Source organism: Schistocerca piceifrons, chromosome 7 (genome assembly GCF_021461385.2).
Source record: "Schistocerca piceifrons isolate TAMUIC-IGC-003096 chromosome 7, iqSchPice1.1, whole genome shotgun sequence".
NCBI classification, from domain to species: Eukaryota; Metazoa; Arthropoda; class Insecta; order Orthoptera; family Acrididae; genus Schistocerca; species Schistocerca piceifrons.
This window is the reverse complement of record NC_060144.1, coordinates 358353848-358498026: the sequence shown is the minus strand read 5'-3', so window position 1 is coordinate 358498026 and position 144179 is coordinate 358353848. Positions and strand designations below refer to the sequence as shown.

At 41.9% G+C, this 144179-nt stretch overlaps 1 protein-coding gene across 1 annotated transcript; it reads right to left on the bottom strand.

The window, feature by feature from the left end:
* Positions 1 to 44961: 44961 nt before the first annotated feature.
* On the bottom strand, positions 44962 to 130899 carry LOC124805705 (myrosinase 1-like). The gene is made up of 11 exons (XM_047266275.1): positions 130764 to 130899; positions 121823 to 121956; positions 110505 to 110639; positions 91574 to 91696; positions 91313 to 91493; positions 78148 to 78242; positions 76502 to 76649; positions 69793 to 69908; positions 57861 to 57995; positions 57652 to 57758; positions 44962 to 45082 (listed from the first exon to the last, which is right to left on the bottom strand). Exons 1-11 carry the CDS (start codon positions 130897 to 130899, stop codon positions 44962 to 44964), a joined length of 1431 nt encoding a protein of 476 aa, XP_047122231.1.
* Between the last annotated feature and the right edge of the window lie 13280 nt (positions 130900 to 144179).

Here is a 144179-nt window from a genome sequence, read left to right as displayed (position 1 = left end):
GAGGGTATGTTGTCAGTAGGCATAATGAGTTACATTCAGTTTGTCTATTGCGCCTGCATAGCTAACGCTTACTTTTCTGCTATTGTAAGCCTGGTCAGGGTAATTGTACAACATCGAAATTTAGTCCTAACTTCTAAACTGTCAGTTGTGATGATGATTATTAGGTTTGTGGGGCGCTCAACTGCGCGCTTATCAGCACCCGTACAAATTCCCAACCTATGCTCAGTCCAATCTCGCCCCTTTCATGAATGCTGATGAAATGAGGACAACACAAACATCCAGTCGTCTCGAGGCAGGTGAAAATCCCTGACTCCGCCGGGTTGTTATTAGACACTCAAATCTACCATTAGGGTATGTATCTTAGAATTTTGGGCACTAATTTGGCGATTGTGAGTAAATGTGGAAAGTAACTCATGTTTTCTTTTACACTACAGGTGTCACCTACTGCTAACTCAAGGAATTCCTTCACCCCTTACCTTCCTGGCTGTCCTTGCTACCTTCTACAATGTCCCCTCTCCACTGGCTTTTACCCCAACTTGTGGAAGACTTCCCATGTCCTGATGTTCACTAAACCCAACAAACACCCCTCTGATACCTCTTCCTATCATCTCATTTGCCTCACCTCTGTGTTCAGTAATGTCTTCGAGACCATACTGTCCTGCCATATTCACCACCACCTGAACCAGCACCATTTCTTTCCCCTTACCCAGTGTGCCTTCTGGCCTTCCTTCTCAGCCGATGACCAGCTTCTTAACCTTATAAATATTTTTTCTCTCCAACTTAACTCCCATTGTTCTGCTATCTTTGCTTCCCTTGACCTCCAGAACGCCTACAGCCGTTTATGGCATTCTGGGCTCCTCTTCAAACTCAAGACCTATGCTCTCCCTATGAATGTCGTCCGTGGCGTTGCTTCCTTGCTCTCCTGTCGCCCCTCCAACGTCACTATCCACAATTCCAACTCCCGTACCTTCTATCCATCTACCGGCGTGCCCCAAGGCAAAGTCCTTTCCCCTTTCCTCTATCTCCTTTACACACTGATATGACCAAACCTCCACCGCCTGCTCATTTCCTCCCATTTACTAATGTGACCGCCTTCTTAGCCCTTTATCCTACTCTTCAATGGTCCCAACGAACCCTCAAAACCCACCTTCAATATTTTACCAATTGGTGCAACCAGTGGTTGCTTTGTATCAACCCCTCCAAGACCCAGGTGATCCATCATAGGCCACACCACCCCAAGTTTTCTACCTAACCACTTATGGCCATCCTATCCACCTCACTCCTACCCTCAAACACCTTGGCATCACCCGTGACCACCACTTCACCTGGTCTTGCCATCTCCTTCCAATCCAAGACAAAGCCCACAACAGAGTCCACTTCCTGAAACACCTGTCTGACCAGACATAGGAACTGCATCTTTCCTCCATCCTTCACACCCACAAATCTTTGACTCACCTCATCCTTTGCTATGCCAGCCATCCTGGATGATAAGCTTTGCCTGACATCTCCCCTCTTAGCAACTCTAGCCCCACTTTCCTCCTGCCTCCTCCTCACAGCTCCCTCTCCTCCCCTTCCCTTCAGCTGAGTGACTTTCCCCCTCCTGCACCCCTCCCTCTCCCATGCTCCCCTTCAGTGACTCTGCATTCCCTCCTGTCTTGTCTTCCCTCTTCCTCTCCCATCCTGCCTGTCTCCTGCTTCTTGGTGCGCCTCCTGCCACCTTTTTTTCCTCTTCCTCCCCCCCTCCAGCCCCCCCACCTCTGCACCTTCCTCCCCTCTTTTTCCCTCCTATCCAACCTACAGTCCCTCGACAGGTCTCTACCAGCGGTTTTTTGATCCTTCATGAGTGCTCCATCGTTTCCAGTGGTTTGTTAAGTGTCTTTGTGTGATTTTTATCCTGTGGCTGACTTTTAACTTGTTTGCCACCAGTTTTCAGAAGTGCACTTTGATTTGCCAACTGTGTTCTTTTAACTGTCAGCCAGTGCATGTCCCCATCTTAGTGTATGTTTTAATTCTTGTCATCTATCCCCCTTTTTTATGTAATCAAACTTCTGTATATTTGTAAAGCCAGTTGTCTGAAGAGCGGTGGTCTCTGCCACTGCCAGTCCTCCCCTGCCCATATGAGGGATGAAATTACAATAAAGAAAAAAAAAGTCGAAGTCATCTATGTATTTCAATCGTCTCCCTCACCCAGACCACAAACTCTGCCGTGACATATATCCATCTTACAAACTAAGAATCCCCCCATCGTGTGCACCCTTCTATCCCCCACCCCCAGGGCTCCCTCCTCCTCCTCCTCCTCTCCACATACCATACATCCTCTTTTCCCAATATCTGTTGCCACCAACCCCCTTTCATTTCAAGTCTATGTATCCTAGTATCAACTATCACTCTCTCATTGTCCCCCACAGTCATGCCTCAGGCATGGATGTGTGTGATGTCCATAGGTTAGTTAGGTTTCAGTAGTTCTAAGTCTAGTTGACTGATGACCTCAGATGTTAAGTCCCATAGTGCTTAGAGCCATTTGAACCGTTTTTTTTGTTTATAAACCTTATTTTAAAAGGTGATGCTAATAGGAGTGTAAACATAATATAAAGCTGCCTTTATGAAATGACACCCCAGATAAACAAGTGCTGATACAGGTGTCAGCTAATTACTCCCACAACCGGCAGCGGCCTACTACTAATGTGCTGCAAAATGTCTCACCAACACATCCCACTTCATGGAGACAGGGTAATGCGCGGGCCAGTCTATTCACCAAATATCCTCTCGTTCCAAGAGGTCGTCCACTTACTGTGATTGTCGCCCTTTGTCACCGATAAAAATGAGGGCAGTGTCGAATACCTCTTTGCAAAGACGTTTATGCTGAAGGAGTTCGTGTCACAATAACGTTGGCCAGTGAGTATACCGTTTTCAAAGATTCGGAGATCTGTACACTCGTGTAACGTTATGCCACGCCGCACCGTAATACCTATAACATTAAAACGATTGCGTTCGACAATGTTTCTAGGTGCATCACTTGTTTCCACCTTTCGCTTTACGTCCAGAGTCACTACTCGTCGTGCATCTACTCTCATCTGAGAAGAGCGTACGACCCCATTCCTCGTTGGTCCAGTCCCTGTGATATTGTAAATATCGCTTAAAGTGTCGACAACGTGCGTTTGCCAGCGACACCTAGCTTACTGGTCGTCTGGCACAGAGGTCACTTGCACACAGTCGCCGTGCCACTGTGATGCTTGAGGTTGCGTGCGTTTTTGTCCTGTTAAATGTAGTTGCTATTGCATCCGCTATTACACCCATTTTTGCCTATTGCACAGTGTAGCGGGCATCTGTTGCTGTAGATGACTGTGGTCAACCACCTCAGTCCCTTTGGACAGCACTGCCTGTGGTTCGTAACTGTTCTTCCCATACACGTGAAACAATGCTGTCAGCAATACGAAACTCGACACACTTAGTACTTCTTCCAGTTTCCCGATGTTTCTTCCCCATGTGAAATCGTCCAAGTGTTGTCTCCGGGTCGTCTTGTAATACAACCACCAAATTCATCATAAGTGACAAACAGTGTCTTTTACCCCCTTCAACTTCCTCGTGTTGCTGGCAGGTTCTCATTGGAAGCTATACTCACGCTGACCTCATACCACATGATTTCCAAGTTTCTGTGCGTGACTGGGAGACCTCTGGTAAAGTAACGTGCTCCGGCACTTCCTCTCATTTCCAGTGAGCAGTTAAAACGAGGAGCATCGTTTCGAAACGTACTAAATACATCCGAGATCAAAACACAATTTGATGTGTTTTCACCCCAATTGTAGTATGCTCTTTAACGCTGTTGCGTCGGACTGGATCGTTTGGTAGTCTTCCCCATAGTAATTTAGTGTTGAAAAACATGAATCGGATCAAATCATGTTAATGTATGCTACAGTCGACGGCGCAGAAAGTATAATGTTCAAAGCAAGTTTCCCAGTCTGCGTTATAACCAAACTCCTTTGCTTACTGTTTCCACTATTTTTTCTTACGACTCACAGTGTGGTGTTGATTGCATGACTGTTCACTTTCGATTACCATGGAGGGCTGATTATCAACGGAAGAGCAATCGAAAAGGAGTAGAATTAGAATTACAGCTTCGAAAACTAAAAGACTGCTGGAAAAGAAAGCTCTGTAAGTAGTAAGACGTGTATGATCATTTTCGGTGATATTTGCAATGTCGGTACACTGACTTGTTATTCGTGTGGGAAAGATTGCATAAATTCATTATGGTGTACTTTCATTGAGTTTTATCATCTGTAGTTTTACCGAGACGAGACGTATTTCGTTTTAGGTACTTCAAAAGAGAACCACATTTAAATAATTTTGAACTGCCTTGTAGTCACAAAGGAGGCAAATTTAAGTGCAGAATCATCTGAGTATTCTCCTGGTGAGAGCCAAAACTAAAGTCTACAGGTACCAAAGAAAATGGACCAAGATCGTAGACTAATTAATGTGATGAATGCCACGCCTTCAAAACCACGTAGAAAAGGAAAGCATTATGCAGGATTGCGCAGCAGAAACTCCACTGATAAATCGAGAGAATTACCTAACGCTAAGAAACTGGATGTAGGTAAACTGTTGAAAACACGATTTGGGGTCAACTGGAAAGAGGATGATAGCTGGCAGTTATATGTTTCGGGACTAAACATGGATGCGATATCAGTTGAAACAGGTAGGCCGACTCATGAGGACGATGAATGTGTATATGAGGAAGAAGGATTAAGCACAAGACTAACACACCAATATGCCGACAACAACACGTTATTAACTTTATTTCCTTACGTGATGGACTGTGTCCAACAATAAGGTCAATAGAAAATTGAAATGGACGTTTGAAATCTTATTATACGAAAATATGACTGAATCAAAACCTGTTTTGTTAAGTGAATGCGTTGAAAACGTATTAACTGCATTTTAAAAATTGTAATAACTCCTGCCTTTGGCAATGCAGTGGGAAATTATTTCAGTCAGACTCTGGAACATACTGTAACTACCTAGGTCCCGCCGTAGAGAATTTTCACGTATTTCCTTTGATTAGGAAGAGAACCTACTATTTCGCTTCCTGTAAAATTATGATCTGTGCACATAATAGGATGTGAAATGATGCTCCCCAAATGTTATGATACTTGATCCAGCTCGTCCATTAGTTTTGCGGAGCAGCGTAAATATGCAGAGCCAACTCTAATTATACCAATGAATTTCCTAAAGTGTTCAGGCATATTTTCTGACTGCATGCAATCTGTGATCTACAGTGGCTCTTTACAGAGTAATAGCGTGATTATGATTTATTCGGTTTGTTACATTTATTCTATAAAAAAAACCTTGAGACTTCAACACGACCTGTCCCACAGTATTAGTTATCGTGTGTTTGTTCATATACTAACGAAAACAACGCAACATCATTGAATGTTTAGCAATGGAATTTCGGGAATACGTTTGTCAAAGTAACATATTTAACTGCAAACGTTGCAAGATCACAGGTTAATGTAAGCGTGGTATTGCAAATGTGGAATGTTAGTACGTTAAACACCCGTATAACCATTGGAATGTTGAATGTGAGTATGCAAACATACATACATTGTGTTGTACGGGTCCCGGATGTCAGTTTGTGGGATGTAGTTACATGCCTGTTGCACTTGGCAGGTTAATGCTGGTTGTGGATAGTGTTGGAGTTGGCACCCAATGATGTCGCATACGTGCTCAGTTGGGGACAGATCTGGTCATCGAGCAGCAACATGTCGGTACTGTAGAGCATGTTGGGTTACAACAGCGGTACTTGGGAGAGAGTTATTCTGTTGGAAAACACTTCCAGAAATGCTGTTCAAAAATGGTTCAAATGGCTCTAAGCACTAAGAGACTTAACATCTGAGGTCATCAGTCCACTATACTTGGCACTACTTAAACCTAACTAACCTAAGGACATCACACACATCCACGCTCGAGGCAGGATTCGAACCTGCGACCGTAGCAGCAGCACGGTTCCGGACTGAAGCACCAAGAACCGTTTGTCCACAGCGGCTGGCAGGAATGCTGTTCACGAATGGCAGGACAGCAGGTCGAATCACCAGGTTGACGGACAGTTTTGCAGTCGGGGTGCGTGGGATAACCACGAGAGTGCTCCTGCTGTCATACGAAATCCCTGCCGAGGACATAACTCCAGGTGTAGGTCCAGTGTGTCTAGCACGCCGACAGGGTGTTTGCAGGCCCTCAACTGATCTCCTTCTAACCTATACACTGCCGCCACTGGCACCGAGGCAGAGACAGCATTCATCAAAAACCGCAACAGACCGACACTCGGCTCTTCGATAAGCTCTCGCTCGACACAACTGAAGTCGCAATTGATGGTGGTTTGGGGTTGCCGGAATGCACGCTACAGAGCGTCTGCCTCAAAACTGTGCTTCAAATAATCCAAACGGTTCTTAGTGTCACCATGATGCCAACTGCTGCCCATATTGCTACTGTACTTGAGGTAGTGAGCACCAGATCCAAACACCAAACACGGTAGTCTTTTGCTCTCGGTAGTGCCACGTGGCCGTCGGGAGCCCATTCTTCTTGCGAACTTCAATTCCCGAGACTGCTACTGCCAGGAATCACGTATAGTGGATAAATTCCTGCCAAGTCTTTCTGCAGTATGACAAAAGGAATGTCCAGCTCCTCGTAGCCCAGCTATACTGCCTCGTTCAGACTCAGTGAAGTGCTGATAATGACTACTTAGTCGCCTTAAAGGCATGCTTATCTAACATCAATCCACCACTTCCCGGCCCAACGGGATTAGTCGAGCGGCCTAAGGCGCTGAAGTCATGGATTGTGCGGCTGGTCCCGGCGGAGGCAGTTAAGTCCCATAAGATTTAAATGCTGACGACCATTAGAGCTTGTATTTAGAGCAACCCCGATCTACATCCTAATACTAGCGCTACTAGCACCTCTTAAGCGACTGCGCGAAATTGGAACGGACGTCTTTCAGTTGTAGAAATAGCTCCTCCAACTTTCGTTTATGACTCCCAACTCCTTCTTGGTGTGATTTACTTCTCCGTCGACGGCACAACGTTCCCGAAGTCTCGTAGCTTCGGCTCAGCCTCTGGTGCTCCACCGGCACGAAGGTGTGAAGTCTGGTAGCCTCGTGACGCTGTCACGGCGGGCTGACAGCCGTTCCGGGAGCCCATTTTCCTCACCGCGGCCTCCTGCCACCCACCGCGCACCTCGCAGTGCCGCTTCGCTCGGCGCTCGCTGCCGCCAGGAAGTGCGTTCCCCACATAAACCAGCGGACCGCCAGGTGCCCGGCCGGCGGACAAAAACGTTTAACGGCCGCGCGCCGCCGAATTTACGGCAGGACCATTCATCAGGCGGCGCTCGAAAGCGCCACTATTAAAACGAACAGCCGCCGGCACTGGGAGTATTATTTATATGTATATTTACACGCGGGCACGACTCCTCTAATTCTCGAAATCCCCTTGTCAAGTTTTTACAGCGCCACTTTTCAGGGCGAACGGGCAGCGGCGCCGGGAAACAGCCGCGTGCGTCTGTTTTGAATAACTCTTGCACCGTGCTACTGGTCGAGGTGGCGTTTCATTCGTCCATTTGCAGGCGACATTAATCAGGGAATGTGCTAGTCAACCTTACAAACAGTACTGTTTGTCCGTAGAATGACATGCTCCTGATGGAAGGGCGGCGTCCATGGGGAGGATGCTACAACTTCCGTACAGGTACAGCAAGAATTTGTAGCTCATCTGACAGCCTAATACAGTTTGATCTCTGTTGATCCATTGTAGCACCGGGACAGCGGCCGGTCATATATTTACCAAGTAAAACTGCCAAACAGCCACATGTTTTGAGCTCTCTATATCTGGATTCCATGAATTCTGCAACGAAAACACAAACAGTCAAGGCTACCTTAGGCTTCATTGTTTGTGCTTTCGTTTTAGAAGATAGCTCCAGTATGCAAATATCTATATATCAGATTTTCTCTACATGGTGCACATAGTGTCCTGAAGATGGCATTACTGAGATCACGAAACGGATTGTCTAAATAAACAACCACTAAAAAATTATTCCATTTGGCGGGCGGCGTCCATGGGGAGGATGCTGCAACTTCCGTACTGGTACAGCAAGAATTTGTAGCTCATCTGACAGCCTAATACAGTTTGATCTCTGTTGATCCATTGTGGCACCGGGACAGCGGCCGGTCATATATTTACCAAGTAAGACTGCCAAACAGCCACATGTTTTGAGCTCTCTATATCTGGATTCCATGAATTCTGCAACGAAAACACAAACAGTCAAGGCTACCTTAGGCTTCATTGTTTGTGCTTTCGTTTTAGAAGATAGCTCCAGTATGCAAATATCTATATATCAGATTTTTTCTACATGGTGCATATAGGGTCCTGAAGATGGCATTACTGAGATCACGAAACGGATTGTCTAAATAAACAACTACTAAAAAATTATTCCATTTGGCTATTTTCCTTGGTAAATAATACAGATTGAGGTCATGTAACCCATTCAGACTCGAAATATTAAAAAACTGATCTTCTTTAATTTTTTAAATTAGGTTATTAGACATACATTGAGACAGAATAATGTGAAAAATAAGTCTTACGTACCTTAATTGAACGCATGCGGGGTGGTTTCCAGATGGGCATAGGACGACTTGGTAGGCTTCATCTTTGTGCTACAGTGTTCACAGTGCTTTGAGATGCCATGTATCGGTAGCTGCTTTGTTCCTGTTGCATGATTTTCAACTAGAACAACATTTTTACATTTTTTTGCTAATATTTCTTGTGATGGACGTCCAAGACTTTCTGATTAGCCTGGAAAACTAGTTGTTACAGCATAATTTCCCCAAATGGAAATCACTGTCTTCAACTAACACGTCATCCCCAGTTTCATTGCAAATCTCAATCTCTGGACGGCGTCTGAAAGAAATCCCTTTCACCACTCTGCAGTGGTGAGTGCTACGCTTTTGAAACTTACACGTGCATCAAAAATGTGTTCTGGGCTGCGACTTACACCTGGAATCAGCACTTTCACAGACAGCAAGCTTACTGGTGAGCTACACATTTGCGACCTATGGTTAGATGCCATAGTTTAACGTCTGAAAATAATTTATTGTGCAGCACATTGAGAGTAATTTCGTATGAAATGAAACTTCCGATCTGCAACGTTCGTTCTTGGATCATAAAACAAATGACGTAGCCACTCTGGAAACCACATTGTTAATAACATTTACCTTTTTAGGAAGTGCACCTCTTTCAGTAAAAACGGAACCCTTACAGGATCGACTCGTCGCCCGTATGTCTGTCTACCTGCCTGTCTGTCCGACCAACTATTAAAAACCCATTTTCTAAAGAACGGGCAGGCGTATCAATTTGAAACTTTTGTCACATACTGAGGTCCCTTAGCGTTGTGAAACATTGAAGTTTCTAAGCCAATACAATGAAAAGATACGGCAATTTATGTCACATATTCTGTTATTCGCGCACTAACTCGAACCATTTTCATACTACTTCTGTACCATTCCACTCTCGAATGTCGCGTGCGAAAAAGGAACACCTATATCTTTCCGTTCAGCTCTAATTTCTCTTATTTTATTATGATGATCATTTATCCCTACGTAGGTGGGTGTCAACAAAATATTTTCGCATTCGGAACAGAAAGTTGGTGGTTGAAATTTCGTAAATAGATCTCGCCGCAAAGAAAACCGCCTTTGTTTCAGTGACTGCCACGCCAACTCGCGTATCGTATCAATGACACTCTCACCCCTATTGCGCGACAACACGAAACGAGCTGCCCTTCTTTGCACTTTTTCGATGTCCTCCGTCAATCCTACCTGGTAAGGATCCCACACCGCGCAACAGTATTCCAGCAGAGGGCGGACAAGCGTAGTGTAGGCTGTCTCTTTAGTGGGTTTGTCGCATCTTCTAAGTGTTCTGTCAACAAATCGCAGTCTTTGTTTCGCCTTCCCCATAATATTATCTATGTGCTCTTTCCAATTTAAGTTGTTCGTAATTATAATTCGTAGGTATTTCGTCGAATTTAGAGCCCTTAGATTTGTGCGATTTATCGTGTACCCAAAATTTATCGGATTTCCTTTAGTGCCTATGTGGATGATCTCGCTCTTTTCTTTGTTTAGTGCCAATTGCCACTTTTCGCACCATATAGAACTTCTCTCTAGATCATTTTGTAATTGTAACTGACCGTCTGATGATTTACTGGACGGTAAATTTCAGCATCATCTGCAAACAATCTAAGGGGGCTGCTCAAATTATCACCTAGTTCATTTATGTAAATCAGGAAAGCAGAGGGCCTATGACACTACCTTGCATAATCATGCAACTTGGGATGAAGAAAGGTTCCACAGTTCATTAAAAAAAAAAAAAATCTAAATCTGTAAATCCTTAGCTATATCACACGAAATAAAAGGTTTTGTCCTTTGTTATAACACTGTCCATGTAACCGTCTTGTAAGACCCGGTTTTATCTCAGGAACGGCTACACGTATCGAGCTGAAATGTATTTCACGTACTACAGTCTATGGTCCTCTGGCGTAATAACAAACCCTATCATATAAGTCAATGCATTCAATATTCACAAACTGACTCATCAGATCAGATAGGTGGTTTCCCGTTGACCCAGAATCATGAAACATCTCAAGAATGAAGGTTTCACATTATCAGTAAGGGAAAAAAATACGAGAATTGAGTATTCGTAATTACATAACAAGAAAAACTGTGTCAAACTTCAAATTAAAACAATCAGTAGTTCTCTATTCAGCTGTCTGAGTCGCAAAAGTAAAAGTCATACATCCGGCAACGATAACTTTATTGACGATTTTCTGAATTTATCCATAATCAGATGACTAGCAGCGATTGCTGCACGTAGATATGACGTTTCAAGCTGTATGAGAAACAAACACCAGATCTATGTGCAGTAATCGCCCCGGATATCTGATTACGGATACATTCCGAAACGTGTCGTATGATAAATAACGTCTTTCCTTGCCTGATATATGACTTTTACCATTGGGTTCCAACAAGTCTGAATAGAGAACTGCTGACTAATATAGAAATGGCCATCATCCTCATGCATAACTTTATGTCCCTTTTATGTTATTGTAACTAAAATATTTTCAAAAAGCCTTGGAATCTCTGGGACCGATATCTAACCAGTATCAGTGTCGATAAGAGGCAAAAGTCGTCGACATTCTCGATTTCCATAATGGGTGAACTGTCTGTATATACAGTCAAGTTTGTGCGGAATCCTCAGTGTGCGAGTCCTACTCGCATCTCACCAATTTTTTCGATTAATTTTGTCGCATTATTCATAGAGTTCTTCGATGCTTCTTAATTTGCAACTGCTATTTTCGTCCATGCTAAGGGTGCTCTTCTCTTTTCTCTCCACCTTTTTCTATTTCTACTATTTTAAGTGTGTTTCCTTCTGTAGCTCAACGGTCAGCGTGTTCGCCTTCTATGCTGAGGGACTTGAGTCCCTGCTTGTACCGTCAGGGATTTTTCCTTGGTGGGTGCACTGAGCCTCGTGAAGATAATTGAGGAGAAATTTCAACATGGAATAACGGCCCCAACGTCCAGAAAGCCACAAACGCCGGGAGACAGGTTTACGGATCCCGTAACCCTTCATACCGCTTCCAGTGACACCATTGGCAGAGATTGATGCTGCGGTCGGCAGGCACCAATTCTCTCAACAGGGCAAGAACGCTTTTACAAGTGTGGAAATGCACTCTGTTACATATTGCCCCTGTAGTTTTATTTCTGTTCCACAGTGTCTAATTTTCGCATTAAAGGAGATTGACATCTCATTAGTGATGTGCTTAGAGAGCTGAAAGGCAATATCCATCTTCTGGGGAGTGACAATTCTTGTTTATTTGGTCAGCCCATTGGTCCAAATTATTCATTGGAAGCATTCAAATATATAGATTTGTTTTGTTCCAAAATCTATTTTTATGTCTACATTTATCACAGCTATTTGTAGTGTACTTTTCTTCTCTAACGATATTTTGCTAAAAACAACTAATGTGAGAGACCACCAGTTTGTCCGACTCTTATTCTGATACCAGATGGAAGATATTTTTACAGACTACAGGGTTGATTTGAGTTGAGACAATAGACTCGTTTTCAGATGGAATGAATTCGAAGTGTCGTCATGACAAAGCTACGGCTCGCGAAAAGTGGGAAATACGGGTTGTTATTCCATTATACAGCTGATGGCTATTCATATATATACATATATTACATGTATTTGATGATCACGTGTGTGAGCGCTGCGGTGTCTTTTTCTTTGTACATGGATGCATGGAACCCTCGGAATGTTTATTTGATTTACATTGTGTTTTTATTACTGTGGCAACTACAGTTTTAACTGACGAAATTTGAAGTCCACCTTATATAAGTTTTGTTTCTGTCATGGTATTTACCCCATAAATAAGGTAACATTGCTCGACATTTCATACGTCGAAAATGATACATCGCAATTTGTTTAATACGACTACCGTCACATAAAAACGTCCACTTTAGTGATAGAACCGTTATTGCCAATGAGAATAATTGTAAGTGGTTCTATTGACATTCTTCAAACTTGAGAGGCTGTGAAACAGCATTCGTTTCTTGGGGGCTATACATTGTTTGAAGCAGAAAAATAAGTGATCAAGTTTAAAGCAGCACATCAGCTTACTATTAATTACATGCCTGATAAACATAGAGTGACACGCTATAGCGTAAACTCGAAGGTGTGCATTTTAAATGTATAAATATACACTCACCCACTGCTGAAAAAAATAATGGAGTAGGTAGAATAGTTAATCAAGGGAAATTTTCACTGACGGTGGCCTAAAATCATTAAAATTTCTATTCATGAATGGTTATTAGATATAGAAGTAAGTCAGATGAATGATGCGGCTGCATGGTATTAGAAAGCGTCGACAATTAAACTTTGACCAGCGTTCCACTGGATTTATCAGTACGAGTGTCTACATTGAATGCTCAAAAGATGATTGCAAATTATTTTTAAAACGATGAGAATGGATGCAGAACGGAAAAAGAGCTCCTCTCCAGGCCATGAAGGCCCAATGTGTTGCTCACCAGCCGCCGTGTCATTCTCAGCCTTGCGGCGTCATGTGGATACGCTCTGGGTGGGGGTGGGGGGGGTGGGAGTGGGGGTGGGAGATATTGACAGCACACTGCTCTGCCTGCCATTTTGCAGACTTTCTATACCGTATAGCTGCTACTACGCAATTGGAATCAGGAAGCTGCATGAAAAAACTTTGGCATTACTCAGAATCGAACCCGGACCTTCCTAATGGTAGCCATCTACGCTGTCAGATACAGACGCGACCCACAGAGTAGTAAAGCAAAATATAAATAAAGTAAAGGTCAAATATAGATTTCAGATTTAGGCAAAATGACGGGCGGAATGTAGAAGGATGGCCATTTTGAACTGAGAAGAAAAAATTCACAGAGATGTTTCTAACATATTTCATAAGTGGAGAGAAACTTCAAAAAACACGACAAAACTATTCTCCATCTCTAACTTGTACGGAACACGAAATGAGAGAAAAAATAATTTTTTTATGCTTAGAACGCAAATTACCTAATCGTATATGTGACGATAAATTGATAATGATCTTCCCAGAAGCACAATGAAGAATTAAATCTCCGTTTTGTAAATTTCGGTGACTCTAAAGCAATGTAAGGCTAGTATAGGGGGATCACTTTTGACAACTAATAGAAACGACCTCGATTCCGTGTTTGAACCCCACCACTGCTTAAATATCAACTATAAAAGTCATCGGTAATACCGGCTGATGACTCCCGGCAAAGATTCCCCCTCATCCCGCCAACGGCATAGCGAAGCAGAAGCCAACGGAAAACAGTGCTTTAAAGACACATAATACGTATCCAAAGGACATGTGTCCTCCAAAGGACATGTGTTCTGTAACTGAAAAAGGTTCATGACAATCTCTCCATTGGCAAAAGATGCCGGACTAGACCCCCTTTCGCATCTCTGGAAGATGTCAGCCAATGGCGAGAGATACATCAAGAAGTATTCAATAACCAACGAAAGGATTACGTTCTACAAATCAGGGCGAGCAATGTCAGAAGTTTGAATGCGGTAGGTGTTAAGGCATAAAGTCAAGCGCCGGCGCGCAAGTCGGGAACATGAGAGCAGAGATGGCTGTGAGAAGACGTCAGCCAATCGTCCACTGACCGACCCCTCTCCAGGACGACAACGCGACAGCAGCAGCCCCTATGCAAGGAGAACATATCTACCGCCCCCGAGTGGTCACAGCCCAGTCCAATAGTACCTTCACGACTAGGGAGTTATATAGAAGCGTCCACTCGAATCACTTGCTTGTACTCTCTACGTAACACAGACTTAGGAATTGTTACACAGAAGAGATTTCTTATTCTGCCTGTCGCCCTTTGCTTGCGACACCCCTGTGTAAGACAAAGTCAAGTATTGTATTTTTTTCGTTTTGTGATAAGACTCATTAATAAGATTTGTTTGAATGTTGTTTAGCGATCAGAGAAAGCAGGTTTCCTAGACAGCCGTATTTGAGGACTAGTTTCGATTCAATACTGGGCGACAAGAAGGTTGAACGATCACCAATACAACAACTCATAACTGACAGCCACAACAGATTATCTGTTTTCTTTTGTCGTGGGCTCTTCTGATATGCTAGTGCCTTAATTTTACTTTGCCTTTTCGGTGCAGGGGTGTGTTTGCTTGTTTCCACAGTGTATCTTATGGAGTTTTTGCAGAACCTTCCTCTGCTTTTGTGCTTATTTTTATTGCTTGCCTTGTCTGTTTATTGCATTTGTCTCGTCCACAATGAGCAACCCGCCTCTCCCACCCCCTGCTCAGGCGCCACAGCTGCAACCAATAGATCCAACGCAGCTGGCACAGATGTTTCAACCTCAGACCCAACAGATCGCCACGCTGCTAAACACTGTACAGCAGCTCTTCGCCAATCAAGCCAACAGTGCAGTGCAAGACGGCGACAACAGCAGCTCTGAGTGCCATACCGCCTTTTCGTCAGTTTAGTAAAAAAGACGAGGAGTGGATCGAGTGCTTGAAACAGTATGAATCCCACATCATTGCTCACAGAGTGTCAGGTACTGTGAAACTACATTATTTTTCGTCAACGGTAGGAATTGCAGTCTCTCGTCTCATTCATAAATTATTCCCTGACGCCACTCCGAGTGAACTTTGATGTGATTATGTTGTAGGGTCTCTAGCTCACTGTTATGACCATTAAGTGAATGTGGTGGCTGCTAGGTGCCAATTCTCTAATTGCAAGAAAAGAGCAGAACAAACTTATCGCGAGTTGGTAAGAGAATTGCAGGGTACGACGAGGAAATGCAAATTGAAATGTGCTTGTTGTGCTTTATGTTCAGATGTTATGTTCTGTGATGCGATTGTGTAAAATGTAACTGATTTCAAAATTGGAGAACAGATTTCCAAACAATCAGATCCATCATTTCAACACAGTGCAAGTTCTCGACCAGTACAATTCAGGTACCATAGCGGCCAATATATTTGAACAGCCACCAAACTGTTGGGTTGAGCCGTCCTTTGCTTACGACATGCCCTGCAGACAGCAACAGCCCACACGTGGCATGCGCCCTAAACAGATCTCTAAACAGACGAACACATTTAAGTCACGCCCTCGTTGCTGTTGATGGCACAAACGCCAAGACTGCCCGTCCCGACTAGCATAGTGTTACGCTTGTGTCAAGAAAGGTCACGTTCAATACCTATGTTTGCATCGGAACAAACATAAGAATTCTGCCCACTCACATAATTCCCGCCACAAGGTCCATGTAATCAGCGCAGTGTGTTCAAAACCTGCTGCAGTCAATTGGAAAACTAGCAAGCGAACAGTTTCTTCAGTGCTACGCCAGTCCAACAAACTTTTTGTTCATGTGCACGTTAGTGGAAAACGTGTGAGATGTCAGTTGGATACAGGTGCATCTGTTACATTGCTGAATCGTAATACATATGAACTATTAGGCTCCCCACCCGTATGTAAAACTAGTACACACTTGACGAATGTTGGACAAGACATTCCCGTTCTCTGAAAATGTACTTTGCCTGTCATGTCTCGCTCGCATACGCGAACTGTGACTTTTACTGAGCTACAGTCATGCGATTGTGAGCACATATTGGTCTTTATTAGTTTGTCTTTCAAATACAGGACAATGTGTTGTCAGTGACTACATTCAGTGCCAAAGACAGTGTAGCTGTGTAATTCTGCAGGCTTTCATGGCCGTTGTCACTGAAGTTAAAATCTTTTGGAATATTAGCCCCCGTCATAGCTTGCAGAAAGAATTCCTTGAAATATTTTCTGAAGGTTTAGGCCAGTCTAAGAACTTTGTTGCACATATTACTATGAATGACAATGCTCAGCCGAAGTATTGGCGGACCACAACTGTTCCCATTGCATTACGGGACAGAATTGCATGATACGGAGCTATTGCACTCATAAAAGCTAGTCAGTGGGCAGTCCAGTGGTTTTGCTCCCCAAACCTTCAGGTCGCATTCGCCTCTGTCTACCGTCAACCCACAAACTGTGATTGATACTTAACCATTGCCACGCCCAAATGATCTCATGGACAGATTAGGAGCTGCTTGCTACTTTTCCAAAGTTGATTTGCGCGACCCATATCTTAGATACCACTTGATGAAGAATCTCAAACCGTTTGTGATGAAAACACTCATTTGGGCTTTTTCAAATATTTGCTTTTGCCTTTTGGCAGTGCTTCCACACGCGCCATTTTCCAACGGTATTTGGAATGGCTCACTGCTCTAAGTGTCAAACAGTTCAAACTATGGATACGATATTGTCATAGCAGGTCGTACACCTGAAGAACAAATTGCAAATTTGCGTGTTTTGTTTCGTGTGTTATGTGATGCAGGACTGAGGTGTAGACTGGACGGACCAGTGTGAGTTTTTTAAACCTGAGTTGCAGAATCGTGGTCATGTCATAAATAGTCAAGCTGTACATCTTCTTCAGTCACATTTGTTATCCATACATGACCTGCCAGTTTCTCGTAATATCACAGAATTGCAGTCTGCCTTAAGGAAAATTAACTATCATATTCGGTTCATACCGAATACAGCACAAATCGCAGCTCCATCGCATCGTTTGCGTCGGAAGAACGTCCCCTTTGTTTGAACAGATGTTTACCAAGAAGTTTTTCAAACACTTAACGATGCGTTACTCTGTGATCGATGCTTGATTCACTTTAATCCTGACAAACCCGTTGTGTTGCAAGTTGACGCTTCCTCTTTGGGAATCGGTGGAGTGTTTTCGCACAGAATTGGTAAAGAAGACGGGGGCCTTTCACTTTCACATCAAAAGTGTTGTCCAAGGATCAGTATAACTATTCCCAAATAGAGACAGAGGTATTGGCTATTGTGTATCGTGTCACCAAATTCCACCACTGTTTGTATGGCAGTAAATTCTACTTAGTAAAGGATCATAAGCTATTGCAGTCCTTGCTTCAGCCACGGTTCCAGTACGAAACTCCCAAAAATTGCAAAGACGAGTTCTGTCGTTGTCTCAATACCAGTACGAGATTGTGTACCGTCCGACAGCTCAACATGGTAATACAGACGCATTTTCATGTCTTCTGATTGGCCCTGATACAGACATTGACACTTCTGCTGCATCTTGTTGTCACATCAGTGCTCAGGATTCTGATTTGCTTCAGTCCTTTCCTCTGAACAATAGGGAAATTGCATGAGGAAGCTGATTCGGATCTTAACGTTTTGCTAAACTACATTCGCAATCTTAGCCTCGCTGATTGCATAGCACAAAGAACTCTATAGTGATACGATACTTTCCATGTCGACATAGCCTCGCTGTACAGAAAGGTGTAATTCTTGTTCAAAATGACAGTGAATTGTCACGTGATTTGATCTCCAAAGATTTGCAAAAGAAGTTTTGCAGTTGCTTCACCAAAGACACTGTGGGATTGTTCGTACGAAACGGCTAGCGCGTTGACACTGTACTTGGTTGGGTATGAACACCCAAATAGAACAGGTGACGTCACAGTGTCACTCATATGCGGAAATCAGTTCGCTCCGCCACATAAATTCTCTACTTTTCCTAAGTCGCAATCACCATGGCAACGTGTGCACATAGAGTTTGCGGGACCTTTTTGGAACTCTCGTTGTTTGATCGTGGTAGACACTAATAGCAAGTTTAATGACCTCGACAACGTCACGTAGTACAATTCGGGCGTTGTTCTCTATTTTTTCCTTGACGGTTTTCCTGAAGTCATAGTGTCAGACAAAGGCCCTTAGTTCACGTCATATGAAGTGGAAACATTCTTCAACGCAATGGCATACAGCATCTAACTAGTGGACCGTTCCATCCACAGTCAAACGGCATTGCCGAACGTTTTGTCAGAATCTTCAGGCAGCAAATGGCCACACTTCGCTCCGTAGCATTGCAGCTGTTTCTCGACTCCTACTGTTCGCATCCACGAGATGGACTACAGCCGGCGGAATTGCTTCACGGCCGCCGCCATCAGACACTGCTCCACCTGCTCCACTCTCCTCAGCATCCGGCTCCGAATGTAGGCCGCAAGTATCGCTTCGCGAAGCATGATATTGTGTTTTTCAGGGATTTTAGCGGCCACAGGCGGTGGGAACGAGGCGAGTTCCTTCGTCGACTTGGCGCATGCATACAGTATATCTCATTTCAGACCCTGACGGGTTGCAGCGCCGACATCGCAATCAAATTCGCCACTATCATGTGCACGATGAGCCTTCTATATCTCTTAGACCAGATTCACGGATCCTGAAGACAGTGTGGTCACAGCAGAGGGTGTCATCACGACACCGCTGGAGAAGCCCATGTAGACGGAGCCACCGCGCTTCCTCCGCCTCCACTCGTTCAACCGATGGAGCTGGAGCCCTCCCCCCTCCCCCCTTCCTCTCCCCCCACCCCTCCCGGAAACCCTGCAGCAGCCGACGCCTTCTACATCGTGGTATGGGCCTTATGAGATGCACGTGCAGCCTTCTGGGTGTTTACGGGGAACGTTTCCATCAGAACGAAGGTCAGATGGTTGGGTACGACCTGAAGCCTATGTCCGCTGCACCCACAGCTTCCAGTCCATCAGAGCCTCCACACTCGTGCCTCCCCCGCCGTTGTCGTGCTCCATATACGACGATGGGCCGTCGCTTCAGGAAAATGGAGGGGTGGGGGGTGTGGTGGGGGGTGGGGTGGGGGGGGGGAGGAATGTTATGGCGTAAAGTCAAGCGTCGGGACGCCAATTGGGTGCGATAGAACAGAGAGGGCTGTTAGATGCCGTCAGCTAATTGCACGCTGACCGACCACTCTCCACGACGACAACATGACAGCAGCGGCGCCTACACGAAAGGGCATAAGCGCCGCACCCGACTGGTCGCGGCCCAGTCAAGTAGCACCGTCAAGACTAGTGACTTGTATAAAAGCGTCAACACCAATCACTTGCTTGTACTGTCTATGTAACACGGACTTGGGAATTGTTATACTGAAGAGACTTCTTATTTTGTCTGCCGCTCTTTGCTTGTAACACATCTGTCTAACACAAAGTTAAGTATTGTATTTCTTCATTTTGTAATAAAGCTCATTAATACGATTTGTTTGAATGTTGTTTAGTGATCCGAGAAAGCATGTTTCCTAGACACACCATATTTGACGGCTAAGCTGGATTTAACACCAGGGAAGCTAGAAAATCTGAACAGCGAAATTCTATGGCTCAATCACAATATTGCGGGGGTCAGTGAAGTGAAATAGAAAGAAGACAAGGATTTCTGGTCAGATGATTATAGTTTGCCAGCAACAGCAGCAGAAAATAATATAACGAGAGTAGGATTCGTTCTGAATGTGAAGTTAGGGCAGAGAGTGTATGGCTATAAATAGTACATTAAAATCTCCCCCTACGAGGGGAGATTTCATCTGGTGACATGACAGAAGAATAAACAGCAGTCCATAGGGAAGAGATAGGGGATCGTGTATTAGTCATTATAAGATCTTTCGAATACTTAAGATCAACTAAGGGAAAAGGGATAGATAACATTCCACCACGATTTCTAAAATCATTTGGGAGAAAAAGCAACAAAACGACTATTCTCGTTGGTTTGTAGAATCTGTGAGACTGGCGATACGCCAGCAGACTTCCGGAGGAACATCTTCCACTCAATTCCAAAGATAGCAAGAGAGAAATCTACTGGTATGAATCGTGGGCTTCACTGTCAAGAATAAATATGTGAGAATCTACGTTTGGAGCACAGCACTTCATGGTAGTGAAACATGGACTGTGGAGTAACTGGAACAGAAGGGAACACAAGCATTTAAGATGTGGTGTTACAGAAATATGTTGAAAACTCGGTGGACTGATAAGGTAAGAAATGAGAAAGTTCTCCAGAATCGCTGAAGTAAAGAATTAACGGAAAACACATATAGAAGGGACAGGATTATATGGTATCTGGTGAGATACCTGGGAATATCTTCCATGGTACTACAAGGAGCTGTAGGGAGAAAAAACTGTAGAGGATGACATAGACTGGAATACGCCCAGAAAACACTGAGGATCAGTGGCTACCCTGAGATGGAAATGTTGCCACAGGAGAGGCACAGGATAGGAAAATCGCGGCGGGCCCCTATAAAGCCAGTCAGAAGACTGACCACTAAAGAATTTTTTAGCACAGATGCCTTACTACCACTTATGGATGATTTTATGGTGTATGTGTTAAATCGCATGCGTTATAACGAACAGCAAAAAAAGTCAGGTTCGTTCTGGAAATCGGTTTTTAAATGGTAAATCAGAAAACTCTCGCTAATATCCTACCACAGCCTTTTGCATAATATGAGAAATACGTTTCATGCGTGCGTATTGAAATACACTCCTGGAAATGGAAATAAGAACACCGTGAATTCATTGTCCCAGGAAGGGGAAACTTTATTGACACATTCCTGGGGTCAGATACATCACATGATCACACTGACAGAACCACAGGCACATAGACACAGGCAACAGAACATGCAAAATGTCGGCACTAGTACAGTGTATATCCACCTTTCGCAGCAATGCAGGCTGCTATTCTCCCATGGAGACGATCGTAGAGATGCTGGATGTAGTCCTGTGGAACGGCTTGCCATGCCATTTCCACCTGGCGCCTCAGTTGGACCAGCGTTTGTGCTGGACGTGCAGACCGCGTGAGACGACGCTTCATCAAGTCCCAAACATGGTCCCAAACATGCTCAATGGGGGACAGATCCGGAGATCTTGCTGGCCAGGGTAGTTGACTTACACCTTCTAGAGCACGTTGGGTGGCACGGGATACATGCGGACGTGCATTGTCCTGTTGGAACAGCAAGTTCCCTTGCCGGTCTAGGAATGGTAGAACGATGGGTTCGATGCTGGTTTGGATGTACCGTGCACTATTCGGTGTCTCCTCGACGATCACCAGTGGTGTACGGAAAGTGTAGGAGATCGCTCCCCACACCATGATGCCGGGTGTTGGCCCTGTGTGCCTCGGTCGTATGCAGTCCTGATTGTGGCGCTCACCTGCACGGAGCCAAACACGCATACGACCATCATTGGCACCAAGGCAGAAGCGACTCTCATCGCTGAAGACGACACGTCTCCATTCGTCCCTCCATTCACACCTGTCGCGACACCACTGGAGGCGGGCTGCACGATGTTGGGGCGTGAGCGGAAGACGGCCTAACGGTGTGCGGGACCGTAACCCAGCTTCATGGAGACGGTTGCGAATGGTCCTCGCCGATACCCCAGGAGCGACAGTGTCCCTAATTTGCTGGGAAGTGGCGGTGCGGTCCCCTACGGCACTGCTTAGGATCCTACGGTCTTGGCGTGCATCCGTGCGTCGCTGCGGTCCGGTCCCAGGTCGACGGGCACGTGCACCTTGCGCCGACCACTGGCGACAACATCGATGTACTGTGGAGACCTCACGCCCCACGTGTTGAGCAATTCGGCGGTACGTCCACCCGGCCTCCCGCATGCCCACTATACGCCCTCGCTCAAAGTCCGTCAACTACACATACGGTTCACGTCCACGCTGTCGCGGCATGCTACCAGTGTTAAAGACTGCGATGGAGCTCCGTATGCCACGGCAAACTGGCTGACACTGACGGCGGCGGTGCACAAATGCTGCGCAGCTAGCGCCATTCGACGGCCAACACCGCGGTTCCTGGTGTGTCCGCTGTGCTGTGCGTGTGATCTTTGCTTGTACAGCCCTCTCGCAGTGTCCGGAGCAAGTATGGTGGGTCTGACACACCGGTGTCAATGTGTTCTTTTTTCCATATCCAGGAGTGTAGTTTCCTCAGTTTGAGACAACAATAACGAGACATCACACTAATGTTAATAGTGATCACATTACACAAATTTTCTTCCTGTATTTTTAAATTGACAAGATAACAGAGGAAAAATGTGTGAGTAATGTGCTATTCGAGATTATGTTAAGTACATATGTTTTTCGTGTTGACACCTATAACCGTAAAGAAATGTGAAAAAAGATCAAAGTCATTTTGTCCACCGGTGTGGTTATTTCAGACGTAATGAATAAAGTACGATAGTGCTTTCACAGATGCAGCTATGCTCTGCCACTAAATATTGCAACATGTGGAGCAACACCCACACGTAACTTCTGTATTTACGACCAAAGCCTACTGACGCTCGGTTTTCTAAACTATCCATATCCCAGTATGGCGCCTGTTACGTTTTCGTCGCTTCTGTTGCTCACTTGGTAATTGTGGGACATCAATTTGAAATTTAACTGAGTATTATTTAAGGGTAACTAGTCCAGTTAGACATACAAAAACTTTGGCGCACCCACCACAGGAATAGAAAAGAGATTCGTATTAATTAACTTTATCCCTAGCCAAATGCTTTTACAAACGTCTAAAAATACATTTAAAATACATGATATTTAATAACTATCATATCATCTAGTAATTAACGATATCATTATCAGTTCTACTTACGATCTCCGGTTGACATTACCTGAGTACGAATTTCCAATCTCCCTAGCATGCGCTAGTTAACATAATGCTTTCATGACTTATCGTTCCGAATCATCTCGCAGGACTTCCTTCTATCTGTTCTCTTTGACGTTCTCGTAGTTATTTTCCTTGAATTCAGCCCTTAAAACGCACTGGAAAATTCAGAAGCTGCTAGCAGCCGACCTATGATTGTAATTTGTGATGCTGCTAGTTAATTAATATGAAATGACTACCGGAATGCAATTACGAAGAATTAATTTGCTACCACAATTTAGGTTTATGAAACGATTACTCTGAAAATGTTAGTAAACTCCGGAATCTTGGTAAAGCCGACTATCAGATGCCACAAATTCCTTGTACGTTCCCTCACCGATTATCACATACACTGATGGAAAAAAATCGCAACAGCTAAGTATAATTAATGTGGAGTCATGAAGTTTCTGGAACACGTTTGTCTAGGTAACATGTTTAATTGCTTAATATTGCAAGATCACAAGTAAGTGTAAGGGCGAGATAAGCAAGTGTAAATGTGAAATGCTGGTACATTAATAATCCATGTACTGCCAGAATTTTGAATGCAAGTGTGCATGCATTGCGGTGTACCGTTGCCGGGTGTCAGTATGTAGGATGGAGACCAATGCCTGTTGCAAGTGGTTGGTCAGTACACGTGCTCCTGTTTGTGGATGACGCTGGAGTTATCGTCCGACGACGTTCCATATGATCTCTACAGAAGACAGATCTGCTGATCGAGCAGGCCAAGGCAGTGTATCGACACTGTGGAGCATGGTGAGTTACAACAGCAGTATGTGAGCGAGAATAGTCCTGTGGGGAAAAATCCCGTTGAATGGTATTCATGAAAGGCAACACAATAGCTCGAAACACAAGACTGACGTACAGTTTTCCAGTGAAGGTGCGTGGGATAACCATGACGGTGCTCTTCCTGTCATACGAACTCACACCCCAAACCGTAACTCCAGGTGCAGGTCAGTGTGTCTAACACGCGGAAAGCACTTTTGCAGACCCTCAACTGGCCTCCTTCTAATAAACACACGGCCGTCACTGGCACTGAGGCAGAACCAGCTTTCATCAAAAAACGTGAGAGACCTTGTAAGGAGTATGCTTCGCCGGCGATGGGCGAAGCATGACAGAATCTCTGACCAGAGAGTAGTTTATTGTTAGTTGTTGCTTGTCGCGAGTCTGCGCTAGTCTGCGCGAGTCGACAGTAGTAGTCGGTCAGCTTTAGTAGCGAGTGGACAGGAGTAGTCTGCGGGAGTCGGCATGCGTCGGCTGTGTGCTCTGCTCGCGACTCTGGTCAGTACTCTGGACGATGAGTATTGTTATAGAAGGTAAAGAAGCAGCATTGCGCATATCTAATAATGTATGTTAATTGTAATTAATTTGTTCAAAAAATGCCCCAATAATAATTTTTTTATAAAGTAACTCTTTTAAAGAAAAACATTCATTTCAATTTAAAGCATATTTCCTATGCATTCCCTCCAAGAATAAAATATATATATATATATATATATATATATATATATATATATATATATATATATACGCCAGCATTGCACGAAGCTGTGTCGAAGAATGTATAATTAAGAGCAGATATAGATGCAGTTTTTATTGAGGTAAGAATTTTTGCTTTTTTATTCAGAATACAGGGCCGAAGGTCAGCGCTGCTGCCCTTATAAAATTCACCAGATATATTTCTGTTGAGAGGTTACATTTGGTTCATGGTTCATTATTTAATTAATATTATTGTGGGTTCATGGTCAATTTTCATTCATTAAATTTTGTGTGAGGAGGTTACACTTGGCTCCATTTTGCATTTTTATTTAACAATATTTCGTGCGGAGAGGTTACACTTGGCGACATCCGGCCAGGATCGTATTTCTTTGGTAATCTTCTGATAAGTAGTCACATATCTGTTCTTATTTACTTAAACGTAGTTTGTATCTGGAGCAAAGCATTTACTAATTTGTCACTCTTTCTTCCACAGATCAACGGCAATTTGTTGCTCTTTGTTGTATTTGTGTTTGTTGCATTTCGCATTGTCTTTGTTTCATTTGTGAATAATTTTGATTTGTGAAAAATGCCGCGAAAAACTGTTAACAGTACATCACGATGTACAATGAGTGAAATAGCCGATTCTAATAACTTGATCGATAATATTTGCGACACTCAGTGTAATGATGACAATCCTCCATTTACAGACAATCAGTGCGTACCGACCACTAATAATGATTTTTATCTTAATGATGAACAAACGAATTCAATTGTGTCCTCTGTTAATTTGACGACAATTGATGACGCGGGACGTTCTGTTACAATGAACGCTGCCCAGCTTGACACACCCGGTTTGCAAACTTTACGTAACGAACAGACAAATTTTTCTAACGAAAATGAACAGTGTACTCAAAGTACGGCAGATTTATTTGATTCCGAGGTAGTGACTAACAGTGCACATCCGATTGGGAAACCTTTTCGAGAATCACAGGAGGACCGAATGGTTACACAAAACGTGACAATTGCAGTTACACCAGCACACAGCACAGAGAATACAGTAGGTAATATTGGCATGGATCAAGTTATGGCATTATTGGTACAACTTAGTGAAAATTTCAAACAACAACTTAATGAAAATTCGATACAACAGAATGAAAGACAAGAGAACAATCACAAACAACTTAATGAAAAATTATACAACAATTCCAAACAACTTAGTGAACAGATCAAACAGCTTAATGAAAAACAAGACAACCTTAATGAAAAATTAGACAACAATTCCAGACAGCTTAGTGAACAGATTACAGCCGTTGCCGCGCAGTGTCATGATACTAAAGAACAATTACGTGAGGAAATTGAGGCTTGTGTTAGGAAAAGTAGTGAAGATATTAGATCTGATGCTCAAGAATTAAGGGATATGCAAACAGCTACAACAGAATCACTTAGAGGCGAAATTAGTGCAGTCGGTAAACAATGCTCTGAAAAAGCAACACAGTTACGCGACGAGTTAAAATTAATGACAGTAGAACTTTCACGCACACTGGATGCAAAAATAGACGCGAAATTCGACCAACAGAACAGTCAAATTGACGAACGTTTTAATCACCACCTGCAAAACAGTGAAACGCGTTTCCGTAAATTTATACAGGAACAAAATAAAGTAAAACGGCAAGTCATGGAAACAGTTACCGTACAGAGACAGGAAGATAAACGTAAATTGTTTGCGAAAGCAAAAACATACGTAGACAACAATATTGCTACAGTATCAGACGAAATTAACAATATCAAACAGTCGAACACCGAATTGCGTGATGAAATTTCCGATCTAAATTCAAAAACAGATACACACACAGTAGACTTTCAGACAGTGACCGACAGACTCGAACAATTAGAACTAACACAGGATTCCGATGTCATTAAAGCTGACGTTAAGAAATTGAACGAAACCACACGTAAAATACAAAAACAAATTAATGCTTCTGACACTAAAAACGATGATCAGGTAAAAATACTGACTGAAAAATATGATGAATTGGCCAGTCGTATTGACGTTATTGAAAGTAATAATGACAGCAAATCAGACGATACTTCACCAATTTCGTTTAATCAAACACCTGAATTCCAAAATATACAGCAGATAATCAGTGAGATAGATTCATCTAATAATACATTACGTAGAAAATTGTCAACTTTACAGCAAGAAGTGACAGAGATAAAAAATATTTCAGTTAATAACACGTCACAGCATATGGCACATTCCGAACATTTCTCACACTTGTACAACCAGTATAACTTAAGTGATTTACAGAAACTACGTAACTTAAAATCCGAAAAGACACAGACAAAAGATTCTTATGCAATTCTGAACCTGTTCACACATTCAGTGACGATAACGTTGATTACGAGCAATTTTTATCCGTAAGAAAATCTAAGGTATTTAAAAATGACAAAGCACAGCTACACGCATTGAACTGGATACGACAATTTGCCTTTGTATTTTCAACAGCATTGCCTGTAATGCAGAAATTAGAATTAGCATGGATACAGCAATTTGCTTCTGAATTTTCAATGGCATTGCGTGTAACTAAAAAACTAAAATTTATCTGCAGCGTGTAATTGACCTCAGGGGATTCATTACGCCTTAATGAATATGTGCCATAGCGTGCACAGGGCCCCGAGCCGTAGTAGTGCTGTTTCATCTTTAGTTTTCTGCACTCCTGCCTTCTCTTCTACTATCCTTTATATCTATCAAGACGGCTCTTCAACTATTGCTCTATCTAGGATTAAGAAATGAGTAAAGAAAACCCGATAAGACAAGTTTTACCGAAAGCGACAATTTTTCATTAGATGCTCAAGAAATGACAACCACGAGAACTTTAATACCAGAGAAAATTTTAATCATCAGTATGTGTAAAATTATCAGCAACAGCAAACACATTTTGGTAACAACAGAGGTTTTTCTCCGCAACAGCATCAAAACCAGCCGGTTAGCATACCTAACCAACAATGTAATGTACAAGGTCAACCAAGCTTTAATGTTTCGCCGCGTGCACGTATAGTCTCAGCTCCAACAAATAGTAATGCACAGCAACAAGGAAATCAGTACATACAGAAAACACACTATTTCAATTCCTGTCGCAATGCGCCGTATAGAAATGACTATCATGACAGACGTAGAAATAATGAGCACAATTTTCAGCGTACGTTTAATGACAGTCGATCGCATCAGCAGCGAGAACATCAGCAACAACATATTATCATGAATGAACCAGACAGTAGATATCATCTCGAACGTAATACGTCAGGAAGAAATAACAGAACAGTTCAAATAGTCGAAATATCACGGAATCCTCCCGAAAATAAAAACACGTCAGAAAGAATTTGACCAGATACAGTACAGGTTGCATCTACTAGTAACGCAAGCAATACTTTTGACACGCAGAATCTTGTTCATGAGAATGTTATTTGAAACATGTTTTGTGAATGCACCACTTTTTTCGCACCCAGATCTTACCAGAAATTTTTCCATTGCCACTGACAGTTCCAACACCGCCTTAGGCGTACATATTTTTCAGGAAATTGAAGAAGATGGTTGTACAGTAATGAAAAACATCGCTTTTGCAAGTCGCATTCTGTCACCTGCTGAACGAAATTATTCTGTTACAGAACTTGAAACATTATGTGTTGTATGGGCTTTTACCAGATTTAGGCATTTTCTTTATGGAAGACACACTACCGTTTACACAGATCATAGAGCGATACAATTTTTACTTTCGGCTAAATTTACACACGACAGATTAAGTAGATGGAAACTTTATTTACAGGAATTTAATTTTACAATTGTTCACATTCCCGGTACACATAATATTGTAGCAGACGCACTATCCCGTTCTCTTAACAACAATCAGCAAGACATCGCAACCAACTTCTGCAAAGCAAATTTCAGCGTCATGTACATTCAACAAGTTGCATTTGAAAATTTCATTTCGTCGTCATTACAAGACATAGCACAAGAGCAGAGTATAGACAACGTGTGGAAAAGAAATTAAACACCTTTGGCAAGATAGGAATAATGTTACCATTAGAAACCATTACACTGTAGGCAATGACATTCTGTTTCGCCGCTCTCATCTTGACAGCAACAATTAGTTATTATGCATTCCTGACGAACTTGTTAACAAATTGATCTGGTATACTCATTTAAGTTACACACATTACGGAGCCAGATAATGTTTTCTTATACTGAGACAGAACTGTTATTTTACCAACACGGAGAAACGTATTCGACGAGTTTTAGCGTCATGTAAAATCTGCCAGAAAGCTAAATCAGATACGACTTCACATATTCCTCCATTACATCCCATTGTACCTGTTAAATTAAGACACATGGCCGCTGTAGACATTTTTGGTCCAATTCCCAGAACTAATAGAGGTTTTTGCTACATCTTTGTCGCTGTTGAACTCACTTCAAAATTTGTTACCGTCACTCCGTTACGCAAAGCTACTGCTAAAACTGTTTCGAAAGCATTTGTAAAACATTTTCTATTTCATGTAGGGTATGTGTTGAACGTAATTTCCGACAATGGATCACAGTTTCGATCTGCTATATGGACACGTATGTTACGAGATAGAAACATTTCTCCGGTCTATATATATAGGTACCATGCTTTTTCGAACCCTTGTGAACGATTAATGAAAGAAATTGGTAACCTGTGTATAATTTACTGCCATAAAAAACATATTGATTGGGACACACACTTACTCTCATTCCAAGATGTAATTAATTCCATACCGAATGAATCTACTATGCTATCTCCGTTTGTTATACTGAGAAATGTTGAACCACCTAACAAAATTAAAGAGTTATTGACATTTCCTGCATCTCGTCGACTACGACACCATGAAATGGTTGACGTTGCGCTGAACAGCATCAAGCGTGCCGCGGAGCGCCAGAGGGGACAGCGGGGGCAGGTTTGTGTATACGCCGTGACTTTCACATTGGACGGAAGATGTTGGTGCGTACACTGTTTATCCAGTAGAGGGAGGGGTAGGTGCGGTAAGTTTGAGCTTCTATACGCGGGTCGATATCGGATTCGCGGCGTTCCTCACCCCAATGTGGTGCACGTCGGGGCTTTGAGAACCAGAAAAACCAAAGGGAACCACCACGTGTCGAACGTCAAACCTTTTATTGAATGAAGATACTTTATGATTTATCACACTGTAATGCCATTTCCTAATTTTTTATGACCGCTTATGCAATTATATTCACATGAACACCTACTAATGATTATCGTAATTTTTTCTTGGCATGTGCCTGACAAGGTAAGGTTAGTATGTCGCTTTTCTTGTCGCTACACATCAGACCGTGCATATTTTTCCAGATGAACTGATACATTTTATGACCACTTATGGAATTATATTTATGTGACTACTTACTGATGATTGTCGTATTTTTTCTTGGCAAGTGCCCGGCAAGGTAAGGTTGGCAGGTCGCTTTTGTTGTCGTTATACATCAGACATTGCACATTTTCCGGATAAAATTATGTATCTTACAAATAATTAAGCAATTCCATCTAGTGATATATTAATTTTATCAAATTTTCTCTCCATTAAAGTCTTCAATTCTCGCCTCTATTAACTACACAACATACAAGCTGTACATAAAGAAGATCACATTTCTTGTCGTTATACTCTCTAGACCGTGCATATTTTCCATTTTATATGTATGTATGATTGTTTTCCTGTTTTGTTCGTATGAACTATGAAATATTTAAGATATAACAAACACCAGTTGACTTTAACATTTTGCCTTATGATAGCTAAACATCGTGACTTTTTTTTTTTTTTTTTTTTTTTTTTTTTTTTTTTTTTTTTTTTTTTTTTTTTTGCTGCTGCATTGTGATACACTGTGTAATTTTTGCTTCTGAACACTATCGATGTTTTTGACATATTACGTTTTCTGTCATGCTATGCTGTATGCTCAATTGTGTTACTATAAACCAGTTTTTATCTAATGGGTATATGAATTAAATGCAAGACATTAATACTTGTTCATCGTTTTCAGAAAGAAATAACGTGTAAACAAAATAAATTAAACAGAAATGGGAATTTCACCTTCGGAATGAACGAAAGAGGACGCAATACCTCGTGATGAAGAGTAAATGGATCAGAATTAACAAGCATTAACAAGAATATACTATACACATCGTATGATAGCAGTCTTAACTAATTTTTTCTTTCAGAATACGAGGCGATTGATGCAGGCTGTCAGACAGAATTACACATCTTAGTTTTAGTGACGAAATATGCTAGAAATAGGGAATAGTTGTATAATGAATAATGAAGTGATTTTTTTGCAAATGATAATGAATGGTGGTGAATAATGATGATGAATATGCTGCTATGGATAATGAAATTTTTCTTTACAAGTGATGATAATAATGGAGTTATGGTGATATGGATAATGAAGTTTTTCTTTGCAGATGAAAATAATGATGAAGTTTATATATTTACTGTTAGTTAAGAGATGCTATGTAGTTATTTAAGTATTTGTTGCAGTTCGGTTTGTCAGTATGTCTTATATCACATGGTATGATGACTGAAGGTTTTGGAAAAGACAGCTAGAGAACATATATATTTTTATACACATTTCACTATCTGTTAATTCGAAGTTCACTACTTTTCAGCATAATATGCGTTTCTTCTTTCAGTTTCATAATCCATTTTGTATATTTTGCAGGAGAAATTATTCATGAAATGAATGTGGTATAAATAGTTGTTTATTAAACCTATGTCGTTTATGAATGTGATCACATATACTCTACTTGTTTCATAACCTTGCTACAGCTGACTCATGACGAATGATGTTACACATCTTCATTTGCAGCAATAACTCAAAAGCAAACAAAATAATTACCAGTCCCAAATAATGCTACTAGTTTAAGAGAGTTCTGAGTAATACTGATCAGCTCTGAATAGTATGTCACTTCAATAATGACTTCTGAATAATACATACCAAAAAAATGCTTTGTAGCTGGCCAATGAATGCCACTGATTATTGTAATAAGATGACCTATGATGCCAATGATTACTATAATTAGATTAATTATGTATAAATGCTATGCCAATAATTAACTCATTTTCAATAATGACTTCTGAAGAATACAAAAAAAATGCTTTGTAACTGGCCAATGAATGCCATTGATTATTGTAATAAGAGGACCTAAGATGCCAATGATTACTATAATTAGATTAATTATGTATAAATGGTATGCCAATAATTAACTCATTTTGAATAATGACTTCTGAAAAATACAAAAAAAATGCTTTGTAGCTGGCCAATGAATGCCACTGATTACTGTAATAAGATGACCTATGATGCCAATGATTACTATAATTAAGTGAATTATGTTAATACTATGCCATTCATTAGCTTCTGTTTTGAATGATGACTTCTGATGGTTTGTAACTGGGCAATGAGTGCCAATAATTACTATATTCAGATAATTTATGAACATTATTCTGTAATACTACATACATGGTGCAGAAATGTTCAGTAACTAGGCAATGAGTGCCACCAATTACTCAAATCAGTTGTTAGACTAGTGTATTTCTCAATGAAGACTACTATGTGACCTAATGTCCTTCACCTTCTGACCTAATTACCAGAAATTACTGCAATATCCATTTGTCCTGTCTATCCTCATGATCATGGAGCACTATATTTGGTTTTTGCACTCATTCTACGTTGGTCTACTTTACAAGAACATGGTGTTGACATAACATGCTGTCCAGCACCTTGAGCGATGGAGATGTTATTATGGTCCCACTGTTTGGTGTACCTAGTGTACTACCAAAATGATAGCATGGAATATTATTACGACATTTCAGTGTCTTGGCTATACTGATTAATACTTCAAGGAAAAGAGCTTCAGATTGTCTCACTTGGTGTTGTGCTTCTGTAGAAAGATATGGACTTTCACTGCAGCTGCGTGCACCCTAAAGTGCTACAACCATGACGCAATCCTTCCCATTCCTTTCCTAATTCTTGTAAAATGATAAAGACATATACAGTGTGTGTGCACTCTCTATGCCATTTTTTAATATGATTTGTACTCATTACGTATACATTTTTTTTGTGATTCCCAGATATGTTCTGTATTACAGTGCGTGTGCACTTTCGTCATTTTGTTAACGTGATTTCTATTCATTGCATATACATTTTTGTGATTTGCTGATATGTTCTAAACTTCAGTGCGTGTGCACTTTCGTCATTTGTCAATATGATTTGTACTTATTATGTTTATTTGTTGTAAAAAAATGCTAAAGAATTTTACTGTGCATGTGCACTTTTGCCATTTGTTAATATGTTTTGTACTCATTGTGTATACATTTTGTCTTTATTTGATATGTTCTGAACCTCAGTGCGTGTGCACTTTTGTCATTTGTTAATATGATTTGTACTCATTATGTTTATTTGTTGTAAAAATATTACAGAGTTTTACAGTGCGTGTGCACTTTATGCCATTTGTACTCATTACGTATACATTTTTTTTGTGATTCCCAGATATGTTCTGTATTACAGTGCGTGTGCACTTTCGTCATTTTGTTAGTATGATTTGTGATCATTGCATTTTGTGATTTGCTGATATGTTCTGAACTACAGTGCATGTGCACTTTTGACATTTGTTAATATGTTTTGTACTCATTGTGTATACATTTTGTCGTTGCTTGATATGTCTGTACTCAGTGCATGTGCAGTATATTTTATTTCATGTTCTGCACCTATATATATATATATATATATATATGTATATATTCTGTGAATGTAAAGTTAATTAATTATGAAAAAGTGTTGCTCATGGCACGTCCAATTGACTCACCATCGCTACCAAATTTTTGCCCCCCCCCCCCCCCCCCAGTGGAGGGTTATGTAAGGAGTATGCTTCGCCGGCGATGGGCGAAGCATGACAGAATCTCTGACCAGAGAGTAGTTTATTGTTAGTTGTTGCTTGTCGCGAGTCTGCGCTAGTCTGCGCGAGTCGACAGTAGTAGTCGGTCAGCTTTAGTAGCGAGTGGACAGGAGTAGTCTGCGGGAGTCGGCATGCGTCGGCTGTGTGCTCTGCTCGCGACTCTGGTCAGGACTCTGGACGATGAGTATTGTTGTAGAAGGTAAAGAAGCAGCATTGCGCATATCTAATAATGTATGTTAACTGTAATTAATTTGTTCAAAAAAATGCCCCAATAATAATTTTTTTATAATGTAACTCTTTTAAAAAGAAAAACATTCATTTCAATTTAAAGAATATTTCCTATGCATTCCCTCCAAGAATAAATAAATAAATAAATAAATATATATATATATATATATATATATATATATATATATATATATATATATATATATATATATATATTCCTGCTTGCTGCCGTCTTAATGCAGTGACATCTGCTGTCTGCCAAGTTCTAGTAAAGCAAACATTTTGAGATAGAAGTACCATTCGAAATAGGGGAAACCAATACGATCTTAATACATCTGAGATGAAGTCAAAACACTAGCTGACATGTTTCTACTCCGACAGGCTGTGTATTTTAAAATGCGTAGTAAAAGAACGTTGTCTTATTTATGAGAAACCGTAACCATCATACCTCTTGACGACAAGAATTTGCTACGCAAAAACACCAGCTGAATGGAGGCTAATGTAACCTTGAATTGTCGTTGTTGTTTATAGAAATCGCTGTGTCTCCAATAGGGGAAGGAGCATTGTGGCGTTTGAACACTGTTCAATGTGTCAACGTGCCTCGAAGGAACATTTAAAATGTAAGCCGTGAGCATATTGTCGCATTACCTCAAGAGTTTCAGTTGGTATGGGAAGAATCCTGTCAATTTGACGTACACTAAACCGCTGTCACTAGACCAAAACCGCTGCAACTATATTTGAGTGATGGTCTGCCGACAACAGCTGCACCAGGTGACCACAATCTACAGATTACGGCTCGTTGGATCCCCACGGGGGAAGACAACAGAACTGTGCTTTGTCTTCTTGGTGACAACTGAGCCGTGCCGACCATGCGAGAATCAACTTTATCACATGGTGAACCTGTGCCAATTGCGTCGAGTTGTCTTCTCCGCGGCCTAGGAGGATTAACGTCCTCAATCCCGGGTTCTAACTGTGGCAATGCTTATATTTTGAATAAAAATCGTCAACATTGGCGGCCGAAGACTTATTCTCCTAATGGTTGTCAAAGAGGGCGGAGGAGCAGATAGAGGTTCAGGGCACACTCGTACCCTTGGGGTGGTAAATGGACCCTAAGGTGGAAAAATAAACAGTGATTAAAGGCATGAGGATGCAGAAGGCAATGGCAACAACTGCATTAAAGACCAATGTGTAATCTCAGGACATGTGGTATGCAATTGAAAAAGTATCGTTATGATCTCCTCATTTACGAAAGATTACCGACTAATAACCCATTCTCATCTCCAGTGGGAGACTGCCTTGGAGAAAAAGATTCAATAACGAACGAAAGGTTACGTTCTACTTGTCGGGGCGTGGAGTGTCAGAATTTTGAACTTGGTAGAGAAGCTAGAACAATCTGAAAAGTGTAATGCTAATGTACAGTCTAGCGTGAAGTGAAAAAAACGCAAGGATTTCTGGTCAGATGGGAATAGATTAATATCAACAGCAGCAGTAAATGAGATGACGCGAGTAGCGCTCTTTATGGATAGGAATGTAGGGCCGAGAGTGAGTTACAGAGCAGTTCAGTGATGGGATTGTTCCCATCAGAATTGATGGCTAACAAGAAATGGAGAAAGGATATGAGGAATGGGTAATTCAGTACATAAAAGGAGATGAAAATCTAGTATTCGTGGGGATTGGAATGCGGATGTTGGAGAAGGAGGGGAAGAAACGGTTGTGGGAGATAGTTGGATGATAGTAGGATTGAGAGAGGAGAAAGCTAACTAGTTCTGTAATAAGTTTCAGATACTAATAGCGAATATTCCGTTTAAGAATCTCAAGAGGAGGAGGTAAATTTCGAAAAGGCCGGGAGGTGCAAGGATATTCCAGTAACGTTACATCACAGTAGAGTAGTGATTCCAGAAACAGACATTTGCTTATAATGTACTCAGGAGCAGATATAGACTCAGATCACAGTTTAGTAATGATGAAAAGCAGGCTGAACGTTACGAGATTAGTCAGGAGGAATTAGTCAGGAGGAATCATTGTGCATGGGAGTGGCATACGGTAGTATTAAGGAATGTAGAAATACGCATGAAGTTCTCTGAGGCTATAGGTACCGCGGAGAGTTGAAAACGAACAAACATCTCTAAAAAGGACTATCACAGAACTTGGAAAGGGAAGCATAGATAGGTACAAGGAGGGAACTGCGTAGGAAGCATGTGTATCAGAAGAAATAATTCAGCTGATCGACGAAAAAAGGAAGGACTGAAATGTTGAGGGAAAAGTGGGAATACAGAAATTAAACTCACTTAGTAATGAAATAAATAGCAGTTGCTTGCAAGCTAATGCGAAATGGCTGTATGAAAAATGTGAAGATATAAAAAAAAAGATTGCCGGAAGGAGTACCTCAGCATATAGATAAATCAAAATAGACATCAGTGAAATTAAAAGCGAGGGCGGAAACATTAAGAATGCAATGGGAATTCTACTGTTACATGTAGAGCGCGGATAGGTGGAAACATTAAATTGACGGTGTCTATGAAGGGGATGACTTGACGGAAGTAAAAACAGGAGTAATCAGGGAAGATACTGGAAACACTATATCAGATTCAGAATTTAGAAGAGTTTTCATCGATTTAATAACAAATAAGATAGAAGGGGTAGATAACATATCGCGGGAATTCCTGAAACCATTGGGAGAAGTGGCAAAGAAACGGTTATTCACGTTGGTGTATAGACTGCATGAGACTGGCGATATATCATCATACTTTCGGAAAAACATCTTTCACAAAATTCCCGAGGTTACAAGTGCCGAAAAATGCGAGAATTATCGCTAACAGTTATTCGTACAAGTTGCTAACTAGGATAATATACAGAAAAATGCAAAAGATATTTGACAATCTGTTACACGACGTTTTGTTTAGCTTTACTAAAGGTAGTTCTGACATTGCGATTGATAACGCAAGCAAGACTGAAGAAAAATTAAGACCCGTTCATATGATTTGTCTACCTCTAAAAAGCGTTCGACAATGTAAAATGCTGCAAGCTGTTCGAAATTCTGAGAAAAATACGGGTGAGCTATAAGGAAAGACTTATAATATACAATATTTTTGCAAGGATCAAGAGGGAACAGTAAGACTGGAAGACTAAGTATGTAATGCTTCTATCAAAATGGGTATAAGACAGGGATGTAGTCTTTCACGCCTGATCTTCAATCTATATATCAAAGAAGAAGTGTGGGAATCAAAGGAAGGATCAAGTGTGGGATTAAAATTCTGAGATAAAGGATATCAGCGTTAAGATGTGCTAATGTTATTGCGACCCTCACTGAAAGTGAAAAGGATTTGCGGGATCTGTTGAATGGGATGAAGTGTCTAATGAGTACAGAATGTGAACTGAGAGAAAATGGTGGGACAACAAAAGTGATGTGAAGTAGCCTGAAGTGACAACAGCAAGAAATCATCCTGATAGCAAAATAACAAATGACGTACGAAACAAGGACTTAAGAAAGCCGATTAGGAATGGCAAAGAGGGCATTCCTGGAGAAGACAAGTCTACTCATATCAAAACTAGGCCGTAATTCGAGGAAGAAATTTCTGACAACGTAAGTTTGTAGCACAGCATTGTATGGCAGTGAGGCATGGACTTTGGGAAAACCGGAACAGAAGAGAACAGAAACATTTGAGACATACTGTTACAGAAGACCGTTGAAAAGTAGGCGCACTTATAAGGTAAGGAATGAGGAGATTCTCCGCAGAATTGGCGGGGACAGGGAGCTGTAGAGAGTTAAAATGTAGAGGAGGACAGAAATTAAAATACATCCAGCAAATAATTTAGGGCTTGGGTTGCAACTGCTACTCCGAAATTAAAGTTTCGGCAGAGCAGATGAAATCGTATAAGGGTGCGTCAGACCTGTCAGATGACTGATGACACAAACAATAAAATCTTCTTCGAAGACAGCTAGTTTTGTTTAGGTCCTGATGATCAGCTTAGCAGGGTGTGGGGGCGGCCTGGTGCCTACGTAACACACAGAATGCCCTACCGTGGAATAATTATGTGGGGAGAGGGGCAGTGGGATGGTTAGTCGTGAAGTATGTACGAAAGTCAGACGCTTGTCTTCACTGTACAGGATAATTCGGAGATTGTAAGTTATTGAGAAAGGTTTCTCCAACCTGTTATCCAGTCATATACTCAAAATTTCGGCAATGGTTCATGTTTCAATGCGACAGTCCTGGAGCACACTCCGCCTACCCCGTTGAAAGCCTACCTCCAGAAGGAGATAATCAACGTAACAGCGTAACCAGTGCTATGAAATGACGTATTCTCTTTTGAGAACAATCGGTACCCGTCGAATCTTGAAGTATGATTTTTGAGGAACATACCTCACTCACTGGACGAACTCAACAGTTCAGTATAGGACGATGATTTGTATTCCGCCCCAAGGCCGAGTATAGATAGGGAGAACACATCAGAAATACTCGGGCGTCTGGCGACGCGAGGCCCGGCACACGCGGCAAGCAGGTGAAACGGTGCTGCCCTCTGACTGTTGTTCACCACTAAATATCGTGGCCCGGCTATTACTGGCCAGTCTCTCGCTAATCTCTGAACCGATACACGGAGGTGACAAAAGTAGTGTGACAACGATATGCACATTTGTAGATGGCGGTAGCATCGCGTACACTAAGTATAAAAGGGCAGTGCATTGGAGGAGCTGTCATTTGTACTCCGGTGATTCATGTGGAAAGGTTCCCGATGTGATTATGGCCACACGACTTTGAACGCGAAATGATAGCTGGAACTAGACGCATGGCTCATTACATTTCGGATATCGTTAGGGAATTCAATATTCTGAGATCCACAGTGTCAAGAATGTGCACGAATAGAAAATAACACGCGTTACCTCTCACCAATGGCCGTCACTTAACGACTGAGAGCAGCGGCATTTACGTAGAGGTGTCAGTATTAACAGACAAGCAACGTTGTGCGAAATAACCATTCAGATCACTGTGGAATTTCCGACGAATGTATTCGTTAGAACAAAGAGACGAAATTTTGTGTTAATGGGCTATGGCATCAGACGAGCGACACGAATGCCATTGCGATCAGCACCGCATCGTCTGCAGCGCCTGTCTTGGGCTCGTGACCATATCGTTTTTATCCTAGATGACTGGAAAATCGTGAGTCCCGACTTCAGTAGGTAAGAACTGATGGTAGGGTTCGAGTGTGATGCAAACCCCACGAAGCCATGGAATCGAGTTTTCAACAAGGTACAGTGCGAGCTTGTGGTGGGTCAGCTTGGGGTGGGCTATGTTTGCATGGCGTGGACTGGACCCTCTGGTCCAACTGAACCGATCATTGACAGGGAATGGTTGTTATTGGTTACATGGACAACGTTTGTAGCCATTCATGGACTTCATGTAAACAAACAACGATGTCATGTCACAGGGCCGCTATTGTTCGCAACTGGTTTGAAGAACATTTTGAACCATTAAAGAGAATGACTTAGCCATCCATATCGACCAACATGAATCACATCGAACATATTTTGGGGCACAGTTATTGACGGCTATAGAGGCAGCGTGGATCAATATTACTGCAGGCGGCTTCCAACGATTTTTTGAGTCCATGTCACGTCGATCTGCAACGCTATGCAGTAAAAAGGACAGACGCCACGATATTTAGAGGTGTTCCATGACTTATGTCACCACAGTTACACACCATTGAACGGTAGAAATTTGAACTTGTCTGCTTGACGTTTCTTATTTGTGTTGCTCTCTGGATTATTATATATGTTTTAGACGACTTTGATACGCTCTAACCTTGGTTTGTTATTTGTTCACTTCGTAATCTCCGCATTCTTTTACCTCCAGAGTCACCTGTTTCGTTGTACCAGTCTCTACGTCCTCACCGGTGCAAGAATTGTGTCCTACCTATGCAGAGTAGGTCGGCCGCGGTGGTCGAGCGGTTCTAGGCGCTTCAGTCGGGAACCACTCGACTGCTGTGGTATCAAGTTCGAATCCTGCCTCGGGCATGGATGTGTGTCATGTCCTTAGATTAGTTAGATTTAAGTAGTTCTAAGCTCTAGGGCACTGATGACCTCAGATTTTAAGTCCCATAGTGCTCGGAACCATTTGAATCATTTATGCAGAATAGGATAGAGGAAACAGGGCCTTTGTCGGAGGGCAGTCCCGGGATTGAATGAATACATCGCTACCACCTTGTGTTCACTATACTAAGGAGGCTCCAAAGACATTAAAACGGACGTGGTGAAGCAGCATACTATTGAATATTATCCAGCACCAGAGTTTCATTTCGCAGATGTGAAAAATTTACGACTGTCACTGAGGAGAAGAAGTTGAAATTCCATAACAACCGTTACACACTAAAGAGCCGAGACATTATGGCTGATTCTCTCCGCTATCGATATTCAAGGGCACTGATGCCATTTCTCTTGCGAGCCCCAGCATCCAGATAGGTAGCGGAGGAATCGCGCGATGAGGCTTTAAACCGCTATACCCGGTTCAGCTCAAGGTCTTGTCACCTCCAAGGAGTGCAAGAGCAAGTAAGTCTTTTGGGAGCTGTTCTCATGCAGAGTTGATGCTGCGTGGTTGGCACAGGGCTACCGTGGACTGAAGTTCAGTGATACCATTAAAGAAGATTTTCGCAGGGTGATCTACAAGTCAAGTGAAGTTCGACTTATATTTGCAGTCCAACCCGAGCATTGACATGGGAGTGTTATGTTTACTAACCTAGCTAATTCTCCGTCGAGATTACGTGTTGTCCATGCGCTGTTGAATGTGCTGTATGTTTTATCTAAAGGTCAGCTGACGCAACAAGTAGAGCTCTTGTCATTTGACGATTTGGCTGTATTACAACTTGTTGCTTTGGTATTTTCATCGTAGCAGAATGCACAGGACGAACGACTAAAGGGTGAGCTTTACGGTTTGATACGTAAATATTTTAAAACTTTGTTGTTAATAGACGCCAACGTTTGATCTTCTTTAATAGTCTCAAGGTGTTTCAAAGCATTTTGTTCAAATCTATATAGTGAGTGGTACATTGTGCCGTCAGACAGTTATCTAAGGGCATTTTCAATTGGCTAAGTGCCGTCAGGTTTTGTATACTTATGTTGTCGCTTATTGGTGCAGGGTTTCCAAACATATACACTGAAGAGCCAAAGAAACTCGTTCACCTGCCTAATATCGTGTAGGGCCCCCACGAGCACGCAGAAGTGCCGCAACACGACGTGGCATGGACTCGATTAATGTCTGCAGTAGTGCTGGCTGCAATTGACACCATGACTCCTGCAGGGCTGTCCATAAATCAGTAAGATCACGAGGGGTGGGGGTGGGGTGGGGCGGAGATCTCCTCTTCTGAACAGCACGTTGCGAGGCATCCCAGATATCCTCAATAATGTTAATGTCTGGTGAGTTTGGTGGCCAGCGCAATAGTTTAAACTCAGGAGTGTTCCTGATGCCACTCTGTAGCAATTCATTGTCCTGCTGGAATTGCCGAAGCCCGTCGGTATGCACAATGTACATGAATGGAAACAGGTGATCATACAGGATGCTTATATACGTTTCTTCTGTCAGATTCGTATCTGGACGTATCAGGGGCTCCACTCCAACTACACACGCCCCACACAGCTTGAACAGTCCCCTGCTGAAATGCAGGATTCATGGATTCATGAGATAATCTCCTTAACCGTACACATGCATCCACCCAATATAGTTTTAAACGAGACTCGTCCGACCAGGCCACATGTTTCCAGTCATCAACAGTCCAATGTCGGTGTTGCCTGCTCCAGGGCGAGGCGTAAAATTTGTGTCGTGCAATCATCAAGGGTACACGAGTTGGCCGTCGGCTCCGAAAGCCCATATCGATGATGTTTCGTTGAACGGTTTACACGCTGACACCTGTTGATGACACAGCATTGAAATCTGCTGCAATTTCAAGGAGGATTGCACTTGTCACGCTGAACGATTCTTTACAGTCCTCGTTGGTCCCGTTCTTGCAGGATCTTTTTCAGGCTGCAGTGATGTCGGAGATTTGATGTTTTACCGGATTCTTGATAATCACGGTACATTCGTGAAATGGTCGTTCAGGAGAATCCCCACTTCATCACTACCTCGGAGATGCTGTGTCTCATCGCTCGTGCGCCGACTATAAGTTCAAACTCACCTAAATGTGGATAACCTGCCATTGTAGCAGCAGTGACCGATCTAAGAACGGCGTCAGATACTTGTCCTATATTAGCGTTACTGACCGCATCTCCGTATTCTGCCTGTTTACATGTATCTGTATTTGTATACGTATGCCTATACCTGTTTCTTTGGCGCTTTAGTGCGGATGTGCAGGCACGTTTTCTGCTGCTGTTTTTTTTTTTAGTTGCTTTGAAGGCAAACATATTTTTATAGCTCTGTTCTTCATTAGCATGTTAGAGACAGGTCACTGTGTTTTGAGAGGCCAGACACGGTGGTTATTTTCGAAGTTGTTGTGAGAAGCAGACTGCAGACAGTAGGGATGGATGGAATAAGCAGGGCAGTCAGGATATCCAGGACAGAACGACGAGGAAATGAGGAAATTATGGAGAAAATTGATATGGAACAACAAGTCTTGCATGGAACTGAGAACAGGGATCTTCATTGGTAGGGGCCATGTACGGCGAATGGAGCAAGGATAATGGCTTAAAGCAATCTGGAAAGGTCACCGCCAGGAAGGAGGAAGCGTGGACGACCGAGATTTACATGGAGAACGGGATAGTTACAATGATGAGGAAGAGGGTTCAGAAAGATGAAGACTCCAATGGTCGTGAAAGCTGGCGAATGGGAACAGAGGGCAACTGCTGAAGAGTGTAGAAGACCTTAAAATTAAGTACAGTTATTATTATTATTGTTGTTGTTGCTACTAACAGTAGGGGCAGTCGTCAGATACAAACCATTAGCAGTCTGAAGTCATCCAGTTTCTGACATTTCAGAAGTAAGGACTCCGGCAGTCGCGTAACTTACAACGTATTGTGTACACGTTTTAAACAAGTGTTCTGGGTGCGGATGAATCAAATGTCACTAGAGACAGAAACGGTTCAGAAGGCGTATGTTTTGTAACAATTGTCTATCTGCACTGTGGATAGTCAGTTTCCTTTTCTGAACTGTAGCTGTAAGTACCATTTGCGATTCCCTGAAAATGTCTTCATCATTCTAACCGAAAATATTGTTAGAGGTAAGCTGCCTCCAACTGCCTTCTTGACTCATTTGTTGGTGATTTAATAAAAAGCCTGCAAAGCAATAACCCTTGTTGAATAATTTTAAAAACAAAAGTGCTTAAAGAAAGTTCTTTTTTGCTCTAAAATTCAGTTAGACGCCAATGTTGATGATGGTCGGTGCAGGTGGAGCAGCTCAGACGGGTGGGGGTTTGGGGGGGGGGGGCGGTGTAATAGCGAATATTTGATTACACGCTTGTCCAGTGCTGTTCGAGCAAAATAACTATCAACGTCACAAGCCCAGGATCGCACAGTACTATGATGAATATGATAGTGAACAGATGCTGATATGTTATCCCAAGATTCTCCTGATCTGCACCCGTCGGAACGCATATGGGATGTGTCGGGCGCCAGCTCCACGCACACAATCTAACGACCCGTAATTCACAGGAAGGACCCTAGAACCCTAGAAATCTGGTGTCACAGACTTCCGGAAAGCTGTCGAGAACATTCCCGATATATACCATGCAGAATCGCTCCTCTGTTTCGTTCCAATACTGGATAAACTCGTGATTAAGCAGGTACTCACAATGGTTTGGCTGATCTACTAATAATCGATTTTAAGCTGTTATGTTTTTGTTGCCGTTTATAACTTTGGAGTAATCTGATGCGATTCTAAATCGCGTTTAAAAATTATCATTTTTCATTTTTCGTGTTTTGTAGTGCTCTGCATTAGAATTTGACGGTAAACATAAAAATATAAGCTATATCAAAATTTACACAATTACAGATAGTTAGGCGAACTGAACAGTTCCCTTTGTATACAATAATTCAGTATTTTCGCAAATAAATTATTCCACTTTGATTTTATCTTGGTACGTTTCGAATTTCAAAAAAATTTGGATGATGAGAGTTTTCCAAACAGAGCAAGCCAATAGCGGTTTGTTCACCTCTGGCCCTTATGCAAGCAGTTTTTCGGCTTAGCGATGATTGTCACAGCCGACAGATATCCGCCTGAGGGATACCGTGGAAAATTCTGTTCAAATGGCCTGTTAGATCGTCAAAACCCCGAGCTGGTTGGAGGGCTCTGCACATAATACACCGAACGTTCTCAACTTCTTTATCTTGCTGTAATATTATCCCAGGATGGCTTGCCATGCAGGGCCACGAAACGGGGCTCATAATATCGTCTGTACACCGCTGTTCTGTAAGGGCGCCGCAGATCACAACCGAAGAGGCTCTGCTACGAAAAGAAATGGCATACCAGACCATCACTCCTGCCCGTCTGTCCGTATGACGGGCGACAATCAGTCTGGTATCCAACTGCCGTCCGGTGCATCGCTACACATTTCTTCGGCCTGGATTCTCATTGACTGCAGTAAAATTGTTTTCAGCGATGAGCCCCTCCTCGAACTTCACCCCGACGACCAGAGAAGACGTGTCTGGAGACGCCACAGACATTTTTTTGTCTGCACATGTACACCACATTCACAGATTTCTGTCCCATTTCAACAATTCTTTCGTGGTGCTTTTGTTTTTATTTTTTTATTCCTCTGGCTTAGAATGTATTTCTGAAGTCATGTAAACAAATATACGGAGCATCTCTAATGTCAGTCTTTCTGAGGTACTTACTGGTATTGCCTAAGGTTACGTATACAGTTTCAGTTTACCGCATTTTTTTCACCTATTACACAGTAACGTGATGCTAGTCTAACTATTTTAAATAAATTTTGTAACACAAAGGTTTGCTGTACAGAGGAGCGATTGTCTATCGAGAAATTCATAAAATAACTAGGTGAAAGTCCTGTAGCTATAAAACTTCAAATGGTTATAAAACTTCAAACAGATAAACAAATAATTACTGTCTTGTACAGAGCAATCGTTTAAACAACTACTTTAACAATTCTTGAAAGAAGGGTTATTTGTATCATCAGTAATGAATAATGTTTATTTCCAATAGTCAAACATAACGGTAGAACGGTAGATGGAACGTTAATGCAGCTGTAGGCGACGTATCTTTAGTATCAGCTCAGTTCAGGCACCTGTTTGCTAAGAAAGATATCCGCCATGAATGTCGCCGAATCCTTCGGAGTTCTCGTTCGGTTTGGACTGTTGAAGTCCACCTCGTACAATCCGAATTTCTTCCTGCACAAAAAAGGAAAACTACATTATGCATTCTTAATAATAACAAATATTTAAGCGCAGCTACTGTAAATAAAGGGTGGCATATACTAACTGCTACCCTCAAGATATTAAAATCTTTGGAATCCTATTGATAGTAGCTAATACATACTACTGACACATACGTTGCGAAAATCAACGGTTACTCTATGTTATAAGTGTTTTCAGGGTAATTAATGGTCGGTTTCAATGTTGATATATGCAATATACTGACGAATGGGGAAGCGAAAGGTATTCTTTGAAGGGCTCCATGTAGACAGAGCAGCAAATGTCGAAAGATGTATGCTAATCTCAATTGCAGACATGTACGTGGAAGCATACGCAGTCTTCTCCCACACCAATCATGAAAGCACAGAGCATCGGGGCCTCGGAACTCGAATCAAGGATAAAATCTCTTTTCCTGACTGAAAAGAGGTATTATATCAACAATTTGTGACTTCCTCTTATGTTGATACATGCTGTACAACTATGTAAATCAAGTGTCATATCTGTCTGTGGAGTAGGTTCTGAATATATGATTTGTTAAGCTACTACATTAGTATTGTATAAGTTTAATTCGCGCGGATGAATTGCTATAGCGTGCAGCATAATCAATAAGTGGTATCGCCCGAAGAGTGGTGCCACATAGTAAATATAACTGTGGTGTTGTTCTTCAGAGGAAGGAATTCCTGAGAATGTACGCTTGGAGCACAGTGAAACATGGACTGTGGGAAAACCGAAACAGAAGGGGATCGAAGCATTTTAGATGTGGTGCTACAAAAGAATGTTGAAAGTTAGATTGATAAAGTATGGAATGAGGAGGTTCTGCGCAGTATCGGAGAGAAAAGCAATATGTGGAAAACACTGACAAGGAGATGGAAAAGGATGATAGAACGTCTCTTAAGACATCAGAAAATGACTTCCGCGGTACCAGACAGAGCTATAGAAGGCAAAAACTGTATTTGAAGACAGAAATTGGAATACATCCAGCAAACAATTGAGGAGGTAGGTTGCTAGTGCTACTCTGAGATGAAGAGGCTGGCACGGGAGAGGAATTCGTAGTGGGCCGCATCGGTCCAATCAGGAGACTGACGACTCAGAAACAAAACAAAACAAAAAAATGTTCTTCCGGATGTATCCGAAAGAACAGACAACAAAAATATATAACTGGGGTGATGACAGCCAGTGAACTCCTCAGAGCAGATGCATGCCAGGCTCGAACTCTTACGGGAAAATGGGGGGGGGGGGGGGGGGGGGGAGTGCCCTGTAATGAGGACAATGCGCAACGGGCACCCATTAGCTCTGTATGGATCGTTGAGAATTCGTTCAAAAATGGCTCTGAGCGCTATGGGACATCTGTGGTCATCAGTCCCCTATAACTTAGATCTACTTAAACCTAACTAGACTAAGCACATCACACACATCCATGCCCGAGGTACGATTCGAACCTGCGACCGTAGGGATCGCGCGGTTCCAGACTGAAGCGCCTAGAACCGCTCGGCCACTGCGGCCGGCTGAGAATTTCTGCCTGACAGGAGGTGTGCTAGGGGAGCCCACGCAGTTGCAATAACCACTGTGTCCGGATGACGCAGCTATCAGCGCAACTGCAAAGTAAACAGAAGAATCGAGTTCGAATCCCCGTCCAGCACAAATTTGCTACTTTCCCAATTGATTTAAATTAATGCCCGCTTTCAGCCAATCTCTGTAATTCTGTTGTGTCCCCTAGTAACGTTGGTATCTCGTTATGGAACCACAAGCTAAGGACGCTCGCTACCAGACCCGGTCACGAACGAGAGATGTCGATTAAGACATGGCCACAAGAAGTTCCGTAGGCAGCCGCTGCTGTATGACTAGTTACGTCAGAGCGCAGCGCCTCTCGTACTGCTCTTTGATAACCGAGTCTGATAGCAGCATCATCGTAGTTGAGATTCATTAGTTAGAACTCTGTATCAAATCTATAGTTAAACGTGTAGTGATGTTTAACTGTAATTTAGTATTATGCAAAGTGACGAAGTTATCATTCTGTTCTGGGACAGTACTAAATATACATGATGAATCAAAAAAGTCATCAAAGTTGGCAAGTCTAGATTCCTGAAACTAATAAACATATACGGTGAATGTTGTTTTTTGATGAATGGGAAAGTTAAAAAGTTTTTTTCATAACTTTTCGTAGGTGTTCAATACGCCCCCTTGAGATGCACCGCATATGTCAATGAGGTATTCAAATTGTTCCCACACTGCAGCGAGCATGCCTTGAGTTACAGCTTCCACAGCTCCTGCTCATTAATTTGTGTCTTAGTTCATTCATTGTTATTGGTAATGGAGGCACATAAACAGAGTCTTTTATAAATCCCCACGAGGTATAATCACATATAGTCAGGTCCAGTGACCTTGGGGGCCAGTAATGTAAGATCGTTGTGACCAATCCATCGTTCGGTTATCCTTTGATTTAAAAATTCCCACACTTTCAGATGCCAGTGTGGTGGTGCCATATCCTATTAGTAAATAAAGTCGTTCGAATCAAGAATATCGAGGTATGTGTTTTCTGTAACACTGTCCTCAGTAAAGAAAAATAGACTATACACATTTTCCGGTGAAAATGCACAAAACACATTGAATTTTGGACAGTCCCTCTCATGTTGTACAACTTCATGTGGTTGTTCCGTACCCCTTATTCTCACATTATGACGGTTCACCTTTCCATTGAATAGGAATGTTGCCTCGTCACTAAACTCCAAGCGTGGAAAAAAAAAAAAAAAAACTGAATCCTCCATCTTGCCAGGAAGGAAATTACAGAATTCCACACATTGTTGTTTGTCACCTTCACGAGGAGATTGCAGCAGTTGAATTTTGTATGGTTCCATGTGTAAACGTGGACGCAACACACGCCGGACGGACATCGGGGACGTGTTGAGCTGTCGATCTGCACGGCGAACGGATTTCTGCTTTTTCTGTTGTCCCAACACCCTTTTTACAAGAACTGAAGTGGGCGCACACTGATGCTACCTAGCGGGAACCATGTAAAACTCGAGAGTTTGACATTTCCAACAGTACGTTGTTCACGCGCACATTTCAAATAACATAGTAGTTATGATTCTTTTAAACCGGATGACTCTTTTTGATACGCCCTGGATATTGTCAGTCATGTAGACATGGATTAATCCAAAGTGAGCAGCCCACATCAAAGAATTTCACTAAACTGAAATAATATTCTTTATGTGTGTTGCAGTAACCTCCTACAGAAGTAAAACTACTGACCCGTCATTACCATGACATAGATATCACAGGTACCTGAATCAAAAGTGCCAGTATTTCTCATGATGCTATTGTGTTTGGAAGGCGTCCGAACACTACAACTACAGCAGACGTAGAGACTGCCCGAACTATGGTACATGACAGTCGGTTATTACCGATATATACCGTATCCGATGCCTGAACTGATTTAAATCGAAGTCTCATCCATTTCCGAAACTTTCAAGAAATAGTCTAGTAGAATTTGTGTGCCGGTTTGCTATTGTGGGCAAGCCTGCTGGTCACCACTTCATGAGAAAAAATGATGCAGATGGTGTAAGCCGGTGGCGGAATATGTTTAATCTGAAAGATGATTATAGCAGGCTATTTTTGGGTTTAAAAAATTTTAACTACGCTTCTTATGCACGGAGATCTTTTTTGTGAGGGCTGTGCCGCGAACTACCTTCATTTCAACTGCACTCGGTAGCAATGAGATTAAGCCCTTTGCCTAACATCCAGAGAATGAAAGCGACACATTATTTTACTGAAAGCATAGACAGAAATAAAGACGAGGATAATAACGTATGTACGTGGTGTTATTGTGGATCTTCTGTACAGCAACAGTTAATTAACTACCGACCTAAGCCTACGGTACAGTAAAAGAATACAATTCACCTCGTATGCTTTTACATGCCGCCTTGTACCTCCACTGACATCTACTGCTTCTATCGCTACTGGTGCCACCACTCTACAACCACTAGAAACTTCATCTGCAACCTACCTTATGTTATCCGATGGAGCGAACTTTGACTACCAATGTCAATTCCACCTTCTCCCTCCCTAGAGCATGGGGAGAGCGACTGCTGGTATGTCTCCAAATGGGTTCGAATCTCTCCAAACTTTTCATTCATGGTATTTTCATTTGAGTTGTCCGACCGTATGTTCCTTCTACCTTTTAGCCAGCCCTCCATTGCCTTGTAATAGCCAGTCATTGAAGCTATTCATACGATAGTCATAGGACAGGTAGCTACTCTTCTTTCTTTTCTTTTTGTCCTGTAGCCCATATCTGTCTTTCCCTGGATCATGGTTGCTTCTACAGCTCTGCATTTTTGTTGTAGAATTTGCTGCTTTAGCGTTCTGCACTTCCATTCGACCTCATCTTTTGGACGCCAGTATTCATTTTTATCATTTTGGAATTTTGAGATCAGTTCCGTTGCTTTCAGTGAGTAATAATGAATTAAGTATGGGTCCCCTAATCCTAAAACATAATTCACCACAGTTGTTGCATCCTAGATGGGTTTTTCCTTTTATTTTTTCTGAAATATATAAGGTTTATATTTATGTTAATAAATATGTAACATCGAATTTTTTGATCCTTAAATTACATATGTTCTTTACCTTCTACTTTACAATGTGTGTGTTCTGTGGCTGCCACCCTAAATAAACCACAGGACTAAATTAGCACCCATGTCATTTGCAAACATTAGGGATGTCGGGATACCGTCTGCATCGAATTTTCATGTATGATCCAACATTCAAACTACATATTCCGGTAAAAATTGTGGTATATACCCCTCTTTCTCCTTAATATTGCTGTAAGAGGCTTGTCGTGATCAGTGGCTGGTTTTTATTTGCGTGCAGACCGTGTTTTGATGTTTGTGTGTATTTATTGGGACCTGTGGACATCAGCGAAAATTTTGTGAAGCTTCGGTATGGGGAAGTATTCGGTGTGTTTTATTAGTCATTCGCCATGTTTCGTATTTAACAGTGTTTACTCAGCGTTGTTTCCGGCTCGTTTGTGAATACTGGGTTTCATGATAATGCTGTGACTCTAACACACGTTTCACTGCACCAAACTTGCAATCTTGACGATCTTCCGAGTGTCGTTTGTTTACTGTTATCTTTTGGTTCGACGCCACGAACTTTGATAATGTTCCGTTTGTTTTCATTCTCTCTCTCTCTGTCTATCAGTCTCTTTCTGTGTGTGTGTGTGTGTGTGTGTGTGTGTGTGTGTGTGTGTGTGTGTGTTTTACTGTTTGCTTAGAGTGAGTAGCGAAACATGTTTGGGTACAAAAGCAAAACGATAGCAGCGTGCTTGTAAAAGGATGGACCGATATTTCATTTATTCGTTTGCCTTTTTGCCTGCTTATTTGCTGCATTTGCATACTTCGTCCTTTCGTCGATGAAATACAGTATCTCCTCTGTTATAGAGGGATTTTTATTGGGCTTTATTTATTTGTCTATTTGACTGCTGGATTCACAATTTCATCTTTCTGCCTAATGCTCTGTTTGAAATTCACAACAACCATTATCTTTTTTAATTTACCCAGGTCTCATCTCCTCAATTCCGTAACTTCATACAGTTTCTTCAATTTGGCTTTGTAGTTAATTATGGTCAAAATCCACTTCTGCCCTACAATCTTTTGGCAGTTTCGGAATCGCTGTCTTACCATATTTCATCTGTCTCAAACCTTCGAGTATTTCCACACCTCTTCCGTGTCTTCCAAGTGTACAACATCCATCCATAATTTTTAAACCAAGTATCTGCAATGATTAAGCAGTGGTTCCTGCAAAATTCTTCCAGGCGGCTTTCCCTTTTACTCCTTACCACAGTCAGTGTATTTCTTCCCATTACCAAATTCCAATGACCCATAACAATTGAATCTTCGTCTCCACTAACTGAATAATAAGTTGTCTCACCTCATTACATTTTCTTTTCATTTCTTTAGCGCTGTGCGAGCTAGTACGCATATATGCTTGTACTACTGCGGTAGATATTGTCTTCACATCGATGTGAACTGCGATAGTGGGTTCACTATACAGCTCATCCTAGTAAACGCGTTTCTTATTTTCTTGTTCATTGTTAGACCTTATTATTCTTAATTGTATTTGTGTTGATAAGCCTATACTCGTCTGACGTTATGTCCGGTTCTTTATGCTACCGCACTTCACAAATTCCCACTCCACAGAACTACACTCCTGGAAATGGAAAAAAGAACACATTGACACCGGTGTGTCAGACCCACCATACTTGCTCCGGACACTGCGAGAGGGCTGTACAAGCAATGATCACACGCACAGCACAGCGGACGCACCAGGAACCGCGGTGTTGGCCGTCGAATGGCGCTAGCTGCGCAGCATTTGCGCACCGCCGCCGTCAGTGTCAGCCAGTTTGCCGTGGCATACGGAGCTCCATCGCAGTCTTTAACACTGGTAGCATGCCGCGACAGCGTGGACGTGAACCGTATGTGCAATTGACGGACTTTGAGCGAGGGCGTATAGTGGGCATGCGGGAGGCCGGGTGGACGTACCGCCGAATTGCTCAACACGTGGGGCGTGAGGTCTCCACAGTACATCGATGTTGTCGCCAGTGGTGGGCGGAAGGTGCACGTGCCCGTCGACCTGGGACCGGACCGCAGCGACGCACGGATGCACGCCAAGACCGTAGGATCCTACGCAGTGCCGTAGGGGACCGCACCGCCACTTCCCAGCAAATTAGGGACACTGTTGCTCCTGGGGTATCGGCGAGGACCATTCGCAACCGTCTCCATGAAGCTGGGCTACGGTCCCGCACACCGTTAGGCCGTCTTCCGCTCACGCCCCAACATCGTGCAGCCCGCCTCCAGTGGTGTCGCGACAGGCGTGAATGGAGGGACGAATGGAGACGTGTCGTCTTCAGCGATGAGAGTCGCTTCTGCCTTGGTGCCAATGAAGGTCGTATGCGTGTTTGGCGCCGTGCAGGTGAGCGCCACAATCAGGACTGCATACGACCGAGGCACACAGGCCAACACCCGGCATCATGGTGTGGGGAGCGATCTCCTACACTGGCCGTACACCACTGGTGATCGTCGAGGGGACACTGAATAGTGTACGGTACATCCAAACCGTCATCGAACCCATCGTTCTACCATTCCTAGACCGGCAAGGGAACTTGCTGTTCCAACAGGACAATGCACGTCCGCATGTATCCCGTGCCACCCAACGTGCTCTAGAAGGTGTAAGTCAACTACCCTGGCCAGCAAGATCTCCGGATCTGTCCCCCATTGAGCATGTTTGGGACTGGATGAAGCGTCGTCTCACGCGGTCTGCACGTCCAGCACGAACGCTGGTCCAACTGAGGCGCCAGGTGGAAATGGCATGGCAAGCCGTTCCACAGGACTACATCCAGCATCTCTACGATCGTCTCCATGGGAGAATAGCAGCCTGCATTGCTGCGAAAGGTGGATATACACTGTACTAGTGCCGACATTGTGCATGCTCTGTTGCCTGTGTCTATGTGCCTGTGGTTCTGTCAGTGTGATCATGTGATGTATCTGACCCCAGGAATATGTAAATAAAGTTTCCCCTTCCTGGGACAATGAATTCACGTTGTTCTTATTTCAATTTCCAGGAGTGTATATCACATCCATTTCTCTTTCCGTATAGACCTAGATTTCTTTTTGTATAAAGTGCCAATGTTCTCGTGACCAGTCTCCTCACCCATCCACCCTGCCCGTTCACCGGTATTACGAATGAGGGATTTCTTACCTCACTAATATTTAACACAATACGACGACGTCATCATCGAAAAATACAGTAAAGCCTCATGACCTCGGGAAATATAATGGCGTTCGTTTCCCCTCATATTCAGTCCACTACAGTACCGACATAGCAAAGCCGAGCTACAACGCCAGATTGGTCCATCATCCAGGCTGTGCCTCTAACGTCAGTTTATTCCTCAATACAACATCTACAACCCCTTAAAATTTACCTATTTCATTTTGTTACACCCTGTAATAAAGTGGTTGACTGCATAAACCATTTGCGGAATAATGCGAAGGGACTGGAGAATTTTTCATATTTCAGAAGACCTAAAAGCATCCTTGATTAACACAAAGATGCACTACCAGATCCTTACAATGTTTGTACAGACAGTTTCTGAAGGAGGAAGGCGTGCAGTTAAAATTGTGATTATGTTACGTGGGAATCGCAAAGAATATCAGAGTTCTCGCATCACCTAGTATTTATCTGTCGAAGTTTCGAAGACGCCACTGTGTTTTTCCATGATAACAAAAGGAATCAGTGATGTTCTTCAAATTTATCTAAGCTAGAGGCTAGCACGACTCCAAATATTTGTCGTAGTGTATCTTTACGATACTGGTTTTCAACCTTTAACTGCGTCCTTTCGCTGTGAGAGGTTTCTGCTTGCTTGACAGAGTCGACGGAAATCGACGTGCTGTTCATAACAGGAAAGTTTATGCTGGAAGTATAAGCCTAGGACCCTTGCAGAAACGAAATACAAGACTTATTGAGAAGTAAAAAGAACGAGCATGAACTCACATTGATCGGTCTTTGAGTGTAACCACTACTAACCGAAATGTTCATTTCGGCTTTTCACCGGATCTTAGCCTTATTTCTATCTCAAAGTAGTTGTTTTGACAAGTACAACTCTTTTAGGATTTGTCTGTATTCATCTTTCAGCTATCGTAGCACTTCCTTGTGGAATGCGAAGGTACGTCTGACTGTAAAATATAAACTTAGGTTGTGCGAAATGTCACACATATTAAAGTACTATGGGCTCTCATGCCGTGGTTAAGGGACTTTCATGGATCAGCGTTTCATCCCCCTCTGCAGGTGACCGAGCGGTCCTAGGCACTACAGTCTAGAACCGCACGACCGCTACGGTCGCAGATTCGAATCCTGCCTCGGGCATGGAGGTTTGTGATGTCGTTAGGTTAGTTAGGTTTAAGTAGTTCTAAGTTATAGCGCACTGATGACCTCAGCAGTTAAGTCCCATAGTACTCAGAGCCATTTTGAGCCCCTCTGCAGACATCTTCAAGGGAGGGGCACAGGGCACGCGGGGCGGGTTGTTGATTCCATCAATGTGCTGCCCACACTCTGCCTTGCTACTGACGGCAGTAAAACTTCTGTGCTCCCACGCAAAGGTGTGACGTTATAGCCGGCCGCGGTGGTCCCGCGGTTCTAGGCGCTCAGTCCGGAACCGCGGGACTGCTACGGTCGCAGGTTCGAATCCTGCCTCGGGCATGGATGTGTATGATGACCTTGGGTTAGTTAGGTTTAAGTAGTTCTAAGTTCTAGGGGACTGATGACCACAGATGTTAAGTCCCTAGTACTCAGAGCCATTTGAACCATTTGTGACGTAATATGTTTTGAGAACTTTGCGCTTTGGGTGTTGCCGGTTGCTACGGTGGAATAGTGGCTCACAGCTTTTAGGAACGAAGTTCAGATACCACTACGTGTTACGCCATTGTCCGTCTTGTTAAAATTATCAGCTTTTTTAAATATGTCTTTAGCTTCTCTGTGAGAATATCGTAGAAAAGCGACTGAACGGACAACTGCAGAAGGAGAGAAACAGATCGGTTTACTGCTGTGGCATATGATTTGCAAGCAGGTAGTACGAGACTGTGTAAAGGCTCCAGGGGCAGCAAAAACACGCTAATACGTTTGATCTGAAGGAAAAGGGCATAACATGGCAGCGCAGTGTGCCGCGCCTAGTAATTAATTCGACCACGATGCAGTATCTCGGAATGTTTGAGTAAGTATAAGTTATAGGTCTGTACTAAACTGTTCATTCATTGTCATCGAGATGATTGAGCAAATTGAACCTTAGGAATCGTAAGGTCACAGAGCAAGGTTGGAAGATGGTCGCACGCAATTATGCCACGGTAGGTTGTTCAATGGTGGTAGAAGTAGAAACGATTTCTTTTTTGAGGATAGGGAAACGATTTTTTCAGATTTTACACAGTTACAAATTGAAGCAGAACTTTGTTCGTGGAAGAAAAAGAATAATAAATGGTATCCCATTGTTCGATAGGAAACGTTGCTAGATAATGCAGCCACCAAATAGGGAATGCTTTTCTTTCTCCGCACACGGCGAAACTTCTGCTGACTCCACCTAATAGTGGTGGTGAAAATTTTTCTACCACCCGAAATCGAACCGACTAATTGGTAGCATAAAATCAGTGCACAGTAAGAGGGCGTGTTGGAAAGTAATGCCAACAAATTCTTGTATATGAAAACTCTTAAGGCATTGTCAACAAGAATAATTTTATTAACATTCTTCATGTCTACATATTTGCAATCTTCTTCCCCTAGGGTACTACAGTTTGTAGCCTGTAAAATGTCGACGTGCATCGTAAGTAGGCTGGTGAGTGAGGAACAGCGCACTATAATCGAGTTTCGAATTCAAAAATTCCGCCCACACACAGAGCACCCTCTTTTTCAGCATGAAAATGTCCTATCACACGTAAGCGCTGCGACATCTGCAACAATTCGACCGCATGGGTTCACTGACGCCGATCACCCTCCACAGAGTAGTTACTTGGACCCATCCGATTATCATCTGTTTCCAGAACTTAAAGAGTCTATTCGAGGGCTTCGCTTTGATAATGATGAAGCACAGGTGAAGTTGTGGCTGCGTCTACGAAGTCAAATAGACTGTACTGACAGGGCATCAACAAACCGGTCTCTTGCTGGGAGATACCACTTTGCCGCCAGGGTGAATATGCCGAAAACAGAAATTCAGGCTTCGAATGTTAATGACGTTTGCTTTACTTAAACATGTTTAACATAGTTCACTTAAAATTTTGGGAAGCATTACCAGTCAACACACCATCGTAGCATCGGCTACGTAGCTGAATGAAATAATTGCAAACTTAAGATTGAGTTGTGATACTTGTGCTTTCAGTCTACTTGAATTCTGCTATGACTACGTCGAGCTTCACGTTACGTAATTAGGTGAACCTTCCAGTGAGAAACTCTTCTGAGTATAATTTACCTTCGATAAGTTTTTCGCAATTTCATATTGAACAGTGCAGATGATCCACAGGTCTGCGGAGTATAGTTCCACACTTTCTCTTTAGTGCTCTCAAAACAGTTGTTTAGAAGTGTATGTTCATATAAATACCAAGGAACTAGATTCATAGACCATTTTATGAAATGAATTAACCCGGCAACATCCCATTAAGCGAAACGTAAGCTCGCCGGATAAAAAATTTGTCAACCCGATGCTCACGCACAAATTGATCATCAAGATCTTACATACAGGACAGCGACAGTGACACGAGCTCAATCGCTGGTGCACTAAAAACACGCGAGCATAAGGAAGTAGCGGTTATTGTAAAGACATAATAAGACTAGTAGAAATGGCACTCGTGTTTGGCCTTGCCCATTGCCAAAGGGGGTGTGAAGTTGCTGGATTTCTTGGTGTTTCGCGGCAGGCTGTTCAACGTGTGTACGTGCTGTGCTGTGGCCGACGTGGCAACGAAACACGACGTCAGATTCGTTTCACGGCTTGTGAATCAAAATTGCTTCCAAACCCGACAGGAACAGCTGCAGGTAGTGAATGAAGGTCCATCCCTACCTGTTAGCGTTAGAATTGTATGCAATGAACATTTGGAGTCTCTCACCTGGTCAGACGCCATTACTCAGAAAGGCAGGTAACTACGCCAACAGCTAAGTTCAACGGATTGGCAAAGCATGTGCCTGGGTTCCTCAACACTCCCCCACTACATTTCATCTCAACTGAAATAGAAACTCACGTGATTTGAACTCCACAGAAAATATGTGGCCCAAGTTGGAACAGCGGGTAAAATCTTGACGTCTGAACCGCCGCAATTTGGTGGAACTGCGTGATTTATTCGACTTTGATGCGACGGACCTGCACGACATTGTGGATTCACTTCCAAAGCAAATCTAGGTGTTAAATTCCAGGAGCGTAATTTTACGCTATTAAATGATTACCAATTTTTGTCCGGTGAGCTTACTTTGCTGTAAATAGCACTTTGAAACGCTTATTCGCTGCTTAATAAAAAATATCCCTTATTTCAGAAATCAACCGTAAACACAGTTTTGGAAGATATTAACTCTTCCTTTTTCCAAGCATTAATCCCGACTTGCGGGGTCTGCTGTTATAGTTAACCGGATTTTGCGTGTTCCCAACAGTCTGCGTCTAGTGTAATCCATGGAAAGGTACGAACGTGTTTCAAAAGTTTGCGAGTCGTGTAACTGAGGCGGAACGTGATGACCAGCCCGGTATTCACCTATTTGAATGTGGAAAACCGCCTAAAAACCACATTCAGGCTGCCTGGCACACCGGCCATCGTCGTTAGTCCGCTGGGCGGATTCGATCCGGGGCCGGCTCGCCTATCCGAGTCCAGGAAACAGGGCGTTAGCGCTCTCGGCTACGCTGGCCGGTTTCTGAAGAGCTTAAGTGATATGTATAATTGCGTTGCTCGTGAAAGAAAGTGTAATGAGAGTGCAAAACTACCTCACTTCGGTTAACGTGGGAATTTAAAAATGTTCCATAATTGAGAATGACTTACGTGAATCCGGATGTCCATTCTAGGTTGTCCATGAGACTCCATGCAGTGTAACCAATTACTGGCACTCCATCAATATTCACGGCTTGCAGGAGAGCTGTTAGATAATCCTGAAATTGATGTTTGGTTTCTTCTTTATACAAGACACGTCAGGAATAGAGTCTAATAAGTGCCAAGAGAATCTTAGCAATAGGACGTTGCGAGGTACTTACCGTGTAATATTGTATCCTATCTGTGTCATTTAGTCCACCGGTGTTTCCGATTCCGTTTTCAGTCACAATAATACGATAGCCGGGATATTCGTTCACAATCCAGTTCAGTAAATTCCGGAAGCCCCAAGAATAAAACTGAAACATATGACAATGTATAATTATGAAATACTAAAAAGGGGAAATTACAAATATTAATTGCTAAACCAAAAATATTGTATTTCATTTTCCTTTCTCGAGGGTTTGCTGTTATGACATACTTATGATCAAATATTCTTCGTTGAAGCATGTATATTGACCTAGTAAAAAATTAGGTCACTTCAAGAATTCCCGCGCAGTATTATTATCAAGATATGAAGCCAACCTTTTACAATGTAGGAACAGTTATCAACAGAGAGATCACTTTATACGTGGATTGCAACGTACAATAATTGATTGTACAGCTGTGGTGGTGAATTCTTGTTGTAGCGACTGGTGTTGTTGGGTACAGATTAAAAGTACACAGAATACACAAATAGTCAGCCTTACCAACCGTCAAAATTGGTTTTACTCCTCAATTGTAGTAATTTAAATTTGTTAAATTCTTGGAAATATGCGCCTCATCACAATGCCACAATAATACTTGTTGGCAGTTTGTGTGCAGCAGTGACCATAGTATTTAAAATCACTTTTTAGGAATAACTTCAAGAACGTAGCAGCACCTTCACTCCAAGCAAAAACATTGAAATTTTCGTCGTCAGGACATTTCGATACCTTCTCTTACGGACTGAGTGACCGCGTCTTCATTTCATTTTGCACAATTCAAACTATTTTTCATAATTACTAAGTATAACACTAAAAGAGATTTCGTTTTTAGCGCACACATAATACCCTGAATAGGTGGATAATTTAGAATTTTAATATCTGAATTATATTTTCTGTTGTCGTTCAAAGGTTGATGAATTTCTACGTAACAACGCTGTATTTATCTTGTTGCTAAACAACTATACACGCAACTTTTGTTTAATTTAAATGTTAGCCGTCGTTTAAAAAATCTGCTTTCATTAACTAACCCAGTGTTCGTGGTTGTTTCTAACCAAACATGAACTCTACGTTTTTAAGCTGCCGCAGTTAGTTCTGGTGTGCACTGCTGCTCTTGTCACAGACGGCTTCATTGGGGGAAGGCAGTTGAGTGGGAAACAGTGATTCACAAGTGAGAATCATCAATAAAAGTAAGTGTTGCAAAGAGCCAGTTGGCTATCTGTACTAAAGTGACGTTTTCATAGGAAGTATAGAAGAGGACAGCACTGCTGTTACGTAGTAGTTACGTGAGAGATGTGGGACAGCAAATATTAGGAAAAAAATATGGAATGAAGCTTAAGAAAGTGAGTTTTATTCCTATTCCTTTTATTCATCTTTAACTTTTAAATGGACATCATTATCGATCATGTCACAAAGGTCTTCAAGACAAGGCCATATCTTAGCCAGGTGGAAAAGATGTGGGTTTTCTGGGGAAAGACTTTGAAAAAGAGGATTACTTTGCTGCTGTGGGAAGAGTAGGAAGCTGGCTACTCTATTAATAGTAATGTGGCATAGATAGTGTTAGCAACAAACCGAACAAATGTAGAAATTAACCTCTTTTGAAGCAAATTTTGGACACGTACTATTATTTCTTTATTACACGAAGTACGAAACGACTTCTAAGAGTTTTTACTTGCAACATGCCACCAAACTACCGATTCTTCTTTGTTTGTTCGTGTGAAATGAAATACGAGCATTTTTCATCTCCCCTGTCACTCTCAAGTTCTATAAATTATCTTGATGCGTTCTTTTACGTATGTAATGGAATGGAATGCCGAGAGTATTCTGTAGTTCACAGAACACTTATTGAATTAATCGTTTTTTCCATCGGAGAATCCTAAGTTTCAGGAACCAGTCGCATTTGACAGCATCCTGTTTCCTTGGAGAACACCTCTGGCTAACAGTTAGTAATTATGTTTTTCCAGTTTACCACGTGCAATTTTTGCGAAAAAAAAATTTGGGACCCTGTTAGCAACATAACGGTGCGGAACAAAAATTTAATAAAAATAAAGCAGAGTTAAATATTTATTATGTAATAACTTGAGCACAGTGTTCTCAGAAAAAACTAATAGAGTGATTCCAGCTTTATATTAGGTTATAGTTAATGAGAATCGTATCCTAACTAACATTTGTTTGCAAAATGTGACTTGTCACTGAAGTTGGTCGTAATATACTGTGGAAGTTCGTTTATGTTTCCTGAGAGCAACGAAAATTTCAATATAGACTTCAGCCTTAGCTCTGGCTGGAAAATCTGACTTTTTATTCAAATACATACAGAAAATACCGTTAATCTTAGAAATTTCAGTTCTCTTACAGCAATGAGTTTTATTTAACTAAAACCTCTGTGTAAAACAAGCCTCTGTTATTCTGTAGACACCACAAAAGGAGTAAAGATGATTCTTGAAACCGTACGGCAACTGCCAGTTTCCGCACTTAATACGTAGAGTTATGTCATTCTATTATATTTGTTTTGTGTTATTTATATGACCTTGATTTTGGTTTTTAAATTTTGTGGTCTGATTTCTGCGAGCATGATGAAACAGCTTTTTGTCATGAGCGATTTCTCATGACCCTATTACTTCCCGTCACTAGTTAGGAAAAGAATGATCACACTACTTAATAACGTTTTTCTCCTTGAGCTGTAAATTGAACTTTCTTACTTCTTACGTCTCAGAAGTGTGGAAAATACGAATTATTCACCTCAGACTTTGTTTTTATGAATCTTCCAGTAATATTTTGAAAGTTACGTATCTCAAGTCAGTAAAATTCGCAAGTTACATTTTCTGTTTCACAATGTAAGTTAAAAAACAGAATTCATATTAAATTTGATCTATACAAGCTATTAAATGTGGAGCGTGTGCATTACATGTGAGTAGCTTTTCGAGGTTTAGCACTTTCGCGAACCAACTCCCAGATGTAGTCTCCCATCATGTTTTCGTCATTCAGTCCTTGATATATATATATGTTCAAAATTCAGTATATCTTCTGGTTAGTAATCCCCTTACTCTTCCGTGTACGCTCCCATGTTGTCTCTGAATTTGTCTAAACGAGCGGCAAGAATATACCGCCCTTCCACGAAGTTCCGAGTCTGGTTTTATTCCTGGCAGCTTGAACTAACAATTGTAAACAACAGACGTGCATTCGAACAGTCAGCTGTCAGCTGGCAGAGTCAAGTAGGGAACAGATGGCGATTTGTTACAAATCGCAGTGGAGCGACATCACTAAATTAAGTGTCTGCAACCACCTCCAGAAAGTTTTGAAGAGGGTAAAAGTATGTGCAAAGTTAGTCCTGCACACCTTTACTTCCGTAAACATAGTTACATAGATAAAATAAAAGTAATACAGTTAGCGAACCGTCAGTTGAAACATAAGGATGAACAAAAAGTTAATCTTTGTTACATAGTGCTACATAACACTGCCACAGTAATAAACCATTCTTCTCAAACCTTTGTTAGTAAGTCGTCCATATGCCTCAACGGAATGATAAGGCAATCTTTTTGATCGATTTAGCCGATTTCTTCACGAAAAATTAACAAACATTATGATGTGGTTCTTCAGTTTCTCCAGGCGTACTTTATGACGAAATAAATCTCGGGTGAACAGCCTGGTATGAGTGTGCATAGGACACAATATTTCGGCAATCGACCCCGTTGTCATCATCAGGTGCGCTGATGTACTGACCGGCGGTGGGCTGGTGCCAGGTATATATAGGACATCTCCCTCCCGCTCCTCTCTCAGGCGTTTCCTATGAATCGGTGCGGTCCACGCCCCGAGCGCGGTCCAGGTGCAGTTTCCGTTCTCCTGCCGTCTGGGTGCTGTGTCCTGGGTCTTCTCGTTCAGGAGAGTCTGCCGGCACCGCTCTCGTTAGTCTTCCCTCCCCCGAAGTGAGTACACTCTGGGAAAAATCCTTTTTCTTCTTAATCAGGGTGATTGCGGGTTCCCACGCCTTGCTAAGGATGTAACCGCTGTCACGATTCAGCTGTGGCTCCCTTTCTCTGATCTCTATGGCTTCTTTGATGACACAGTCCCAGTATTTGGAAGCCTGTGTCAGGACTTTGGTTTGGTCATAATCCATGCTGTGGATTTCCGACAGGCAATGCTCAACGATTGCCGACTTACTGGGCTGTTGCAGTCTAGTGTGCCGTTGATGTTCTCGGCATCGGTCCTCAGTGGTACGAATTGACTGGCCTATGTATATACTCCCGCATTGGCAAGGTATCTGATAAACCCCTGATTTACGTAGACCAAGGTTGTCCTTGTCACTGCCAAGAAGGTTCTTGGTTTTACTTGGAGGACGTAAGATGGTTTTCACTTAGTGTTTACGTAAACTGCGTCCAATTTTCCGGCTAAGGCCCCACAAAACGGAATAATAGCCAAGGCCGCCTCCTCCTAAGGTTCATCCTCAGTTTCCGACGGTGCTGCAGGTGTGGGATGTAGAGCCTTCCGAATTTGCCCTTCCTTGTAACCGTTCCTCCGAAACACGGTCTTCAGATGGTCCAATTCTTGTTGGAGATTGTCCCTATCGGATATGGTGTGAGCTCTGTCTACAAGCGTTTTGAGCACGCCATTCTTTTGTGCCGGGTGGTGGCAGCTATCCGCATGTAGGTACAAATCAGTGTGCTTCTTCTTCCTATACACGCTGTGGCCCAGCTCATCTTCTAATCAAAACATCTAGGAAAGGTAGCATTCCATCCGTTTCGATCTCCATGGTGAACTTAATATTCTCGTGTCTGAAGCTGATGTGTGAGGAAGTCTGCCAGTTTATCTCTTCCATGTGGCCAGATAACGAAGGTATCGTCCACGTATCTAAAGAAACAGATGGGTTTTAGATGTGCTGATTCAATAGCTTCCTCTTCGAAATGTTCCATGTGCATATTTGCGACAACGGGTGAGAGTGGACTCCCCATGGCTACTCCTTCTGTCTGCTCGTAGTATTCACCGTCAAATAAGAAGTAAGTTGATGTCAGAAGATGTCTGAAAAGGTTGGTGGTCTCTTCGTCAAATTTTTGGTTGGTGAGTTCATAGGATTCTTGTAACGCAACTTTAGTGAATGGAGATACCACGTCGAAGCTCAGATTCCTTAAGCACAAGGTTCTTGATGCGTCCCAGGAAATCTACGGAGTTACGGATATGGTGTGTACATCTCCGAACGTAGGGGCTAAGCAGTTGTTTGAGGTGCTTGGCAAGAAGATACGTTGGGGCATTAATATTGCTGACAATGGGGCGTAATGGAATCGATTCCTTGTACACCTTCGGCAGTCCGTAAATTCTAGGAGGAGCAGCAGCCCTCGGGCGTAGCTTCTTGGTAACCTCGTCAGGGAAGCCAGAATCCTTGAGAAGCGCCAGAGTCTTCCTCTCGACCCTCTTGGTAGGATCGGTGTCAATCTTGCGGTATGCGCTGTCACCCAGTAGGCCTGAGGGAGGAGCGGGAGGGGAATTGTCCTATATATACCTGGCGCCGACCCACCGCCGGTCATTACATCAGCGCCCTTATGATGGCAACGTGGTCGATTGCCAATATTGTGTCGTATGCACACTCATACCATGCTGCTCACCCGAGATTTATTTCGTAACAAACATTATAATTAGCAAAGAAATATCTTAAATCTGTGTTACAATAATAAAAATTAACACACATAAACTGCTTGTACGAGTTCGCTGTTAAAATTTACAGCCAGTCTTTCAACAAGTTGTTAGCTAGATGTTGTACTCATGTTGGACTGAACTACCAGCCTAGTTTCAGATTTACTCTGTGACTCTCTTCCAGCTTTTGTCAGACATGCCTGCACTAGTGGAAATGCGGAAAATGGCAACACCAAAACAAAAAATTTCAGGTATATGCCATTACGAATAGTACCTGATTCTTTCCGCAGCTGAAAGATCTTAAAACTGCCTACTTATCTCACTCCTTTTTCAGTTCTAAATATCTTACTATCCTGATTAAGACTGTCAGAAGCTATATAATTCATTCATATTTTATTACAGTAACGCAGTATCAATTTATTCATCAGCTTCCCTTTTGTGGTATGTTCCTACTGATTCTGTTGAATTTGAGACATAGCATTCTCGAAACATTTCAATGCAAAGTGAATATTGATTAATTGGTGAAATCATTGCCTATCAGTAGCTAAGACGAACACGCAACAAGTAACGAATTATATTTATAGCAGGGCAGTTGGAGGGAACAAACGTTTCCCGTTGACTGTATCCGTGTCCCAATTTATGGCTCAAATGGCTCTGAGCACTATGGGACTTAACTTCTAATGTCATCAGTCCCCTAGAACTTAGAACTACTTAAATCTAACTAACCTAAGGACATCACAGACATCCATGCCCGAGGCAGTATTCGAACCTGCGACCGTAGCGGTCGCGCGGTTCCAGACTGTAGCGCCTAGAACCGCTCGGCCACTCCGGCCGGCGTCCCAATTTACAAACAATGCAGCATTGGGGGATGAGCATGAGAATGATAATTTGGATAAAGTCTGCTCTATTAGTGTCAATGAAGAGGACAGACGAAAGCAAAAAATACGCATTGAGCTTCTTGAGCTAATCTAGTGCTGAAGCTCGCGCATTCGTCAGCCGTGTCGTTTCTGGGAACCGAAACCCTTGAAAACAATTGCTCTCAACGACGCTGAAGGCGTGGAACTTAAAGGCGACACTGATGATATTGAGTGCATTGTTTCAGAGCAGGTAGATGAATTTTTTAGACTAAAATGAGTATTTTGACCCTTCGTGATGAATTAGTGGTTTCATTTAGTTGAAGACTGTAAGCATAGAATCGTATCGTTGACTATCGATAGTCGCCTCTCTGCCGAGCGCAGGGCAACAGTCGTGGCGTAGCTTTCGTGGAGCGTGGGCGGAGTGTTGTGTTGACGCCGTGGCTGCAGCACATTTCGTAACAAACATTATAATTACAGGTAATTGAAAATGTTTGCTACACAAGTTTTGCGTTTAATGTCAGTGTTCACGAAGCAGTATCATTGTTTATACACATGGTGATGTTTCTCGGTTTCGTGTGTCGTGTCTGGAGAACAACAGTCAACCGCGTCGCGACGGTTACGGAAAAATAATGTGGATCTGTATGATCCTAATTGCAAGTTCTAAGTGAAAGTAACACATATCGTTTTGAATTCCTCAATATCACGAGGGCAGGTACTTTCTCGTTCGCATATCGTACCCGAAATTTTATGGAGTATTCGCGTCGCAGTTCGGTCACGCGTACGCTCGTGTTATACGTTACTCAATTGTTTAATACTGTTGTAATAACTGTGACAATCGTCGACTGATAAAACATCCGTTGAACAGTGATTATTATGCGTTCTATGCACCGTGTTTCTGCTTTGGATGCCACCAATTAGACAGCAGCCTTGTACTTTACAACGAACATGTATTTTGAGGACTAATATTGATCACGTGCATTGTGGAATGATGTTAATTGCGAACAGTGCTGTGCCATCCTGTGCGAATGTTTAAGAGAATACAGTGAATTCTGCAACACCAACTTGGTATTGTTCGTGTAAATGGCTCCTCTCCCTGCTAGACAATAGTTATAACAGAACACATCATAGCAGGCAATGCAGAGAGCAGCTAATCAACTGCCGTGGGAAGGACCAGGTACATGGAATTAGGCACACGGTCGTTAAATATCCAGCCCTGTTTTTGTGTCTAGGAAGTGTTGCATAGTCTCGAGTGCTAATGGCTAACTTTTATAAGTACTGCATATCGACCCCCTTTCCTCCTGGGCGTGTGACATTGCGATGTACGTTTCCAGGACTTGTAATCTTCACTGATGAGGTGCCGATTTACTCGAAAACGGAAACAATGAATAACGTTTACAAACAGCGTATTTTGGATTGTTGTGTGACGTCAGACAGACTGTGTGCGCTACGGACCAAGGAGTTCAAGTTGCAGCTATTCTAGTTTTCTGTTATGGAGTGCAGTGCAAAGATCCTGTGTTGGAGAGTTATTCTACTAATGCATGCTGCATCATCTGCGACATAGGCAGCACCTATGAGCAACGCGAACAACTACAACCACACCATTGCTGCATTTCACCTACCGGCCAGCAGGTGGCAGTGCTGATCAGCTCACGGCAATGGGCAGTCAAGAACGTAAGGCTTCGCAGGACTGCGATTTCTGGCGCTAGTGTAACTGACCGGCAATGCAGAATTTCATGCAAATAGTGTTAAATGTTTACAGTGAAAGCAACTTGTAAAACTGACACGACAGTCTGTTAATGCGTACTAGATCACGAGGGAGACATTTTAGATTATCTCAAGGAATGCATCTAGTGTTGATATAATACAGTGGAGGCAACTTATCGTATCGGCATTACACTTTGACACTGGTCAGTTAGTGCAGTAAAGTTAAATGTCATTTCCCAGACCTGCTGTAATAGTCCATGCAATATACTAATGTAATGCTATATCAGCAGGGAATCTTTTGTCTAAATATAAGTGTACTTCTGTGACATTGATCCTTTGCGTGTCTGCTGTGTTTCTTAGCACGAAATACGGCGTTGGAGAGATTGACTTATGTTTTTTTTTTTTTGTTTAGTGTGCAGGACGGTTAGTGTTATTTAGCCTTTACAACTTTTTTTCTCTTCCCACTGTTCCATTTTCTTGCTTGTGTGATGTAAGTTATTCATTATGTCAGCTAATGAGATCAATTAAGCACAGATGGTCAGGAATGTAGGTGGAGATTCGTCAGGTGAAAGTAGTCCTATAGAGAGGAAGGTTCAAGTTAGTAGGACTGAAAATAGAGAGATTCTGGAATGGGAGACTGTAGTTTGTCGGTTGAGATGGGAAGCCCTGGTGCTGTATCGTCACCAATCGTGCCTGCATCCAGACGAGAGGAGTGTAGCAGTAACGTTCACAACAACGTAACGTTCACAACATTAATGAGTATGCTGAAGAAGGGATTCGAGGAAACTAATAGGCAGATTGACCGAACTAATAGGAAGATTGACCTAACTACAAAGCAAATGAAGAATGAACTTTCTGCTGCTATTGACAAAACTAACAGGCAGCTTGACCAAACCAGCGGCCAGAAGAAGCTAGTAAGCAAGTGGAGGATGACAAAGATCGACTGAAGGCAACCATAAAGAAAGTGGGGGACGAGTGTAAAAAAAAGATAGATACACGTCTCTATTGGATCAACATGTCTTAGAGCAGGCGAAACTTTTTGACGAGGCTGAAGCTATTCTATTTTCCTTTATCTTATAATTGTATATATGTTTTTCTGTAGTGGGCTGCACTGTAGGAAGTTTTGTAAGCGTTTACGATTTCTTTGTATGTGCTATAATATTACATTTCTTGACATTTGTTCGCGCGTCATGGTATGGCTTTGCGGTAATCAGTCGACCGTGACACTAACCGTGGGACTGGGTATTCCACAACCCCCCCCCCCCCCCAAATCACCACCTCCAGAGGGGTTTCATATTTTGTTTGTTTTTTGTAATTCTCTAATAGCATTCTAAAACATTCTTGTGCGCGAATGGAAGCATAGAATATCGTTGACTATCGGTAGTCGCCTTTCTGCCGAGCAACAGTGGACAGTCGTGGCGCAGATTTCGCGGAGTGCGGGCGGAATGTTGTGTTGATGCTGTGGCTACAGCACGTATCTTACAAGTTTGTGTGAGGTAATTGAAAATGTTTGCCACCCAAGTTGTGCGTTTAATTTCAGTGTTCCCGAAGCAGTATCAATGTTTATCCACATGGTGATGTTTCTCGGTTTTGTGTGTCGTGTCCGGACAATAACAATGAACCTCGTCGCTACGGTAATGGAAAAATAATGTGGACCGGTATGATCCTAATTGCAAGTTCTAAGTGAAAGAAACACATATCGTTTTGACTGGCTCAATATCACGAGCGCAGATACTTTCTCGTTCGCAAATCGTACCCCAAATTTTATGGAGCATCTGCTTCGCGTTTCGGTCGCACGCACGCTCGTGTTATAAATTATTTAATGGTTTAGTACTGTTGGAAGAACTGAGCCAATCGTCGACTGATAAAACATCCGTTGAACAGTGATTATTTTGCGTTCTTGCACCGTATTTTTGCTTTGGATGCCATCATTTAGGCAGCAACCTTGTACATTACAAGGAACGTGTACTTTGAGTACTAATACTGCTCACGTGCATTGTGGAATGTTGTTAACTGTGAACAGTGCAGCCCCACCCTGTGCGAGTGTTTAACAGAATACAGTCATTTCTGCCAGATCAAATTGCTATTTTTGGTGTAAATGGCTCCTTTCCCTACTAGATAATTGTTATTACAGAACACATCATACCAGGCAATGCACAGAGCAGCAGATTAACTGCCGCAGGAAGGACTAGGTACGTGGGTTTAGGCACACGGTCGGTAAATATCCAGCCCTGTTCCTGCGTCCAGGAAGTGTTGTACAGTATCGGGTGCCAAAGGGTAGCTTTTATAAGTACTGCATATTTACTCACTTTCCTCCCTGGTGTGTTACAAGACGAATTGACAGTTTTACAAGTTGTGTTCTTATTTTCGCAAATGGCCAAATGTAAAGCGCAGCCACAACCCTAAAATGAAGCTATTTTAAACGGAAGACTCTACGACCTGCTTCCTACAACTCAAGATTACCATTGCTTTCCACTTATTTCACTTGTAAGACTTGCTCGAAGGATAGAAATCGATCAAAAGTATATTATAATTGTCAAATTTTTCAGTTTTACCGCCTATTAACGTCACTGTTCTGTGAACCTCGATATCTGTGTACAGTGTTTCAAGGTTAACAAAATCAAAGTTTTGAGACGCACAAGTCACTCAGCGAAGCACCATCGTTTGACCAACAACGTCAAAAAGTAAAGTTACAACGTCCGTCATAGGTATTACTCGAAAACATACTGGAACAATATGCACACTTGACTACGGTAAAATATGAGCATACTACGCCACTTTTGGAGAAAGCGTACTGCGGTAGTGTGACAGCAAAAGCCGCAGTAGTAACATTATGCAATCATTTCCACGATCTATCCATTAGGTTTACTTATCTTACTGAAGCTGTACATTTCATATTCGATGAGGAATACAGTACAAGATGATAGAATAACTTCTCTTTTGGAAAATATGACTCTGTAAGAACTTAATCTGTGACACATATTGCTTCCAAGAAATGTTTCGGGTTTTTTCTTATAACACTTCCTTATTACTCTTCTGAATTTGCTAGTAATAATTATTTGTTACATGGTGTCGTCCCTTCTGTTGAAGTGTTTAATTTAGTTAACTTTAAACTTTCATTTATGCAAATGTAAAATTCTACAAATAAAAAATCATGATTGGTAGTAGAGAGACACATCTATAGCATTTACTGTTCTAGGGAAGTGCTTCTGTTCGCTGAAGACACTTCCATGACGTCTTCGTGAAAGAAACTGTGAGCAGTTGGTTATAAAAGAATCGCGAGTATTTACATAGAGAATATAAAAAGCTAGCTGTAACCATGTACCAATAAGGTGAAAAATTCCCCAAGGGCCTATGATATTAGAGGAACGCATACACTCTTATGTAAACGGTTATAGTTTCCTTTTCATTAAATGCAACGGAATGATAGTATTACTTACTTCTACAATTGAGAACTCTGATATTTTCCACATCTGCGCGTGTTCCATTTGCCTTATCTCATCCTCTGCAAAATTAGTAGTATCATAGGGAGTGCCATAGTATGACATAAATAAATCTGTGTTTTGATCTGTCCATTGCGTTTAAATTAGCATGAAATTACATTAGGTTTGGATTATGATTGATGTCGGATAACACCACAGTTGATTCGCTTTCCAAATGTGAAAACTAACCAAGTAGAGAAACTGTATGAGAAGAAGCCTCAGCTCAAGAAGGTAATTTCAGTAACTTACGCCACTACTGACGGCAGTTGTGCCCGAGTCGTGGGCTCTCGAGGGCGAGGTGGCGTTCGCTCCATTCATAATGTAGTACGTTCTGTAGTGATTCAGCCCGAAGAAGTCGGCAGATCCTGCAACAGTTAATTAAGTATGGCACCATCGCTTGGTTTAATATCACGCTGTCGGAATAAGCAGTTATTACGTCAAGACAAAATGTTTTGGTGCAGTCATACTGAATATCGATAAATAATTGTAGGCGTCCCACTCTCCTAGGCAGGAAACCCCTGCTGTTTTGCCAGGCACCTGTGTGGTGTCGCTAGACTCCATGAAATAGAATTAAATTTTATGTTATTCATTCCTCTGTACACAACTCGTTGCCATATCTTCCTAGCCATATCTTCGGCAGCTGGTGGTTTAGCAAGCCGGCAAAGCACCTGCTGAACGCAGTGGCTGCTCCAGGCTGCCGTAGTTCAGGCCGGTGAGTTCAAGAAGGACGTTGCCGCTCATAGTGTGGAAGGCTCGCCCGTCGGAAGTTCTGTTGAGAGATGGCGGAGACCACAGCGTGTCTCACGCGGTGATCTGTAAGTACTCCATCCCTTGCTGCTCATTGGTCCTAATCTCCCATCAGACAGGTTGCAATGTCAGATCCCATGAGATCGTGCTGATTACTGATCCTCGCTCACAGTTCGGTAGGCTGTATGCCCCAAGCGAATGCTGGAGCTTTGAACAGTTCGTGCTACAGCCTGGCCACGGAGTTACAAAATTCGGTTAATGGACTGGCCTGATCAGAATCCCGAAGGAAACCAAATGGCGTACCATTTTTATGAGTTAGTCAACCTCTCTCCTGGTCCCAGTGTCCAAAATCAGTACTTTGGTTTCGGCTCGTGAGAATGGTCTGCCATTCCTCTACAGATATTCAAAGGCATCATCAAACACGTCCCCAGCAGAATATAAACTGTGTTGAAAGGGAACGATGGACGGACCCCATTATGCACTAAGTGTCCAGATATTTACGATCAGATAGTTTACATTATATAAGGCATTACAGTTCTGATTAGAAGCAACTTTTTCCTTTGCCTAAATTACCCTTAATGTTAGTATTGTACAATATCCATTTCACTGAACGATTCTCGTTAACTAACATCAGATACTATTAATAAAAGTCTAACTTGATAGTAAACTATAAACTGTCTTCAGTTACATAGTTAAAATTATCCATGGTCACATCTAAATCAAATAAAATTCATCTAAGAGCGTAAAATAAATTTTCAAGTGGTGATCGCCATCTCTAGTGTTATGATCTACGAAATTGCTCCGACATCAGCAACATTGCTCGCAGTGTTGTCACATTTGCCATCAGATCACGGCCATAGGCAATGTCTAAATTAACTAATTATATGTCAGAAGCAAATATGAAACTGTTCTGGAGGATGAACAGAGAGCTGAAGGGGCTATTTATCTACAGCAAGGAAGATCGTAACGTATGGAACTTGGGATGCAAAGACTAATACGGGGGTCGCTCAATAAGTAATGCCGCACATTTTTTCAAGCCATTAATATACATAGACAAATGTACTTGTTGGTGCTTCACATTTGATGTTTGGTCTGATCGCCGGTCAATGGAACGGTTCTGGCAGATGTCAGAGCCGTAGAACACCGTTAAAATGGCGTCTAAATACTACTTACTCACTTTACAAACAGCGGCGTGTTATCGAATTCTTGTGTGCAGAAAAAGAAACCGTGGTGAACATCCATACACGTTTGTGTGCAGTGTCTGGCGATGCTGCAGTTGATAATGCTGTTGGGCGATGGGTAAAGACAGATAGAGCCTCAAAAATGCAGAAACAGAGCTCCACGATCAGTCACGCTCGGGACCTCCTGTCACAGCCACTGCTCCAGACACGCTGAATCGTTCCGACCGGCGCATCAAAACCCGACAGTTCGCTCCACAGTTGTCAGTCAGTATTGGAAATGCGCTTGCAATTATAGTGACTCTCGTGTATTAAAAGAGGTGCTCACGTTGAGTTCCACGAATGCTCACAGCGGACCACAAGATTCAAAGAAAGGACATTTCTTATGAATTGTCGGAGCGTTTTGAGAACGATGGAGAGGTCTTTCTCTCATGAATAGTTTCGGGGAATGCAGAAGCGCCACTTTGCGCCGAAAACAAAAAGGCAGGCCATGGAGTGGCTTCATCCTAATTCACCACAATAGAAGAAATTCAAGATAATCCCCTCAGAAAAGTTATTGTGGCGGTCTTTTGGGATTGTGGTGGCGTCATTCTCGTGGATGTGATGCCAAGAGGGTCAATCATCAATTCAGAGGCATACGTGAAGACTCTGAATAAACTCAAGAACCGTTTCCGCTGCGTTCGATTGGACAAGAATCCAGCAGAAATCTTGCTCCAACATGATAATGTAAGCCCACATACAAATCTGAGAACCGGGGGACAAATCGCCATTGGACATCATTGCCTCATCCACCCTACAGTCCAAACCTGGCATCCTTGGACTTCCATCTCTTTCAGCCGCTTAAGGATTCTCTATGGGAAAGGTAATTTGAAGATGACGAGAGTGGCAGTCATGCAGTGAAAACATGGCTACCTACAGGACAAGAGCTTTTACCAGCAAGGAATACATCCTCTTCCACAATGTTGGTGTATGCCCATCGAACGTGATGGAGACTACATAGAAAAATAGGACACGCACAAGGCATGTTGCGCACAAGGCATGTTGTTGTATGTTGTCACCAAATTCTGACTCCTAACAATAAATATGTTCTGAGGAAAACAATGAGGGATATTATTTATTGCACGACCTTCGTAAATATGTTTGAGTGGTCCACACATCATTTGACCTCATTCTTGACAAAAGCGGACATTTTTTTGGGGCGGGGCCAATTCTTCATCTCGGAGTAGCACTTGGAACCTAAGTCCTCGGTTATTTGCTAGATGCATTCCAGTCTCTGTCTTCCTGTACAGCTTTTGCCCTCTACAGCTTCCTCTGGTACCAAGGAAGTCATTCCCTGATGTCTTAACAGACATTCTGTAATCCTGTCCCTTCTCCTTGTCAATGTATTCCACACATTCCCATACTCTTCGATTCTGCACAGAACCTCCTCATTCCTTACCTTATCATTCCACCCAATTTTCAACATTTGCCTGTAGCACCACATCTGAAATGTGTCGATTCTCCACTGTTCCGGTTTTCCGACAGTTCATATTTCAGTACCATACAGTGCAGTGCCCCAGACGCACATTCTCAAAAATTTCTTCCTCAAATCAATGCCGATGGCCTCTCTAGGCCATGAATGTCCTTTTTTCCCAGGGCTATTTGATATCCTCCTTGCTCCGTCCACCATTGTTATTTTGCTGCCTAGGCAGCAGAACTCCTTACCTTCATCTTCTTCGTGACCGTCAGTCCTGATGTTAAGTTTCTCACTTTTCTCATTTCTGCTACTTTTAATTCTTTCGTCTTTCTTCGATTTACTCTCAATCCACATTCTGTACTCATTAGACTATTAATTCCATTCAGCAGATCTTGTAATTTTTCTTCACTTAAACTCAAGATAGCAATGTCCTCAGCGAATCGTATAATTGATGTCCTTTCACCATGAATTATAAATCCATTCCTGAACCTTTCTCTTATTTCTATCATTGCTTCTTCGAAATTCAGATTGAACAGTGTTCCACCGTTTTTAATTCGAGCGCTTCGTTCTTGGTTGTCCACTCATATTATTCCCTCTTTGCTCTTCTACTTATTGTATATTACCCTCCTTTCCTTGCAGCTTATCGCTATTTTTCTCAAAATTTCGAATATCTTGCACAATTTTAAGTTGTCGAACGCTTTTTCCAGTTTGACAAATCCTATGAACATGTTTTCATTTTTCATTAGTCTTGCTTCCATTATGATCCACAACGTCAGAATTGCCTATCTGGTGCCTTTGCCCGTTCTAAAGCCAAACTGATCGTCATGTAGCACGTCCTCATTTTCTTTGCCATTCCTCTGTATTTTATTCTTGTCATCAACTTAGATGCATATGCTGTTAAGCGTTTTGTGCGGTAATTCTCGCACCTGTCACCCCCTACAGTCTTCAGAATTATGTGGATGATATTTTTCCGAAAGTCAGATGGTACCCCTGTATGTCCCCAGACTCATACATTCCACAGACCAACGTAAATACACACTTAGTTGCAACTTACCCAAATGATTTTAGAAATGCTGATGGAATTCCAACCCTGCTGTCTTACTTGATCTTAAGTCCTTCGAAGTTCTCTTAAAATCTTATTCCAATAGCGGATCTCCTATCTCTTCAAAATTGACTCCAGACGAATCGTCCCCTCATAGACGCATTCAATGAACTCTTAATGCACTCTTAATGTTAAACTAAACTCTGTCCGAATAGGCATTGGAAGGCCCAACGGTACCGATCGGCCGCCGTGTCATCCTCAGCCCACAGGCTTCACTGGATGCGGATATGGAGGGGCATGTGGTCACCACACCGCTCTTCCCTGTGTCACTTTAGAAGACCGGAGCCGCTACTTCTCAATCAAGTAGCTCTTCAGTTTGTCTCACAAGGGCTGAGTGCAGCCCGCTTGCCAACAGCGTTCGGCAGACCGGATGGTCACCCATGCAAGTGCTAGCCCACCACGACTTGCTTTTTATGTCATCGAAGTTTGTTTTGATTTTCCTCATGCTGAGTCAGTCCTTCCGACAACCATTTATTTATCGAGTTGTTCAGATTTTTCATGCAGCCACTTCGTCTTAGCTTGCTGGACTTCCTATTTATCCCATTCTTCAGCGACTTATATTTCCGGGTTTCTGAATGTCCCTCAACATTTTTATTCTTCCTTCTTTCACGACCTACTGGAGTATTTCTTGTGTTGGCGATGGTTTCTTCTCTGTTACAATCTTTTTACTCACGTTTTCCGTTCCACCTTCTGTGACTGCCCTTTCTAGAGATGTCCACTCTTCTTCAAATGTAATGCGTACTGAGCTATTCCTTATTTCTTTATCTATAGTCTAAGAGAACTTCAAGCGTATCTCGTCATTTCTGGGCACTACGAATCCAACTTCTATTCATATTGTTTCTTCCTGATTAATATCTTGAATTTCAGTCTGCTCTTCATCACTAGACCATTGTGATCTGAGCCTTAAATCCAGTATCTGATTTTGGAATCTCTGTCTGGCCATGATGTAATCTAATTGAAATCTTCCCGTATCACCCGGTCTTATCCAAGAATACCTCCTGCTCTTGTGGTTCTTGAACAGTGTATTCTCTATTACCAGCTGAAACTCGTTACAGAACTTAGTTTTTTCTCTCTCTCATTCCTTGTCCCAAGCCCATGTTCTCCTGTAACCTTTCTTCCTATTCCTTCCCCTACAACTGCATTTCAGTCCCTCATAACTATTACACTTTCATCTCCCTTTACATTCTGCATTAGCGTTTCAATATTCTCATATACTTTCTCTATCTCTTCATCTTCAGCTTTGGACGCCGGAATTTATACCTGAACTATTGTTGTCGGTGTAGGTTCCCTTTGGATTCTGATAAGAACAACCCTATCACTGAAATTTTCAGTGTAACACACTCTTCATCCTACCTTCCTATTCATACAGAATCCTACTCCCGTTATATCATTTTCTGCTGCTGTTGATATTACCCTATACTCATCTGACGAGAAATCCTTTTCTTCTTTCCATTTCCCTTTACTGACCATTACTATATCTAGATTGTGCATTGGAATTTCCCTTTTCATATTTTCTAGCTTCCCTACCACATTAATGCATCTGACATTCCACACCTCGACCCGTAGAACGAATCCTTTTCTTGATTATTCTATCTTTTTCTCATGTTAACCTCGCCCTTGGCAGTTCCCTTCCGGAAATCTGAATGGGGGACTATTCCGGAAACATTTGCCAATTGAGAGATCATCATGACACTTTATCAATTATAGGCCACGTGTCCTGTGGATACACTTTATGTGTCTTTAATCCTTTAATTTCCACTGCGTTCAGCACCCTCATGCCAATGATCACTGCTGATGCTTCCGCCTTCAGAGGCAAGACAATGCCCTAAACCTCTGTCCGCTCCTCCACCCTCTTTGACAAGGCCGTTTGCAGAAAGAGGGTGACTTCTTATGCCGGAAGTCTTCGGTCGCCAATGCTGATTATTAATCAAAATTTAACCAGGTGCGGGTTTCGTACTCCGGACCGAGGACGTTTTGATTACTAATCAAACAAGCTACCCCACCAAAACGACGTTTCGTAAGAAAGAGGATTAGCTATTGTTAAAATACCCTCTTGTTTCGCCAAAATTGGACAGTTATGCCCAGAAGAAGACACCGACCTTTCGCGTCGAGAGACCAAGATATATATTGTTAAGTCCTATTCAGTATCTGAATTACTTGCATAAACCTCCATCCGAAAAGCAAATTCAAAAACAGAGCTTAAAAAGTAACTCCTTGCGTCTTCTACGATTTATAACAAATTCAGAACTTGGCAACCAAAATCTGAAGATTACCCTCACTTAATGAGTGGAATTAGTTATAGATGAAATTGTACTGGACTTGTGCTTGTTTCATCTCAACATACAAGCCTAGCTTTCTCCTCTACGTTATAATCTTTGGCGTGACGTTATTTGCTGAAATTAAAGTTACTAAAATGAAAATTGCTTCATTAGACTGCCACACACAGATCTGGGAAAAGATATATCATATCCGCACCTCTGATGTATTCTACTTCCTCCTGCGTGAAACTCGGCAACCTCGAACGAGGTCGGCCCTCCTCCTCACTGTTCGCATCTACTCTCTCACGCATCACTGCCGGGTAGTCGCCCTCTTGACTGAAGATGGGATGAGCGTAGAGTCCTGCCTGAAAAATGGAAAATTTTTCCCTTGACAAACAACGTCACTTTTAGAATGTGAATGGTGGAAGGGCTATATAAGAGAAATAAGCTTGAAGACAAAATTATAGAAAGGGCAAAGGAAGTAAATGAAGTTGAGATTGGAGATAAAGTACTGTGAGAAAAGCTAGACAGATCACGAATTTTCTAAATCGAAACAAAGTATCTGATGTCGACATTCCTCAGAATTATTGAGATTCTTCGGAGTCGCAGAAATAACAAAACTATTCTTCTGGTAAGCAAGATACAGGAGACAGACGAAGTGCTTCCAGGCTTCAAGAAGAATGTAATAATTCCCAACTCAAAAAATACTTGTCGGGCGGGTGCGAATATCGAATCATTAATGAACAGTCCAAAACATGTATTTGTACAGGAACGGAAAAACTGGTAGGTGACATGAGGGTAGTTTGCGTTCTGGAAAATGAAGGAAAAAGCTTTTGAGAATGTTGATTTAAATAAGCGCTATTAAATTCAGATGGTAACGGGGATGCAGTACAGGGTGCGAAACGCTATTTCCAACTTGTGTAGAACCTTCACCGCAGTCGTATTGAAGGACACTGTCGTTGAGAAGTACACGAGAGTATGTTGCAGCTTATCCCCTCCGTAAATTTAATAAGCAACACTGGAAACCAAAGGGCAGCTGGAAATGGGGTTCATGGAGTTCATGGAGAAGAAACCAAGGCTCTGATGTTTGTCGATGACATTGTAAATCCGTGAGAGATAGCAAAGGACTTGGAAGAGCAGGTGCAAGGATTGGATTGTAGATTGAAAAGAGGTCACAAGATGAACAACAACAACACAAAGGAAACCAAATTCTCTCGAATTAATGCAGTGGGTGCAGAGAGAATTAGATACGGAAATGTGTCACCAAATTTGCAGAGGCGTTTTGCGTAAGGAATTCCCTTCTGAACGTTTCTTACTAGAGGTTAGCATTGTACGGAATGAAATTTGAACAGCAAGCAATTCAAAAGAGAACAGAATAGTTTTAAAAATGTGGTTCTATATAAGGATACTTCAGATTAGATCAGAAGATCAAATTACTAATGTTGAGGTACTTAATCGACTTCGGCAAATAAGAAACTTCTGACATAACCTGAATAAAAGAATAGATGGATAGACAGATAGGACACATCCTTAGTTCTCTATAACCATCAGTAGTTTGGCTTTGATGAGAAGTAGAAGCTCAAGAACAGTAGAGGGAGAATAATATGTGAAACTGCCTCAAAAGAATTTAGGTTGCGGTAGTTGTTCAGAAATGAAGAGGTCTGCACGGTATCGGCTAGCGTGAAAAGGTGGATCAATCCAGTTTTCGGTCATCAGACCACAAGAACAAAAGAAAACGATTTAACTGTTACACAAACGATACAACATAGTAGGCGTCATTCATCTTGCAGTGTTTAAAACCAATCAGAGTTACAGTTACATCCTATTCTGAAACAAGATATAATAGTTCTTTATTGTAGTCACCTCAAATTGCTGGTATCTCTCGGCAGCTTCAATGTCTTCTGTCGAATTCGTAAGCGGCTCGCTTCCTTGGATATTCAATGTAATTCCAACACTGCCTGAAATGCGGAAAGAATATTGCCTGGCCGTTTCACATAATATTTGAATGAATGTACAATAAAAATGATACGACTGTGATGTATTCTTCACAAAATGTATATTGACTAAAGAAATATTCCATTAGCTACAGTAACATCGTTTGACAAACTATTGTGATCACATGATGCACTATCCAAATTGTCCATATTCTTATATGTTTTTATGATGCTTCTTTGCGTTTTTAGCGGTACATAGGCCAGAAATAATATCACAAGATAATGATTAACGAAATTATGCTTATAAAATAGGTTCCTTGTCCACCAAATGATAAGTTTGCATGATTATTGTAAAGTTTATGCAACCAACGTCTTTATTAATGTGTGTGGGTGTTATGAAATGATAAATTCCTTTTTTATGTTGCAATGTGTAGACTGTAAACCTTCATCAACAATTTCACTACAAGCCACTTGCCATGCGTTGTTTTGTCTCATTATTCATAATGTTACTGAACTGTACGATCCTGAATGTGTTCCTCCGCATGTATAAAGCTGATGCTAACGTGAAGGCTGATAAGGGTTCAGATCAAAAAGAGGAGTGGATAAGGACATGGCAAATCTATGAGGGAGTAATGCAAAGGCCAAGATGGTGGCCTGTCTTCTCACAAAGGCCTGAAGCATAAATCGATTTAACAGCTCAGTGAATCAAAAGTGATAACTGAATCATAAATTTCATAGTTGAAATTGTTTCAGAAGGTCTTACATCCATCTCAGATTAGGAAATCACATACGTTCCATACATCATTGTTCCAATCATAAACGTAATAATGACCTTTCCATATGTGGTTTCACTGAGTAAGATGAAGACACAATGTGGTCCATGTCAAAGATAAATAAATTATTTTTCAGTGAGCAGGAGTAAAAGAGCATTCAGAGCATTCCCTAACTCTTGGTTTCGTGGTTTCCGTAGTCACTTCAACTGACAGCTGGAACACTGGTCCTAATTAGTGTTTCCATCCTTGAAGATCTGAGCTAGTATTCAGCCATTAATAATCTAAGGTCGAAAAGAAGCTAAGCTGTATTCGACCTTTATTGACAGCATTTTAATTTCGTCATTGCAGCTACAAGTGTTCGTTTTTGTCACCATACGCGTTTCGCTTTATTGAAATAAAGCATTGTCAATACTCTGTAACGAATGATATTTCAAATTTTACTTTCTTTCTAGATCTAAAACCATTTCGTTACAAGAATGTTGATTTTTACTTACGGTATTTCATGCCTGGTTTTTCTCTTACATCAGTAAACGCTGTCTGCCTGCATATTTTTGGGTATTTCTTCGTTTGGCGCTGTTGAATCTGGCCTACTCCCGTATGGCACAGCAGAACTACACATTTTTAAAAAATTCTAACACAACACAATATAGCACTACTACTGTTTACTTCAGACTTCAGGTGAAATATTTATCGTGTGTTTTGTGTAGTGTTACCAACTATAACACAAGGTTTTCTTCAGCCTAAGATTGTTCTTTTCCAGCAGTTCAGAATTTTCATTTAGTTATTTTACTATGTATTTATTGCATGTGTAAGGAAAACTAAAGATTGTTGTCGGAGTTGAAAATGTAGCTTTGAGGTGAGATGGAGAGTGAGTTGAAGGAAAAGGGTGACGAACTGTATGTAAAATGAAAGGGACATGGATTGGGATTGGGGGGGGGGGGGGGGGCAAGGAGATTGATGATATGAGACGGTGAGTTACAGGAAAAGGTATTAAGTTCTTTTTTTCCAATGTGTTGTTTATACAGTGCCTTGTTCCGAATATATATTTCGTCATTGAGTAATTTGTTGTTGTTTGTTAATGCCTTATGTGTGTGAAAGTTGTCTTGGAAGGGGAGGAGACGGAATGTCTGTCTTTATTGAGTTTTATGATGATTATATCTTTTTCTATACAATATGTTGTGTGGTATTCTTTTGTATGGTGGTCTGCAAATGTTGAATGGCTTGCACTGTATTTCCATACACTGATGTGCTCTTACATCTTTTGTCAAATGTTTTGCCAATCACCAGCATGTAGATTCATTACACAGTCCCTGCAACTGAGCTGATTGATCCTGGTTTATCTTTGTAATTGCCTCGTTTTGATTTTAGTTTAAGGATTGGATTTCTAGTAAGCTGTTTGCTTTGTATGCAATATTATGGCCTAATTTTTGGTTATATTACCTAATATGTATATTTATTTTATGTGTTAGTTTGTTGTATGCAATTTTCTCAAGATTGTGCTGCTTGTATGTGGTTATGTGATTTGTTTGTTTATCATTTGTGTCTTTACTTTAATGCTAATGTTACTTACTAGTTCTTCTTCTTTGTATCTATTTTAGTCATATCTGTTCAATAGAGGCAAGCGCTGTTTGATAGTTAGAAATCTTTAGCGAAATTTTATTAAGTCTGTTTAAACTTATATCTTATGCAGCTGTTTTGTGTTTCTGTAAGTGGTTTCAGGTTTCCTTTTTTATTTATTATTGTGTCCCCTGTTGTGGGTTTTCTTTATATGTCAAGGGTGTGGTTGTGATTGCCTTTGTATGGTTGTGTCTAGAAAGTAGATTGTGTTCCTTTTTCTTCTTTTGTTGCCAAGATTATGTTCGTGTGTACTGCATTTGTGTAATTGTTGTATTTTGTTTTGAAATTCATCTACCAAGGATATTATGTCATTTATGTTCCTGTACCAGTAGTTGAGGTAGCTTTTACCCATGATCGGTTTTTCTCTGTGATTACTTTCTCTATGTGGTTAATGAGTATATTGTTTAGTGTTCCTGAAATAGGTGAACACATGGTTAAACCCTGTTTCCTGTATGTAGTATTCCTAACTTAACACAAAATTATTTTGTAACAATAGTGTGGTTGTAACAATTTTATTCTGTTCATGGTATAACTCTTTGTGGGCGTCCACATTTTCTTCAATTAGTATACTAGTTCCCTTTTAATGAGGAGCAAACTGCCTCTGTATGGGACTTTTATAACACTTCTTCTGTTAGCTGACTTGTATGTCCTATCGCCTCCTCATTTCCTGTTTTGTATTAATGGGTGAACTGTGATTGCATCTGTTGTCCTTGTAGGTATGTGGGAGCTGCCTCAAAATTTGCTATTTGACAGACAGGAATATTTCCCTAATGGAATGTCCACCGGCGTCACATGTTGTTTGGCTGAGAATTTTTTTATTCAAGTCTCTCTTTATCCTTGTCTAAAAGTTTTCCTATGTTCTCGAGTTTGTTACTAAAATATACTTGAAATTTTTTGTTGTGATTCATTTAAATTTTTTATGTTGGTTTTGGTGACAAACTCCTGTGTGTTTCCTATATATTCTTCTGTTTCTATCAGCATAACAATTCTGCTTTTGTCAGATTTTGCTGTAACAACATTTTTTGCTTGCAGTTTCCTTCTTAGACTTTTTTAGTTTTGTGTGTATTGTCTTCTTTTTTAATCTGTGTTGCTATGTTTTTAATTTCTTCTTTTATTAATTCTTATGTTAGTTCTGTGTTGACATTATTGTATTTTTTTCTTCTGTGGTGAGAGTATATTCGGGTTCTATAACGAGAGATTCTTTTTTTATCATTTACTGATGAGTCCACATTGTGTTTTAAACTCTATTCTGAGAGCTGCTGTCCATTTCAGGTTTATATCTGTCAAATTGTCATCCCTTGGACAGAAATAGTGTATATGTATGTGTCTGTTATCATGTGGTTTTGTATTGTGAAATTTATAGTTATCTTTTATGGGTTGTTCATATTTGTCTATAGCTCTGCATGTGCAGCAGGCGAATTTTCCCATGATGGTAGCATATATAGTATGGTTTTTTAATATTTCTGCTACCTGAAGATGAATTTTATAAAACTTTTTGTTCACATTTACTCATTGAAATGATTTATTTTCGTGTTTTCGCTGCTTTCGAACTATTTTTGGCCTATACATTTATGTCTTTGGCACAACTCGAATAAATTTACAATGGCTATAAAAGCGGATGGTTTGAACAGTTTTATGCAGATTACGAAGAGTATTCTTGAAATGATAGTGGCCAGCTTAGAATGTTTGACAAGCTATGGTACACCAGATGTAATTTCGCATGTTATGGCTTACGTTTGATACTGGAAGTTTTCAGTTAGCTCGGAATAGCGTTTTTGCCTATTCTAGTCTGCTTAGTATATCATTATTGCTTCATCCATTATGTCCTATTTTGTTTTGAAAGTAGAAAACTTTATCACCTTCCATATTATATGGCTACAAGTTTTGATATTACATTTATTGCTAATCCTATTTATGTTTTTGCTCATTGTTTTCGTCTTTCTTTCTTTTGTTTATCTGCACTGCGCTTTCTTTGCTCATTAGAATTTGCAATCCATCTAACAGGTCTTATTCTTTATTTTATTTATGTATTTCTCGGAAGACAACAACACCATCTGCAGATCTTATAACTGAAAGCCTTCTCACATGAATTTTCATTCAGCAGCTGATTTTTTTTTAAGTTTCCGATACGTGGATTGAACAAGGTTTTCTGTATGATACGTATGTCCTTCTGGCGATCATTTCCTTTTATATTTCGTCACGTTTCTCCTGGAGCCACTTCGCTTTTACTTCCCTGCCCTTCCTGTTGACTTAATTTACAAGTGAATTCTATTTCTGTATTCCTGTGCGAAACAATTTTGTACTTTCTTCTTTTGTTGATGATTGAAGTATTTCTTCAGTTGCCCTAGGCACGCTGCAAACTACGTTACTTTATCTATGTTTGTTCTTGCAATTATTGTGGTTGCTCTATATAGACACATCCATTCCTCTTAAAATGCCTATTGTGGTAGTCATTACCGCAGAACCTATTGCCTTAGGGAACTTCGAATGCATCTTATTATTCCTCACTACTTCAGTATCACACGTGTTTGCGCATTGATTACTCCGAACGAGTTTCCTCTACTTCAGCCTAGTGCACACCATTACAAAATTGTGAGCAGAGACTATTTCTTCTGCTGGATATGCGTCACAATGCAATATGTGATCTCGGAATTTTAGTCTGGCAATCATGCAATCCAACTGGTAACTTGCCGAGTGTACAGGCCCCTTCCTCTGGAGAGTGTTGTAACCTGTATTTACTGTTACCAAGAACTAAAGTAGCCTTTCTTCTCCTTGAAGACCGTATTCTTCCGTACCGCTGTCTATCGTTACATCATTAATTACAGTGTTTCAAGTCCAAATAATTATGATACTTTTATCGAATTTTAGGTAGAGCATTATTCTTTCAGTATGCTCATACACTTTGTCGCTGCGCTGTTCATAGTAACTCACTCTCTGCCGATCTTCATGTTCATAATGAACCGTAACCACCGCCACACACTTTGTTCCTGCTGCTGATATTACCCAATTTCCACGTAACAAAAGATCCTTAACCTCTCGTTAGTTCACTTAACTGGTTTCCTCTTCTTCTAGGTTGACTTTGAATTTCCGTGTTCAGGTTTCTAGCTTCCTTGTCAGATTTAGTCTTCTAACATTACCCGTTCCAAATCGTAGAATGTCACCCTTTCGTTGGTTATTCAACCTTTTATCCAAGATAACACTACCTTTTACAGTCCCTTTCTGGAGATGCATAGCCATTAATCCAGTCTCTCGAGTCAATGGAAGCTTCATCGTGAAGCTTCAATCACAAGTCACATTTAGTGAGGATTAAGCATTTTCAGTCCCTGCTGTAGTGGCTTCCATTGCCTTCTCGGGAATCATCCTGATTCTTACACCTCTAAGGACAGTTTCCCACACCAAGTGTGGTAATATAAAATCCTGTCCGCTCCTTTGGCATTTATTAGACTGCTGTCATAATGAGTGTGACTTATAACGAAAGTAACTGGGCGCCACTGCAAATGATTCTTATTAATAATGTAAGTAGTGTATGGGATGTAAACCGGGAACTAAGACTCTTTGATACAGATCGTAGACCCTAGCCCTAGACCTCAGTGATGATACTGTGACCAGTTTGGACGAAAATCTTCATCATTATATACCGTGTAGCTTACTGAAATAGTCTCGATTCTTTTTTGTTGGAAAACTGTACCTAATAGCCAAAAATATTTACTGAGAAAACCCGGAATTTAGTCTGTAATCCACCATATATTACAACAGTGCCTCGTATCAGTTTTTTCTTTGTTTCGTTTTGAACGTCGGACGACCACTTTAATTACTGTCAGCTTTATTTATTTAGTCTTTCTCCTTGCCCATTATTGTTTCATTCTCATATATTGCAACCGTCTTCGCTCTCCTGTTCTGCCGGCCGCGGTGGCCGTGCGGTTCTAGGCGCTGCAGTCCGGAACTGCAGGACTGCTACGGTCGCAGGTTCGAATCCTGCCTCGGGCATAGATGTGTGTGATGTCCTTATGTTAGTTAGGTTTAAGTAGTTCTAAGTTCTAGGGGACTGATGACCTAAGATGTTAAGTCCCATAGCGCTCAGAGCCATTTGAACCATCTCCTGTTCTTATAGATTGTGTTCTGGCTATAGTTATGTCCTGTAAAGCTGTGGAAGCCAGAATTTTTTATTTAAAAATCATCCTGTCGTGTATTTCTGACTGATGTATCCCCATTCCTTCCAGATCACTGTGCACCTATTGGCTCGAGCGCATTTTGGTTCTCTTGTTCACAAGAAATAGTATTATTTTCTGTGTTAGCCTCCCATGGCCTATTCTTAGGATGTGTCTGAAGAATATGCTCCTTCTTTCCTGGCGACATCCGAGATCCTCTCCAGTTGATATACAATTCTCCGTTCGCTCGTCGTCAGAACTGACTGTCTTCCAGTTTTCGATTTGTCAATATCCTCTTGATAATTTTCCGTTCCATTAGTTCATTAGTTCTAGTTTCGTAAGTATTTCAGTCCTTACTAGTTTAAAGGTTTCTGCTGTGTATAAGGCTTCAGGGCCGTTCACTCTCTGGAAGTCTTAGTTTAGCACTGATAGAAATATTCTTCTTAATGTAGGTATTCCTTGATAATTGTATGCTAAGTTAATTTTGTTTGTTCGGGCTCTCATCGATTCCTTTCTATCGGCCCAAATTCTATCCATCCTACTAGGTATTTAAATCTTTACAACTTCTAAACATTCCTTCCTCCTATAGTCATACACCTAAGAGATGCCTTGAAGCTTGCCGTATATCGCATCGTCTCGATAGTGATCTGTAGGCCCCCTTTGCCCACTTGTACCTGTAGTTGCCTGGGTTGATTAACCTTCTCCTCTAACAATTCTAACAATATCACAATATCGTCTGTGAATGCTGGACAATTTACCCGTATTACTTTTCCCTTACACCCCAATCGTATTCCACCAATTCTTCTCGTTTATAGTCGCCTTTCCCTGATCACCCCATCTAATCGACAGTTAAAGAGGAATGTGAGGAGTCCATCTTCCTTTCTGGCTCCGGTTTTATCATTGCGAACCTACGAAAACTTTCCTCTGAACCTAAACTTGGATGTTGTGTTGTTTAAGATTTGTTTCATCAGTTCACTGAATATCCTACCAAAACTCATGTCTTACCATTACTTACTTAGTGTATTCTGAAAAATTTTACTTATTAGGGGCGACCAAATAGTTTCCGTTTGAGGGCGGTGCTGCAGTGCATGTGTAACTTAGACCGACTTCGATGCACGTACACAGTGTATCCCACGAAAACAGTGACATACCTTAGGGACAGGTTCTTCACACAGAAATATATAAAACATGTCTAATGAAAAGGGACTCTAAAAGGCATACCTTAAAAGGGTATGCAGTCTTATTCATCTTCTGTACTATGATATTGACCTTATTTACTGCAAGGTCTTTACTTTCCATATTTTATGAGGAAGAAGTGTTAACCAAAACAAGAAGTCTGCTAAACACGCGCTGAACTATGAGCACTTGTTCGTTATCACCAGTGTGAAATACATCTCTTCTGCTACACAAATGCTCGTATGTCCTAAGGAATCCATTTTAGAGCCCATGTCTACCAGACGCTTTTTTCTTATTTTTGGTCCATACTACCTCCTCCCAAAATATGAAAAGCAATGATCTTGCAATAGAACAGATGTGTTTAATAGCATCGAATACGAACAAGTGCTCGTATCACTTAAGATGATCGCTTTAGATGCCTTTATTGTTTTGGTGTAATGAATCCATAAACGAGAGCTACAGCGTCGTTATTACCATATTCGTCAAAAGAGGGCCAACGTACTGTCATTCCTTTCTTGGCTGTTGAACGAGAAACACCGGAGAATGAAAAATGCTCCAGTGCATATACAACCAAGCTGGGGCAGCACCTCTGTCGAAAGTCATCGCTGTGTATTGGTGCGCCAATTTCGGCGCTGGTCGTGTTTCGAAACAAGGCGCCGATCGATCTGGCAGGCCAGCTTCATCCATTACAGCCCAAGTGCTAGCAACTGGTCCTTGCCTCTCCCACTGCTACTATCGCACCCCTGGTCCCTCAAAAAAGGCCTTGACAGGTGGACAAGTACTGTCAGATAAGTATTTGGAGCAGGTAGTTACGGACCTCTTCACACAGCAGAATATGGTGTTTTATCAAATGGGTATCCTCATCCCAGTGCATCGTTGGTATGATTTCCTCAATTCTTACGGAGATTTTGACCATTTGGCATAAGGATTCTGGATTCGACGGCCTTCGAAACTTTTGATCGCCCCTTAAACCGTAACTACCTTACCCTATCCGTAAACAAAGAGCTAATAAACTATATCTGAGAATTAGTTTATTTAATAACCTGTTATTCCCAAGGGCGTAGCGCTTAAATTCTGTTCATGTCTGACACTTAACAAGTGGTATAACAAAGTAATAAACTTTAATTAAAATTGAAGGGAAATCTAAACCTGTACCAGTCAGGAATCAGATAAAACACCTACCTACATAAACATACTAAGTACAGCTATCAGTGTCATCTTAGGAAGGTCCCCGTTTGTATAGCTCAATGTAAAATTATTAAACCTGAATTCAGTCAAGCTAAGCGGAATATTTCCACTGCTGGTCTTCTTCGCGGCATCTAGAATCTGCTTGGATACGATGATACAGCAGCTTATCTAGAACTATCTCTGAAATTATTTCTTATGTTCGCATAGCGCTTGTATTCATCGTTGTGCAATGATGAGCAGTTCGATGGACTGTCAGTGAGAGTCGTCCAATAAAATAGCGCTTTATATAGGACTGAAAAATGAGAAATATTTCTTTATTGTTTTATTTTGCTGGCGTTTAGGTTTCTTCTCAAAAATGTAAACATTTATTGATAGTTTTATTGATATTGAAGTAGATTGTACTTTCTTTATTTATATTAATAATTATTTTCTCTATTGAATTTGACTATGATTATTTTTAACTGTTTTTTGTTTGTGAAGGGGCTTTGTGTCTTTCTATTTTAGTTTCAATAATTCGTCCCTATGGTAGTCGTTTCTTTGATTCTTTTATGTAAAATATTTATTTATGAATTTTTATCTCTCTAAGTTTATTAAACAATTGTTGGTTCATTACTTGTTGTTTCTGGCCATATTTATTACAATGATTTGTGTTTGTTCTTATGCTGATCTAAATATACTTAGATATTATTTGGGTATTGATTATTTTCCTCTCAGTTAAATTTTATTGAGTTTCTAAATTAGTTCTTTAATAAACACTGTTAGAGGCTGAGTTTATTTAAATTCATGTAATTCTAATTTCTTCATTTTTACGATTTTAATTTTAATGAATATGCTGTGTTCTTCTTTTGATGTTCAGTAAATTGAAACAGTAACATGCGATGCCTTGTCTTTACCTACATCCAGAAACGACTTACGACCTACATCACTAAAAAGCACAAGAGTTACATTATACTAAAATGGACACGACATATCTTTGATAGTTGTAGATCTATATTTTGAAACTATTAACATATAAAAGCGCAAACACTGACAATATAATCCATGTTAATAACTTGTTAAGGGGAGCCAGAATGATGAAAATTACAAAATTAACGTTTTCTGCTTATTTTTCATTATAAAGTTATTTGGAGTTTTCTGAATAAAACAAATCAAGTTTCACCCTTCTAAGTGAATTCTAAGTGTGATTTTTATCGCTGCAAATTTGATGCGCAGCGTAAACGGTTGTAGTGACTTGGTGTGTCACCTTTGATGGCACTGCTCGCTAGCTGCAAGCAGGGTGACTTTGTGGAATTAGACAGTGTTTGGTTTTCAACTTCGTATGGCTTTATCTCTGTGACAAGTGACTGTTCATATTGGTAAACATAAACGCTATGCCGTGTGTGTTGACATATGGAGATTTCTTTGTGTTATTTAGCTGTTCAATTTTGAGTATTTGCCGCATTTTGCTCGTACCTGTTTTACGTATTTGGTTTGTGGATATCAATATGCCCCGTTTCAGCAATCAATTGTTTAAGAAAAGGCACAATGAGTGGAAGAAGAAATCTTTTGTTGTTTCGAAGGGAGGTGCTGCTCAGACTGCATCACCAACTACTCCAAATGGATGTGATAGAACTTCTTCCAGCAATAAACTGTGTGACAGCAAAGAAAAATTTGAAAACTATCAAAGTGACAGTAATGATGTGAATGAAATAATTAACGTTTCTTTGCTATCTAATATTTCGAGACATAATGTATTATGCCAAACGTGCTAAGAAAGAGAACTGGAATTGAAAATAACTTCACACATTGATTTGGCATATAAAATGTTATTGAAGTGTAACAAATGTGTTTCGTTTTCTAATTGTTACAGTATTCCTCGTAGGGGTAATAGTGGAAAGAAGGTGTATGATATAAATGTTAGGCTAGTGTATGGCTTGCGTTGCATTGGCAAGGGTAGTGCTGCAGGGAGAACGTTATGTGGAATTATGAACTTGCCAAAATCACCAACCAAGTTTGGATTTTATAATGAATCCGTGAGATTTTCTGCTGGAGATGTTGCTCAAGCAGCAATGAAGAAAGCAGTTTAAAAAGCGGTGACAGATAATGGGAAATGTGGAGATTTAACTGTTGCTTTAGATGGATCATGGCAACGTAGAGGTCATAAATCTCTAAATGGAGTTGTGGCAGCTACCAGTGGACACAGTTGCAAAGTAATTGATGTTGCTATTGTCTTAAAACATTATAGATGTAAGGGCAAAATCAAGGACGGGCATAGCGAAAGTTGTGAAGCAAATTTTCTTAGCACGAGTGGAGTGATGTAAGTAGAGCGAGCGAAAGCAATTTTTTCCAGATCACAGGAGTGGTATAATGTACGGTACACTAACTATCTAGGAGATGGTGATTCTAAAGGGTATAAAGCTGTAGAGGAACTCAAACCTTATGGGCATGAAATTCACATTAAGAAACAGGAGTGCATTGGGCACGTGTAGAAGAACATGGGGGCTCACTTGCACAAACTAAAGCAGACATTAGGATCCAAGAAGCTTAGTGATTGTAAGACCCTTGGAGGAACAGGAAGATTGACAGATGAAGCAATTGATAGATTGCAGAAGTATTATGGGTGCGCAATTAGGCAAAATACAAGAAGCATTGAGCTTATAAGGAGAGCAGAATGGGCATTATTTTTTCTTTCATACTGCATCAAATAATAAGCACTCACAACATGCACTGTGCCCCACAGGTGATAACTCATGGTGTAAGTACCAATCAGGATAGGAATGTGCCTATAAAAGCAGTTTGCCAAATACTGTAATTGATGTAATTAAGTCCATATTAAGAGCTTTATCACAGCCAGAATTATGGGAAAAGCGTTTACACAGCAAAACACAAAATCCAAATGAAAGTGTAAATAATTTAATTTGGATTAGGATTCCCAAAAGGGTGTTTGTACAGATAAAATCATTACATTTTAGAGTGTATGATGCAGTGGTAACATATAATGAAGAAAACATTATCAAATGTGATGTGCTGAAACGTTTAGGTGTCCAACCAGGACACAACACCCTTTCCACAATGCGCCTAATTGATGAAGAAAGACTAAGAGGTGCAGGAAGAAGAGACAGAAGCGTACAACATGCAGTAAAAAGGAAGTAAAGAACAGTGAAAAGGAAACTAATACTGGAAAAACAAGAGGACGCTGATAATCCATCACATGGGGCAGGAATATATTAAAAAAATTCAGAGGCCATTTCCCGTAACTTCAAAACTTTCATTTTTGAGGAACATTTTCTCAAAAACTGCTAACAGTATAGCCGGCCAAAGTGGCCGTGCGGTTAAAGGCGCTGCAGTCTGGAACCGCAAGACCGCTACGGTCGCAGGTTCGAATCCTGCCTCGGGCATGGATGTTTGTGATGTCCTTAGGTTAGTTAGGTTTAACTAGTTCTAAGTTCTAGGGGACTACTGACCTCAGCAGTTGAGTCCCATAGTGCTCAGAGCCATTTGCTAACAGTATATCAATGAAATTTATAAGTTGTTGAAATTTATATGTGGTTTACTTCTTTTCCTTCATATTATAACAATTTGTAAAAAAATATTGTATAATTCAAGAGTTATAGAAAAAGAAGTTCATAATTTTAGAGAAAAAAATAAGCATCTGTTTAAAAAAAGTGTAAAACAGAAACCAATAAATATTCCTTAACATGGCATTATAACTTTGTAGAGAAATATTCACTGAACATGTAGTCCAAATTTCAGAGCCATATGTTTAACGATTTTAAAAAAAATTTTCCTTCTATTTGCTAAAATTAACATTGAGGAGATGGATTTTTCCGGCTCCCATTAACTTTCCGACTGAAGATTTCGCGAAACGCGGCTCAAAAATGTGTCTATAAGATTTAATATATTTCTTAATAGGTCTGCTTTCCTCCAAGGCCGACGGTCATCCTCCCAAAATTTATCTTTGTTCTCTTTTTTTCTCCATTCACGCTCTCGCTGATAGCAACTCAAAAGACCTGAATATTTTCATTGAAATATGAAGGCAAGACAAAAAGTGCTTCCAAATGAGAACCCAAGTCGTCTAGGGAAAGAAGTTGTGAAAAATTAGTAAAACATTGCACCTCATTGAATCAGGAAGCGTATTTGAAGTATTTTTTTTTTGTCAAAACAATTGATAGGGAGTGCGAGGCAGTGAGCTGTGCGCCACGCGCCGCCTCACCGTTCTGCGCTGCCCTGTACTGCTGGTCGTACAGCCGATAGACGCGCCCGTGCGCCTTGAGCAGGGTGTGCGCCGCCAGGTAGTCGCCGATGCCAGGCGCAGGTTGCGAGGGCGCCCAGCCTTCGTTCGCGTAGCCCCGCACGAACGCCTCCGGCTCGTTGAAAGTGATCCACCACTTCACCTGCGGGCCCTCGTCAGGTCAAACGGGCACTGAGGACATGAAGCGACGGTAAAGTTCAAAGGCGACCTGCTAGTACTCACCCTGTCGCCGAAATTGTCAAACAGCACCCTGGCGTACTCCACGAAGTAGTCTGCCATCAGGCCGTTGGTCCAGCCGCCAATGTACTGCAGCGCTTGTGGCAGATCCCAGTGGTACATTGTCACCTGCACCAGATGCATATTTGTTAGTGAAAGAGTAACGTGTACAAGCGTGGTGAAGAAATATCTCCCCTGGAATGGAACTTTATCTCATGGACAAATGGAACTTTATCTCATTACCATTAATATTTCCTATCTGTTGCGGAATTATGCAGGTCCCATGCAGCCAATAACATATCACATATGTGTTACATACCAAAACCGAATAGAATAAATACATGTTGTGGTTTTCTTACTGTTCAGTGCAGTCACTGGTATGGTGCAGCTATCCGTGCCATTCTGGCCTGAGCAGGCCCCTTCATCTCTACATATCCTCTGATACCTACATCAACTTGAATCGCCGGCCGCGGTGGTCTAGCGGTTCTGGCGCTGCAGTCCGGAACCGCGGGACTGCTACGGTCGCAGGTTCGAATCCTGCCTCGGGCATGGGTGTGTGTGATGTCCTTAGGTTAGTTAGGTTTAAGTAGTTCTAAGATCTAGGGGACTTATGACCTAAGATGTTGAGTCCCATAGTGCTCAGAGCCATTTGAACCATTTTTCAACTTGAATCCGCTTACTGTATTCAGACGTTGGACTGCCTCAACATTTTCCATCCTCCCACACTTTCTTCCATTCTTCTGATCATTCGTGGATGGCACAGCCATTCGATCCTTTCTTTCAGTCAAGTTGTGCCATCTATTCTTTTCCTCATACATTCGATTCAGTACCTCCTCATTTGCTATAGGTATGCATGACACAGCATGCTTACCAAATATGTTCCAAAACGCTGCGCATAAAAACGCAAGTTCCGGTACTCATACGTCCGATCCTATTGGTGATAAAAAGGTAGGGTCAAGTGGTTTCGATAGCCCTTTGGCTAGCGATCATTTGCATGCCGAACAGAAGGATCGTCGTAGTGTCGCTATCCTACATCCCTCAGCAACACTTCCTCCTGCTTAGGCAAATGGAGCAAATGGGCTGGTTCTTTTTGCATTTGATTTGGTCTACGATGGGCTTGATAGGGCTTATGGAGGAACCATTAGCTCATGGACAGTTCCACTGGAAACCCACAAATAAAGGTTTCTTATTATTTTTTGCCGTCATCAGCAGACCAAAACCCAGCCGATGATCCCAGTATGGCTAAGTTATATAGTCCTGACATCCAGTCTCGAACAACATTGAAATATTCTTTAAATCTCTGTACTTTAATTTAATCAAAGTAAATGGTATACTCCAGAACGAATTAATGAGTGAACTAATAAATCAATGAATCAGTTGCCTAAGTTCATGGGTGGTTCCTCAGAATGCCCCCAAAAATATTTGTTCACCATTTTCTCGCCGGTAGCAACCATTATACTCTTACCAGATACAGCGGTTTAAATGTACCCCACTCGTACAAGTAAAATATGCACGTAAAAATTAAAAATTAAGTTGGTGTGAGTGACACACCACGATGTAGCAGGGAAAAGAAGGGAACCAATAGAAAAATGCTCCTATCAGAGCACAAAAAAAGCAAATATGCTCTGTTTTAATAAAAGACTTTGGAAAGTGGAGGACCAGCTGCCTCATTCTACTTCCCTCACCAGCTTTAAAAATTTTCGCAAAGACATTGGCATGGGTAACTACTCACTCTTTTTTTTATTCTGAAAGAGAGGGCGACAGTGGCTACGGAAAAGAGATGGAGAAGAAATAATATTGGACGATAGTAGATAGTGGATGTCTTATTGAAGTTGAAGGACATAGTGGAAGTGGAACATAGTGAGAGAAGCGTGTTAGGAAAAGAGTGAAGGAGATAATGCTACTGGGACAGGAATAAAGAGATGGAGAGAGTGATAGCCAGTGACAATAAGAGTCTCTGACAAATGACAACCATGAAGAGAGAGATCGTTACAGTGTGAAGGGGAAGCAGCAGTGGAAAGGAATGAATGAGTAGCAGTAAGAGAGAACAAGACGGAGGCAATGAAAGAGAGAGGAGGCTTCAGTAGTAGAACAGAACGAAGGCGACTTTGCCTGTGACACTGGATACAGACAGCTAGAGAGCCACAAAGAGATTATAACAATTTGTTGCCATGACCAAAAGGGCAGTTGAAAATGGATAGGTATGGGAGGATGTGTCCGTGGTTTAGGGATAGCGTCTTTGATTAATAAACAAAGGTCCTTGGTCCCGGGTTCGAAACCCGACGCCCCTTATATTTCGATTAATAATCAGCTTTGGCGACCGAAGATGTCCGGCATATGAACTCACCCTTATTCTGTCAATGGCTTTGTCAAAGAGAGCGGAGGAGCTGACAGAGGTTCGGGACATTCTCTTGTCGTTGGGCTGGGAAACTGCCCCTAGAGGCGGAAGAATCAGCAATGACCAGCCGCATGAGGATGCCGAAGGCAATAGAAACCACTGCATCAATGAAACATAACATATATCCAAAGAAATGAGCCCGTAATTGACAAAGTGTCCTGATGTCCTCTCTATTGGCAAAAGTTTCCCGAATAGTCCCCCATTCGGATTTTCGGGATGGGACTCCCTAGGGGTAAATGACAATGAGAAAAATATTAACTATTCAACGAAGGGATAACGTTCTACAAGTCGGGGCGTCGAATGTCAGATGCTTGAATGGGGTAGGGAAGCTAGAAAATCTGAAAAGGGAAATAAAAGGCTCAATCTAGATGCAGTAGGCGTCAGTGCGGTGAAATGGAAAAAAGACAAGGATTTCTGGCCAGATGAATAAAGCGTAATATCAACAGCAGCAGGAAATGATGTAACGGGAGTAGGATTTGTTGTGAATAGAAATGTAGGACAAAGAGTGTGTTATAGTGAAGAGTTCCGTGATAGTGTTGTCCTCATCATAATCGACAGCAAAAAAAGACCGACGACGATAGTTCAGGTATACGTGCCAACGCCGCAAACTAAAGATGAGGTAGAGAAAGTATATGAGGATATTGAAAGGGTATACAGTATATAAAGTGAGGTGAAAATCTAATAGTCATTATGGACTGGAATGCAGCTGTAGGGGAAGGAGAAGAGGGAAAGGTTATAGAAGAATATGGACTTTGGACAAAGGATGAGGAGGAAGAAAAACTAATTGAGTTCTGTAATAAATTTCAAATATTAATAACAAATACGCTAGAATCACCAAAGGAGGAAATATGCTTGTAAACGACTGGGTGATACAGGAATATTACCGTTCGATTACATCATGGTCAGACAGAGATTCCGAAATCAGATACTGGAATGTAAAGCGATCAAGGAGCAGCTGCAGACTCAGCTCGCACTGTAGTAGTCATGAAGCGTAGGCTGAGTTCAAGGAATTAGTCACGAAGAGTCGATACGCAAAGAAATGGGATACAGAAGTACAATGGGTAAGGAGACACGCTTGAAGTTCTCCACGACTACAGATACAGCAATAAGTAACAGCTCAGCAGGCAGTACAGTTGAAGAGGAATGGTCATCTCTAAAAAGGGCTATCACCGAAGTTGGAAACAAAAAAAAGGTACAAAGAAGATAAATACGAAGAAACCATAGTTGACAGAAGAAATACTTCAGCTGATCGATGAAAGAAGGTAGTACAAAAATATTTAGGGAAGTTCAGGAAAACAGAAACACAAGTTGCCGAGGAATGTAATAAATTGGAAGTGCAGAAAGCTAAGATGAGACGCCTGCATGAAAAATGTGAAGAAATCGAGAAAGAGGGCACTGAAGGTCTCGATGAGGGGGACGAGTTTCCTGATGTGATAGAAGATGAAATAGGAATTGATTTAGAGAAGTAGGGGATCCAGTATTAGAATAAGAATATAAGAGAGCTTTGGAGGTCTCAAGTTCAAATAAGGCAGAAGGGATAGATAACATTCCATTAGAACGTCTAAAATCGCTGGGGAAAGTGACAACAGAACTATTATTCACGTTGGTGCGTAGAGTGTATGAATCTGGCGACATACCATCTGACTTTGGGAAAATATCATCCTCAGAATTCCGAAGACTGCAAGGGCTGACAGGTGCGAAAGCTGTTGCACAAAATGCTTAACAGCTCATGCATCTAATTTGCTGACAAGAATTACATACAAACGGATGGAAAAGAAAATTGAGGATACGCTAGATGTCGATCAGTTTTGCCTTAGAAAAGGTAAAGGCATCATAGAGGCAATTCTGACGTTGTGGTTCATAATGGAAGAAAGACTAAAGAAAAATCAGGACACGTTCATGGCATTTGTCGACCTGGGAAAGCGTTCGACAACTTAAAATGGTGCAAGATGTTCGAAATTTTGAGAAAAATAGGGGCAAGCTCTAGGGAGAGACGGGTAATGTACAATTTGCACAAGAGCCAACAGGGAGTACGACCAAGAACGAAGTGCTCCGATTAAAAAGAGGGGAAGAGAGGGATGTAATACAGTTAGGGCATTTTGTGGGAGTGTGAAATGAGCTGAATGATGAAAAGAGAGCAAGTGTGCTCGCATGCCAACAAATTTGCGAAAATTATTAAAGCTACTGATGAGGCTGCAAAGAGGCAGCTAGTATCCCAGTTTTAGTCAGATTATTTTAATAAAAAAGAGGCTAATCACCTTTTTCGTGCTTCGATAGGAGCAATTTTGCTCTGTTTCTTTCAGTCTATGTAATTTTCAGTGTTCTTCTGTAGCTTTACATTTCAAAAGCAGCAGTTCTCCAGTTATTTGAACTGCTTGTCATCCACTTTTCACTTTCGTACAACACTCCGCTCCATTCTAAAAAGTTAATAACACTTAAATCTACATTTTATCTAAATAAATCTCTCTTGCCACAGAAACAACTTTCCTCCCACTGTAATTCTTCCTTTTATAGTCATCATTTCCACCATCGCCGATAAATTTTCTTCAGAAATAACAATACTATTCACTAGTTTTAGTGACTCATTTTCTAATCCAATACCCTCAGCATCAGCTGTCTCTGTTCGAATTCATACTATTAACATTGTTTTGCTTATGTTGATACTCATCTAATAACGTCTTCTCGAGACACTTTCTGTTCCGTTCTGATGTTTCTCCTTGTCCCTTGCTTTCCCTCAGAAGGATACAACACAACTGGCCTTTTCTTTCTACACCCTGAATGTTAATTCCCTTTCCAAATTTCCAATTGGTCTCAATTACTGCTTGCTCAATGAATAGTTTGAATAACACCTAGTACACACAACAACAGTGTTTCACTCCCTTCTCAACTAATGATCCGCTTCATGGTCCATCGACTCTTATAACTGCAGTCTGGTTTTTGTACAAATATAAATAACTTTTCGCTCACTATATTTCATCCCTTATACCTTCATGATTTCAGAGAGCGTAAATACATATACTTAAGCGAAACACATCATGGTGCAGACAGCAGATACGAATTTGATTGTGTGAAATAAAGATGGAGGGGGCACAAAGGAAAGGAAAGTGATGGAACTATCGATGTCAGTTGCATCAAGACTTTATGCTAATTCAGTAACGCCGAGTGAAAATGAATGCCGGACCAAGACTCGAATTCTGCTCCACCACACATTTTCACACGGCGCCGCTGAATCAGCGTAAAGTACCTATGCAGCTAATACCGATATTTCCTTCCCTTTCCTTTCTCCCAACCACCTTCAACGCCCATAATGTGTATTACAGTTGCTGATTCCGCGAGGTGTCTGGTCTGATATACGAAGATACGGTTCATTTAGATGACTGGTGAAATAAAGGGTAAAAATACTGCGAAACCTTGATTTGTTATGGTGTGATACTGCAACATTATCGCCTGGTTATACGATGGCGTACGTTGTTGTACAAAACACGCCTGATGGACAACGTGAGGGTATAGTTCAGAGGCAACCAAAGTGCATCTCGGTAGCCACGTACAATTCTTACCACAGCGTGACAAAGGTGTTGCATCGCTGTGTACGTGCAACATCTATGTGGTCTTGATACGGCTGAACACGGCCATTAGTTGGTTGGTTGTTGGGGGAAGGAGAGCAAACAGCGAGGTCATCGGTCTTATCGGATTAAGGAAGGACGGGGAAGGAAGTCGGCCGTGCCCTTTCACAGGAACCATCCCGGCATTTGCCTGGAGTGATTTAGGAAAATCAGGGAAAACCTAAATCAGGGTGGCCGGTCGCGGGATTGAACCGTCGTCCTCCGGAATGCGAGTCCAGTGTGCTAACCACTGCGCTACCTCGCTCGGTATGGCCATTAGTAGTCAGAAGTTGTTAAACATTTATAATCACTAAATATATTGCTGCACGGAGTGAAACTTACATTCCCTTGCGACACGGACAGTTATCTTCCTGCTATATGCCATCGCCCTCATAGTGCCTTAGATTGCTACTACAGGTCCCTTGCAAGCCCAGGAGAATGTCCCCCTTACCATAAAATTGCGCCCACCGGGTTGCGCACGAATGAAGAAGCATATTCCAAGGAGCCGATCACCTGGAAAACGGCGAAGGTGTACACAACCATCGACCTGGTGGAACAGGAGACCTTGTTCTTCCGTCCACGCGACACGCTTCCATTGATCCACGGCCCAGCCTCGATGATCACTTGCAAACTAAAACTGTAACTAACGAGCACGAAGAGATGGTCATCAGAGTAACACATGTTCAATAATGCTGTGCTACGGAGCGCATGTGTCTGCACAAGCAGTGTACTGTGTTGACATGTCTGCCGCAGATTGCCGCCGCTCCTGACAGCAAACCTCAGACCTCCAACATCTCCGATGAGGAGTGGACGTCCCACACAACTTCTCGTGTCATGGTTTCATCCTCTTTTAACCACTCCCTGTAGCTACTCATATCAGTAGCACAGGAGCAGCTGAGCGGTGGCGTCATTTCCCAAATTGTTTCCAGGCGTCGGGCTATAGCAAACAGGCCCTTGTGAAAGCGTCTGAAGTTCGCGGATTTCTCCATTTGTGTCCCGTATCATCCCTGGAATGTTTCCGATTACAAACTTCCCTTACCACATCACTCGCCCGTAACGCCAGCAAGCGAGCTCCAATCTCGCTGTCAGCGTAGGTCATAAAAGTTTTGACTTACTAGTAAGTTTCTAATTTAGTTTATTTATTCTGTTTACTTTTCATATTAAGTTACACCCAATTTTGAAAAACATTGAGTTTAAAAGAATGGTTAGAATCAAGTACTTGAAAAAAGTTACTGTAGCAAATTTCAGAAAGGAACGTATTATTTACACAAAACCTCACTCTAAAAATAAATTGAAGGTCCAAAGTTCGTGTCTAGATCCAGAACACAGTTTTAATTTCACATAAAGTCCCATATCAATGCACATTGCGCTGCAGGGTGAAACTTTCATTCTGGAAACATCCCTCAGGCTGTGCCTAAGACACGACTCCGCAATATCCTTTCGTCTAGAAGTACTAGTTTTACAAAGTGTCGCAGGAGAGCTTCTGTAAAGTTTGGAAGGGACGCTATGAACTATGGGCGGATATAAAGCTGTCAGAACAAGTCGTGAGCTGTGCTTGGGTATCTCAATAGATAGAGCACTTAGCCATCAAAAGCAAAGGCCCCGAGTTCGTCTCGCTCAAACAAACTGTTTTAATCTGCCACGAAGTTTAAAACTAAAGAAGTATTGGCTTTAAATCTCGTCAACCCTTTTTTTCGATTCCTATAAAATGCTTTCCTACTGACATTATGTAGATGGCTGCTACATTTCACGCCGACTATTAAACTGTATAGCAGATGTATGAACAACAAGAGAAACCACATCACGAAAGTACCTTCCTGTTTCTTGTTGTGAAGTAAAATGTTGTCCAGCGATATTAGCATAAAAATAAAAGATTATTTACTAAGTACATACCAATGTATATTTTTCATTGCTTTAGAAAAGCAGAAACTAACATTAATGTTATTAGTGTTCAAACATTGCTTGTTCCATTAATTAGCTAAAGTTAACGACCATCCCGACTTCAGTTTGTCTGTGAACTGAAGAGGGAACGGTATGCCTGGCAGGCTGAATGGTCTTTCCCGAAAAGCCGCTGTAAGTGTCTTATAGGATCACGAAGTACTTACTTCACGCGTAAAAGTTTAGTGCAGTTTGCAATAAGTTACACATATCAGTTCGCGTTCATTTCTTGCGTTGCTTTTATTAATTGCTAATTTATTAATTTTTTACATTGGTAAAAGCTCCTTGAAGCTGTCTGTGCACTACATCTTAGCTGATATGAAAGGTGCGCAGCAGATGGATGGATTTATCCTCGTCAAACCGTCTTAATGATGCAGACGAGTAGAGATAATAAGGACTGGGCTTCTCGTTTCGCAGTTTGCAAAAAATGGTTCAAATGGCTCTGAGCACTATGGGACTTAACTTCTGAGGTCATCAGTCCCCTAGAACTTAGAACTACTTAAACCTAACTAACCTAAGGACATCACACACATCCATGCCCGAGGCAGGATTCGAACCTGCGACCGTAGCAGTCGCGCGGCTCCGGACTGAGCGCCTAGAACCGCGAGACCACCGCGGCTGGCGCGTTTTGCAGACGAAGCGTATTAATACACGAACTGTATTAATACACTCAGTTATATGTGCGTTTATAATCTCTTACGAAGTGTCCGCCCCAGTAGCTGAGTGGTCAGCGTGACGGATTGCCGTCCTCTGGGCCCGGGTTCGATTCCCGGCTGGGTCGGAGATTTTCTCCGCTCAGGGACTGGGTGTTGTGTTGTGTTCATCATCATTTCATCCCCATCCGGCGTGCAGGTCGCCCAATGTGGCGCCGAATGTAATAAGACCTGCGATATGGCGGCCGGACCTGCCCCGCGAGGGGCCTCCCGGCCAATGACGCCAAACGCTCATCATCATCATCTCTTACGAAGCTCATGACGGTTCTACGAGGCGTTGTATTAAAACTATTAACAGCAAGGTATTTTCCATAACGTGCATTACCAAGGGGCAAGGGGGTTCTTTATGTATACCCACACAAGAAAAATGTCAGAAATCGTTAACGTTGAATTATACCTACCACATACCTTTTAGAGAAGGACTCATGCATCTGCAGGATCCAGAATCTGAAAATACCTCTCAGCGCGTTCCTAATAATATTTACGCACTTCCAATAATACGTGCTACTGACCTCCCGAACACCAGAAAAAATTTAAAAAATGCTATTTTCGTTCATTTTTATTGGATTTTCCTCTCTGCATTATAGAGAGATATTGACATGTAAGTAAGGCCCTGTACCTACGTTATTCATAGGGAATATTGACATCTGATACGGAGACTTACATTTGGCGTATAGTTCAACTGAAAACATTTATTTAACTCGTAGAGGAATTCAACAAGAAATTTTTTTCAAATTTCTAAAAGGTAAACTAACTGAGTAGATTACAACATTTTCAAGAAGCCAGCATAGAGTATTCCCGTCCCCCCACACCCCCCTTCCACCATGGGATTGCGAGGATTATTGCTAGTAATAGTGTATGGTGACGGGAGGTTTCCGTGACGGAAACGCATTGTTATGACGGGCTCTAGATATAGTCTACTAGAAGTTCAATAAAAAAAAAACGAACTGTTGACAGGAACAGACTGTACATTGTAGTACTGGTGACCTCTCGTCCACAGAGTTTCTTCCAGGATTTCATTCTATGAATTATATGTGCTAGCTTTTTTTGAGGATGTGGTCCCATGCATTTAACGCCATTTCGTCATTGATATCGCATTCTTGCAGTACTTGTCCAACAGCTGTCATTTAGCTTCCTCATTGCCGGCCGGAGTGGCCGAGCGGTTCTAAGCTCTACAGTCTGGAACAGCGCAACCGCTACGGTCGCAGGTTCGAATCCTGCCTCGGGCATGGATGTGTGTGATGTCCTTAGGTTAGTTAGGTTTAAATAGTTCTAGGGGACTGGTGACCTCAGAAGTGAAGTCCCATAGTGCTCAGAGCCATTTGAACCATTTGTAGCTTCCTCATTTCTGAGGGACAAGGTGAAAACTAGTTTAGCCCAGTGCATTTACAAGTAGAGGCTGCTTTAGTAGCGTATAACAACTGCGCCAACTACTGATATTCAACATGTAACATTATTTTATTGCACTGTAAAGTTCGGGATTTTAGACACGCAATGATCCAAACCTTTTTGCTATGCTCGTGCTAATTTCATCTATATCTCGCCTCTATCAATATCAATGGAGGTTTAATGGTACAAAGTATAAAATTACTGTCAGTGTGATTCATGGCCCTTTCAGAATTCAGAAAGATTGCGAAAATTCGCTGTGACAAGCACCGATATAAGGAATTTTTCTGTAAAAAACAGTAAGGAATTAATTAACAATATTCAATCTGTAAGAAGTACACCTGACACTGGACTGGTGTCCTTTGACATCGTCAGCCTTTATACAAATGTCCCGGTTTATGAAACCATAGACATTGTAAAAAAGAATCTTCTTAAGCATAAGAAACTAAGTGAAACTCAGATCGCGGAACTCATTGGTTTGCTTAAGGTCGTTTTAAAATACAATTATTTCACATTTAATGGGAAAATGTATGTACAGCCAGATGGTCTAGCAATGGGCAGCCCCCTCGCCGGTATTTTAGCGGAGGTTTTCATCAACGCCCTGGAAATAACATTCTTCAATTCAAGGTCAGAATTACGCCACAAAATCCGCTATTATGCACGTTATGTTGACGACATTATCATTGCTTTTGATGGCACTGATCATGAGTTAGAGCATCTCTTCAATACTTTCAATGGTTTACATGAAAAAATTTCCTTCACAAAAGAACTTCAAAATGAAAAACGTGACCTTAACTTCCTCGATTTAACAATTTCTATACAAGATAATACCTTCCATTTCAATATCTTCCGCAAGGAAACATATTCGGATAATGTCATTCCTGCTGACTCAACTCATCCAAAAGCTCATAAACTGGCGCTTTTTCATTCCGCTATTCACCGAATGGTAACTACTCCTTTATCACCTGCGGATCAACAAAAGGAACTGAATGTCATCAAAGCGATTGCTGCTAATAATGGGTAGAATCATAATATGATCGATTACTTGCCCAATAAGAAAATTTCCCAAAATTGTTCGACTTTGAGCAACAACCTCCCCACGGATACCAAAGAAACTAAAAAATTTATTTCCATCCCTTTCTTGGATAATAAATCGTATCGGATTAAACGTCTTCTAAATAAAAAATATAACTGTAACGTCTCCTTCTCTACAGATAACAGTTTAAAAAGAAATCTTGTACATTCAGTAGAGATTGCCAGCGACTGGTTTTCCAATTCAGGTGTTTACAAACTAACCTGTAGTAACTGCCCCTCATATTATGTTGGTCAAACAGGCAGAGCTGTGAAAACACGATATAAAGAACATCTATTAGGTAAAAAAGGAGCGAATATTCACAACTCTACTTTTGCTGAACACCTCTTGATAGCCGGCCATACGCCTGAACAGTTAGAAGTCACGGTTATCCTACACAGACAAGTCAAAGGGCGTAGACTAGATCTGTGGGAAGAGTTACAAATTTTTAAACATCTAGAGCTCAAAGACGGTAATATACTGAACGACCAGTTGAACCTTGCCTGTAGACAATTTTTCGAAGGCTTTAAACCTGTACTGTTTATTGTATAACATTAATGCTGGTAACCTCAGTAGTCTATTTTCTCAGGAACTATAATGCACTTTCAAATCTTTAAGCTCACTACCTTTCATGTAATGTGGTTTTCTCACGATGTATGGCTGCCACTACATCGGCCCTAATGTGATTTTCTCTTATTCTAAAACCTTGGCTCCCTGAGAATGTGTAGTAACTGGATTGTGGACCAGGGTTCGTAATATTGTCTTAAGAGCCATTACTGATTATTTTTAAAGTTTTGACTTATATACGCTGTGTGTGCTTCACTAATATTGTAATGTAACTTTTATATTCTGGCTGTATATGCCACTGCATGTAACTCGCGGCGTAAGCGCCACCTGCCTTTTTGATGTATATATCTACGTTATTGTTCCTAAGGCTCCCATACTGTTATAACGGAAGTGTTAAATGCGTTACTTCTATTTATTGTCACTTTATCTAAGGACGCAAATAATATTGATATTTTACATGTTGCTTCAGTACGCCAATCGGAACATAGTTTGCGACATGAGCGCCACCTGCCCTGGCCGCAGTGTAACTACGCTGGCCGATTATACTCAGTCGCTTGCGAGCTCTGCAACTTCCATGCACTAATTTTTATGTATATGACAAACCCTATTTTCAGGGCTATATTTTTATTTTGGACTAATGGATCTATGCAGATATTTGTAAAAACGACAATGACATACCATTCCATATTAATGTAATACTGTAAGTACCAGGAGTCCTTCTCATATTTTGTAATACAAGATCTTTCTAATATGTGTTAAACTCTATTCTTGACTTATGAACGCCACTGGCAAATACAGCGACACGTACGGAACCTTATTACAGCAACGAAACGCCGGGACTGGCGCCAGACCTGCACACGACTCAATGCCACCCTCCGTATCAACTCCTCCAAGTACTGGTCCGCCTTCCATCGTCTTACTGGTTCCCTTTCCGCTCCCCACTACCCCCTTCTCCATAACGATCGCCCCCTTCCAGACAACCTCAGTAAGGCCAACCACTTCGCTTCCCACCTTTCCGAGGTCTTCTCCATCCCCGATGATCCCCACTTTGATTATTCTCTTTTCCCCACCGTCATGGAACGTGCTGATACCTCAGTCGCTCCACTTGCTCCTAGTCTCCAGTACTTGGGGCAGTTGCCCCCCTCCGACGTCAACACTCCCATCACAGCACAAGACATTAAACTTCTCCTCCAGTCCAAACGCAACACGGCCCCTGGTCACGACTGTGTCACCTACCGTCACCTTCGAGAAAGCCCCTATTCCTTCCTAACTGTCCTCGCCCATCTCTATAATGTCATCCTCTCTACTGGCTTCTACCCTGACCTGTGGAAGACCTCCCGCGTCCTCCTATTCCTTAAACCCAACAAACCCCCTTCTGCCGCCTCTTTCTATCGTCCCATCTGCCTCACCTCCGTCTTCAGTAAGGTCTTTGAATCCATCCTCTCCCACCGTATCCATCGGCACCTTGCTCAACACCACCTCCTCCCCCTTACCCAGTGTGGCTTCCGACTCTCCTTCTCTGCTGACGACCAACTCCTCAACCTTGTTCACCTTCTGTCCCTCCAGCTCAACTCCCGTCGCTCTGCCATTTTTGTTTCCCCTGACCTCCAAAATGCCTATGACCGTGTATGGCATCCCGGTCTCCTCTTTAAACTCTAAACCTACGCCCTGCCTATCAATTTTGTCCGTCTGGTCGCTTCCTTCCTCTCGCACCATCCTTCCTATGTCACCCTCCACAACACCAACTCCCGTATCTTTTATCCCACGGCTGGCGTCCCCCAGGATTCTGTCCTCTCCCCTCTCCTTTATCTCTTGTATACAGCTGATATGCCCAAGCCACCCCCACCAGTCCACCTTCTCCAATATGCTGATGACACCGCCTTCCTGGCTCTCTATCCTACCCTTCAATGGTCTCAGCATACCCTCCAAACCCACCTTAACCAGTTCACCACTTGGTGTAACCAGTGGCTCCTCCGTCTCAACCCCTCCAAAACCCAGGCAATCATCATAGGCCGCACCACTCGCTCCTTCCGCCTCCATGATTTCTACCTCACCCTTTATGGTTGTCCTATCCAACTCACCCCCACCCTGAAATACCTTGGCCTCACCCTTGACCGACACCTCACCTGGACCCCTCATCTCCTGACCATCCAGCAGAAAGCCCATTCCCGCCTCCGCCTGCTGAAACTCCTGTCCGGCCGGACATGGGGATTGCATCCTTCTACCATCCTCCACACCTACAAATCCCTCATCCGTCCTATCCTCTGTTATGCCAGCATCGCCTGGATCTCCGCCCCCACCCGCTTTTACAAGGCTCTCCAAATCCTTGAACGCCATGCGCTCCGCCTTGCCTTCCGTATCCGCCTTCCTTCCCCCACACGGCTCCTGTATGAACTGATCCCCTTCCCCCACCTCCTCCTGTTCCTCCAACATCTCCGCATCCTTTACATTGTTCGCAGGCTTGATCCCCCCCACCCTCTGGTTTCCTCCTTCCTCTCCACCCCCCGCCCGTAGCCGCGCCTCTATCGCTGTATCCCTCCCTCTCTCCACCTCCACACCCTCCATCTCCTTCATCAGGGCAATTTCCAACGCCTTCCCCTCCCGGATGACGACCTTCGCCGTGACATATACCCTTCCTTCCAACTGTAACCCGGCCTTGTTCCCCTCCCCCCCTCCCCAGGGCCCCCTTCTCCTCTTTCTTCCTTCTCCCAGAGCGGATTTTCCTCCATCCCCCCCCTCCCCTGAGACCCTGCCCCCCATTCTTGCCTCTCTCCTTCCCACATCCCTCCCTACCTGGCCCTCTTCCGAGCGCCCCCCATTCCCCTCCCCCATCTCTTCCCCTCCCTCCCTTCTTCAGGTCTCCCTCATCTCCTTGAACCTGGCAGATCCTCTGTATTGCTCATCAACAGTGTGCCACGTCAGTGTTGTGTTTCGTGCTGTTTCCCGTGTGCGTCAAGAGGTGTGATTTTAATTGTGTACTGCCTTGCGGTTCGCCGTCAGTGTTACGCTGTGTGCTATGCCATCCGTCAACACCTTTATGCTCCAGTCATACTGTGCCTTGTGTTCTTTTAATCGTCGCAGTGTGTGGCTTTTTTGTGTGTGCTACTTTTAAACAGTTTTTTATCTCCATTTTACAGTCACCCCGTTTTTTTGTATATTGCCTTCCATGATGTTCTCCCTTTTTATATCTATGTTCGCCTTCTTCTCTCCTTTGCTGTTTTTAAATGTCTTCTCTTGTTTTGTTCTATGTCTTTCGGCTGAAGAGCAGCGCATATGCTGCTGCCAGCCCGCCCCGATGGGGAATTGAAATACAATAAAGAAAAAAAAAAAAAAAAAAAAAAATCTTGACTTATGAACGCCACCGGCAAATACAGCGACACGTACGGAACCTTATTACAGCAAAGAAACGCCGGGACTGGCGCCAGACCTGCACACGACTCAATGCCACCCTCCGTATCAACTCCTCCAAGTACTGGTCCGCCTTCCATCGTCTTACTGGTTCCCTTTCCGCTCCCCACTACCCCCTTCTCCATAACGATCGCCCCCTTCCAGACAACCTCAGTAAGGCCAACCACTTCGCTTCCCACCTTTCCGAGGTCTTCTCCATCCCCGATGATCCCCACTTTGATTATTCTCTTTTCCCCACCGTCATGGAACGTGCTGATACCTCAGTCGCTCCACTTGCTCCTAGTCTCCAGTACTTGGGGCAGTTGCCCCCCTCCGACGTCAACACTCCCATCACAGCACAAGACATTAAACTTCTCCTCCAGTCCAAACGCAACACGGCCCCTGGTCACGACTGTGTCACCTACCGTCACCTTCGAGAAAGCCCCTATTCCTTCCTAACTGTCCTCGCCCATCTCTATAATGTCATCCTCTCTACTGGCTTCTACCCTGACCTGTGGAAGACCTCCCGCGTCCTCCTATTCCTTAAACCCAACAAACCCCCTTCTGCCGCCTCTTTCTATCGTCCCATCTGCCTCACCTCCGTCTTCAGTAAGGTCTTTGAATCCATCCTCTCCCACCGTATCCATCGGCACCTTGCTCAACACCACCTCCTCCCCCTTACCCAGTGTGGCTTCCGACTCTCCTTCTCTGCTGACGACCAACTCCTCAACCTTGTTCACCTTCTGTCCCTCCAGCTCAACTCCCGTCGCTCTGCCATTTTTGTTTCCCCTGACCTCCAAAATGCCTATGACCGTGTATGGCATCCCGGTCTCCTCTTTAAACTCTAAACCTACGCCCTGCCTATCAATTTTGTCCGTCTGGTCGCTTCCTTCCTCTCGCACCATCCTTCCTATGTCACCCTCCACAACACCAACTCCCGTATCTTTTATCCCACGGCTGGCGTCCCCCAGGATTCTGTCCTCTCCCCTCTCCTTTATCTCTTGTATACAGCTGATATGCCCAAGCCACCCCCACCAGTCCACCTTCTCCAATATGCTGATGACACCGCCTTCCTGGCTCTCTATCCTACCCTTCAATGGTCTCAGCATACCCTCCAAACCCACCTTAACCAGTTCACCACTTGGTGTAACCAGTGGCTCCTCCGTCTCAACCCCTCCAAAACCCAGGCAATCATCATAGGCCGCACCACTCGCTCCTTCCGCCTCCATGATTTCTACCTCACCCTTTATGGTTGTCCTATCCAACTCACCCCCACCCTGAAATACCTTGGCCTCACCCTTGACCGACACCTCACCTGGACCCCTCATCTCCTGACCATCCAGCAGAAAGCCCATTCCCGCCTCCGCCTGCTGAAACTCCTGTCCGGCCGGACATGGGGATTGCATCCTTCTACCATCCTCCACACCTACAAATCCCTCATCCATCCTATCCTCTGTTATGCCAGCGTCGCCTGGATCTCCGCCCCCATCCACTTTTACAAGGCCCTCCAAATCCTTGAACGCCATGCGCTCCGCCTTGCCTTCCGTATCCGCCTTCCTTCCCCCACACGGCTCCTGTATGAACTGATCCCCTTCCCCCACCTCCTCCTGTTCCTCCAACATCTCCGCATCCTTTACATTGTTCGCAGGGTTGATCCCCCCCACCCTCTGGTTTCCTCCTTCCTCTCCACCCCCCGCCCGTTGCCGCGCCTCTATCGCTGTATCCCTCCCTCTCTCCACCTCCACACCCTCCATCTCCTTCATCAGGGCAATTTCCAACGTCTCCCCCTCCCGGATGACGAACTTCACCGTGACATATACCCTTCCTTCCAACTATAACCCGGCCTTGTTCCTCCCCCCCCCTCCCCAGGGCCCTCTTCTCCTCTTTCCTCCTTCTTCCAGAGCGGATTTTCCTCCATCCCCCCCCCTCCCCTGAGACCCTGCACCCCATACTTGCCTCTCTCCTTCCCACATCCCTCCTTACCTGGCCCTCTTTCGCGTGCCCCCCATTCCCCTCCCCCATCTCTTCCCCTCCCTCCCTTCTTCAGGTCTCCCTCATCTCCTTGAACCTGGCAGATCCTCTGTATTGATCATCATCAGTGTGCCACATCAGTGTTGTGTTTAGTGCTGTTTCTCGTGTGCGTCAAGAGGTGTGATTTTACTTGTGTCCTGCCTTGAAGTTCGCCGTCAGTGTTACGTTGTGTGCTATGCCATCCGTCAACACCTTTATGCTCCAGTCATACTGTGCCTTGTGTTCTTTTAATCGTCGCAGTGTGTGGCTTTTTGTGTGTGCTACTTTTAAACAGTTTTTTATCTCCATTTTACAGTCACCCCGTTTTTTTCTTTGTCTATTGCCTTCTATGATGTTCTCCCTTTTTATATCTATGTTCGCCTTCTTCTCTCCTTTGCTGTTTTTAAATGTCTTCTATAGTTTTGTTCTATGTCTTTCGGCTGAAGAGCAGCGCATATGCTGCTGCCAGCCCGCCCCGATGGGGAATTGAAATACAATAAAGAAAAAAAAAATCTTGACTTATGTTTCATACCTTTTAATATAAATTACGATGTTCATTGTCCTCAGGCCGCCTTCTGAAGAAGATAGATTTAAATCTGTCGAAACCTAGGTAAAGATTACTTTATCCATTGCAACTGGTCGGCTGTTTTTAATCTTATTAGATGTAATAAGGTTACATATACGCGGCGGGTTTTTCACAGAGTGTCCGGCACTGCAAAGCAAACAGTGCAAAGCATTTGACGATGGAAGTTCCTGTTTTTAGTTCCTGCTGTCTGTACTCCACAGAAGACTATTTGTCGCGTCAATCGGCTGTTACGCACCAGTCACGTGTCTTCCGTCTTGAGCGGTGACGTCTACTCTTCAGAACGTACAGCATTTAATTACTAGTAGGCCTTGATAATAGGGAAAATTAACAACGTGTAGAGATTTATGAACTCTTTTTGGATGTGTGCATGGTAGATTGGAAGCTACTTTCCATTTAAGAGATAAAGTAAACCGCCACAATATGAGAATATGGGACAATGGGACAAACAAACCACATACATTATTGAGCTTGAGAGAGTCGGTGTAAAGCTGTATGTGTTTTGCGTCGTTTCCGAGACACGATGTACGGTCCATTGTCTTTTTTCCGTGAAAAGTGTTTGCTTGAATCACACATCTCGATTTCTTGGAGATCTGATTTTGCGAGAACAGGCCAAAAAATTCAATTATTAGTAAGATAAAATATCACTGTACTGTCAGCTGGATGTAAGAGCATTCCTTACCACTGTGTTGCCTCAATGAGTCATGGGCTGTAAGGGGTGTACAGGCCTCCCATTAATTCATTGGCCTCTAGGATTCCATGATCCCCTGTTACGTGGTTTTTAGCGGTTTTTGAAAGCCTCTAGCAATGCACGAACCGTTGTCACAACTTTGGGTGGTTTTAGAAGTTGCAAACAGTGCAATAACTCCAAATATCTAGCGAAACTTTAGTATGATTTTGACTGTCTTCTGGTAAGGACAGACAGACCATTTGTTAAAGATAAACGAAAATGTCGTACCTCAACGTAATTGTGTAAAGTTCCCCATATTTTTATCTGCATGCACGTAAAAGGTGTACCCTTGCGAAAAACGGATGGTCGTTTTGAAAATAAGAACCTCGTCGTCTTGTGAAGAAGCCAGATTAACGAATTCCTTACACTTTCATTCACAAAGAAGATATAGTCTAGTGAAATGTAATCGGTCTTCCTGAAACTCTCAATAAAGGTTGGGATTCAACAAATCCAGTGAATACTTTCTTAATTCATGTTTTCGGAAAAGTGATTGTCATTTAATGGTCACAATAGCGTTTGGATAAAGTATTAATAGCTGCTGTTTCACTTACCATGGGTTGGATGCCGTTGTCGAGGAGTTCGTTGATGAGGTTATTGTAGTAGTCGATGCCCGGCTGGTTGATAATGTCCACATCTCCAGTCGGCAAGATGCGAGGCCAGGAGATAGAGAAGCGGTACACGTCCACCTGATCCGGAACAATTTGAGATAAAGAAATGTTTGAGGTAAAGAACGTTCATCACTTGAGCAACAATCAGAGAGGTCCGGACACAACTGTTTCATTGCGATTTCTTGTCAAGATGGCTATTTTCCCCAAATCTGGGTAAATATCTATAATGTTCTTACACACAACAACTTTTCACAGATAGTTTTCTATACCACACGAGACCCATTTGCCATCTAATCCACAAAGCTTAATTAGAAAGTACTTTCCAGCACCACTTACCGTAAAAAATTAAGCTACGGTCATTCGGCAGATCAAAGGAGATCCACAGTTAGTTAGAGGTTTTCTCCCAGTCAGAGTATGGTCCGATGTACAGAGAGTTATATGTTGTCTATAAGGGCCACATTATATTGCGTAGCCACTACCAAAACATTTCGATTTCGTGGAACGACATTGCATTAAAGTTTGCTCATGGTAAACGTACATTACCGTCTCACGTGCACTGCCAATCACAATAAGGCGATGAAACTGTTCTACATCCTCAGGAATCAAGCTAACCGCTTTCATTGCCAGGCAAAAATGTATATCATGGAAGCTACTTTCACCTTGGGGACAGTGCTTCGAATTCTGACGGGAGGATGAGAAATATTAATCACCAATGAGCAGTTGACGGAGGGCGATGTGCTAACTTTCAAATATGGCTAAATTGATTCTGAGTGTCTCGTTGAGCAGAACAGGGGACATCTGAACCCTTATTCCGCACCTTTTTATAAATGACCAGTAATAATTTGTTTATGTGTAGTATTGGACAAGGAATATCGGAAAATGTTTAAAGATGTTTCACCTAATGGTTTTCTGGAAAGTGTTTTTTTCTCTGATTTTGCAGATCTTCAAAACTGTGTGTGTATAGTCAAATTTACCAGTACCGATCTGCGCCAGTTCATATCAGCAATGTAATCTGCAATCTGAATTTCTGACTGACAGCAGAGAAAATTCGGTTAAAATTGAACAGATGTGCAAGGCAGTGCAATGAACAGTTAAAGGTCATCCATCCATCGGATGTGAGGCTGCGTATGAGAGAACTGGACTATGTGCCGACACTGTCAGTCTCCCTGTTTCTTCATTTTGAACTGAAGTTCACAACACCCTGACACAGTACTAGAGGTCGCTAACACTAAGTAAGCGATTCACACGGTTAACAAATAACACTGAAGAAAGAGGAAAACTCCTTATCTCTTTGTGTTCCAAGGAAAGTAAAAAAATGAGCAGTAACTTCATCCTTAGAACTAATAGGTAGACATGTGTATGATGTACGCGAACTGGCTATTGTCATACTTAATACTGCTATATTGTTATTTAGTTACGCTTCACATAGGGAGGCCTCAAAAAAAGTTTGTAAATTTGTGGTAAGGTACTATGGGACCAAACTGCTGATGTCAGCGGCCCCTAGGCCTAGACACCACTTAACCTAACTTAAACTTACGATAAAGACAACATATACAGCAATGCCCGAGAGAGGACTCGAGCCTCCGACGGGGGCAGCTGCGTGAACCCTGAAAAGCGCCTTAGACCACGCGGCTACCCAGCGCGGCCGAGATGTCTAGTTCTGTTACATACGTAATATGACGTTTGGTCTCAGTTTTACTTTAACTGGGGACTACATAAAAATGAACTTCGAAAGTTCACCTACATCTTTACCCCGCAACACTTGCACTTCTTCGTTGTCGCTACCATTTTCGTTTTTTCCTGTCGCCGAATTGAGCACGGGAATAGCAACTGTTATTTTCTCAAAAAATGTATGTGAAAGACAATAAATATTTAGCCTACCTCTTCTTGGAATGAACACAAGAACGTTTAACTGTTAAGCTCTGTGTGATATATAACGTCTGTACCGTCCGATATTGGCATTTCATGACATTGGCAAAGGAGCCTCTGCCGAAAATCTTCGCGCTTCCTTCGATATCTCTTTCTCAGCTACTAATCTTCGCTAGTTGTGGTCTTAGACAGGTGAACGGTATTCGAGAATCGGATGTTTCGGGGTTTCTCGTGTACACCCTTTGTGTGTACGTGTGAGGTGGGCAGGGAGGCCTTTGTAAACGGAGACCAAAGTTAGAGTACAGTAAGCAGGTTCAGATGGACTTACGGTGCAATACGTGTGCTTGCATGAAGAGAGTTGCCGAAGGTAGACTTACGTGGAGAGTTTCATAAAACCAATCTTTAGACTGGAGACCAGGAAGATATCTTTCATATAACTCATACACCAACGGAAAAAACGCAATACCAAAAAACAATTAATACAGGGTACCGAAATTTAGGGAATACATTTGTTTTGGTAACTTGTAGGTATAATAATTAGTATCTCAAAACCACAGGTTAATCTAAGTGCAAGAAAAGCCATTGCCAATGTAAAATGCTCGTACTTCAATAACTGGTAAAACCAGCAGAATGTTGAATGAAAAGGTGCAAAAGTACCATGTATTGAGCTGTACAGATGTCGGATGTAAGTTTGAGGGACGGAGTTCCATGCCTGTTGGACTTGTCGGTCAATACATGGACAGTTATCGCTGTTTGTGGAAGGTGCTGGAGTTGGTGACAGGTGACGTACCACACATGCTCGACTGGAGACAGATCTGGTGATCAAGTATACAAAGGCAACACGTCGACGCTCTGTAGATCCTGTTGGGTTACAACAGCGGTATTTGGGCGACCATTATCCTGTTGGGAAACCACCATTGAAATGTTGTTCGTGAATGGCAGCACATCAGGTTGAATCAACAGGCTGACGTACAATTTTGCAGTCAGCTTCCGTGAGGTGACTACAAGAGTGCTCCTGCTGTCATATGAAATGGCATCCTAGACATAACTCCAAGTGTTGGTCCTGTGTGTCTAGCTCGCAGACGAGTTGGTTGCAAGCCTTCAACTGGGCTCCTTCTAATCAACACACGACCAACACTGGTACCAAGACAGAACCAGTTTTCGTCAGGAAACACGACAGACCTCCATACTGCCCTCCAACGAACTATCGTTCGACACCACTGAATACGCAAATGAATGTCATTTACGGACGTGGTTTTGGTTTATTGGAATGCGCACCAGGGGGCGTCTGTCTCGGAGCTGTCCTTAAAGTACCGCTTTGTAACAGATCGTTGTCCAATGAGATGCGAACTGCTACTCAGTTTGCTTCTGCAAATGTAGTACGCTGCTCAAGAGGAATACACCGAACACGCTGGTCTCCCCTCTCGATAGTGCCACATGGCTTTCTGGAGCCCGGTCTTATGGCGAACGTACTTGCACTTGATCACCACTGCCACATATCATGCACAGTGGTAACAGTCCCGCCAAGCCTTTCTTTAATATCGCAGAACGAACATCCGACTTCTCATAGTCCTGCTTCACGATGTCGTTGAAACTCAGTGATGTGTTGATATTGGGGTCTTTGTCTCCTTAAACGTATTCTGACTAGCGTCAACTCACCAATCACGCACAATCTCAGAGATAACTAATGTTCACTACCGTTAGAATGTGTATTTAAAGCAAAACTGACTTGAATCCTCCTAGTAGTGCTACCGGCACTAAATCTGTATGGACGTCATCTTTCAGATGTAGATTTGTATATACACGTCTACCACCTTAAGTTTATGTCGCAAAATTCCTTCTTGGTGCTACAAGTTTTTACTTTCAGCTTATATCTTTGGGTTTTTTCCAAGGAATCTCAGTGTGGCATATGCTTTCTCTATAATAACTTTAATGTAGCTCCGAAGACTACTTCTTTCTTTTCCATTGTGTTTCTACCGTCTAGCGCAGGGTCAAACTTCCCAACCCTTACCAAATTTTATTTTATTAGTTAGCTTCGGTGTCGAATGCCCACACTCTTCAACGTAACCTAAGGGAGTGAACTGTGTAAACTTTGTTGTGCTTGCTATATTTTAACGGCTTGTGTATCGTATTCTTTCACGTGAAATTTGTGAACCAGCCCAGAAGTCAGTCTGGCCGGTGTACCAGTCCACGACCGTTAATCCGCTGCTCGCATCTGCGTGTCGCTCATATGCCTCTCTCGCAAGCAAGCGCGCTCCTCGTTGCATACGCGAGAAGGTAAGTTCCTAATTTTTGACGAATCGTGGAATGTCTACTATACAGGGTCTTTTCACCTATTTATATTTAATTATTTCGAAAATAATTTGCTGAGTATGTATTCCTGGACATCATGTGTGCTGAGTATAAATCAGTTACCCAACACTGACTTTCGAAAAATCGTGCTGGACCTGGACTCGAATCCGGATTTCCTTCGTATCGCAAGCGGTCGTCTTAACCTCTTCGGCCACGTTAACCATTTCATCCTGTCTAATGAACTCATTAGACAGTCTAACGAATGCATGAAGGTATTACGAGCCATACGGAAGTTTGGGGCGGTCCGGGAAGCGTGCACGGATAATTCAGAGCACCAAAACTGAAGAGGATTCATGTCAAATCATGCTCGCCGTTGCAAATTAGAAGCGACTGGATTTGTAGTCCTTCTGTGAGACACTAATGAATTGTCAAACAGAGAATGAGTTTGGAATGAATAGTTTGTAATGACTTAAATAAAATATACAACGACAGCTTCTTGACATCGAATTCATAGAAGCTTTGGAAGTGTGAAACAAACGGAGGCGTGAGCTCCACATTTTACAAAGTGTATTAGAAATATGTGAAGAAAGCAATTCAGAATCACAATACGGATCTGAAGGAGACTGAAGAAAAGCATCTTGGATCTAACGAAGAACAGAGGTTGCACCACCAAAAAATACCTGGCACATAGTGAACAAACTTAGGCAGTTTGGTTATTCCGTATTTTGTACTTCAGTAAGTGCCACAGCGTAAGATAGAATTGGGCTATAGTAACACGAGTGCTGAGAGTCAACTACACAGTAATGTTACAAAATTGTGAGATGTAAGAGGATTTGATTTATAAGACTCTATGTTAGCGTTTTTGCCCTTCACTCCATGTTTTTGTTACAGTAAATATTCTGCAGAATAATCATCTTGAGGTTGAAGCTCTTTTGTCCGTGTTTCGTTTATCTATACAAATGCTTTTGTATGGGGTCAGCCTTTAGCAAAACACAATTTTGTTTTTTATTCAAAACATGTATCACTGCAGTTACAGCATCATCAGTGGGCTTTTATTTTATGCTTGTGAAACATAGAAAATGTTCTTTACCGTTTGTATACATGTAAATGTTGGTTTTAAAAATCGTAATTACAGATTTTTGAAGAACCCAAAAAAAAATGTCTATCCATACCTTTTTACCATTGGTGTGATTTTCCTGATGTATTATGCTTTTATAGTGACTATTTCCTTTCACAATTTTTTATCTGCAACTATATACTACATAATGTAGACAAATTACTTAAGCAAAAATTACGATTTGGAAACTGTTACGGCTATGCCTGAAATTAATTACTTCTGTGTGGAAGTGTGTGTGTGTGTGTGTGTGTGTGTGTGTGTGTGTGTGTGTGTGTATTTACAGTATGTATCACTTACATTTTCTGTTTTTCTTATCTTCTTCACTGTGAAGTTATGTATATTGAGCTGTCACTGTGACTGTTTCACTGTATACTATCTGTAAAGACAAGATGGCGAACAGTGGAACTATTTAAGGCGTTCTTGGCAGTTGTTTTGAATCTTTCAGAAGTGTATGTGCCCTTGTGTGTTCGCACATGCTCACTTGTATGTATGTGTGTGTGTGTGTGTGTGTGTGTGTGTGTGTGTGTGTGCGCGAAGAATGGAGAGAGAGAGGGGGGTGAGAGGTTTGAGGAACTTTCGTTGTTATTACTATTATTTTATTATTTTTCTTTTAGTTTTGTGTGTGCGTATATAAGTATGTTTTGGCGGGGAGGGGGGGGGGCGTAATACAGGTTGGTGTTATCTAGTAGTTCTTTGTTGGCATAAAACAGAGTTCCATTGCACAGAGCTGTGTATTCATTTATTACTTGTTTTCCTTCAACTATGGTGTTTGATATTTGATAATATTCTTCAATTATTAGTTTTGTGGGGGAGGCTTTTGCAGCATTTGAGAATTTTCAGGTCAGTATCGATGTCTGTTGGGCTATATTTCTTGTCCATAAGGTATTCAGCAAATATGGAATGACAGCTGTTACCTTTTAATGCTCTTCTGTGTTCTGTGTATCTGGTATCAAAGTTTCAGCATGTCTGTCCTATATAAACTGATTTGCAGTTCTGACAAGTTAGTTGGTAAATACCAGATGTGTTGTGTTTGTCTGTGCTTGTGTTGGTTGTCCTTAGTTTTCTCTGTGTTGAGTTGTCAAGTTGTGGGATATTGTTCTTTGAGTATATTGCCTATACTGTGGGCTGCTTTGTTGTTGGTGGTGAGAGTAAGCCACTTGTTGTTTTTAACTTTGTTTCAATTTTGTGATTCAGTTTATCCATAGTGCTTCCATCATATCCGTTCTCTACAGCTATTTGTCAGATTGCCTCTAATTCATTGTTATAACTGTTTTCCGTGAGTGGAGATTTGTTCAGTCTGTGTAGCATACGAGTATACTGGAAACCAGATAGTTTGTGTGCAATCAGATGATTAGAATGTTTGTGAATGGCTGTGCTAGTGGTGGTCACTTTCCTGAACATGGAGAATTGATGTTGGTTGTTGTGTCGGTATATTGTGTGGCCAAGGAAATCTAACCTTTTGTCTTTTTATGTTTCTATGGTGAATTATATTTAGGGTGGACTTCGTTTAGTGGAGTTGTTGGATGCGACTGGGTGTTTCATCCAGAAGACAAATATAAAAAGCCATAGTTGAAGGAAAAGAAGTAAACAATGAATACACAGCCCTGTGCAATGGAACTGTGTTCTCAGCACTCAGAGAATTGCTATATAACACCAACTTATAGAACCCCTCCTCCCTACCACCGCCACCACCACACACATACACATAAAGACATATACACACACAAAACTAAAAAAATAAACAAACAAAATAATAATAATAATAATGAAAAATCCTCAAACCCACTCCCTCTCTCTCTGTCTCTCTTTCTCTCTCTCCATTTCTCTCTCTCTCTCTCTCTCTCTCTCACACACACACACACACACACACACACACACACACACATTCACAAAAGGGCACATACACCTCTGAAAGATTCAAAACAATTGCCAGGAACACCTTCAACTGTTCCACTGTCCCCCACCTTGTTGTTACACCTTCAACTCTTCTAGCTCCACCATCTTGTTTGTACAGCTGGTAAACAGTGAAACAGTCACAGTGACAGTTCAATATACAAAACTTCACAGTGAAGAAGATGAGGAAACAAGAAAACGTAAGTGAAACATAATGTAAATAGATACACACAAACACACACACACACAGAAGTAATTAATTTCAGGCTTAGCCATAACAGTTCATTAATTGTAATTTTTGCTTAGATAATTTGTCTACATCAAGTTGTATATGGTTTCAGACGACAAACTGTAAAAGAGAACAGTCACTATAAAAACGTAATACATTAGGAAGACCACACCAATGGTAAAAAGGTATGAATGCATAATTTTTTGTGTTCTTGAAAAATCTGTAATAACGATTTTCAAAACTAATGTTTACATGTACAAAAACAGTGAAGAACATTCTTTACGTTTGTCAGCCATAAAATAAAAGCCCACTGATGATTCTGCAACTGCAGTGAAACGTGTTTGGGATAAAAAACAAAACTGTATTTTGCTAAAGGCTGACCTCATCCAAAAGCATATGTATCATGTAGAATGTTTTAGCATCTTTGTTCATCTACGAAATTACACTCAACCATACTAGAAATCCTTCCAGAAAATACTGGCAGATTGTTTCCATTGTGATTGTTGTGTGGAAGCTTACTCTAAAAGTATCACAAAGGATCTTAATAAACAAATGATCTTTTTTGGAGTTAGCTTTCAGGTATTAATATCAGATACCTTTACAATGTGCTTCATGCATGTACATACAGTGTCTTTTGCTGTACTGGATATAGTAAATGGGTGTACACTGTCGTCAGTATCCATGTTCCTTTCAGGTTGGTTTACAATCTAGCAAAGCAGCATCTGTGGGCTGTTCTTCTTCAGAATTCTTTGTCCCATGTGTTTGTGTGTTAGTTTATCTATGTATACATTTTCAAAAATCAAACTTATTTTCACTCTTGTTAAAGAGATATGGCCATATAGCTCACTCTTACGAAACCACTTGCTGAGCTGCATTTGGTAGCATATGTTCTGCTTCCACATATAATGACAGAAAAAAATCGCAACACCAGGAAAGAGTTGTGCGACATGAACGAAAGTTTCTAGGAGTGTTCCTACATCTGAAAGATGCTGTCTGTTCAAATGTCGCACTAGTCGCATAACAGTGGCGCTAGTAGTGCCACAATGAGAATAGGAATCACGTTTGCTTTAAATGCACGCTGTAACAATCGTGAGTGTTAGTTACCTTTGAGATTGGATTTGCAGAATTGATGTCAGTCAAGATTGTCATTAAGGTGACAAAGACACCATTGTCAGTACCTCGTTGTGTTTGAATGGTGTCGTGTACTAGGGCTACGAGAAGCTGAACATTCCAACCGCAATACTGAAGAAAGACTTGGCAGCAAAGTGCGTACTGTACATGATTGCTGGCAGCGGTGGTCACGGGAATGTACGGTCGCAAGAAGACAGGGCTCCGTACGGCAACGTGGCACTGCCGAGAGGGAAGAGCAACGTGTTCGGCGTTTGCCTTAAGCGTGTCGCACTGCATATTCAGCAGCAATCTGGGCAGCAGGTGGCACTACAGTGAAACAACGGACTGTTACAAATAGGTTACTCCAAGGACAGCTGCGAGCCAGACGCCCTGTAGCGTGCAATCCACTTAACCCAAACCGCCGCCATTTGCTACTTCAGTGGTGTCGAGTGAGAGGTCACTGGAGGGCTGGGTGGAGCTCTGTTGTGTTTTCTGATGAAAGCTGGTCCTGTCTCGATGTCAGCTGATGGCAGTGTGTTGTTTACAAGGAGACCAGTTGAGGGCCTGCGACCAACCAGTCAGCGTGCCAGACACACTGAACCTACAACTGCAGTTATCGTCTGGGATGCGATTTCGTATGACAGCAGGAGCATTCTCGTGGCATTCCAAAGCCCACTCAATGCAAATTTATACGTCAGTCTGTTAATTCTACCGGTTGTGGCGCCATCCATGAATGGCATTCTAGGGGGTGCTTTCCATCTGGATAACGGTCGTCCACATGCAACTGTTGTAACCTAACATGATCTACAGAGTGTTGACATGTATTCATGGCCTACTCGACCACCAGATCTGTCTCCAATTGAGCAAATATTGAAATCCAGCATCATCCACAAACAGCATTAACCGTCCTTGTACTGACCGACCAAGTGCTACTAGCAGGGAACTCTGTCCCACAAACCTAACTCCGGCACCTGTGCCACACAATGCATGCACGTTTGCATGTTTGCATTCTACGTTCTGACGCTTACACCGACTTTTTATGCCTCAATATTTCGCATTTGTAGTGGCTTATCTCGTGCTTACATAAGCCTGTCTTCTTGCAATGTTAATCACTTAAATATGTAGCCTAGACAAATTTATTCCCGAAATTTCATCACTCTGTCAGTGTATAGGTTTCCTACATTCCTTTTTTGCAACGTAATTGTAATTGTGATGTGCGCTGTATTAATTCATGCAATCGGAGGCGTTCTCGCTTCCCACGCCCGGGTTCCCGGGTTCGATTCCCTGCGGAGTCAGGGATTTTCTCTGCCTCGTGATGACTGGGTGTTGTGTGCTGTCCTTAGGTTAGTTAGGTTTCAGTAGTTCTAAGTTCTAGGGGACTGATGACCATAGATGTTAAGTCCCATAGTGCTCAGAGCCATTTGAACCATTTGAATTCATGCAATCAAATTTTGATATTCCAATTTTAAGGTATGTTAGAATTGAGTATATAGAATAATTAGGCTCAGTACTTCACTGTCACCTACTCATGGATTTATTTTTACAAAGAATATAATTAGAACTATATTGCAGGCACTTATTAAAACAAGTTACATTTCAATGAGCTTTGATAGGAACTGTGTGCAAATACGGGTCCAACAAAAAATTTGATATGTCACTAGCTGGTAGTACATCTTATGTAGTACACATTATGTCAAGGAATTTGCAATGCCGGCCGGAGTTGCCGGCGGTTCTAGGCGCTACCGTCTGGAACCGCGAGACCGCTACGGTCGCAGGTTCGAATTCTGTCTCGGGCATGGATGTGTGTGATGTCCGTAGGTTAGTTAGGTTTAAGTAGTTCTAAGTTCTAGGCGACTGATGACCTAAGAAGTTGAGTCCCATAGTGCTCAGAGCCATTTGAACCATTTTTGAATTTGCAATAGCGAATTAATTTCGACGTTATTTGGTATAGCTGTGTGTCGTGAACACTGTCTCCTCTTTCACATATGCATACAAGTATATTTAACAAGTTATATTTGCTTACGGTGAGGGTCAACTGCAGCCCCTACACCAAGCGTTAATGTTGTATAGAACTTCCTGAATTCCGATACACTTTCCAGCATTGAGACTATTCTAAATACTACTGCGTCCTCCAAAAACAAGTACCTACTGACCTTTCGTCCATATCAACTTTGTATTTCGTGTACAATATCGGCGCTATTATACCCCTTTGGATAATCCTTAACTTACCTTGCATGTAGCTATTACAATGGAAAGGTATCAATAATTAATCGGAGTGTGAACGTTAGTACCGCTAGACACTCGGGGCCAATTCCCAATTCGGATTGACAGAGGAGATACCGACGATTGTAAGAATAACGGCACGTTTCATTTTGGGCTCTTTTAGCTAGAGAGCTATACAGATGCTGATCCAACTTGAGAGGCAGGCGTTACAACAGGTGGGTTGCGTGGAACTGAGAGCTTTACAACTTGAATTCGAAAGTGTTAGTTCCAAGAAAAATCAGATAATGTAGTACTTCCACAAACATATCACGAACCGACCACGACTGCAAAATCAGAAATATTAGAACATATATGGAAATTTAGCGACATTCGTTCTTCCATAGAACCATCCTTGAATGAAAAAGAAATTAGTGAAAATTATAGTGGTAACAGAGATATTCTTCGTTTCTCACCATAAAGAGGTTTGTAAAGTACAAACGTAAATGTAACAAGGATAAGAATAAGTGAAATGCCCCAGAGTCTACTCACATTTAGAGCCTTCAGCATCTGCACATCCTCCTTGTACTTGTGGTAAGAATCACAGGCCACGTCCCCATTGTCGCCGTTTGTTCCGTATTCCGGATGCTCGTGAAACATGTGGTCCCAGATATTCTCTCCCTTGCCTAAGTAACATAGAAGCAACATCTTAAATATTGCTACAAGTCACAAGAGAGAATATTTACATTCAGAGGTTGTACGACATGCAGTAGTTATAGGAAGATCACGTGATCAGCCAACTGCTAAATAAATGAGAAGGTCGGAATTAAATGAGAGTGACATTGAGTCATTTTATTTCTGAAAAGCATATAACATTTTCTTTGACTCTTCTTCTTCTCTTCCTAATTTGGATCGTTTACTGCCTATTATGGTGCCCGAACTTTCCATAATTTTTCAATGTGTCCTATTCTTGTGATCCGTATTTCTTTACGTTTACAAGTAATTTTTCAGCATGAGATCTCTGTATATGTTCTCTTTACATTCTCCTACTTTATTCTATCTTTCTATTACGTTGAATGTGTTTCATTCATTTCCGATAGCACCATTTCTGATTGTGTTGTCTTTTTTAAATACATTGTCTCTTTTCATAAACTACATCTGCACACTCTAGACATCAAATTCCCGTTTCTTCTTGACCACCTGCGATTCAGATCAGTATAATACTGTAGATACGGTAATAATTGCACAAAAATTTAGTCACCTATGTGTCAAAGTTTTATGAAATGGTCGGCTGTCAGTGTAATTTCATACATGTATACGCCAGCTGTGGGTATTAAAATTATAGGACCTGCAATTTTATGTGACAGATAGGATGACCATCAGAATGTGTTAGTGTTGTTCACGTGTTAGAACAGTTAACAAGTCTGGTAGAGTATATAAGCGGCGCAGATAGCGGCGGTGATTGAATTATCACTGTGAAGGACTTGGAGAGGCCACATACTGATATGAGATAGCGTTATCAGCAACTGACAGAGTTTAAGAGGGGGCTACATATGGGTCTCCATTTGGCCGGCTGGTCAAGTTACACAGATTTGCGGACATTTGGATGCAACAGTATTCCAGTGTTGGATAGCGTGGGAACACGTGGACAGTCATACTCGTCGTCAAAGCATGTGACCACCCCAAGAGTGGATCGACAGATTGCACAAAGTGCAATGAAGCCCCTTTCAAACTGCTCCTGACATCCAAGGAAAGGAAGTGGACTAGCTGCACCATTCTGTATCATCCTGCACCATTGGTCGGAGACAACCAACAACCAGGCCAGAGAAACATAGTACCGTGCATTGGCTGCCATTAACCAACAACACAAACGGCATCGTTTTGGGTAAAGACATTACTGGGAAGCGTGGACTGCTGATTAATGGGGGCATATTGTGTTCAGCGATCAACTGCTGTTAGGAGTAACCCATGATAATCGTCGGCGAGGCTGTCTGAGACGTGGGGAGAGCTCTCATTCTTCCAGTGTTTTGGGAGAGGCAGAGCTGTGGGTCTCCTAACGTCGAAGGTTGACCAACGGGTGTGAACTGAGGTCACGGCTGATAGTGAACTCTTTAGGCACAGCGGTACGACACAGACATCCTGCGACCTCATGTATTATCTTTCATACAACAGTAATTTGGTGGCATTTTTCGATAGGAAAATGCTCGTCCACACTTGGAATGTGCGATTTTGAGGTACTTCTGTGGCCAGCAAGATCTTCAGATCCGCCCTTGATAGAACATACATGGGACCACCGTTGACGTCAGCCCCATTCCAGTACGACTCTCCAGTATATGAAGGATCAGTTGCAACAGTTGTGGTCCATCATGCCTCAGAGGGGGTATAATGCACTTATGATACCTTCCCCAACGGAAACAGTGCACGCATCAAGCCCAGCAGGGGTGTAATATCATACTGGATAAGCAGACTGCTGCTGTTGCCAACTTCCTTGTAAATTTGACTTGACTTTTTAATCACTGAAGTAACATCAAATAATCTCGCAAATGAAGAACGCTGTGACCGTTAGTGAGGTCGTGCCAGATCTTCTTGGATACTGGCAAACTCTGAATGGTCTACGAAGTGTGATGTGCATATATGCGTCTTGTAGAAACGGTGACACAATCGTCATGTCTTCAGTCTGGCACCGGCGCGGCGGGGGAGCGGAGGGTGGGGGGCACGAAGCAAACACTGATGCATCGCTGTTTCCAGAGGACGTCTTATCAAGGATAACAAGGGCCAGAGTCTCAAGAAAAGGTAGCGACACATCTCGAATGAACACCAGGTAACTTGCAGCACTCAAAAAGTGTGGAAGCAAATAAGTTCCTCTTTGTTGATCACACCCAACACCACCCAAATTTATAAAAATATCGTCCTGGGGATCTGTGTCGAACATGCCTCATAGAATGGCAACATGCAAGACATATTCATTGCAACAGTTGAAAATACCATCAAGTTTGAAGGAAGAGAAATCAATTAAAAAAAAAAAAAAACGATATTCCATGGCTGTCTGTCTCAGTAGTGGAGTGACAGATTGAACATCCTTATGTCTCGTACTCGATGCTCAGTAGATCCAGAAATAATATTCTGTCACTCATCACTTCATTCACTTCTGGATTTTTTTTTCTTTTTGAGGCGGGCTCATCAGTCTCCTCATTGGTTTGATGCGGCCCGCAACGATATCCTATCTCAGAATAGCACTTGCAATCTACGCCCTCTGTTATTTGCTGGATGTATTCCAGTCACTGTCTTCCTCTACAGTTTCCGCCCTCTACAGCTCCCTCTAGTACTATGGAAGACATTCCCCCATGTCGTAGCAGATGCCGTATCATCCTGTCCCTTCTCCTTATCTGTGTTTTCCAGATATTCCTTTCCTTTCCGATTCTGCACAGAACCTCCTCATTGCTTACCTTATCAGTCCACCTAATTTTCAACATTCGTCTGTAGCACCACATCTCAAATGCCTCTCTTCTGTTCCGGTTTTCCCACAGTCCATGTTTCAGTACTATACAACGCTGTACTACAGACGTACATTCTCAGAAATATCTTCCTCATATTAAGGCCGATGTTTGATATTAGTAGACTTCTCTTAGCCAGGAATGCCCTTTTTGCAATTGCTAGTCTGCTTTTGATATCCTCCTTATTTCGTCCTTCACTCGTAATTTTACTGCCTAGGTAGCAGAATTCCTTAACTTCATCTACTTCGTGACCATCAATCCTGAGGTTAAGTTCCTCGCTGTTCTCATTTCTAGTACTTCTCATTACCTCCGCCTTCTTCGATTCACTATCTGCACTCATTAGACTATTCATTCCATTCAGCAGATGATGTAATTCTTCTTCACTTTCACTCAGGATATGAATGTCATTAAAGAATCGTATCACTGATATCGTTTCACCTTGAATTTTAATTCCACCTCGAACATTTTTTTTATTTCCATCATTGCTTCCTCGATGTAGAGATAGAACAGTATGGGCGAAATACTACGTCCTTGTCTTACACCCTTTTTAATACGAGCACTTTTTTCCTGGTCGTCCACTCTTATTGTTCCCTCTTGGCTTTTGTACATATTGTATATGGCCAGTCTCTCCCTATAACGTACCCCTATTTTTCTCAGAATTTCGAAAATCTTGCACAATTTCCCATTGTCGAACGCTTTTTCCGGATCGTCAAATCCTATGAACGTGTCTTGATTTTTCTTTAGTCTTTCTCCCATTATTAGCCGCAACGTCAGAATTGCCTCTCTGGTGCCTTTACCTTCCCTAAAGCCAAACTGTTCGTCATCTAGCGCATCCTCAATTTTCTTTTCCATTCTTCTGTATATTATTATTATAATTATTATGAAAAAGTTTGGTTTGCACCGTGCTCCGGAGTCCACATTGAGCTGTTGTGCCCCCTGTAACTGGCAGGGTATATCACTTCAAAGGCTGGAAGAAACAACCTCGAATAGAGCCATGCCTTCTAAATCACTATCGTGTTGAAACCAAATTTCGAATTACATTTTACTAACTGTTGTATCTACCGCGTACGAGTACTACATTGGATAATACAGTGGCAATATCACTTGACGTCATAGTTCTCACTCATTGTTTCAGATGAGGGTGTAACTGCTGCTCCATCAATACCATCCACAAAGTTAGCTTCTACGATTAGTAATACTTGGGCTGGTAGTAATTGGAAACTTGTGGTAAGGACTATGAGACCAAACTGATGAGGTCCTCGGTCCCTAAGCTATCTCACTACTTAATCTAACTCAAACTAACTCATGCTAACGACAACGCAGATACCCGTGCCCGAGGGAGGACTCGAACCTCCGACGGGACGAGACGGGCGAAACGTGACAAGCCGCCTGAGACCGCACGGCTACCCCGCGCGGCATGGGAAGGTGGGGGGGGGGGGGGGGGGCTCGTAGTCGATTGGTTATCAGCGAATATGCAATATGGACAAAATTGTCCGGACAAGTAATAGTGGACACTAATACTGGGTGTGTTCTTCCTTCGTCTTTATAACGGAATTTACTCTGCTGCTGACACTATCAATATGAACGTCAGTAGGGGCCTCATCTCAAAGGTGTTGCATTTGGCTCGGGTCGGGTCTCCGTGCAGGCAGTGCTTCTCAGGGAACTTATTAACCACAAATCGTTGCCTCAAAGACGCTATTTTCAGACACGCTACACTGTCATACTGATAAAATCGGTTATCCTCTCCACACTGTTCCTCTATGTATGCAGGATACAATGCTGTGAAATGTGTTCATACCCTTCCGCATTTAGTTCTTTTACTAAGTGCAATAAGAGGACCTCACCGCGGTCACTAAAATTATTGCCATACGGTAACACCAACTCCTCCGTGCTGCACTATTGGCACTTTCTCATGATGGTAGGCAACATTCTACAGACATTCGGCAACCCAATCTCTTCCACCGGACTGCTATAGAGTATAAGCTGATTCATCACCCACAATCACTCGTATCCAATCAGCCGCTGTCCAGAGGCGTCCCTCTTTACACCACCTCAAGCGTCTCTTATCACTGACGACAGATACGTTTGTCTTATGAAGAGCTGCTCGACAGTTGCACACTATACATTTAAGTCGCTGCGCACTGTATTTGTGCTAGCTGAATTCCGGTAGCGCTTTGAACCTCACATGTGATTTCTTCGGCTGACTTCAACCAATTTTTTTCTCAACAACGTTCCGCAGTCCTTCACCTTCCCTGTCCGTCGTGAAATGAGGTCTCCCTGGTCTTGGTTTAGATGTGGTTGTTTCTTCGCGATTCCACTTCACAGTCACAAAACCAACAATCGGTATGGCACCTTTAGAATGTTAAAATATCTCTGACCATCATAAGACTCCGCTTCAATCATGCCTCTTTCCCACAACATCTACGTCGGATCAACGTTTACAGTTCACCAGCATGTCAGTGTGATCCTGAGTCGGAAGCTGATGTCAACCACATCTTATTTATGGGCCCCAAATTTGACCGTGAACGGTTGGTGTTTCTGAAGACATTGCTGAGTATGGGCTGCCATCTTCCTCAATCAGCTTCTTCTCTTTTGTGTACTAAAGACATTCGTCTATATAAAGTGATAGTTAACTTCATCAAGAGTCCTGGTTATAATCTGTAGGTTTCAATGGTGTGCATAAATTATAAATATGTCTTGCTGATGAAGATATTTCAGAAGTGGTGTGAATTGCAAACCAAGACACTTTTCATTATTTTCCAATTCAATTCAATTCAATTTTTTAAAACATTATGTACAAAACTGTAACAGTTAAGCTTTTCTGTATTTGTTTATTCAATTATGTGTACATTATCGCTATGTGTTGCCGATGGCTAAATTGAGTACACACTCAAAGGCCAAATAAAAAAATAAAAAACAAAAATATATCTGACGGACTTTTACTCAGTTTTCATCCAATGCCTGGTCACATTCGGAAGTCACTGAGCTCTCCTAACCGTCTCATTTTGCCGTTTTTGTATGTCTTCCGAAAATACAGTACCCACGCCTCTTTTTTACTGGCAGGTGCCACATCTAGTGAATACTTCCGCATTACATAGGCGTGTCCGGATAGTCGTGTTCAGATAGTGTAAACTGAAAGAGAACTGACTCCGTGGACACATGATTGGCTTCGGTTTGCCGAGGCATCATCATTTCTCCATTCCTTCGGTTTCCTGACGATTTGAGAGTTCGGCTTTCCTAACCTCAGAAACTCCCACACGAGGTATGCCAGTAGGGTGGGTTAAAGGAGCACGCCACGACTCCCACTGATAGAATTGAATGATGTGACATCATTACCTTCACACTTCGTTTTAGATTAGCATGAAACTGCTGCTCCATCTATACCTTCGACGTTGTTAGCTTCTACGTATGCATTTCTGGAGCAGGCGAAAAGTCGACTATGAACGAATAGTCTCGCACACTACGCATTCACTGAAATCTTTCTATGCAAACCATTTTCTATGGAGACACTTATAGCATGAAAACTCAGTTTCTCGTAAGTTTGTAAGCACTCACTCCATCTTCAGGCCACGAGTGACCTACCGGGACCATCCGACCGCCGTGTCATCCTCAGTCGAGTATGCGGATAGGAGGGGCGTGGATCAGCACACCGCTCTCGCTGTCGTAAGATGTATTGTTGACCAAAGCCGCTACTATTCGGTCGAGTAGCTCCTCAATTGGCATCACGAGGCTGAGTGCAGCCGGAAAAATGACAACAGCGCATGGCGGCCTGGATGGTCACCCATCCAAGTGCCGACCACAGCCGACAGCGCTTAACTTCTGTGATCTCAGCTGAACCAGTGTAACCACTGCGGCAAGGCCGTTGCCCGTAAGTTTGTAAGCATGATACAAAATTCATTCAAATTGGAATGAAGGCTCTGGAAATTCGTTTCTTGGTAAATTTATTCCGATTTTTTGGGCATTAATGGTTCAAATGGCTCTGAGTACTATGGGACTTAACATCTATGGTCATCAGTCCCCTAGAACTTAGAACTACTTAAACCTAACTGACCTAAGGACATCACACAACACCCAGTCATCACGAGGCAGAGAAAATCCCTGACCCCGCCGGGAATCTAACCCGGGAACACGGGCGTGGGAAGCGAGAACGCTACCTCAATACGTCATGTGTAATATAATCGTTTGTGTCTTTTAACTCTGAGGTTTCTAAATAGTAAGTCTAGGTTAACAGACTGGGTCAAACATGCCCACATCGTGTTAAAGGTTAGGCCACGTGATTATCAGAACATGATACGTTTAGGGTGTTCAGCCTTGTTTCCATTTTATGTCCCTTACTAATAGAATGTGCAAAGTAAGTTTGTCTTCTTCTTTCATTCTACCATATACATACGATAATATATCATTCTTATTCTATCATACACTGAAGAGCCAAAGGAACTATTACACCTGCTTCAAATCGTGTAGGACTGCCGCAAGCACGCTGAAGTGCCGCAACACGAGGTAGCATTGACTCGACTAATGTTTGAAGTAATGCTGGAACGAGGGGATGAAGATCTCTTCTGAACAGCGGGTTGCCAGGCATCCCAGATATGCTCAAAAATTTTAATGTCAGGGGAGTTTGGTGGCCAGCGAGGGTGTTTAAGCTGCGAAGAGTGTTCCTGGAGCCACTGTGCAGATGGCTCTGAGCAGTATGGGACTTAACAGCTGTGGTTATCAGTCCCCTAGAACTTAGAACTACTTAAACCTAACTAACCTAAGGACATCACACACATCCATGTCCGAGGCAGGATTCGAATCTGCGACCGTAGCAGTCGCGCGGTTCCGGACTGCGCGCCTAGAACCGCGAGACCACCGCGGCCGGCCACTGTGCAGATAAACGGACTATCGGCACGTGCTGCGCAACTCTATTGTAGACACTGACGAAAACGCAGGAACTGTGTCTATTAAATTAGATTAATACACAGAGATTCAAAAACCTAACCACCAAAGCACTCGGTGAAACTACATAATCCACCCTTGTTAAGGAACTTGTAATATGTCACAAAATCGGATTACTTTCCGACGCAAACGGAAACGCACGGACTGTGGCTCTTAGATATTAAATAAACATTCTGAAACTCAAGAAACTAAGTTAGTGTTCTTGATGGGCATAGTCGGATAGAATTATTATACGATTTAATGGACCTAAAGTTTTCTATATAAGAGGGCATCTTTCCATATAGGCCATATTTCTGGATGTGTTTCCACACATCTTCGCGTCACTTTTATAGCAATGAAGAGATACAACCAGTTCCCCGAAATCTTGTACTTCCGTGTTGCATATTATTCAAGTCATTACATTTCGCTTTTGACTTTGAAGAGGTTTACTAGAACTTGCTGTTTCGTTTGCAGTTCTTTTGTCAGATCTTAACAGGAAGATCCAGGCATTAGGTGACCTTCCCAGCCACATAATGGCGATCGCTGTTGAGTACACTTGCATGTCACTTAAGTACGTGTTAATTGTAGTAGCTCTGATTTATTTATAACCTGTTACTAACAATCAGAAATTTCAGACAGCCAGACCGTCCAATCATGTCCGAAACGTCTCCAAGAATTAACAACTGCTAATCACTTACGGCTCCTGCAAAAAGTATTGGTTGTGCTGAAAACGTGTCGTACCAGAGTTACTTGAATATAAGAATTTCTCTGAAATTCAGTCTCAGGTTTCCTTTTGGTAGAAAATGTTGAAATGGTTTAAAAGCTGAGCCAAAAGTCTTAAAATTGAATACATTACCTATTTTGTGATTCTTTTGTTGTAAAAATATAGTAGTTATACTTTCATTTTCAGATGACGTATGGAAAGAAACTTCGCCTTTATCAAGACTTATCTGTGTGCAGGCTACTTCTCGAAATGAGGACTTTCTCTTAGTAAAGAGTAACCGAGTGCATTTCATTACGTTAAAGTTTTCAGACTGCTGTGCTAATGAAGTTGGAGTTATGCTTTTAAAATGGGCACTCACCATCTTCGTTCCACGCTCCCTCTATCTGGTAGGAAGCCGTTGCACATCCCATAAAGAAGCCATTCGGGAATTTGTTATCTGTCGATTGCGTGGAGCCGACAGCCACCAAAGCTGCAAAGAAGATGGCTGCCAACATTTCGACGGGCACTTATCGCTCACCAGTCTCTGAGGTACTTTATATACGTACTCTGAACTGCTGAGTCACTGAGGCAATTACTGATGTAAACGACTTCTTTTCGTCTTGAAACATCTGAGATAACGGGTAATACTGATGAGATGTGTACTGAACTTCGCCTTGTTCATATAGACGAATTGGTTTTCTGTGATTATAAAATCGTTTGGAAAACTCTGCTCTTGCCTGACGCTCTTGGCCCTATAAAAAAATTCATAGCTGATAAAATTGGAATAGAGTAAGACTGCAGCCCCATTTCGTTCGCAACAGTCTACAGGCACATTTGGTTTGGTTTTTTGGCAGATATTTTCAACCTTTAATTTTTTTTCAGGGATACAGCAGGAGTTAGCCCATGAAAATACTGCTCATCATGCCTTTCATGAAACACTCAGAGACCACGGAAAAGTCTGTTTCTTTCCCATTAGAAACAAAATGATTTTTTAAAGCGGAATTTTCGTGCCCTTTCGACAGAAGAGATTACTGTGGTATATTCACTTAACTGATACGTTCTATTGGTGTCTGTAAACTCTCTGCTTGCTCTACGAGACCATACTTTGCTTTGCTACACAGAATATTCTACAGTTGGTTATTAATTTGATATGAGGCCACTGTTCGCGTATTCTTATATGCTTGTTACAATAACCATTTTTAAGTTCTAAACAATCAATTGTAAACATCATTATCCTACGTGATCGGTTTAATATACTTAGCATTCATTTTGATTAAATATTTACTGATTATTTCTGTTTTGTAAATAAAACCGCCTATTCTTGCTGCGCGTTTCGCCCTTTTTTTTACTCTAAGGCATCTTCAGTGGATTCTAAAACGATACAGTTTGTTATTATATGTGTTACTTTTAGATTATCAAACAGTTCACGAAGTGTTGTTTTATGAAAATAAGTAATTACTTACAATTTATTGGCATCTGCGTTTCCTCCCGTCTGGTCTGGAGGTCGCACTATCACTTCATTCCGAAACATTAGCACAGTTTAATATTGCGTAATGTTTCTTTACGCTGTTCATCATGTTTACCTTTATTTTTATGGAGCACTGTTACTCTTTTGCACTAGTTATAGATATTTGTTCCAACACAGTCAATCGAACAAACTCACTCTTCAGAAAGGGCGCACTTATATTCACATAACATGGATTACTACGGAATACACTTCTACGAAACTAATAAGAAAAATATTAGAACGTATCACAAAACTTGAAGGCTACTAAAAAGAATTTTCGGATCCCGTGAAGCGCGAACCCGTAACACACATTGCGTTACCTTGCGCTTTTTCGTTGCTCCTCATTGCGCTTTACGGACCAGAAGTCCTGTGCGACCGTACTTTGCTTCTCTCCATCTCCTGAAAGCATTAATTGTAGTGTGACAATTATTACAAATTGCACCAAGAAAACTGCCTTGCTTAGTGCGCCGTTGCCTTCAAACGGCATACTTTCACAATACCCAAGTTACAATAATTCTTTAATCACCAATATGACGTTTCCAGATATTTTATTACAACAAATCACACAAATAACGACGGGTTTTCGAGAGATCTTCAATTTGCGGATGCTTATAACCGGCTTATATACATACGGGCTTCAGCTGAAATCCAATGTGCCGGCCAGGGTGGCCGAGCGGTTCTAGGCGCTACAGTCTGGAACTACGCGACCGCTACGGTCGCAGGTTCGAATCCTGCCTCGGGCATGGATGTGTGTGATGTCCTTAGGTTAGTTAAGTTTAAGTAGTCCTAAGTTCTCGGGGACTGATGGCCTTAGAAGTTAAGTCCCATAGCGCTCAGAGCCATTTGAACCTTTTTTTTTTAATCCAATGTGGCGTCTCGCGACTCTGTACTGAAGAGAGATGGCATCGAGAACTACGAGGAAGACAGGCCGCGGCACGTACGTCACGAAGGTAGGCCTGAACTCGTTCGCTCGCTCAGCTCAGCAGACAAAATACGCTCCTAAACCTGTTAACTCGCACCTGGGTGTGTACGTCCTAACGAGAATTGCATCTTGTACACCAATCTGCTGTTATGAAGTCTTACTGATTAACAGTACAACAGCAAAACTTAATTTAAGATCAATAGACAATAAAAATTTTCTATTGCCTTGTTTATATTATTTAGTCTCTTCTGCTCAATAGTCTTCATTTCGTACAAGAAGTGCTGGCTTTTGCAACTGACAATCATTTTGGCTTGGTTTTAACTTTATTGTATCCCATCACAGCCGTAGCAAATTATTAGTAGGTCTTTGGACTTCCGACCATTGTATGACTAATAACAGTAAGACTCCATAATGGCGGATTCCAGTAGAAGATACAATTCTCGTTTGTACGTACACACCTAGTCACTAGTTAACAGGTGTAGAAATGCAATTTGTTTGCTGAGTTGAGCGAGCGAGCGAACTCAGGCCTGAGTTCGTGACGTGCGCGCCGCGTTCTGTCTTTCTCGCATGCCTCGGATGACGTGCCTGTGATACAGGTGGGGTTCTCTCATTTCATTGGTGAACGTTCAAACACACATTTAAAATCTCTATCGTGTTAGTTATTCTCCGGCAGGTTCGGAAATACTTCCCAACGTGCTTCTTACACTCCATGACGTCAGAAGCTCAACACGCTCAACGTTGGAATGCTCGGTCCATGTGGATACGACTTAAATGTTTCACAGTCTCCTCAAAGTTCGTTTTTTGCGTGTAGAAAATTATGGCAGTCTGCTGCGTCCGGCTTCCTTGATTCTGCTGTTCATAGCTCCATCCCGTCAAATGTGTTGAATCATCTGAGAGCACGGAACCAGCACTTGCAGTGGATCATTCTCCGACAGCTACTCCCGTCACTCTCTCTCACACACACACAGGTATTCAGAGACCTATAAACATACCTTACGTAAGCAAGTATCGATAGATATGACTGCATACCAATAGCATCGGTGTCGGCACGAAGTATTCAATAATTTCATATCTTAGGAAATAGCATAGTATCATTATCGCAAGCACTGAACGCTGTCGGTGACAATAATAACAATTCAATACTAGTTTAATGTGAATGAAAACGCATGCAGTGTCTACGTGATGTATAGGAAACACAAGTACAAGACTAAAATCTAAATGCAAGATGAAAACTGTACAAAAAAATTGACTTTTCTGCAACGTAGAGTAATATTTTGTATGTGATCATTAATTGAAATTTTACTTGAAATTTCATTGCCTTCTAAACATCTCTCGAAAGCCGGAGCAACAGGCTTCCGACAGAGAAATAGGATTTCTGGTGTAGCCTTGGACACATCAATACTTATACGTAGATTTTTAGAAAAACAGTGATACAAGTAGACATGACTTTTCGCTACGAAACACGGCATGTGGTATTGACATGGGTGTCGTAGAACTCGTGTTACCAACAGTATAGAGGTATGAATTTCAAATAAGTGTTCTGTACGGCTTAAGTTTTTATTGTTGTTATACTCAAGTTGGTTCATATTAATACACTATGGTTTTCATATTTTATCTTGTATTCTAAATTGGTTTACTGCGTTAAAGTAAGAGATTGTTACCTTTCAGAAAATACAGTCAGTGCCTTGCGACGCCATTGGTATTCATGTAGTTCTTCTGATATCATTGAGCTATGCATACATGTTTAGATCGTAATCGAAGCCGTAACTTGTAAGTGCAGTGTCTACATGCAGTATAATGAAGGTTGATAAAAAGTTACCTAGTCATTTTATGTCTATCTGCGTTATAATTTTAGGTATAGCTATCGTTACTGTCAAGAAGTAGATGCAGTTTAGGAATTCTGTTACATATTCAGCATTATATATTATTCACCCTAATAACCTATGGCGGACGCGGCAAGGAGGATATAAAAGACTCACTAGCATTGTCATAAAGACTGTTTCTGTCCAACAGTAGACTGCTAATATCAATCTTAGGTCTGAATTGACGAAGAAATTTCTGAGAACATACGTTTGGAGGATAGCACTGTATGGTTGCCGTTAACTCTATATATGAATGATCTAGTAGAAAGCGTCGGATGCCATTTAAGGCTATTCCCGGATGATGCAGTTGTCCATACCAAAGTAGAAACGCCAGAAGATAGTAAGAATTTGCAGAACAACCTGCAGAGAATTTATGAATGGTGCAAGCTCTGGCAGTTGAGACAGAACGTAAATAAACCTAACATATTGCGCGTATATAAGGAAAGAAATCCACTACTGTACAGCTACACTGTTAATGACAAACAGCTGGAGACAGCGTCTGTCGTAAAATATCTAGGCGTAACTATGCAGAGGGACCTTAAGTGGAATGACCATGTGATACAGATAGTGGGAAAAGCACACACAAGACTCAGAATCATCGGATGAGTATTAAGGAAATGTAACTCATCCACGAAAGAAGTGGCTTATAAGGCGCGTGTTAACCCTATTCTTGAGTATTATTCATCTATTTAGGATCCCTATCAGGTAGGAATGATGGAGGAGATAGAGAAGATCCACCGAAGGGCGGCACGTTTCGTCACCGGATCGTTTAGCTGGCAAGAGAGCGTTACGGAGCTGCTAAACAAACTCCACTGGCGGACGTTACAGGAGAGGCGTTGTGCATCATGGAGAGATTTGCTATTGACACTTGGGGACAGCACTTTTTCGGAGAAGTCGGACAGCATATTACTTCCCCCCCCCCCCCACATCCATCTCGCGTATTGACCACTAGGAGAAAATTCGAGAAATTAAAGCCAATACAGAGGCTTACTGACAATCATTCTTCCCACGCACTATTCGCGAGTGGAACAGGGTTGGAGGAATCAGATAGTGGTACCGAAAATACCCTCCGCCACACACCATTAGGTGGCTTGCAGAGCACGACGTAGATGTTTCAGTAATTAAAATTGTTTGAATTCACAAACTGCTGTTTCAATAGATTCACAAAAATGTCAATCAAAAAAGTGTTTACATATACATATATATAGGTACCGGTAAATAAAACATTATATTAATTATACAAATTGGAATTCAGTAAATCAGAGTAAACTGAATATATGGTACAGGATCAGGGTTTTACATAAACTGGTATGTTTTACAGAATTTTGTTGTTTGATTATTGTCTCTTTCTGTAGACTTCAATGGTTTTCATTTAATACAATGCTTGTAGACTCGTTGTCGTTATGAGATGGTTATAGAAAGCTCTCACGCAGGGTAGTCGCGCGGTCTAGGGCGCCTTGCACCACGTCGGAAGTTCAAGTCCTCCGTCGGGCATGAGTGTGTGTGTGAGATGATGTTTGGTTTGTGGGGTGCTCAACTGCAATGTCATCAGCGCCTCTACAAAGTCCCAATTTGTCGTAGTACTATTTTTTTGCAGTCTAAACTATGTACTATCACGAATGATGATGACGATGAAATGATGAGGACAGCACAAATACCCATCAACGGGCAGAGAGATGGGTGTGTTTGTTATCCTTAGCGTAAGTCAGGTTAAGTTAGACTAAGTAGTGTGTAAGCCTAGGGACCAATGTCCTCAGTAGTTTGACCGCATAGGAACTTTCCACGAATTTCCAAAAAAGGAAAAAGGAAAAAAATACAAAGCTTTGGTGATGTCTTGTAGATGTATGATTGTAGGGGTGAAGCCAGAGAATTTCGACGTTATGAATTTATACAATGCTGTGTTAAGTCGTTATTCTGCTGGTAGATGTGAAGCCAGAGAATTTCGACGATATGAATTTATACAATACTGCGTTAACTCGTTCTGCTGGTAGATATAGTTGTCCTAAAAGAACTGTGACAGGCGCCCGAACAACAGGGATCTGACATGTACTGATACTATGATACAGTGCGTTGGTAATGGCTAGGCACTAGCCGAGATCTAGATTTACGAAATAAAACCAGTAAAAAAGGACAACTGTGCTGTGATCCATGATTTGTAAATTATAAAGGTTTGTTGTTGTCTTAGTGTTTGACGATTGTAGATGTACAGCAGTAGAATTTCGACGATGTGAATTTATATAGGGCTATGTCGACTCGTTGTTCCGCTGTTAGAAGAAATTATAAAAGTCTGCTGTTGTGTTTTACCGCTCCGTGACCACATATTTGAGCATGTCTTTAAGGCGCGGCAGGCGCCTCGCCCCCTTATAATGGAATGTTTACATCTGCATCTCGCCAACACGTGACTAGCTCAGCTCTCAGTTTGCTGTGACATCTGACTCTCGCGGCAGCCTTGGCGAGAAACAAGCAGTTACAATGTCGCCAACTCGTCCACCAGCGTCCGAGATTATTTACGGAAAGGATAAAGTAGCAATATCAATTGTTTGATACCTACCACAAACCGCTAAACTGCAAACACAGTAGTTGGTGACTGACTGTTTATCTTGGTAAAGTGCACTCAAATTTAGTTTATCGATTACTATTTAGAGGTTTGAGTAACCTTGTATTGTTTATTTGTCAAAAGTTATTGAGGGATATGTCTGTGGCTAGTTAGACCACATAGAACGAACCGATGTTTGTTCACTGCCATAGGAGTTCGTTGTTTACAGTTCATACGTTGCACTAACCTAATATTTACAGTGCACACACGAGTATCTTGTTAAGTGTTCGTTTGGTCACTCACACACGGTAACATTTTTAAATTTAAAGCACGCTCTCAACACCGCACGCTACCTATTAGTCTCTGTAGCACTTTGTAATGACGGCGACAGAATTGACTGGCGAACGTTTACGGGAGCATTATGTTTGCATACGAGCGAGTGTTTTGTGAATCGTGTCTATATTTTCTGCAGCTCGTCGATATCAGGATACTCTGTTTACTGTTTCATCCTTTTGTCTCTTCGCGTTACTGCTTGACGAAGGTAGTATTGCACTGTTTACACTTCTGTAGCAGACGGTCACATGTAAGTCTCACTGAAAGTTTGTTCTGCACCTCGAAAGTAAGTTTTTCACTGCTGTTTAGTCCGCGCAATTTCACTTACACAGTTTTTTGCAGAGAATTTAGTCCCGCCCTTGCATTACTTCGTGTCGTGAAACTCTGATATTTACAATTTACAAAAACTTACTATTTATTTGCTCTATTACAAATAATACTGTCTTGCCAATCTATGACAACACGGAATAGTATAAGACAAAAAAAAATTCACATACATACATGAAAAATAATTGTACAAGAACTGGTTACTGACAGATCTTTCAAAATGCGTGAACATATATATTTACTGGACAAATCTTTTCAAATCGTGGTGGTGGTACAATCCGTAGATCTTGCTTGTGTTTGAACATGGCAGCCAATACAATCATTCATGAGGTATTTTGACAATTTTGACTGGACCGTTAAACATTGTTTGCCATTTCTGGTTTTAGCGTTTAAACAAAGACAGTTTTGGATGGCTGCTGAGCAAAATTAAATCTCTAACTGAATATTTTCTAGGGAGGCCTTGCTACTTATCATAAGTATTCTTTCTGCCTTGGGCACATTTTTTTAAGGAAGCGGTTGCTTGACGTATTCTTTCTTGTAATGAAACGCTATTGTTTCCAATCTGAGGAAGCGCGTTCACCCACTCATTTTGTTTCTTTGCCTAACATAAGCTCGTCTGCACTGAATCCTGTGAAAAGGTGTAGCAAACTATTCATAATCTGTACAAAAAGGGTTACAAATTCTACCCATCTAGTCTGTCTATTTTGTAAATACGTATCTATAAACTGGTTAAACCCTCTAAATACCGTTTCAGTGTGGTTTTCGTCGGAATGGAAATGAGATATTAAGCCGCGTTCTACCTATGAAATTTGCAGCATTATCATATAGGACCGTTTTTGATTTACCGAAACGTGGAAAGTAATGATCCCGTAATCCCTTCACAATCGGTGCTGCTTTTGTTGACTTAGCACTGTACAGCCGTACATGTTTGGTAAATATCTTATGTACCGCTACAATATACTTGATACTTCCTTTGAATTGACGATATGGTTTGCAATTTCCAGTGCTGTGGTTTCTCCACCCTCAGATGTTATAATGGGGTGCAGTGGCATCTTTGTGGAGGAGTTTATCTGATTTACTCTCTGTGAGATGTAGTGAGTTCTTAATAACTGATGCACACGTCTGTGCAGGCTTGGTACGTAGCAGTCTTCTGTTCGCACTTTTCTACTCCCACATGTCCCCACGCTAAGTGTGCATATACCAAATTAGGTTTTCTTCACACGCCTGGGATATACAAACATTCATCCATGAGCTCGGGACTAATTCTATGGAGTAAAACATTATTATATAATCATGAAAATTTTGCAATCTTATGTGTAGGCTGATTTCGAATGATTTGCTTCACTTCATTTCATCTGCAATTAGCAATCTGCAAATGATTGTACACATCTCGAGATAGTACTTGCGATTTGCAAACGTCTTTCATTAAATAGATATTGCAATTGTTCGCCTGTTCTACGCGCTTGGTGAATTCAGGAAGTCCTTGTGGCAACCTGGAGAGTACATCTGCTATGATATTTTCACTACCCTTAATGTAAACAATCTGAAAATCGTGTTCTTGCAATGTAAGACACCATCTGGTTAATACCTGGTGAACCAAATTGAATGATAGGAGAAAACTCAACGTTTCGTGGTCGCATAATATCCTTACATGATGACCATATAAGTAACAACTGAACTTGCGAAATGACCACACGATACTCAGTGGTTCTAGTTCTGTTGCTGAGTTAGCTCTTTCACCCTCAGCTAACATTCTACTAGCAAAGCTAACAATGTGAACCTCACATTTCCTTTCATTTTCAGTCATCTGAAAGAGACACTCTCCAAGTCCTGAATTTGATGTGTTACACGCAATACAAAAATCCTTCGTCAAATCTAGATGGTGAAGTATGTTGGCAAACGCCAATGATCTTTTAATGGTGTAAAACATTTCCTGGCACTTTACTATCCAAATCCATGGAGCATTTTTCTTTAACAGATTAAACATATACTGATTACTGAGCAGCTGGTCTGGAACGAACTTTCTAAAGAATGAGACAACACCACAGAATTCTTTTAGTTGCCTATTAGTACTAAGAGGTGGAAAGTTCGCAATAGCAGATATCTTGTCGCGATCTAGGACAGAGAAAGATATGATGTGGCCCAGGAATTTGTCTTGGCAAATTTGAGACTAGTCAAGGCTTGCAATAATACCTGACTCTGAAAACTTCTCTAGTACCCTTTTTAATAAACAAACATGTTCATCCAATGTAGCTGTAGCAACTAACAAATCGTTTACATATACACTTAGCTCATCTTATAAATCAAGATCCAGCACAATCTCAAGGCTGCGATAAAAACACCTGAACTGATATTCAAAGTCAAACGTGGTACTTTAAATTGGTTCGAGCGACCGGAAAAAATTAACGCCTTATGTTTTCTAGATTCCTCGAACAATTCCACCTGCGAAAATGATGATCTCAAATCGATAGTGAATTGATATTTTACTCCCAATAACATGTGAAGTTGTTCTTCCAAAACTTCAGGCCGGGTTCTCGAGAGTACAATAATTTTATTTATGTTTCAAGCGTCAAATACAAGACGCCCGCTTCCACCTGCTTTGTTTACTGCTAACCATGGACTGCTGTAAGGCGACATTTATGTATCTATAATATTCCTGGCAAGCATCTTTTGTCTTTCCCATTTAACTGCCTCTCTTCTTGAACACTGAATGAAATAAATTTGGCTTGAGAATGTTTCAAGTGGACCAACTTTCCTCTTATAAATGTATCCTTTAATGACTGCAGGTTTACAAGGAAACACATTTATGAAAGAAAATAAAAAAACCAGACAGCTTAGCTTTCTGCTGTTCGCTAAGGTATCCTGCTTCTCGTTCCTTAGCGACGATCTTATTAGAATCAGATAAATTATCATTTATTTGATGAGATACGAGCCTGCCATGTTCACAGTCAACAAGATGATTGTCTGCCCAGAGCACCTTGCTGCCTATAACCTTTAATTTAAAATTTGCCTTGACGTACCATAGTGCACAACAAATTCAAAATAAACTTTTAACTCCAACATTTATTTGGCAGGTTCCACTCCTGATGTCGAACTTTGCATCCCCACTTAGTAGAAATTCCATACCTGACACGCAGAACACAAACAGGCACTTAACGTTGAGAAACGTGCATTCTATTGCTCCGTTTTCAAATAACGCTTCAATCTGTGCCTGCTTTTCCAACCTTTGTGCCCGTGCATGAATGGCTCCCAGGACAACATAGTGCTGCATGGGTAAAGTTGGAACCTTTGCGGTCTCACATATCTTATTAAAAAAATTTAAAGCAAGAACATTTAATTTCGCCCCTGTATCTATGGTGACGGTGGTTGGTAATCTACCTACTACTGCCTAGTCTTGCTCTTCATAACATTCTGTGCTCAACATTAATCGGTATATATCTCATCCCTTATGTAAGTTCCTTCGTTATAATGAATCATGTTCGACATAACATTATTCATTTCGCCCCCATTCCATTTCACGGCCGATATCCGGGAGCGGGATAGACCGCTTTTAGTTTGACTCCTGATTTTGTCGTTCAGATTGCTGACTGTAACCTCAACTATTTGTATTATTTGATTATTACATGTGGCTTGATGCTGCTGGTCTTGCCTGCCGGGAGGTGGCTGTGAAAAATTTGCCAGCGGTAGCCCCCAAAAATTACGCGGTTACTGACCTCCATTTTGGTTTTGGTTTTTTCCCCAGTAGCCCTGATTTGTGTCTGTTATTCTGATATCCGGGGTGGTATCTGTGGTTATTATTTTTATTTCTGGACACGGATCCGGAACCTTTCTGGTTTGTGCGTGCGGACTGTCATTCCTGTATTCGCCAGTAGTCTTCGCACCGTTGCAGTTTCCAGCGTGATCCTTACCGTTGTTGTGGTTCGAGTTATGTTGCGGGCGGTCGCTGCGGCTGCCGTTGACGCTTTTAACTCCTTGAATTAAATCAAGCGAATCCAAAGCAGGTAACAAATTTTCCAAAGTGTCTTCGGGTGCATGTATTAGCTTTTCCTGATTGTTGATTTTCAATTTACCTTTTAAAAATCTTATCACATCTTTGTCTGATATGCGACTGTCCCAATACAGTCTTTCCAAAGTACTTTTCATAATATTTCCGAAGATTCCCTTGCATGACATTGTTAGTTTCCGGGTTGAATACTTCACGTCTTAGATGTGCTTGAATATGTGGTGACCTACATTTGTTTAAGAATGCCTGCTCGAACCGCTCATAGCCGAAAAGGATTCTGCCGCTTCGGCGGCTCATGAAGTGGATTCACCCTGCATATACAAGGTAGCATACTACAGAATACTAATTGTATTCGGCCATTGCGTTTTCCAAGCCACGATTCTTTACGCTCGTATTGCTCATTTCCTTTATATTGAATCTATTAGGAAAAGTGTTAAAATGAGAATTAACTAATTTACATTAATTTCATTACAGATAGCTCTAAAGCTAAAACATGACACTTACATCACGTTTGTCTACGCAAAAGAAAAATTATTTACTGATCCTCAAGGAACGTGGCTATATTGCTTCCTATCAGAACAAAGGCAAATAGACAAGAGAGATACAGATACGAACGGGAACGCGCTTCACTTACCTTCTTAAAAAAAAAAAGAAAAAAAAGATTATAGTCGGTCGCAGTCAGCCACAGGATTACTGCAGCTACATCTTTGAAATGTTATTTATGAAAAACTATAATTGCACTTCATCAAATTAATGTGCGTAATATATTTAGATATGAAGTTATTTATAGCCAACAAATAAATTTTTGCGTATTTTGGTGCTTTCATTTAGATTTATATAAAATTACGTGGGCCTGTCCATGTAATGCTTCAAAATGAAATAATGGAATATATCCAGCAGATAATTGAGAATGTAGACTGCATCAAACCACAAATCAGTCAGAGACTAACGACTCAAAAGAAAAAAAATATATTATACATTGTGTTGAAATTGATGTGCAAATTTAGCAAAATTAGGCTATAGTAAATAGGTGGAACAATTCTTGAAGGAATGTCGTGGAAATAGGGGCAATGCGGCACACCTGGATGGATCCGAACATCAACACTGCCTGCAGCATTAGTACTATTCACAGCAGTGGCTCTTCATTTAAGTGTCAGTCTCTGATGTGTGAATTTTTGCTATTTTGCAAACAGCACATTTTCATTTATGTACTCACGTGCATTTGCGGTCGAACTGTATAGATCTCTGAAGCATTTCGGGAATTAAAGGCGGAACTGTCGTATTTTCAGTTCAATAAGTAGAGACTGTCATGAGTCGAGAACTCACAACCGTCCGTCAGTAAGTACCCCTGCACAGGTTAGCGTTATATGATTTTCCAAATAGCGTAGGAGGAGCATAATCATTTCTGTAATGGTGAACGGGAGGCTAAGAGTAAAAGCATAAAGAGGTAACATTTGCTGGTCAATGCGTACAATCACCCTCTAATTTGTGATACTGTAAGCAGAGATCCGGCAACAATTCGTTGCTGGGCAAAAATGGGAAACTGAATAAACATTTAGGGTTTCACATCTACACCTGCAGATGTACAGTAATTCGCAAAGACGCTGCAGAGAGTGCTTTGTGGAAAGTCTGCTGTTTAACGTCACATTTCAGTTGGCAACGCACCAAGGAAATAATTACTGTTTACGCTACATAGTCACTGTTCCGGAGTAACGACAAGAGCCGGCACGAAGATCGAGAGCGTAACCGCAGAGAAGGCTGTGAGACGGGTCAGCCAATAGTACGCAAGGACCACACCACAACAGGAGCTGCCTCTATCCGATGAGAACATAAACGCCGCTCCTGCCAGCCTCGGCGGTACCAGTTCGACTTGAGCCCGCGAGGAGTGGGCATCGCCGGCGCTGCGCGCAACGCTTTCTCGGCCGAGGAGATCTCTAAAACACGTTTTGTGCTGTGGGTGCCGCGAGAAGCAGATTGTCGTGTGCTGTTTTCACAACGCCAGCAAACTGTCGTGTTCTGTGCCCCACACCATGGGAAAGAAGAACTCGCAGAAGAAACCTGCTGCCACAAGGGGGGCTTCGGCTGTGCGAATCACTGCGTTTGCCGACCAAGCAAGGAAAACCCGAGAAGACGAGTCGCCGCCCGTCCCCCCCTTGTAGGTCAAGTGCAAAGGCGGGTGGGCAGCGCCGTTCGACTTGATGACGAATTGCGCCAAGAATGAGGTGGTCTACGAGTCTGTCGTCACAGACTCGCTGATTTGGTTTCTGGCAGCAAACGTGACCGACCACAGGGCGATCAAGAGCGC

Bases quoted from the DNA above. Each gene is read 5' to 3' on its own strand.
- LOC124805705 (XM_047266275.1), bottom strand. From the start codon at position 130,899: ATGTTGGCAGCCATCTTCTTTGCAGCTTTGGTGGCTGTCGGCTCCACG. The intron at 110,640-121,822 runs GTGAGTAGACTC...GTTCCGGATCAG, and splicing joins AGATGCTGAAGGCTCTAAAT to GTGGACGTGTACCGCTTCTC. The intron at 57,996-69,792 runs GTAAGTTACTGA...CATATGTTTCAG, and splicing joins CAACTGCCGTCAGTAGTGGC to TTTTATTCTTGGGGCTTCCG.